Source organism: Chiloscyllium plagiosum, chromosome 28 (assembly GCF_004010195.1).
Source record: "Chiloscyllium plagiosum isolate BGI_BamShark_2017 chromosome 28, ASM401019v2, whole genome shotgun sequence".
NCBI classification, from domain to species: Eukaryota; Metazoa; Chordata; class Chondrichthyes; order Orectolobiformes; family Hemiscylliidae; genus Chiloscyllium; species Chiloscyllium plagiosum.
The window spans coordinates 35,276,971-35,392,311 of record NC_057737.1 but is presented as its reverse complement, the minus strand read 5'-3'; the positions used below and the strand labels follow the sequence as shown (position 1 = coordinate 35,392,311).

The following is a 115,341-nucleotide window of genomic DNA, read 5'->3' as shown; positions in this document are numbered from 1 at the left end:
GATCTCAGGTTAGGAAGGCGGTGCTGAATTTGAATTCAGCACCGCCTTCCTAACCTGCAATCTTCTTCCCGACCTCTCCGCCCCCCCCCCAGTCTGTCCTATCACCCTCACCTTGACCTCTTTCCACCTATCACATTTCCGACGCCCCTCCCCCAAGTCCCTCCTCCCTATCTTTTATCTTAGCCTGCTGGACCAACTTTCCTCATTCCTGAAGAAGGGCTAATGCCCGAAACGTCGATTCTCCTGTTCCCTAGATGCTGCCTGACCTGCTGCGCTTTTCCAGCAACACATTTCCATCTCTGATCTCCAGCATCTGCAGACCTCACTTTCTCGGTAGATTTTATAGTTTTATAGGATTTTTTGTCCAGGTTTAAATTTCAGGTTGCTTTGTTATATCATAGCTAATTGTACTGACAACTGATAACTGAGACATTGATTACATAATGTTTATCATACACAAAATCTGAGAATACAGATCTACTTAGACTATGGTATTTGAAAACAAAGTTGGATTAGTATCAGGCTGTCAGTTACCTGTATAATTATCATAATTAACCTGTTCAGACATGCTATGACACACCTCCAGTGCACATAGGACTTGAACCTGGTCTTCTGGCTGCGGTGTGACACCACATCACATCCCTAATTACTTAGATATGGTAATATCAATGAAAAGATGCACGTTTTGCTTGTTGATTATTGATTGTATCAATTTATTGGGACATAAGACCAATTACACATCCATATATTTTGACACTACTTAGAGGGATAGGTATCTAAATCAAATTAGAACCAGTATTAACTGATTAAAGCTCTTCAGATACATAGAAAATATAAAACTAAAATTTAAAAGATGCCATATTGTTGCAACCCCATACAGGCTAATAATTTATAAATGTGATATGTACTGTATGTCTTTTTAAGAATGTTCCTGTAGCTAACACGTTATGTAAAACTCACCCCACACAAGTGCCAGGTAATGAGAGGTTAGTCATTGCTTCTTGGCATGCAATGATATTAACGATCATTGAATCCCCTACTATTAATATCCTGGGGGTTATGATTGGCCAGAAACTGAACTGGATCAGCTATATAAATACTGTAGCGACAACAGCAGGTCAGAGGAGCGGAATCTTGCAGAGAATAAATCACTGTACTGGCCAGTCATATAAATACTGTTGCTAGAAGGTGTAGCCAGAAGCGTGGAACACTGTGGGGAGTAATTCATCTCTGAACTCCCTGAAGCCTGAATACCATCCACAAAACACAATCCAGGGTGTTCCAATAACAGTTAAGAAACTTGATACCATCCAGAAAGAAAGCAGCCTACTTCGCGGGCTTCCAATTGACCACTTTCAACATTTGCTCCCTTCCCATCCCTAAGGTGTACAGCAATAACCTACTAAGGCTCCTTAGACAGTTCCTACCAAACCTGACCTCTACAGCAGATAGACAGCAGATACATGGTAACACCACAACCTGGAAGTTCCCCTCCAAGTCACACACCATCCTGACTTGAACCATAATGCTGTTACTTCACTGTCTCTGGGTCAAAATTCTGGAACTCCCTCCTACACTCCAAGAAGTACAGAAGTCAAGAAGAACTTAGCACCACCTTCGGCCAAGTAATTAGGGATGGGCAATAAATGCTGGAGTAGTGATGTTCACAGTGATGTTCATTGTGACTAGTAATGTTCATTTTCCCTTGCAAACAAAACCAATGCACTATTTAATAAATGCTATTTTCTTTGTGTAGGCAACTTATACTTAAAAATTCAGTCATGATTTCCTATTACACATATCACACATACTCTCTTTGGAATTACAACCCTTAGAGCAGACAGTCTGCAGTTATTTCCAGTTTCCAGAGGGTTACTGTATGCCTGTTTTGCTGAATAGCAGCTCTGAGTTCCAATCTTCATACCAAGACAAATCTCTCACTATCTATAGATGGCTATAGAATGGACCTCTTCAACTAAAGACCATCTCCCTTGCATATCCAGGTGTGTGAGTTCACAAAGCCTTGGAGTCTTTTCTCTTGGCTGAAAACAGAGAAACTGCTACCTGTCTTTAACAATCATTGATTTGTGGGGAAGCCTGTAACCTGATCTCAGGAATGGTTAATTTTTCATGGCAATACGAAAGATGTTAACCTTGTATCCAGGTAAATGTGCTAAGTAGGTAGCATTGATCTCAATTTTTTTTCATCTTGGAAGGGAAAGAACAGCATTCAACATATCAGTTTACTTCCCATTCCCTGTAGCATCTTTCTGAGACTTGGGAAACTCAGGACTAAACCTTTGCAATGACAAATGCAGAACCTCCACAATGACAATCTAAGGATTATCATCTGAGCCACAGGCAAATTGATACTGAGTAAATAAAGATAAGATGTCAAACGTATGGTGTGGGATGAATGGGTTTCTCTTCATTGAACACTGGCACCCTTACTAGGGTAGAAGGGAGCTGTTGCAAACAGATGGTCTTCACTTGACTTGTGCTGGTATCAATGTTGCGGCAAATTGAATAACTAGGGTTGTAGAGAGAGCTTTAAACTAATAAGAGGGTAATGGGACAGTCATGAGGAAGGAAATGTAAGTTTGAAAATAAAAAGGATAAGGCAGCATTGCAGGGCATATGTATTGCCAGTGATACCTATAGGGGGATAGGATGGGACAGATTATACAAGCATTGTAAAAAGTGGCAAGTAGGGCAAAAGGGTGAAAAAAGGTGAAAAACAAAATTAATGGCTCTTAACTTTAATTAATATTAGTATTAATTGAAATAAGCAGATAACAGCATAAATAAAAGTTAAATGGTATAATCTTATAGTTACTATGGAGGCATAGTTACACAGAGATCAAAGCTGGGAACCGAACATTCAGGAGCATGTGCTCTTTCATAAGGACATACAGGAAGGAAAGGTGGGGTGGGATGGCTTTGTTCATATTAGGAATTAGTACATTAGCAAGAAATTATCTTTGATCAGATGATGTAGAAATTATATGGCTAGCGGTAAGAAATAACAAAGGGAAAAAAAACACCGGTGGGAGTAGTCTATAGACTCATTAATGGTAACCATTCAGTAGGACAGAAAATAAGTCAGACTGCATTTGGAATATTATGAGCAGTTTTAGATCCCAAAAATAAGGATGGATGTGCTGGCATTGGAGAGGGTCCAGAGGAGGTGTACAAGAATTATCCTGTGGATGAAGGGTTTATCATATAAGGAGTGGTTGAGGAGTAGTTCTGTACTTGACAGAATTTAGAAGGATGATGGGGTATCTGATTGAAACTTATGGAATACTGTGTTGCTTGGATAGAGTGGACATGGAGAAGATGTTTCCATTAGTAGGAAAGACTATGACCTGAGGACACAGACTCAGAGTGAAGGGACAATTCTTTGGAACTGAGAAAGTAGGAATTTCCTCAGCCAGAGGGTGGTTAATGTGTGGAAATCATTGCTGCAGAGGACTGTGGAGGCCAAGTTTAAGACAGAGATAGATAGGTTCTTGATTAGTATGGGGGTCAAGGGTTATGGGGAGAAGGCAAGAGAATGAAGTTGAGGAAAATATCAGCCGTGATCAAATGACAGTTAGAGACCAAAGAAACTGCAGATGCAAGAATCCAAAGTAGCCAAACAGGAGGCTGGAAGAACACAACAAGCAAGGCAGCATCAGGAGGTGGAAAAGTCGACGTTTTGGGTATAATCCTTCTTCATTGGCAGAGCAGACTCGATTGCTTGAATGGCCTAATTCTGCTGCATTATCTTGTGGTCAAATAATAATAATTTGAATGCTGATGTTAAACTAGATGAGACACCATGTTCACGGAAAATAGATGTGACTCTATGAATGCCAAAGGATTGATCAGTGTACATTCTACATAGTATGAATATAATACAGTAGATGCCCAAAGAAACTTGGGGGTCAGGTGCATAGATATTTAAAATGCCACAAACAGGTGCAGAATAGTATCAAGAAAGCTAATGGAATGCTGGCTTTGTATCTTGAGGACTGGAGTACAAGAGTACAAAAATAATGCTACAGTTATACAAAACCTTGGCTAGACCTCACTTGGAGTACTGTGAGCAGATCTGGCATCCCACCTTAGGACAAATATCTGGCCTTGGATGGAGTATGATGCAGATTTATAAGAAAAATACCTGGACTTAAGGGGTTAAGCTATGATGAGAGATTGAACAAATTAGGCCTGTTTTCTCTAGAATTTAGAAGGTTAAGAGGTGATATGATCAAAATCTTCAAGATATTAAGAGGAGAACGCAGAGTAAGTAAATATAAATCATTGCCATTGGTTGGTGATTCTAGAACAAGAGGCATTGTCTGACAATTAGTGCCCGAACTCCACAACTTTAGTAAGCTTATATCAAGCGCCTGTTTCACTCCCTCCCTAAACTAGCCTTTTGTACTTAACGCTGAAGTCAGTGCTTTAGCTTGAAGTTTATCTTGACCATTCTGGGGCTGTTCAGAACCTGAAGTATGGACCCAACATCATACCAGTTATCTGTAGCATGATGTTAAACGCAGCCCTGGCCTATAGTTATCACGTGGATGTAAAAGATTCAATATTGCTTTTGGCAGAATAGAAAAAAAAGGTGGACAGGAGTCCCAAAGAATGTCTATATGTTAACTTGCACAAGCAAATACAAATTAATTGCTCAGTGATCTTGGTGCAATTTGATGTATCTTTCTGTGCACGCAACACATTTCCATCTCTGATCTCCAGTATCTGCAGACCTCACTTTCTCCTCTTATATGTTAACTTGCACAAGCAAATACAAATTAATTGCTCAGTGATCTTGGTGCAATTTGATGTATCTTTCTGTGCACGTTTGACAACGATTTCTGCCTCCAACTGCTCTACTCCATTGTTTCATGAAGTCCTAAAGACTGGAATGGAATTGGAAATGAAAGTTGATGGAATGAGTGGGACGGAATTCATTGGCTTCAGTGTTTCCCTGCATGGGAGGTTTGAGCAGAATATAAAAACAGCTGGATTGTACTGAATCCAGTCAGTTTCTTGAAAGGGGTTGTGAGGTGGAAATCGCCTCCAACTTTGACAATAGCGGTCCAGTGGTTTAATGTTAGTGTCCTTGCCTTAGGGCTACAAGTTCTAGTCCCAGAGGTGTGCCATGTATGACAGGTCTGACCAAGCTAAAGAAAACAGTCTGCCCATCTTTTTTTCTGATTTGCAAACGATGAAAACACTTGAAGGGTTGGATTTCTGAACTGGGTCTAGTTGTTAGCAGCTGCGGAAGGATGCTAACTAGCCCCAGTTCAGCAGAATGATGAACAGGCGCTTACCTCCCAGTCTGGCTCATCCAAACACCGCGAGTAGGTAGATGGTGGGGGCCATTCCCAAAGGCAGACAGATCCGAGTGTAGAGATGGGGTTACCAACAAAGAGGAGGGGGGGGGGCAGAGAAAGAGAGAATGGGGTGAGCTACAGAGTCCTGGAGATCGCTGTGAAAATTCTCTGGAAAGAGAGAGAGAGACTTACCCATACTTAGCAGCGCCTTCTGCAAAACCTCATCGGTCAACATTCCCCCCCACTCCCCTCCCCTCCCCTCCCCAAGTGCCGGGTCTCGGCTGTTGGCAGGGTGGGGTGGCCGTTCCTGCTCACCGGGCCTGGCACGGCGGAGATTCAGCTTGGCCCCTCTGTGCGTGTGTCTGAAAGCTTCACCCTTTCTCAGCTGCTTTCCCCATCACAAAGGACAGAGCCGCACACGCCACAATGTAAACCAGGGAGACCAGGGCCAACAGCGAAAAGAAGTCACTCAGTCTCCCGACACCTCTCCACCTGCAAGGCCCCGTGCCAGCTCTGAGTGCCTTGCCAGTGATCATCTCGTAGACCGCACCAGAAAATTCCCGGAACCTGTTCTTCCTTCATGCCCCTGATGGATACCGATTGGAACACTTCACTTCTCTAAAGGCTTTGCCGCCTTGCGGAACACGCCTGGGCAGGGAGTCACGTTTGTCTCCTTGAGAGAAATGGATACAGTGCAAGAGAATGATCAAGTTATTCAGAAGCAATGCAGTTGGGAAATGAGACTTTGCACAACGGTAGCTGGTTTTCCATTAAATATTGAAGAACATGGTGCTAAGGAGTCTAACATTCCAGATATTAGATCTACCTCGACCAGGGTGATACCACAGAATGGAGTACATGATAACATCAGAGACATTCCCTGCAGAAATATGATTTATTCAGGTAGGTATCGCCCAGGAACGTTGTCCTTGGTGTTATACAGCACTGAGATTCCAATGCAATAGTGGTTAAACGTTCTTGTTCGTCAAATGGGCCATTGTCAGAACTCGGAATAAGTCATGGAACAAAGTGGGAGAACACTGGAGAAACTCCATCATTCTGTCTTTCGTTTTAGATTTCCGGCAGTATTTTGCTTTTGTTACAGAATAGCTAAGATGTACTCAACATTTATTCGTTTTGAAGAACACCAATCTGATTAGTTTTACTCAGCAACAAGTTGCTCTGAAGAAGAAGTTTAGCGCTGAAGCAAACAGTGGCAGTTACTCCATCTCACGTTTCTGTTGCTGCTAAAACAAGTGGACTGGGTTTTTCATTCATTACAGAGTATGAAGTTCAAAACTCTTACTGATATGGGAACTCTGACAGTGATATGGGAAGATCGATAAATCAGATTGCCCGGACTATTTCTCTAGGTGAGATATTTAAAAACTATCATTTTGCTGCGAAAATCATTTAAAGAGAGTTTCTGTTTAAAGAGGTCTAGACAAAACTAAAAGTTTGGCAAAAGGTGAAGACAAGGACAAACGCAAATAGTACACTATTATTTAACTGCGAAATCCGGCAAGATTGGTCCACAGGGTTAAATAATATATATTCAAAACGCTTCAGATGACCCAGTGGAACAAAGGAAAACCACAGGTTACCAAACGGGGAGATTACAAGAGATGTGCTAAAGATAGGCCACAGGTATGGAGGCAACTTGCATCCAAAGACTCAACTTCCAGCACCTCCTGTTCTGGAATAACCAAGACATCAATATTTATTTCCCCAAATTCCTAATGTTCTTCTTCACAGTAAATACTGACACAAAATATTTGTTGAGTATCTCATCTCATCTATCACGCATAGATGATCTTTAAGCGGCACCATTCTCTCTCGAATCTCTTTGGATACTCATTAACACTATTTACCAAAGCTATCTCATGTCTCCCTCTTGCCCTCCTGATTTCCCTCATAAGTACTGATGAACTTCGATTATCCGAGTATCGATTATCCGAATTTCGGATTATCTGAAGTAGATTTCAAGGTCCCACAAAAACGTGACAACAAAGAGGTAAGTGTATTTGATTTACCTGGACTAAAGAAGATGTGAAAACTCTGGCAAAAACAAAGAAACACAAGCAGCTCAAGCATCAGCGACTGGATATTTTTAAGGTAATGGTTGTTACACAGCCCTTTACAAAAGTAACTGTTTTACAGTCCTGTATTCCCCTTACTTTACAGGGCCGTTCATTAAAAAAAAGGTCAAGAACATAAATACATACGCAAGGAGGCACTTCTGTCTTTCTATCTTAAGACTGAATTCCTGGAAATTGAAAAATGCTCTTGCAATTGTAGAAGCTGTTCGGGACCTGGTTTAATGCTGGGATTGATATACTGTATTTGTATGATTGTGAGTACTTCTCATTTTAACCTGGATGTAAAATCGATTATCCAAATAATCGACAATCTGAACAAAATAGTGCCCGTCCATCTTGTTCAGATAATGGAGGTTCCTCTGTATGCTCCTACTGTCCTTTTTTTTTAATATTTATTTTGTGGCCAGCACTTATTGCCTGTCCCTAGTTGCTGTTGAGAAGGTGGTGGTGAGCTGCCTTCTTGAACCGCTTCTGATGATGCTGCTCTTTTAACAAGGTTGCGTTGTTCTTGTTTTATTTCAAAAGTGTTTTATGACACAGGATCCGAAAAGTCTGGCTTGATCTACTTGAAGAAGCTTTTAAGTTTAAAAAAAACTTGTATGATGAAAGGGGAGTTGCCAGTTCTTCCAGCTCAACATTTCTGTGGTTTGGTTTGGGTTTTTTTTAAGCAGTCTGGCTATTCAGAGAAAGCAGGAGAAAGTGAGGACTGCAGATGCTGGAGATCAGAGTCGAGAGTGTGGTGTTGTAAAAGCAAAGCAAGTCAGGCAGCATCCGAGGAGCAGAGAGTCAATGTTTTAGGCATAAGCATTCCTGATGAAGGGCCCAAAATGTTGATTCTCCTGCTTCCTCGGATGCTGCCTGACCTGTTGTGATTCTCCATTACCACACTCTCGACTCTGCTCAGAGAAAGAGTCAGTTTGTTTGAGGTTGCTGGTCAAAGAAACAGCTACATGGAAGAAGGTGTCCCATGCTGAATCTCTCTGACATCTCTCTTGTAAGACCCTGTTTTTGATACTTCCTTTTTTGCCAATGGGTATTTATGGGGATTGTTGCAAGTAGTTGGAACAGGATCACCACGCTAGGATACTCTGTTCAGTTTTCAGACAGGCTAAGTTATTCTATGTTCTATTCTCTTTTCTTTGCGTTTCATTCTATAATCTTGCAAATAAATTCTGCTTTGTTTAAAACTAAGTGGTTGGGCCAGCTGTATCACTCCAGGAGTATCCACTCTACACCTGCTTAAAACACCTTTGCTTAAAGCAAAGCTAGGGTCTGGGCTACTTTCTTGAAATGTTTTGAGGGCCTTTGGCCTGGTCCATAACACGATGCAGTCCATCTGCTGTGGTTTAACCCATAATACCATAAGGGACGGAATTCCCCGGATTTTGACCCAGTGACAGTGAAGGAACTGTGAAACATTTCCAAGTCATGCTGGTGGGTGGCTTGGGGGGGAGCTTGTAGGTGCAAGTGTTCCCATATATATGCTGCCGTTCTCCTTCTAGATGGAAGTGGTCATGGGTTTGGAAGATGCTGATAAACTTTGGTGAATTTCTGCAGTGCATCTTGTAGGTAGTTCACACTGCTGCTACTGAGCGTCGGTGGTGGAGGAATTGGATGTTCGTGGATGTGGTGTCAATCAAGCAGGCTGCTTTGTCCTGAATGGTGTGAAGCTTCTTGAGTGTTGTTGGAGCTGCACCCATCCAGACAAGTGGGGAATATTCCATGACACTCCTGACTTGTGTCTTGGGGATGGTGGACAGGGTTTGGGTGAGTTACTCCCTGCAGTATTCCCAGTCTCTGACCTGCTCTGTGTTTATGTGGTGAGTCCAATTGAGTTTCTGTTCAATGATAACCCCCAGAATGTTGATAGTGGGGGAGTTCAGTGGTGGTAACATGGTTGAATGTCAAGGGGCAGTGGTTAAATTGTATCTTATTGGTGAGAGTCATAGACTGGTATTTGTGTGGCTCGATTGTTACTTGCCACTTATCAACCCAAGCATGGATATTGTCCAAATCTTGTTGCATTTGAACATGGACTGTTTCACTGTCTGAGGAGTCACAAATGGTGCTGAACATTGTGCAATCATCAGCGAACATCCCTACTTCTGACCATAATATGGAGATGAGCAGCTGAAGATGGTTCAGCCTGGGATACTACCCTGAGGAACTCCAGCAGAGATCATCTGGAGCTGAGATGATTGACCTCCAACAACCACAACCGTTGTCCTTTGTGTCATGTATGACTCCAACCACCTGAGAGTTTTGCCCTCTATAACCGTCTATTCCAGTTTTGCTAGGTTTCCGCGATGCGACGTTCTGTCAAATGCAGCTTTGATGTCAAGGGCTGCCACCGTGCTGCCCTAATATAAATGACCTTATAGAGGTTTATAAAATCATGAGGGGCATGGATAGGATAAACAGACAAAGTCTATTCCCTGGGGTGGGGCAGTCCAGAACTAGAGGGCATATGTTTAGGGTGAGAGGGGAAAGATATAAAAGAGACCTAAGGTTTTTTCACGGAGGGTGCTACGTGTATGGAATGAGTCGTCAGGGGATGTTGTGGAGGCTAGTACAATTGCAACATTTAAAAGGCATCTGGATTGATATATGAATAGAAAAGGTTTGGAGGGATATGGGCCAAGTGCTAGCAGGTGTGACTAGATTGGGTTGGGATATCTGGTCAACATGGATGAGTTGGCTGAAGGGTCTGTTTCCGTGCAGTACATCTCTATGACTCTATAACTCTATGCTGTATGACTGTATGGCTCTATAGCACAGTGATGCCACACAACATGCTGGAGGTTATTCTCAGTGTGAAGGCGGGACTTCATCTTGACAAGGATTGTGTGATGGTCACTCTTATCACAACGGTCATGAATAGATGCATCTGCAACTGGCAGATTGGTAAGGATGAGGTCAAGTATGTTTTTCCCTCTTGTTGGTTCCCTCAGCACCTGCCGCAGACCAGTCTAGCAGTTATGTCCTTTAGGACCCAACTAGCTCAATCAGTAGTATTGCTGCTGTGCCATTCTTGGTGATGGACAACATCCCACCCAGAGTATAGCTTGTGCCCTTGTCATTCTCAGTGCTTCCTCCAAGTGTTGTTGAACATGGAGGAGTACTGATTCATCAGCTGAGGGAGGACGGTATGTGGTGATCACCAACAGGTTTCCTTGTCCATGTTTAATGTGAAGCCAGGAGACTTCATGGGGTCCAAAGTCAATGTTGAGGACTCTCATGGCAACTCCCTCCTGACTGTATACCACTGTGTTGCGACTGGGTCTGTCTTGCAGATGGGACAGGAAATATACAGGGATGTTGACAATGGCGTCAGGACATTGTCTGCAAGGTGTGATTCTGTATGACTATATCAGGCTGCAGACTGTTGCTTGACTAGTCTGAGAGACCGTTTTGACACTGTTTCCCAGTAAGGAGGACTTTTCAGGGTCAACAGGACTGTTTCTGCCATTGTGTTTTCCAGTGCCTAGTGATGCCAGGTGATCCATCCAGTTTCATTTTCTTTGAGTGTTTGTAGCAACTGAGGATGGCTTGGTGGCTCAATGGTTAGCACTGCTGCCTCACATCAGGGACCCGGGTTCAATTCGAGTCTCGGGCAACTGTCTGTGTGGAGTTTGCACATTCTCCCTATGTCTGCACATGCATCCTACGGTTTCCTCCCACAGTCCAAAGATTGCAGGTTAGGTGAATTGGCTATGCTAAATTGCCCATAGTGTTCAGGGATGTGTAGGTTAGGTGCATTAGTCAGAAAGAAGTATAAGATAGGGGAATGGGGCTGGGTGGATTGCTGTTCGGGGGGTTGGGTGTGGACTTGTTGGGCCGAAGGGCCAATTTCCACACTGTAGGGGTTCTATGAATTGCAATGAGTGTGGAGTCACATATAAGCCAGACCAGGTGAGGATGGCAGATTTCCTTCTCTGAGGCCATTGGTGAACCAGATGGATTTTTCTGACAATTGATAGTGATTTCATTGTCATCAGTACATTCTTCATTCCACAGTTTTTTTATTGGTTTGGCAGGATTCAAACCCAGGCCGCTAGAGCATTAGCGATAATACCACTAGGCCATCGCCTTCCCTTGTACTCGTCGTGGAATTCACTTGCTCCCAACTGTCGATACGTGATATATTCCTTCTCCTTGTTCTTGACCAGAGCTTCAAATTCTCTAGTCATCCAGCTTTTCCTATACCTACGAGCCTTGCCCTTCACACTAACAGGAAGATATTGTCTTTGAATTCTCGGTATCTCATTCTTAAAGGCCTCTCACTTACCAACTGTCACTTGACCTTTGAATAGCCAATCAACTTTTGAAAGTTCCTATCTAATACTGTCAAAATTGGCCTTACTCCAATTTGGAATTTTAACTTTTTGATCAGTTTTATCCTTTTCCATAACTAATTTAAAACTAATTGACTTATAATCATTTGCCCCAGAGTGGTCCCTCAGTGACACCGCAGTGACCTTCCTGCCTTATTTCCCAACAGAAGGTCAAGAATTGCTCCTTCTCTAGTAGGTAGATCCACATATTGAATAAGAAAGTTTTCTTGTACACACTTAAATTCCTCCCTATCCAAGCCTTTCGCACCATAACTGTCCCAGACTATCTTTAGAAAGTTAAAATCCTCTATCATTACAACCCTATTTGACTTTCAGATATTAGAAATCTCCATACATATTTACTTCTCAATTTTCTGCTGACTATTGGGAGGCCAATAGTACAATCCCAACAACGTGATCATCCCTTTGTTATTTTTTAAGTTCCACCCATATATCTTAATTGGACCATCTTCCAAGAATATCCTCCCCAAATAACATTCTCCCTAATAATAAAATGTCACTCCCCCTCCTCTCTTGCCCCCATTCTATAACATATATACCCTGGAACATTAAGCTGCTGGTCCTGTCCATCCCTGAGCCATATTTCGGTAATAGCCATGAATAGGGGCAGCATGGTGGCGGAGTAGTCAGCACTGCTGCCTCTCAGCACTAGGGACTCCGGTTCGATTCCAGCCTTGGGCAACTGTGTGGAGTTTGCACATTCTCCCTGTGTCTGCATGGGTTTCCTCTGGGTGCTCCAGTTTCCTCCCACAGTCCAAAGATGTACAGGCTAGGTGGTTTAACCATTGGAAATGCAGCGTTATGGGGAGAGGGGTGGGATGTCCTTCAAAGGAGAGGCATGGACTTGATGAGCCAAATGGCCTACACCTGCACTTTTGGGATTCTATGATATCGCAGTCCCATGTTCCCAACCATACCCTAAGATCACCTATCTTATCTCTTGATCTGAAGTTTATGTCTTACCTCATTCTCTGCCAAGTTCTTGCCTGCCTTGACTATTTGACTTGCTCTCCTTATCCACAGTAACAGCCCTGGCCTTTTCTCACTATCACTTTGGTCCCTCTCCACCCTCCTACTAGTTTAAAGGCTCCCAAGTAACGTGAGCAAATTTGCCTGCAAGGATATTGTCCCCTTCAATTTCAAGTGGAATCCGTCCCGCTTATACAGGTCATTTCTATCCCTGAAGACATCCCAATGATCGGTAAAACGGAATCATTGCCCCCTGCACTAGTGCCTCAGTCATGCATTCATCAGGTCTATCCTCCTACTCTCACTAGACTTGGCACAAAGAATAATCCAGATATTACTATCCTCAAGGATAGTAATATCCTTTTTAATCTCCTGCCTAATTTCCTATATTCTTTCTTCAGAACCTCATCCCCTTCTCTTCCTGCGTCGTTGGTACCAACATGAACAACTCTCCCCTTTCAGAACATTCTGTACCCTCTCCGACATCATTGACCCTGGCACCAGGGAGGCAAACCACCATCTTAATGCCTCGCTGACAGCCACAGGAACATCTGACTGTGCCTCAGTTTAAGAGAGTCCCTATTACAATTGATCACTTGGAACCTGACATACCCCTCATTACGGTAAAGCCAGTCACACTACAGTGCTATACTGCCCTAAGAGGCCATGCCCTCACAGTATTCAAAACAGAATACCTGTTGAGATGGGGACTGCCACAGCAGACTCCTGCACTACCTGGCTACCTCTCCTACCATTTCTACACTGTATCTGCAATGTCTCCACCTTCTTGAAACTACGCTCAATCACATCTCTTTGCTCTTGTAAACTCTTCTAACTGCCACTCCACGTGATCAATGTGGTGCGATAAGATTCTCAAAACATACTTCCTGCGCACATAGACTCCAGGATCACTCAAAATCTCCCTGCTCACCCACATCCACAGAAAGAACACATGACCATGGTAAAAATAATTTTTGCCCCTTTTAAAAAAAAATCTACAGACCCGGAAATTACTACACACTTTGCTCAAAACGGTGTTAGCACAGTCTTACTGCTCAAGGGTAACAATACCAGTCATTAATGTTAAAATTCAATCAAGAGACAAATCACCACATTTTTAAAAAATGCCCTCACCTTACTCACTGTTATAGATTTACACACACAAAAAGATTTAAAAGTTTTATAAGTCTTAAAATCGAACACTTAGCTGATCAAGCTCAAAAACTAATAGTTTTAGGCAGTGATTTTCTTTTCTAAATCAATGACAACTCGGCGGCGTCTCATTGAAGCTGGATATTAGACCTCCTGCGTCAGCTATGAAATTTCACTGCTTGTTTGTTGTTTTAGTGCAAGTCGATCTCCAGAGCCCCTGTGCAATTTCTCGGTCTGACAGCTGGGAAACTGCACTTGGTTAGCTGCTTCATGTAAAGTTGAGCCTTATGCAACCCCGGCCTTGCCATGTGGTTTCTCTCCTGAAACACCCTCTCCTTCGAGAGTTTTAAGGTATCTTTGTTTTTGATATTTTTTTTCAAAAATGTAAGCTTTCAAAACAAATGCAAATTGTAAAAACAGCAATTACTGCTCCAAGGTAGGAAATTCAGCTGAGCACTGAAAAAGCCTCAAAGCCAAGAGCAGCTCTCACAGCCACAATCCTCACCCATTCACCAGTCAGTTTCTTTTAAAACACAAAGGTGATTAAATCCCCTGGACCTGATCAGATATTTCCCAAAACTTGTGGGAAGCTAAGGAAGTGTTCACTGGGCCTCTTGCTAAGATATCGATAGCCACAGCTAAGCTGCTGGAAGACTGGAGGTTGGCCAATGTGGTGCCATTACTTAAGAAAGGTTGGAAGAAAAAGCCAGGGAACTGTAGACAGTGAGCCTTATCTCAGTGGTGCATAAGTTGTTGGTAGGAATATGAAGGACAGGATTTCTATGCAATTGGAAAAGCTAGGTCTGGTTAGGAATAGTCAACCTGGCTCTGTGCATAGGAAATCATGTCTCACTGACTTGAGTTTTTTTTGGAAAGAGGTGACAAGGAAGATTAATGAAGGTAGAACAGTAGGCATTGCTGAAGTCCGTATGGCCGTGTTCAATAATGTTGTGCAGAGTAGACTGGTTAGTAAGATCATGTGGGATCCAGGGGGAACTAGCCAATTAGATATAAAATTGGTTTGATGGTAGGAGACACAGGGTGGTGGTGGAGTGATTTTTTTAGACTGGAGGCCTGTGACCAGTAGTACGCCACAAGGATCAGTACTGGGTCTAATGCTTTTCATCATTTAAAGAAGTAATGTGAATATGAATATAGGACGTATAGTTAATAGATTTGCACATTACACCAAAATAGTTGGTGTACTGGACAGGGAACAATGTTATCTTAGAGTACAATGGAATCTTGATCAGATGGGCCAACAGATCAAAGAGTGGCAGATGGAGTTTAATTTAGATAAACGAGAGGTATTGCATTTTGGTAAGGCAAATCAGGGTGGGACTTTTACAGCTAATGGTAGGGTCCCAGGGAATGTTGCTGAACAAAGAGGTCTATGGTGCAGGTGCATAGGTATCCTTGAAAATGAAGTGGCAGGTAGACAGGGTGGTGAAGGTGGCATTGGCATACTTGCCTTCATTGGTCAGTGCATTGAGTATAGGAGTTGAGATGTCATATTGCAGCTGTACAGACATCATAGAGGCCACTTTTAGAAAACTGTGTGCAAGTTTGGTTGCCCTTCTACAGGATGAATATTGTTAAACTTGAGAGGGTGCAGAAAAGATTTACAAGGATGATGCTGGGACTGGAGGGTTTGAGCTGTAAGGAGAGGTTTATAGCTTGGAGCTTTTCTCCACCTGGAGTGTCAGAAGCTGAGGGGTGACCTTATAAAGGTTTATAGGGTATAGATAGGGTGAATAACCAAGGTCTTTTTCCTAGGTGGAGACTTGGGTTTAAGGTGAGGGGAAAAGTTTTAAAAAAGACCAGAGGAGTAAAGTTTTCACACAGAAGGTGGTGCATGTGTGGAATGAGCTGCCAGAGGAAGTGGTAGAGGCTGTTACAATTACAGCATTTAAAAGGCATCTGGATGGGTATATGAATAGAAAAGTTTTAGAGGGATATGGGCCAAATGCTGGAAATTGGGACAAGGTCAGATTGGGATGTCTGGTCGGCGCAGCTGAGTTGGAGCAAAGGGTCTGTTTCCATGCTGTATGACTGTACGACTCTTAAATGTTTCAGTAAAGCAGCCTAAACAAAGACACTGTGTGTACTTTGTTAACTTCCAAACTAAGAAGGAAGGAGTTGATTGTATCTGTTCCATTGCTATAGGAACTAAAACACTGTTTTCAAACAATAAGTTACACAGCTTTAATTAAACCCAGATGCTAAAAGTCTTGGTTGAGTTATTTATTATGTTACATGTGCTCATTTAAAGCTGGCTGAATTTTCCCTACTTGGCCCAGCACTCTATCAACCTATTCTCATTGCCATCCTGACTGAGATTAGTTTGTTCATCTGGGCTGACTGGAGAGGGAAGATTTTATAATGATAAGGAGCATTGGGACTGTACTTCATACTTAGCTTGTTTACAAATACCATGGCTCCAGACTGGTTATTAAAACACTTTCTGTTGCACACCCCCACCCTTATTTAGTCACAGCCCCTGTTTGAAGCAGACCAGTTGTTACTGAGACCCTATCCATATTGCCCTAGGCTATGCAGAATAAAACTCTGAATATGATATCACCTCATGTTCCAATGAACTTAGGCTTCTGGCTACTACACAAAGCTCTGCAGGAACTAAAAACTGTCCTCAGAACTGTTCGGAAACCTCTCTCTCACAATGAAACAGTGATGGCAATTCCTAGCTTCATTGCCTTCTGCCTCAGATGCAAAACCGTACATGTGGAAAGTAGCTGATAAAACAGTAACCCGGCAGATGCTGATTCCTAGTTCGCTAACAACATCTACCAAAAATTAAATTAAATTTGCTAGTAATTGATTTCATTGGTTAACCATTCTAAATTCTTGACAGCTCAATTTCTTGTATACGGTATACACACACACATACATATCACCAATTACTAGCTGAATCAATCACAAGAGACCCCATTCACTGATCTTTACTGAATGTCCTGAGGTTCTATTCATTTTCTTAAATCTATTTGGAAGTTTTATTATGAATTTTAAAACTGGTTCATATAAATACTTCAACTTTATGATTGAATGTGGTATTGGCCCAGACATGCTAGTTAGTTCACTCATTTCCTCCCATGTTTAGTTTAAGAGCCAGGAAGCAGTTTCAGGGCCTAGTTTCATTTTGAAACTGAATTGCTTTTGGTATTTGCCATTGTAGACTTGAAGCTCAATATGAAAACTCCATCTGAGTTCTAATCACAATTTGCTGACTTGTTGCTAAGATGTTTCGTGATCCTGTAAACAATACTTTTTAAACATGCTTAATTCTAATTTTTTTTTGTGGCTCAACTTGTTAAATAGTAGAAAGCACATTTCTGAAAAAAAAAACTGCTTTAAATTAAAATCAATAGGAATTATTTATATTATTAGTGTTTCATCCCTTTGACATTTAATACAGTCATTTAATTTGTTTTTTTAAACCCCAGTTTATTTAATTTCGGTAAACTTGACGGTGCCTCTCCCAATTTGATGAATGTATTCCCTACCCAAGCAGCTCACACATGAAAACTATGGTACAATGTCTAACATTAAACATTGCTATTCTTTGCTATTAACCACTACCAAATCTGCTTAACATCCCCCACATTTTCATATATATCATTTATATATACAGCAAACAATAAGGGTCCCAGTACTGATCCTTGTGGTACACCACTGGACATCGGCTTCCAGTCACTCAAAACAGTCTTCTACCACTATCCTTTGTTAGCCAGTTTCTGATCCATCTCACCAAGATTCTATCAATGTTTTAACGTTCTCATGCAGGACCTCGTCAAGAGCTTTGCTAAATTCTATATAAACAACATCAACTGAACTTGATCACAATTTCAAAAAGTTCTAATGTATTTGTTTGGCATGACCTTCCTCGGACAAAGCTATACAGACTATCCCAAATTAATCTATACCTTTGCAAGTGGTTATTCAGAATTTTCTCCAATAGTTTGCCTTACACTGATGGAGACTCACCAGTCTGTAATTTCCTGGTCTATCTTTACCATCATTAAAAAGTGAAACCACATTAGCTGTCCTCCAGTCCTCTAGCAACTCTCCTGTGGCCAGAGAGAGATTAAAAATTTGTTTCAGGGTCCCTGAAATTTCTTGCCACACCTCCCCCAGCAGCCTGAGATAAAATCTCTAGCCCAGATGAATTGTATCTATTTTTAAACCCCACACAGCCTGCAATACCTTCCCCATTTTCTATATCTAACAATGCAAGCTCCTCACAGTCCCTGAAATCCATATCGACATCTCCTTTTCCAGAGTGAAAGCCAAAGAGAAGTATTCATTCATAACACTTCTAATATCCTGCAACTTCACACACAGGTTGCCCCCTTGGTCCCTTCTCCTAATGGGCATTGGCCTCCAATCACTCAAACAACTTTCTGCCACTTTGTCCAGTTCCTAAGCCAGTTTCTGGTCCATCTCTCACAATTTCCCTGAATTCCATATGCTTTGACCTTCTCAGTTATTTCCCCATGTGGGACCTTGTCAAAAGCGTGGCTAAAATTCATATGAATGACACAAACCGAACTTACCTCATCATGCCCCCCCCACATTAATGACCTTTAAAATACAGTCACTGTTTTATTGATGGTAAAGCATCTTTTCTTATCTCATTCCACCCACATTGTGGTTATGTCCACTTTTTGAAAACTGAAAAAAAGATTACTGTTATAAAATTCTAGTCATTGCACAAATAACTGAATTAATGAATATTAATGTACAAATTTTCTAATAATTCAATGGGGAGGTGAGAGGAAGACTACAATCCTATTTTGGAACTATTCCCCTCCATTTTTCACCACCAGAGGATGCTCTTTAATCATATGTGCTAAATATTAATGATGGAACTGAATATATCTGCATTGTTTGTTTATATTGTGGCTTTTTTTTTGCTGGACCTTTCTAAGCAAAGTTTGCAGAATGTGCATTCAGGTCAAGTATAGGACAGCCAAATTTAAAACCCAGGACTAGAATACTTTCCACTTTGGATATCCCATGTCAGTGTTAAGTAACGGCTCGTTATTAGGTTTAATGAAGTTCCTTCTACTCTACCCCATGTGCGCCTCAGCCCAAAGCTAAAAAGACTCTTCAGAGAATATGGCTTTGCTTATTGTTTTCTTCTTTGTCTCATTGAGAGCTAAAGTTCCACACTTGTTTATTATCTGGTTATAAATGAGGGCTGAAGTGATCTTCCAAATAATCATTCTTGGTAATAGATTTAAGATTTGCAAATTCACTCATGCTCACAATTTCCAATAGGAGGCACTGCAGATTGAACAAAATGTCTGGCAGTAAGCACCTAAAAAAAGGACACTAAAAAAAATGGTGTACAAGAGACTGGTAGAGTTACTCATTGAGATGAAGCTGGTTTTATTCAATTTTCCTGTTACAATACTTCACAGATTTGCTGTCATAGTCACCCTCCTGTGTGTGTAAAGTGCACTATGTTCACAGTTTCAAAACAAAACACTAGGAATTAAACACTGGAATGAAATGACTGAATCCACAGAAACAATAAATTAATGATAGAAAATGCAAGTTTTGACGTTGTAAACAACTTAAATCAACCACTAGTCCTTGACAGCTCTGGCTAAACAAGGCACAGATTAGTGGGGTGAGTTTCTTCAGCTTGCACTGCAGGTTTCTCAGTGCCATACCTATTCCTGTACACTTTGACAGCAGAGGCTTTGGTGTCACTCAAGTTTACAATGAATAAACGTTGCACATAATTATTGTATTATTAAGTTGTGCCTTTGAGCACAGCACTGAACAATATTATTGCATGAAGTTTAAAGGCAAAATTGGCACCAAATAGCAGAAAGCATTCCTCTACTGTTAATGAAGTTTGCACCTTGACTACTGAAGGCACCAACATCTGCCAAAAGTCCAGGCTGTCATTCCTCAGACATATGCAGGCAATGAATGCCAACAGGCTACTTAAATCACGGAAGACACTGAAATGGAGTTTAAACTTGTTCCAAGCATAGGCTCCTTGCAGCAAGAAATGCCAAATGGAACTCAGGAGCAGGAGTCCTGTTCAAATTCTTCACCATTTTCAAGCCAGACGCACTGACGCCAATCATGATTTCCAATCAGTGATTCAGTACAAATCAGGGACTGACCTCCTGGTCTGTGTGGCAGACTGTGCCAGACGTTTGTCCACTTTTACAATATTTCAGTAATTTAAATAAGTACAATATTCAAGTATACTAGTTTCTGAAGTAACTGAAGATTGCCCTTAGTTTTTAGCCCCTTTTCACTTACTTTGACCTATAATATCCAGTTTGCATTCAAAATTAATACTACATTCTAACCATGGGAGTTGACTGTAAAACTCTGGAGACTCTAAGTTTGCATTACGGAGTGCTGTTTACCCAACTGCTCACAAAAGGTCAAGTGGGCTTGGACTAAACTGCACAGGATTTGAGATTGTAGTGTTCCCTATTACACTGTGCAATCCAATCGATACTGAATTTACGTACATTTGTAAGCTGTAATGCTTTTGAGTTGCCCCTGCCCCAACATTCCCCATTGAGGACATTCCGGGCTGCAGATTCTCAGATGGAGGCAAACTTTTAGTTCACTCAAGTGTCTGCTAATCCAGGTAGATACTGCTGCCAAATTATTTGACGGTCATAGCCAATCTTGACTCTGTTTTCAACTGATGATCACAAGACTTTCAAAAAGAAACATTCTAAACTGATACATTGGCTTAGTTCCAATGGATTAGGTAATGAGGCATAGATCTAGTAAATGAAACTGGTCCAAAATGGTTCATTATCAATATCCATACTGCATTTATCTTAATGATCGCAACTCTGCCTCCATTAAAATGAAAACATTTAAATCAGAATGTCAGAACAAAAACCTAATGTTCCTTACTGTTAATGTACAAAGTTAACAATTTCAGTTTTTAACCTACATTTGTAAACTAGCGAATATTTTTAGAGCAGTTGAGTTGGATATTACCGTCTATACAGTATATATTGCAACATTTGTCTTCAAACTTAGTGAAGACAGATGCATGGCTACAATAGTGATAAATAGAGTCAGCCACTTGATTACAAGGGCTGTTACTAAGTGCAAAATGTTTAAGGCCAAGCATCAGAGGAACAGTTATAAATGTTTTCCTCACAGGAGCCCCCACATTTGTGAAGCAGCTGATGCTATACTGAAAGGTTCCAGAGCTTTCTCACAGTACACCCATGTCACTGAACTGTGAAATATTTAATGACGTGAATCCTGAGATACTTGAAAATTTCAAATAAGTTATTGATGTAACAGCTCTTCATTAAGTCAGCAGTGCATGGAATATGCAATGCTAATTTTCTAAACACCAGCTGACAGATCACAGGTCAGCGTACGGACAAGAGATGTCAATATTTTCTTGCCTTGTAAAATTAGAGTGGCAACTCTCCAGTTCAATCTACATAGTAAATATGGTTATGGCTTGAGCCCTAATCACTCCTTTTAAATTTATGCAAGCTGCAAATCTTTCTGAAGTCAACAGACAGCACCACTCAGCAGTGATGTGACTAAGCCCAAGGGCATCTGAAAGTCTGTCTTATGTTTAGGAAGTAACCTTATACATGTGATGTGATTCGAATGGTCATATTCAAAATTCCTTGCTCTGTTGGGTTCTGAAGAGGAGCAGAAAGAAAGGACTAATGATTTAACTGCTCATTAGTCTTAACATTACAGAACCTAATATTCAGCAGCTCCTGTCTGATATAAAAGGCAGGTTCCAAACACTTCCTACGGATGGGTGGCCTAAAGTTGACTAACACTTAGGTCCTCAGCTAATGGTATACAAAGTAGATGGAAAAGTCAATGCTGCAATCATTTAGTTAGCTGAAGAATCAAAAACAAATTAGAATTCTGAGTCAGACTCACTCAATCTCACTGAATCTTCAACGTATTGTGGAATGGAAAAGGGCTATTAGTGCTTGGAATGGAAGACTGGCTACCAAATGTCAGCTTAAGTGTCAGGTACAGGATAGTCTTGATGCAAAGTAAAGCTTACAGTCTCTCCCCCTCCACTCCCCAGCAGTAGTCCATTATCAACCATGTCAGGTACAACATAGGCCAGATGCAAAGTTAAGATCCCCACATACATCTCCCACCATGTGTCTCATTCCAATCTCTGCAGAGAACAGTCTTGCTCAGTTGAATTGTTACACCATTTTTCCCAATTCATATACGAGCCAGAGTGGAATCATTATTCGGGTCAGTTTTGAGCAGTCAGAATCAGAGTTTAGTTGCAATAAAGGTTTCTGCAAACAAGATGCTCAACTCCTCAGCCTTGGGTTGGTGAACACCCAAATTCCAAAAGGTGGAAGAACATCTGACATTGCATTACTGAGATCTTGAAATTCAACTTCCAGATTTGTGCCCAAAGTGACTAGTGAGTGCACTTGGCACCAGTAACAGTGAGTATTCTTTGTTCACTAAGTAGACACCAGGATACAAACAGAAGAGAGGCAAAATGAAGAGGGAGGGAGGGAAAAAGCAGAAAAGCAGTTGGCCTGAAAGTTCAAATAAATGCAATCTGCAATAATGCAGATGTAAATGTGATGTAGAGAAGTAAAAAAACAAATATCTGAAGAGTCTAACAAGCACAAATAAGCAAATGACAGAGCAGAAATATTAACAAGGAGGAATTAAAACAAGAGAAATGTTAAGTGCATGCATGTGATGATACTAGGCAACCACTGGTGTTGCAGTGAGGGTTACCACCTGTGAAAATATTTGAAGGATATTCTACATTCTTATGCAGGGCCTTTAGGCCTGAAACCAGACTTAAACTGGAGGTAGAAACTATTTACTTCACCATGGAGTTCATCCTAGTTTACAGGTTATGTGGTCGCAGCCATCAAATTGCCTCATGCCAATCCCATTGCCGTCATGAACCAAATTTGCTGCAGATGGTGGTCCTGTCCCAAGTAGGCTTGGGCAGAAAAGCAAGGCCTGGCCAAGCAGCCAGTGTTTTCAGTTGTGGAAGGGTCCCAAAGAATTTCCCAATGATTATACTAAAGTCCTCTGTGTTTGAGGTTTGTGCATTTGGCTCTGCAGAGATTCAGGTCCACATCCAATTAGAATTCACAGTAACACAATGAGCAAGAAGCAGATGAAAGTTTGCCAAGAAACATAATGGACTGGAAGTTTAGTTGTTACATCCCTGTTTTTGAAGGATTAATACCCAAACCTAGGGACCTGAGGAAAAGCAGTGATTGCATGTTGGATATTAAGAATTGATTTGGATCTATATATTATGTCTATTTGAATCTGACTTCACAATATTTACAAGGGTTATCCTGTTAGGTGGTGTTGAGATGCTTCAAAGAGAAAAGGCAAAATGAGTGGGGGGGGGGGGGGACAACATGGTCACCTCAGGTGATGAGAGATAGGGGAAAGAGAAGGGAGGAGGGTTTCAGAATAAAACCAGAAGATTAAAAAAATTGTTAACTCACCATCAACTCAAAATGCAGATCTTGGAAATCTTACAATTTATCACTAAGATTGTCAAGAATGTTCCAGACTAATAAAAAAAGGACTGGAACTGGAATGTCCAAATCAGGAAACATGCATGGAGCAACATTAATGTGCAACACCAATAAATAATTAAGTGTGTGCTACAGATTGATGAGAATAAAAAAAAAGGATGCTACTACAGACCTCTCCTGAAAATAACTGGAGAGCCACCAAATAAATGCATAGTTCAAATATGGTTCTTGCACAAGCGCTTGCATATCAGATAATGGGGCCTTATATTTCTGTTAAAAAAAGTAAAATGCGTTTTGGTTGAGGCCAAAGATGCTGAACAGTAAACAAATGGAGAGGCTAAAAGAGACTCAATCTGAGCAGGTTCTCAAGAATTAGATACAATGTTTGATTCAAATACAGTAATCCATGTTGGCAGCTCCTGAAATTATAGTGGCGTCATTTTGAAATTTTTTAATCCAATAACCGATTTCTCATTCCATTAAAAGAAATGAGGAATCTTAATTGAGCAGCACTTCAATTCATGCCACACATCTATAAACCCTGATAAAATAAATTAATGTGAGACCCCAGCCCTGAACCTTCCCCTCAGATCAAGGAGCTTGTCAACATGATAGGGTGCAAGTGTTGTCTGAAATTTCAGTGATTTCTCCTGTCACCGAAGTATCCAAATTGGAATGAACTACATAAAATAATTTGTCTTTTCCTACTGGATATATAAACCAGTTTTCACTTTTGTGCTCACTGAGATAAGGGACATTAGTGCTTGGAATGTAAAGTTATCATTTCGGTTCATGCTGTCTACCACACAGATTCAACTCAGATGCAGAATTTGCCAGGTGTAGGCTAAAATTGCTCCATTCTCCCGACCCTAAACAACTGAAAAAGATAAAAAAAAACTTTCTAAAATCATACAACCACTCTGTGCTGCCAGTACTAGTGACATTGCTAAGTTGGAGGCAGTTTTCTACTGAGGGTGCAGCCTATTTGGAGCTGGACAGCACTAATCAAATGCCCTTCATACATTACCAAAGCAAGGTTCTTCTGTATCCAGACTTTGAGCAGGAACCCTACGCTGCCACTAACTGCAGGCATTTAGTTATCTACAAATCACATGTAAGGTGCATGGGCACTGAGTTAACAAGAGCATCATTGTGGACATAACCACTTACACCAATACCCGATAAACTGCCATGTCCTTCCTGTATCCAACTGGAGGCGACCAGCTATTTACATGAGTTGAGTCTTGTCCAGTGAAATGTTAAAGCAGAAGGGTCTACCCGCAGGATTATGAACAGTACAGTGGAGTACTGGTAGGTTTGATTGTGCCCAGAACGCTGATGAAATGGGAGATTACGTGAAGGTGGTTAGCTGAACATCAGCATGCTTGTAGACTATACTGTAATGGTTCAGCTGGACCAGCTCACATGGCTTCCAGAAGCTTCTCTTTGCTTCTTGAATGGTTCTGGAAGAAGGAATGATTGATCTGTTCCAGGTCAGAGGTGAGAGCAAGATGCATCTCCACATGCAGTTTCAGAACTAATAACCACTGTTCCAGCTTCATAAAGGATGGTCTATGGAAAACAAAAAACAGCATTAGGAATGGCATAATGGACAGTACAGTGGGCTCTCTAGATCTTGTAGTAGTAGAGTTGAAATATATGACTTGAGTGAAGCAACAAACACTTAACTCTACCCACTCACTGGAGAGGGGGAGCACCAGCTTGATTGAACACCAAGGTGATTGTCAAACCTCTTTTCACTCCTCCCAACTGCATTTGTTTGAAAAAAAATGTCAAACTTGCCTAGCATCATTATGTATATCCTGGAAGTTGCTGACTTCAAATGCAAGTGGTCACTCCCAAAATTACCTGGTGAATGATCAATCTGAAACCATTTGTAGTGGTTAGAAGGAAAGGATGATCCAGTGAAAGACAGCAAAATGAGAAAATAAAACTATACTTCTGCAAAAATTCATTGCCACAATGCTATGTACTTAATGCAAATATAAAAACTAGCCAAAGATATTAACTTGTTAAAAAAAAAACTTTTTACTCAAACATTGCACCAGTGTGCAGTGTCCTTATTGTAATGTATTTACCAGACAGAAACAGGCTGTTGGCCCAGAATACTCATACCATTGATTAAATTAAAGAAAACTCACCAAAAATATCAGCGCTAATGATGTTAATGTTAAATGCTTAGAGACACCAAGGCAGTCATGCAATCAGAAATAACAACGCTATACACCACATCAACAGCCAATATTATTAAATTAGTGCACTGTGCCTTTTTTTTTTAAACCCCAACTATCAGGTCTGAACCGGTTGCAGATTAATGGGCAGATATGGATCATTAATAAGGTTACAGTTACTCTACGATCAACATGGCAGAGGGTACACTAGATGATTTCTTGTCCAGAAATTCCTATGGGTAGCACTGATGTTCAGAATACTGTTCCATATTATTCATTAGATGCTGCGCATGTCTTTGTACTGATCACAAGACCTTTTAGGAGAAAGTGAGGACTGCAGATGCTGGAGATCAGAGCTGAAAATGTGTTGCTGGAAAAGCGCAGCAGGTCAGGCAGCATCCAAGGAGCAGGAGAATCGACGTTTCGGGCATGAGCCTTCCTGAAGAAGGGCTCATGCCTGAAACGTTGATTCTCCTGCTCCTTGGATGCTGCCTGACCGGCTGCACTTTTCCAGCAACACATTTTCAGCACAAGACCTTTTAGGCAACTTCAGAGTCAAATCAAACTCAAGCAGCTGATCGGCAGTATCACTGAAACCCATCCAAATTCTGAAAGTACTCAGTCAGCTAACACTTTCATCCATTTATTTTAGATTTCCAGCATCTACAGTATTGTCCTCTTGTATTAGCCTTTCCATGTCAAATCTTGCTCTGAAAACTTGTGGCAGACTTACCTCTTTTCTGGATCCAAGTCACAGCACATAACTGCAATTGGGAAAAAGGCAGCTGGACATTCCTCTGGACAGTATCGATCCAAGAAAACAGGGACATTCAATCCAAAATCTGTTGTCCTGGGCAGGTAATCTGGGTCTGCATTTACTCTACCAATCAGCTGGAAGTCAAACAAAACAGTGTATTATAAGGAAAGCTGACATTAGTTTAACGAGGTGACAATGCCCCTGCCTCACCCTCAAGACTGTTCACAATATCAGGTATGGTGCTCACTGCTTCATCACACAAATCTCTCAGTTTACAGATTATGTCTCTAACAGCTCTAAAACTAATGGAGCTCTTTGAGTAACTGAGTTTTGGGCCTAATGTTAACCCTGTGCAAATGAAAGAATTCTAAAGGCTTAAAATCTTGTGCAGTCAAGAGAAAATTGCAGTTCGGGGATGTACAATTTTAGGAATAATTTATGTCTAAATGCAGTCACTAGGACTGTTCACATTTGTGATAGTTTGTGTATATGACGTCCTCTGTACTTTATTTACTTGACTGGTCGGAAGCTGGTAGTACAAATATAGGTGAAACCTTTCTAAAACAAAAGAACTGCAGATGCTGGAAATCAGAAATAAAAACAGAAATTGCTGAAAACACTTAGCAGGTCTGGCAGCACTAGGAGAGAAAGCAGTTGATGTTTTGGGTCCAGTAACCCTCCTTCAGAACAGTGTTCTGAATATAAAATAATCAACAAATACCAGGTGAGACTAAATCAAGCAAATATTGTGGAAGAAAAAAAAAGAAAAATGAGTAGTACTGAGTTCGATCAGATGTCAGAGGTTGCTATAAATGAAGATGGGTCACTGGACTCAAAAATCCATTAACTCTGCTTTCTCTCCAGTGCTGCCAGATCTGATGAGTTTCCTGGCAATTTCTGTTTTTGAACTGCCTTGGTTGAAACAGTTTAAGTATATTGTGCTTATGAGAACTATAGTGGTGGGTTGAGATCAGTCTCTCGTAGGAACACTCAGGAATGGTTTAAGGCGAGAGTTAACCATTAAATTCATGCGCACAAGGGAGGTTTGCCTCAAACTGTGTTAGTATGAACTTGTTATGACAGTACCATCTCAAAGCCTAGTTTCTTTTACATGGCCAAATAAGTGAACAACTTGAAGTTGAAATATCTTATTCCAGAGCATGTAATATGAAATAAGGCCACATCATACCTTTACAACTTCTTACTTGCTGGAGCCTTTTCCTTTTATTCTCAATTGCCTGAGGGAAATCTCCTCCCTCTTGAAGCACAATTATATTTCAATGAGGAAGTTCTTAAAGATCTAGATCCTTCCTCCAAGCTTGTGACATTTAGCAGTCCATGGCTGATATCTCAGCCCTCAATCACCTTGCTATATCCCAACGCAATGTGACACACACAATTAAGTGCAACAATCACAATGAAGGGTGAATGTAACATTCTGAATTTACTGAGCTGCTGGTTCAGTAAACTGCGGAGATGATGGATTCCCGGTCTTTAATTTTTACAAGCAGTTCACTGCAGCAACTTAGAGAAAGTGAGGACTGCAGATGCTGGAGAGTCAGAGTCAAAATGTGTGGTGTTGGAAAGGCACAGGTCAGGCAGCATCGGAGGAGCAGGAGGATTGAAATTTTGTGCATAAACCAGAAATATGGAGGAGAGAATAAAGGGGCTGGGGGGGGACAGGATAGTTGGGAAGGCAGGTGAGTGCAGGTGGGGGGGCTGATGGTGATAGGTCAGATCGAAGGATGGAGCGGATATGTAGAAAGGAAGATGGACAGGTAGGACAGGTCAAAGAGGGCAGTGCCGAGTTAGAGGGTTTGTTTCGGAGATATGGAAACTAGTGAAATCAACATTGAGGCCGTGTGGTTCAACAGTCCCAAGACAGAAGAAAAGGCAGTCATCGGGTGGCTTGGTTTTGGCGGCGGAGGTGGCCTTGGACCTACATGTCCTTGGTGGAGTGGGAGGGGGAGTTGAAGTGGTCAGCCATGGGGCAGTGGGGTTGTTGGGTGCCCCCCTCGCCCAGAGATGTTCCATCTTACCTCACACAGCATAATCCCAAATGAAAAGATGTCAACTTTCTCATCGTAGCTTTTCCCTGGGAATTAAAAAAAAAGTTAAACACCGGGTGAGACTGAATCAAGCAAATATTGTTGGGAGGGGGGAGAAAAACAAAAACAAAAACAAACAGAGAAATGAGCTTTGAGTTTGATCATGTATCAGAGAACAGGAATCAAGAATTGTTCAGGATCAGAGCAACACTGTACAAACTGCAGTATCAGTTTGGACAACAGAATGGAGTACTAAGAGTACTGAACACTGGACAATTTTCAACAAGTACATATGGGTTCTAATATAATATTGTAGAATAAAACGAATTGGACAGCTATTCTGTCTCAACTTATACATCAGCAGATGTTGGGGTTCCTCCCATACTCTGGTCAAAAAGCATTAGAGCAAAGCCCAAACATTGCATTTGTTTCAGGAGATGCTGGAGAAGCTTCTCAGAAATCTGGATTATACATAGTTCCAAAGATTCTTTAATAGAGGATAACACAAAACCCAGCAGATTTACCCTACAATTCACCACTTGGAACACCATATGTGTGATCTGTAACCTCAGATAGAGGACAGATGAGAATTCCTCCTTGAGCTGGCCAGAACATTACCACATCCTTAAAATAACCTCTGCAAGTGCAGCAATAATAGCTGCTGTGAACAGCATGAGCTCACTTTAAAACACGAGTGGGAAGCTTTTATTCAGTTGTAGTTGGATATAGCCAGCCAGTACCTGCTGCACAAACAGACTCAAACTCCAGGTATGATTTCTGTCTTTTTGTTCACGGCAGCAGCTCCACTGTGCTAGCAAGGGTAAAATTAATCAGCTCATCCCTGATCAAGTACAGGCTTATGCTGGCAAGTGTTCACTCGTGCAGGTAACTGGAGTAAGATGACAATAGACTAGCTTACTGAAATTCACTGCTTGACTCACAGATCACAGGGCATGCTAATGAGGCTTCCATGGTGTAATCTTAGCAACCCTTTCAACCCAAGGATAAAAAGATAGGAAATAAAGAATGAGGAAAGAGACAGTTCCCCATTTTTATGCTCACCATTTATCATCTCTGGAGCCATCCAGTAAGGATTTCCCACCACAGTGTAACGTTTCTTTCTGTCTGGCTTTCTCATGGTGGATAGGTTTCCCGGTGACTGATTGTCTGTCTGCTTTTTATCATCGACCATTAGTCTAGACAGTCCAAAATCAGCAACTACTACAGTGTTATTCTGAAACAAGACAGACAGTGTGCAATTTTTTTTCCCATCAGTCTAACAGAGACCATCTGAGGGATGAAACTAATGGGACTGAAAGCGGACAACTCAGAGACTGACAACCTGCATCCAAGGGTTTTACAGGAAGTGGCTCGCGAGATAATGGAGGCATTGAAATATTCCAGAACTGACTGGACTTTGGGATGGTCCAGCAAACTAAAGAAACACTAATGTGATGCTCCTGGTCAAGGGAGACAAAGCAGGAAACTATAAGCGAGTTAGCTTTGCATCTGTCATTAATGTACTAGAATAGATTGAGCATCGATTAACACACAGAATCGGGATTAATCAGTTTTTTTCAGGCTCAAACAATGTAACTAGTGAAGTACCACAGGATCAGTCCAAGGGCCTCAATTATTTACTATTATATAACATACTGGTGGGACGGGGTAATGTATCCAAATCTGCTAATGATACAAAAAAAAAAGGTAAAAGGTCATGTTAGAAAAGAATGAAGCAACTTGCAAGGTGATTATAGAAGGGATGAGTCAACAGCTAAACATATGGTCGATGGAATTTAACGAAGGAAATTGTGATGTCATGCACTTTGGTAGGACGAATCAAAAGGAGGTTTTCTAAATGGGGAGAGATATCGGGAAAGTAGTGTGAAGGGATCAAGGTGCCAAAAACATAGTTAAGATGCAGATGCAGCAAGTAATTAAAGGCAACAAATGGAAGTTTTGCCCTCATTGCTCGTTTTAACCTCTAATGCCCCAAAGTCATACAAACATCCAGGGTGTTGACAAGGCCATGCCTGGATTACTGTGTATAGCTTTGGTCTCTGTATTTAATAAAGAATATACTCGCATTGAAGGCAGTTCAAAAGTGACTAATGAGGCTGATTCAGTGAGAGGAATTATGAAGAGGTTAGACTTTTATTCATTACAGTTTGGAAAATAAGGGGCGATCTTTTGAAATGTATGTGATTCTGAGGGGCTTGAGAGGGTGGATGTTGAGAAGGTGTTGCCACTAATCAAAGGAATCTCAAACTTGGGGACAGTTAGAGGATAAGGGGATTCTTATTTAGAGCTGAAATGCAAAGCTATTTCTTTGCCCAGAGGGAAGGGAATGTCTGGAATTCTTTACCCCTGAGTGTGATGTGAAGGCTGGATCACAAAGTATTTGAACAGAGGTGATATATGAAATAGAGATAAGGCTGAGGAGTTGCATGAAAATGAATGCAGGCTTGGGCCAAGATCTTATTGAATGGTAAAGCAACGCTCAAGGGGCTGAAAGGCTACATCTGCAAGTACTTCCTTTTTGAAAAAAAAAGTGTTCCCCCACCCCGAAGACAGGGACCCCCATTTCAAAAGGGCCTTGCCGCCAGAGTGGGGAGAAATATCATGCCTTTGCTGCATCTCCTGTGTCTGTGCCCCTTAGTCCATGCCTCATCCTTTTAACCCCAAGCAGCTTCTACCGAGTGCCTTTGCAATGTAGGTTAGGGCCTAGAGAATAGACAAGTGCAACACCGAAGGAAGGCATTCGGCTGACGGTCTTCAATGAAAAAAAAACTAGAACAAATTCAATCATTTAGATCTCCACTCCTACCTTCCCCTCCAGTTATTCATCCAATTTCCTTTTAAATACTAATTCAATCTGTAACCAAGAGACAGAGCACATGCCAAATCCAACCATTGTGGAATGGTTTTCCTTATGTCACCTCTCCTGCTTTTGTCAAATCAATTTAAACAAAGTTAAATATGGAGCATCTGATTATTGATCTGTCAGCCAAGGGAAACAGTTTCTGTTTATTTGATCTAATTGTTAAGTTATACACTTCCATCAAATTCCCCGAAGTAGGAGAACAACCCTACTCTGTAATCCCTCAACCTAGTACATCGCCCCTGAACACTTCACAAAGCCTCACACCTTTCTGTGCCTCACAATGGAGGCACAGTCACAGAAGTGTTGAACTACTTTGTATACGTTGAAGAAGAACTTAATGATTTTTGTACTCTGTGCCTCTACTCACAAAAAAAGTCCTTCAGACGCAGATGTTTTAGTTTGATATATTTTATAGCCACAGCTTTGTCAGAAAATTGCACAACTTGGTCATTCGTTTTATGTAAACAGCTCCAGTTCTTTGAACTTGGCTCAACAAAATAACCAAACAGCAACATCCAACTGACTTCAGCCTTGAGCATTACAAACAAGAGCAGCAAGTACAGAAAGGAATATCTGCATTAGAGTGACAAACTGATTGACAGCCGTCTCCTAGTTTCACTTTTAAGTATAAAATCAACCAAACCTTCCAGTAATTTAGCATCCATTAGTTCACTGACTGTAATGGGCCATTTTTATCCACACAAGTGGACTTGTAAAGGAGACTAATTCGTTTGCAGAGTGATCAATATGTTCTCAGTTTAAATTTAAACTAACCACACATGGATATCCAACACTGCTTTCCTGATTATATATTCACAGAACTGCAGCTTTTGGGAATCGGAAACACAGAAATGCTGGAAATACTCCACAGGCCAGGGAGTATCTGTACAGGGAGAAACACAGAGTCCATGCTTTTGGTTTATGGGATCTGACAAAGAGTCATTGACCAGTTTCTCTTTGCACAGATGTTGCCAGATGTCTTAGCAGTTCTTACTTCTTTTAGAGCAACAATAACCCCTTTATTTTCCCCCAGACCACCAAAAACAGATTTTTTGTGAATATCTCATTCTCTCAGCAGAAAAGCCAGCAACAGCTGCCTGATATCTGGTCTGGCACAACATTTGATTCAAATTTAACAAGAGATGTTCAGACATGAAGAAAACAACTTGCAAAAAAAAGTTCAAAGCAATAAACTGAACTTAAAAAGCAAAATAATCAGCATTAAAAAAAGATGACCACTAAAATATGCCAAGCAGCAGAGTTAATTAATAAAGATCTTTTCTACTTTTTCCATATAAGCAGCTGGACTGGAGACAGACCAGGCTTCAAACGTATAGTCACTCAAATCAGGAAGTAGGGAGGGCACTGGAATTGAGGAGAGTTCAGTTTAACTAACATCACCCTCGTTAACTTCTGGTGGCACACACGGAGGGATTCACTTGGCGGTGGAACAGGAAGCAGGCTACCTTCTCTTGCAGTTGGAAAATAGTTGCAAGCCAGAACCATTTCTGAACTTTGCTCAAAAGCACTGGTTACTGGCAAACTATCTGATCAGAATGTAACATTGAGCAACAAGCGGAAGCTAATCTGACTGACCATAATATGTTCTTCTTTGACTTTTTTTGGTCTTGGGGCTGGGAAGCATCTCATTTCTTATTTTCTCAGTGCACTATTATTATTTGCACAAAATGTCAGTGTTATCATAAAAGTACAAAATAAAACCTTCAAGAGCCAAGCTAACTCTTTGTAAATAAATTTGTGAAACATCTGAAATTCAAACCATTATTCTCCTTTTCAGCAGCTTCAAACTAATCAATTGTTTCCAATTTTTCTCCAACAAATTGGGCTAAGACGGGGTCTTAAGTTTTCACATTTGCAGCAGAGGGACAGGCCATCCAGGAGACCGTGGACTGGCACTGGCAGGCACAATCAGTATCCAAGGAGGATGCCATATCCTAGAGTTCAGTCCCATCAAACACAATGGCCTTTCAGTGTAACTTGTGGACATGGCGATTTGCGCAGTGCCATTGAGAAAAGGAGAAGCTGCAAATTGAACTGCGAGCCCTAGGCTTGCCATAAAAAGGTATATGGCATGCTAGCACTACCCTTGGGGTGTGAGGTTGCCAAAAGCGGCATGCTTCTACCACACCCAGCAGCCCCTGAAGAAACAGACACTAGAAATTAGGACCATTTGGCACCTGCCCAAAACTCACCCTGCTCCAGTATAGACTGGGAGACCAGACAGAAATCACCAACACTCCAGACTTTGCTCTAGGGGACCTCCCCCCAAAGAAACTGGCATCACCCAGGTCACGCTATCTGACAAGAATTTGGTATTCCCAGAGACAGCCTCACTCACTTCAACAAAACCAGCCCTGCCATGCCAGCTGGCATCTGCAGTGCCCCTTCAAGCCCCACCCCAACCAGTTCCATTGATACTTACCTCACGCACAAGGCAGTTGTGGGAGTTCAAATCCCGATGGATAATGTTCATGGAATGCAGGTAAGACTGAAATCAGAAAGATAACAGGGAACAAAGTGAAGAGCTTTAAAATTATTACAATTTCTCCTTCAGTTTATTCAATAACAAGGTGGTGGTGGTCTCATAATGACAAAGTTATTGGACAAGCAATCTATAATCCAGAAACCCAGGCTAAGACTCCAGTGATATTAGATTCAAATCTCATTACGTGAAGTGACGACATCAAAATTCAGTAAATACCTGGGACTGAAAAAAAAAATAGCCTATTGACAACTGTGTAACCATTGTCATTTGCAGTAAAAACCCATCTGGTTCTCTAAGGTCCTTCAGGGAAGGAAATCTGCCATCCGTACCTGGTTTGGCATACATGTAACTTCAGCCCCACAGCAATTCAGTTGACTCTCAAGTGCCAAGCAAGCCATTCATTTGTATCAAACTGCTACAAAGTTTAAACAAAGGAATGAAACAGGATGGCCCACTAGATATGACCTAGACACCAGAAATCAATGACAAATACAGCCCTGTCAACACTGAAAACTTGTCCTCTTTCATCTGGGGCTTGGCCCAAAATTGGGAGTGCAGTCCCTTATGCCTTATCACTCAACTCTGACTGACCTGGGGGTCATCAACACTGCTACCTAGCAATGCTTGTGAAGGAATAACCAACTCACCTGAAGCTCAGTTTGGTTTCTGAAAAAGGACCGCTCAGCTCTAGACCACATTACAGCCTTGGTTCAAACAAAGCCAAAAGAACTGAACTCCAGAGCAACAATAAGGTGTCAGCTTTTGACATCATTTTGGCTGTGTGGGGCATTAAGGAGCCCTAGCAAAATTGGAGTCAATGGATTTGGGGAAAACTCTCCAATAGTTGGAGTCATATCTGGAATGTAGGAAGATAGTTGTGGTCGTTGGAGATCAGTCATCTCAGCTCCAGAAAATCTCTGTCCTAGGCCCACCCATCGGCAATTATTTCAATTATAAAAATGTCAGGTGTGGAGATGTCAGTTAATGATTGCAGCTTCAGTAACATTCAAGAAGCCTGACACCATCCAGGACAAAGCAGACCGCTTGGTACCCCATGCATGACTGTCAACATTTGGTCTGTATACCACTGACACAAGTGACAGTAATGTGCACCATTTACAAAATGCATTTCAGTAACTCACCAAGACTCCCTCAACAGCACCTTAACTATCTCAGAAGGGCGAGGATAGCAGATACACATGAGCCGCCCACCTGAAAGCTCATCTCCCAAGCTACACACCAACCTGACCTGGACCCATAATTACTATTCCCTCACTGTTTCTGGGACAAAATCCAATGACACTGTGGGTGTCTCCGCAGCCCAAGACATCCAGGGGTTGGAGCAGGCAGCTCATCGCCACTTTCTGAAAGGCGATTAGGATTCTGCAATAAATACTGGCCCAGTCAGAGACACCTACCTTCTCTTGAAGGGATTAAAGCACTTTAAAACATCGCAGCCCACAGACAGACTTATCGAGGGGATCAGGGATCAGCAGGGTGGACAGCACTGTTGTTATGATGGTCCAACCCCACAGGGAAATTGACAGCACAGACAAGCTATCCACAAAGATGCAACTACCAAAACTCAGCCACCAAGCTTTTGGTCACAGTTCACTGACAGTAACCTTTTGGTGAAAATTGTGAAGAAACAAGGCAAGGGACAAAGAACTCTTCCACTAGGCTAGATGGTTACACAAATATATTCACAATTTTGGAATCATTCTAGAAATCACATAGATAAGTAAAGAATCCATTTGGCTACAAGTTCAACAGCGCCAATCACACCTGTTTGGTCTCAAACTCTGATGGCAATGAATTACTAAACTAGAATCTGTACAGTTTCAAAGCTCATTGTAACAGTATAGTGATATTGAATTGGAGGCTGGGGCCATGTGTTAGATGAAAGCTCTCATGCTACAGTTATCAGATTCCCTTTATTTGGTTACTTAAGAATACTCTTCACTGCTACTGTCTGGAATTCAGAGCCCCCGTATGCTGTTCTGTTCAAATCTCCTATTACAGCCAGAAGCTCACCATCCCCTCAGCAATGTCCCGAGCAAAGCTGACACGATGGTTCCATGGTAATGGACGGTCCTGTTGAAGGGGAAAAAAAAAGAGACCTAGTTAATTTTATATCTTTCAACTTGTCATCAACAGGAAGCAGTTCCCATAAAAGGAACAGCTAATTTGCCCCTTCCAACAACTGCAGTTACCTCACAGTCAGACCATAGCAAAACATGTAAATACAAGGAGCAGCAATGCTAAAGTTAGATGCATGACAGAAAGAAAAATGAAATGTGTTAACTATGGGGTAATAAATTTCTGGAGTAAGCTAGCATTGAAGAACATTGATGCCTCCTATCAAAGGATATGGGGTTGAGGGATATGATGGAAACAGTGGGTAGGGCTGATATGCAGAAAAGTAATAGATGAGGCCAAATCATTTTTTCCTGCTCCTATCATATATACTGCAGTATTAGCAACAATATCTATTGACATGCAATGCATCAATTTTTCAGTTGTAAAACCTGTACCAAACGTATCACAACCTGTACCCAATCCACACAAGCGTTGGTCCCATTGCTAAATGTGCAGGCCCCAGACATACAGGGGGATAAAAAACACATTAAAGTCCTCGGATATGGACATTATGGGGCTTAAAGATGTACAATACTCCTTTTAAAAAGCCCCTCCTTTATGGGCATATTTGAGATTACAATCTTTAAATTAGTCAGGCAACATGTTCAGGAGAAAGTTTAATAATTGTCCTATATTATAGACAGTGTTGCCTCTTCATGATATCATTGCCAATAAATATAAAACTGTCTAGCCGTATGACCTTTCTCAAGTACAGGGCATTCTCTGTGACAAGCATCATTGTAAATCACTTGGCAAATGGTTTAGTGAAGCCTTCACTGGGAAAGGGTCCCTCATAGTACTATGGTTCGAAACTGCAGTAAACCTGAATACGCCCTTAACAAAAACACTATAGTTGTCTGTCATCACTTACTAAGTCTTTGATGATGCTTCTCAGTGTCCCTCCTTTGATGTACTCTGTAATGAAGTTCAGCCTCTTATCTTTATAAAGAACACCAATGAACTTTAGAACATTCGGATGGTCGAGACAGCGCATCACCTTCACCTGATTACAGAAACAAACGGCAAGCTTTAGTGATGACCCACACAAAGAACCATGTGTAACATTAGCACACAATGTATTCTCATTTAATTTCACACACTTGACTCACTCATCTCTTGCCCTATAACACAGTTATACTCAAATCATCTTATAAATTCTCTCAATTAATTCTCAGACCTGAACTTTAAGCAACAAAAAGCGCATTTAATTTGTAAAATGCTGTTATGTTGATATAAAGAGCTCATCCCAATAAAACAATCTGTTTCTGTGCAACTTAGTGGCGCAGTATACGAATAGCCCAGTGGATGCTGACATAGCTGAACGTAACCCATATGTTAGTGTGGTCCAAAAACTAAAGCTGCCAAAAGCCTGGAGGAGAGGAAATTGCAAATACACCTAGAGAAGGTGAATGTCAAGATTAGCCTAGATGTGATCACATGTAAAGACCAGCCCTTGCAAAGCATCTCTTTCCTTACAGCATTGAGGGATGACTAGATTAGACTAGATTTCTACAGTATGGAAACAGGCCCCTCGGCCCAATAAGTCCACACCAACCCGCCGGAGAGTAACCCACCCAGACTCATTCAACCTTGACAAACGCACCTAACACAATGGACAATCTAGCATGGCCAATTCAGTCGACCTACACATCTTTGGATTGTGGGATTTTAAAATGAACAAAGAAAATTATAGCACAGGAGCAGGCCCTTCAGTCCTCCAAGCCTGTGCCGATCCATATCCTCTATCTAAACTTGTCACCTATTTTCTAAGCATCTGTTTCCCTCTACTCCTTGCCCATGTATCTGTCTAGATACATCCTAAAGGACGCTATCATGCCCGCCTCTACCATCTCCACTGGCAACGCGTTCCAGGCATCCACCATCCTCCGTGTAAAGAACTTTCTATGCATATCTCCTGTAAACCTTTCCCCTCTCACCTTGAACTCGTGACCCGTAGTAATTGAGACACCATTCTGGGAAAAGTTTCTTGCTATCCACGAACTCCAACCACAAAAGGTTTACTGGGCCCTAGTTGTACTTACAGCTGTTTTGGGAGACTCCCAAAGTACTACAGACAATCAATCATTTTCTGGCTACTTAAATTTTTAAAATTCCAAAATAAAAAAAGGGATCAAACACAGTGACATTACCAACAACAAATGATGCCTCACTTTGAAAATACTTTTTTGTTCAAATTCATTTTGTTGCTTTAAACATCAGAATAGACACCAGAGCTTGAAGGAATCATATTCCATGATGCAACATGTAGTATAATTTACCAGAGGGGACCCCTGTATTCCAGTATGATAGCAGGTGTTCTATATTCAGTATATTTTTGCATTTTATATATATACACACACACACACACACACACACACACATATAAAAAGTTACATCATCCAGTAGATGTACAACAGTGGTTTATTTAAAATTCACTTATGATTGCAACTGATGGTACTATTGGACAAGTCTTATCCCAGAATGAAATCTGGCTGGCTAAGTTGTATGATTGATTAAGTCAACATGGTGATTAGCCACTGATGCATATTTGACATAGCTACAAATATTTATTAACAAAGCTTATTACACAAAAGAACTTTCCAAATCTACATAGTTAGAATGATCTCACACACAGTTAAACTAAGTTTTCCTATTATTGCTACAGAGGCTCATGCCCAGAGGAACTAAATCCCCCATCTTAACCCTAAAGACAGTTTTCTTAACTGTGGATTGCAGAGACAGCAGAACTAGACCTTATTAATTCTGTCAACCTGAACATTTTTACAACACAGAGCCTAAACTTCCTCAGTTCTGAACCAGGAGGAGAAGTCAGTTCAAAGTTTCAAAAACTACCCTTTTGCTGAGAAAGCTTACTCCCTGAATCCTTCTGGGAGACAAATTAAACTGACTCCTAACTTAACACTGGAATTTTTTTGAACTGAATAACCTTTTTTGAATGGAATAAAAAATTAAAAAGTTGCTCATTCCTAGCTTTTTCTGAACTGTAAACAAAGCTAATGGCCTCACAAGCTTTCTGTACCTGTCATTAACACCACTTTGTACAAACATCTTTCCATTTATACCTCAGCTGTTTGTAGTCACTTTATCTGTTACATTCTGGATAAAGTCAGTTACCAAATGACTTTTTGCCATTTATTTTTAAGATAAATGAAATGAACACCTAAGTGTCACTATTGTGGAATGCAAACTCAAAATAATACATTGATAAAAAGTGTATAATTTATGTAAATTCTAACTTTGATCTCTACTTCATGCATACAAGTACTAAATCCCAATATATCACAACAGACAAAAGTGATACAGAACAAAAAGACAGGAAGTAGTTCTGACTGTACCTCAACCTTTCCCGATCATTATATTAGCATAATTATAATGGTCCCCGTAAGTTTTTCCAATCACTTACTATAAAACACTAACCAGGGAAATATTTCCCAGAACCGCAAACCATTTATGAATAACCTTCACCCATTTTCAATTCCACATCCTTGCCAGAGGGTGATATTACAAATGATCCCAGTTCAGTTGAAAGATACTTAACTGATTATGTAATTAACTCTCAAAAATGGGAATGTACCTGGGTGACGTGAACTCATTCTCACACTGAAAATGAGAGTATCTTAAATATCAATAATTTCTCCAATTAGGTCAACAGTACATTAATGTGTAGATTAGTATTCCTATTCATGCTACTGGATAGGAGCATTAACTATGGATGTGTTACACTAGACCACAGACACACACTGAAATGAAACTCTTATTGACCAACCTCTTTCAGAAAAGTCCTTTGTGTTTCATCGTCAAAGCGGATCAGTTCCTTCATTGCCATGACCTCTCCTGTCTCTCTGTGTGTTACCTGATCAAAAGCAAAAAATAAAAAGTACATGTAAAAAGTGAAATGGAACTGCTACATTGAATCTCGCCAAACCACAATTCCAATTGTAGATTCAGGGCTCAAAGTACGCACATACAGAATGGACAGGAATACTAGAACTGGGATTACAGTTCAAGGCCAAAATCTTGAACTACATTTTGTTTTTAGGTTGCAACTATGGCTAAGTGTTGGGCTAAGGTAAAGGTTATTTTGTGGCAGGCTGGAGCCAAAGCTCCAAAAGTATACATTGTTCAGGGGACTGGGCAACAGGATTAAGGATAGGATTCTTGGCAGTGTGGAGGAACAGAGGGATCTTGGTGTGCAGGTACATAGATCCCTTAAAATGGCCACCCAAGTGGACAGGGTTGTTAAGAAAGCAAATGGCGTTTTGGCTTTCATTAACATGGGGATTGAGTTTAAGAGCCGTGAGATCTTGTTACAGCTCTTTAAAACTTTGGTGAGACCGCACTCGAAATACTGCGTCCAGTTCTGGTTGCCCTATTATAGGAAAGATGTGGATGCTTTGGAGAGGGTTCAGAGGAGGTTTACCAGTATGCTGCCTGGACTGGAGGGCTCATCTTATGAAGAGAGGTTGACTGAGCTCAGACTTTTTTCATTGGAGAAAAGGAGGAGGAGAGGGGACCTAATTGAGGCATACAAGATAACGAGAGGCATAGATAGAGTCAATAGCCAGAGACTATTTCCCAGGGCAGAAATGACTAACCCGAGGGGTCATAGTTTTAAGCTGGTTGGAGGAAAGTATAGAGGGGATGTCAGAGGCGGGTTCTTTACACAGAGTTGTGAGAGAGTGGAATGCGTTGCCAGCAGCAGTTGTGGAAGCTAGGTCATTGGGGACATTTAAGAGACTACTGGACATGCATATGGTCACAGCAATTTGAGGGTGCATACATGAGGATCAGTGGTTGGCACAACATCGTGGCTGAAGGGCCTGTTCTGTGCTATACTATTCTATGTTCTATTATATCCCTTGACTTTAGCTTAAGTTTTCTAGACACTATTCATTGGAATTCACTTGCCAAACAGCTATGTATGTTCAGTGCCTTGGTCTCCAGTCTCTTGTAGTCTAATCCCACAAGTTCACCATCTTCAGTGAACAAATCATTCCTCATCCCAGTCTGAAATGGCCTACCTCACATCCCGAGACCTGTCCCAACCAGCCACTCCTCCCATGACAGGGGGAAAATATCATCCCGGCATCTAGTCTGTCCAACCCTAATCGGAACCCTACTTTCCAATGAGAATCCTTCCAAAAAAAACACGATCACATCCACTGGATTGCCCTTTACGTATTTACCTCGTTATGTCCTCAAAACTACAGCAGTTTTGTCAAATATGATCTCCCTTTCAAAAATCTGTTGATTTTGTCTAATTCCATTCTAATTTTCTGCACCCCATTTTAACATCCTTTAGAACAGACTCAAATTCCCCACTACCGATTTTTGGCTAATTAGTCTACATTCCCTAATTTTCTCACTCCCTTTTTCTAAATAACACTGTTATATTTATACTCACTAACCTGCTGAGACCTAGAGAATTTGGGACAATGACACTGAACACCCTAAAGTGCTTTAAATCAATGAAGCACTTTTGAAGTGAAGTCATTGTTGTGGTGTTGGAAACATGGCATTCAACTGGTGTGCACAAATCCAGGAGAAGCAGAGTAGCAGTAGAAACAAGGGGTAGGTTATTTGGCCCTGTGAGATTGTTCTGTCATCAAATGAGATATGGCAGACCTGCAACCTAACTACAAAACTGCCTCGATCTATATCCTCATGATTAATAACGAAATGTCAATCTCAGATTTAAAACAAGTGATCTATCATCATGCGGATGTCAAACAGGTTTCGAAATATAATTTTGTTTAGCCTTCCACTGCCCACACTCACCCCTCCTGGAGTTATACTCCAGAAATGTTTTGACTGTGATTTTCAAACTTTGACCCCGTTCCAAGACTTCCCAGCCATCTGAAATATTTCACGATCAATCCGGTTTGTTCTCCTTAACATCTTGAAGGCTTCAACAAAGTCACCACTTAAAAACATCCAAATTCCAGGAAATAAAATCCTACTTTAAGTAGCCTCTTGATATAACTAAGTACTTGGAGTCTATGTATCATTCTAGTAAATCTAAACAAACACTCTCCATCGCTACCACTGACCCCTCTCTTCTCTAAACACACTATCAAAGGCTAATCTACCCTTCATAACATGTGCTTCTCAGAGTTGCTCACAGTGCTTCAGGAGTGGTTGAGAAAAAGGAGTCATATTAGCTCTATACCCCCTTGTATTTCAGTCCTCCAGCTATAAAGACTAGCATTCATTACAGGACAGTACAGGCCCTGTGACCCTCGATGATTCTATTAGTCTTGCAAATTACATTCTGAGCCTTTTCAGAAGTTAAAATAAATGGGTGATTTTCAAATTTCTGGAGTAGGGTGCCAAAGGAACCAATGTTAGTGGCACAACAATGTATAATCTGTATTAATTCCTTCAATGAAGGGACTGATTGTAATACAGATAAACATACTTATGATAAAAAGACAGGTAGGAAAGCAGCTTGTGATGAGGAGTGTGCAGTCAGAAAACATGAGGTTTCTGGCTTTGACAGCAAAGCAGAATATCATCAACAATGCCATGAGGACTGCACGGTCCTCATTGCATGAGTCAAGATATTAGCCTGGAGGTGCAGCAAGCAAATGGAATGCTGGCCTTGACTGAAAAGCAGGAAAGAACACAGAAGCGAGGAAGTTTTGCTACGACTGTACAGGGCACTAGTGATACTACATCTAGAGTAGTTGTGCAGTTCTGATCTCCAGAAGGGAAATATTTATGTTGGGGTCAGTTCAGAGAACTTGGTTGATATCTGGACTGAAGGTGTTGTTTTATCGAGGAAAGGCTACACTCATTGGAATTTAGAAGAACGAGAGGAATGACTTTTGGAAGGTACAGAATTCTGAGGGGGTGTTAACAGGGCAGAAGGTAAATGCCGAGAGGATGGTTCCTTTCAGGAGCAATCTTACATAAAACAGCATAGTTGCAATATAAGGCAGCTCCCATTTAAGACACAGCTCCAGAGGAATTTCTTCTCTTGAAGGGTTGTTAATCTTCAGCATTCTCAATGACTGAATAGTGGAAGACTAAACAAAAATGTTCAAGGCTGATGACAACCTTCCAATCAATAAAGGGAGCCAAGGGTTTTGAGAGAGGAAAGACAGCAAATTGTGGTTAAACCATATATGTTCTCTTATTGAATAGCAGAGCAAGTTCATAAAGTCAAATCACCTACTCCAACTTCTGTTTTTTGTATTCTTACATTAAAAGGATATTTCAATGATTTATTGTCAGATTCTGTTTATAGCTTCACATCATTCAGAAAAGGCTCAGTTCTATTTTGAGAAAATAAATTTGCCACAGTCATAAGCATTAACTTAATTTTTTGTAATTCTCAACTTCTCTTTGCTGCTGACAGTTCTGCCACCAAATACATACGTCGTTTCAATTCCTACTGTGAATATCTAAACTCCAAAAGGTCAAGAACACATCACTGATCAAATTCAACAAATTAAAATATCTGCTCATTATCCTTATTCTGCCTCTTGTCAATTTCCCAAACAAGTTAATAATTTTCCTTCAATGCCATGAGCTTCAAACTTGGCTTAGAATATCTGGAGGTGCATTTTTAAAAATGCCTCATGGAAATCCGTATCAATTACATCTTTGGTCATTCCCAATACCTACTGGAGTCACTTTTTAAAAGAAATATCATATTTGCCAAGCACAATTGTGGTTTGTATACCTTAATAGCTTGCCCAAAATAGCCTTTTCCCAGCACTTCGCCATGGATCAGGTCAGAAGGGCGGAAGATACGATGCATTTTGGAGGCAATCCGCAGAGACTCTGAACGGCCCAAATCTTTCTTTTGAGAGGCTGGTGATCCAGTGCTCGGCGACTTGTCAATACTGCAACTTCTCCTGGAAGCAGAAGACCATCAGTCACGCTAATTGATAATGGTCTAATCAATCAAATTCAACAAATCCCATGTCTTATTAGATTAAATGATCAAATATTGAGCAAACTGAAGACTTCAACTAGGAGTAGTAAGTAACAATAATACACAGTTACAAATACATGGTGATCTCGCCATTTCTGCTCTGTATTTTTGCTTCAACCAAGTGGCATTGCAGACCAGATAAAACATTCACTTGGTAAAATATTTCAGGATGAACTTGGGCTTGAATGAGGAACAGAGAAAACAGGATGAACACATTGTACTACGTGGCCTCAAAACAATTTAAAAGAATACAGCAAATAGAGATTACCGAAATTGTAAAGGTTCTGCTGATTGCATTTTAAGATATTATATCGCACCCCAAAAAAAAACAGCAGCTCTGGACTTAGTTTTCAGGAATTAAACTGGGCAGGTGGCAGGGACATTATTTTGGTTGCGGTTCAGCTAGGTTTAGTATGGTTTTAGAAAGGGGCCAAGATAAACCAGGAAATTGGGGGAAAGGCAAATTTTACTGATGCAATTCTTCAAAAGTAGTTTGAAAGCAGCTACATGAAATTAAATCAGTGTCAAGAGCACACGACAAGACAGAAAGAAAGAAAGGGCTCAGAGCGATGTTCCCAGAAAGGGTCGTAATTCTAAATAGAGACCACTTCTTGGATGTTAGAAGACCATAGAGTGTGGGGTCATAGAAACACAGAAGACAGACTAGACTATTCAACTCTTCTAGTCTGCTCCACCATTCAATATGGTCATAGCTGATCGTACAGTCAATATCCAAATCCCATTTTTCCCCCAAATGCCCGGATCCTTTTAGCTCAAGTGATATTTCGCAATCCATCACAGCCACCTTACATCAATGTTTTTTCTCTTAAGATACAGGGCCCTAGTCTCAGAATTAACCACCTCACTCTATCCAAAAGAAGAATTCAATCAAATTCTGGTAACTCTTCCCAAAGGGATCTGTGTAAGATACTTAGTGTAGTATTACTGAGGGAATAACTGCTGGGACCAAATTTAAAAGGAAAGTTTGGCAAACAAAGTGAGGACATGCCAAACTTTAGTAAACAAAAAAGTATTAAAGGGCAGAAGGATCGAGAGGATAACTAAAAGGAAAAATTGGTGCCTACTAGAGATCAAAATGGCAATCTACCCATAGAGGCAAGGAGCACTTTGCAAGTGTCTTAAAAGACAATAGACAGTCATTGAGTATGTTTATTCCATCCAATATTTCAATAGAAAAAGAAATATTGACTTGGAGTTTCCAATGGCCAGATAGTTAATCATTTCTGCAGTGGAGATGGGAGCTGTGCATAGGGACCCTGTGGAATGCAAGAGAACTGCCCGAAATTTGAAGATTCCACTATTTTATTCCCCTACACCAGGAACCCTCCCAAAGTGTTGAGCAACATCTGAGGGAGAATAGAAATGGCAATTTAGAAAGGCACAAATGGAATTCAAAACAGAGGGGCACTAAGAAAATCAAAATGTGACAATAAAATTGGTGAGATCGAGATGTAGCGAGGTACACAGCGGATTTTGAAGTGCAAATCCACAGATCCCCACGGGTGGGCAGACAGGTCCAAGGCAGTTAGGAAAGCATTTAGCATACATTTTATGCTTCCACTAATAAAAGGCAAGAGGATGTTTATTATGCTGTACATATATTAAACAGTCCACAGGCTGAGTACTATGCATAGTTCTATCACTAAATTACAGAAAGGATATGACCATATGCAAGAGGATTGAGAGGATTTAAAGAGACCGCAAGGAATGTAGAGTTTTAGCTGAGAAAAGAATGGACAAGCTGGCTTTTTGCTTTGCAACAGTGGAGGCATTTAATTAAGAGCCTTAAAAATGATGAGGGACTAATAAACAGTGATGTTAATTCCGGGGGAGCATGGTTTAAAAGTAATAATTGGTAGAAAGAATAGAAAAGGAGTCCAGGAGATTGTTTTTGTGACTGACTGAGATAGGAGACTGGAACTCACTGCCTGCAAAGCAAAACGTAGCAGAAGCAGAGGCAGAAACCCTGAGGTCCCATAACTTACAGGACTCCAGACCAAGGACTGGGAATTGGGATTAGTCTGGACAGCTCTTCCTGTGCTGTTGCTTTCTCAGTTTCTATGTAAATTCCCAGCTTCTTTATAGAGATTTCCATTGGATTTTTAATATCCATCCAAACTATCAGAGCTGGAGACTCCTACAAAATTCTCATTCAAAATAAATATTCCCCAATTCTTTCCTAAGGAAGTCTGACTTTTCTCCCAATAAAGTTGATAATATCCAGCACCGTGTTAGGGATGTTTTAAATAGTTTGTAATTTTTTAATTAAAAAAAGGATTTGATTTACACAATAAACTCTACTTAGTAGAGCTGAGAAAACAACAGGACATTCATGTTCTCAGCTGATGTTCATCTCCTTTCAGTTCATTCAATGGTAAAGGATGATTCAAATGCCAAATCAACACAACTCCTCAGAATAAAGCAAACAGCTTCAGTCTGGTCTTGTGCTGATTCCACTCTAAACAACCATGAAGGAAGAAGAATACTCTTTTATGATGGCAAACAAATGAATTTCGTTCCTTCAATCTTCTGGATGTGGAGGTGTCAGGGCTGGGGTGGACCAAGTCAGAAGTCACAAGACACCAAGTTTATTTGAAATCACAAGCTTTCGAAGCGCTGCTCCATTGTCAGGTGAAGTGATCTATTAGACGCTAACCTGGTGTCATGTGACTTCTGAACCAATCTTCTGGAGGTATCCATTTTCTGCTTGATGCTTCCCCACTGCCAAGATTGAGAATCTAATTGAATGAAGGACTGAATCGATCAATGTCAATAGGGAAGAGTGAATTCTTAAATATTTATGCATCTTTCAATGAGTGTGCAGAATGATGGGCCAAATCATCTCCTTCAGTCTTATGTTTTGCTACAGTTTAAAGGTCATCTTATAGGATGGTGCATGTTAAGAAACAGCAGATCAAGGGAATATTCAGTACAAATTATAACTGTCCTTACATGATAGGGCGTTTTTTGACCGCACTACCTTCTCCATTAGGGGCACTTAACTTCCGTGGGCTGTAAATATCAGACATCGGGCTGCTGGTATCTGCTTGGTCCTCCAGTAGAGTGTCATGTGGATCATGTTCAATAGTTAACTGCAGCAAGCGACTGGTTTCTTGAATCAGGAGGTCAATCTGCAAAAGTCAAACATCACACAATCCAAATATATTAAATCTTTCGCAGGATGAGGTATGCTCAAGGAAAAACCATCAGGACCATTTTATAACAGATCACCTTGTTCTCCAGCCATATTTGCCCATAGTACTCCCCTCGCTGTTGTACATACAGTTGTTCACTCCACACATTTGCTGTTGTCTACTACACAGCTTTCCCAACTGTGTAGGACTGGTTTAGCCCATTTTATCCAGTGATTCCTCCCAAACACCCCCTTATTATACGGCCATGATCTTCCATTCTATCCCTCCAGCTTCTTCCTATTCCACTGTACCTCCATATGGTTGGTGTTATGCATTCCTCCTTCCAACAGGAAGAGAACCCCTCTCTCCAACTTCATTACTTCCAGTGGAAGTCTGCCTAAATGGTTAGCATCTCATCTGAATCAATACAGAGCTCATATTGTCCATTCTCTCCAACACACACAGTTGCCAATGGGAAATGCCAACTTTAGGGGCCAAGGTATGATTCTGCCTTTGAACCCCCTCTGCCCCCAGCAAATCTCAGGAGTTCCTGTCTCATTATTTGTAATTTATGCATGAAGTGATACAGTCACATGGCAATACCTTTGTATTTAAACTCAAAAGCAAATTATAATGCATTAAGACCTCAAAATTATTGATCCTCCATTAAAGCCACAAAATAAAAAGGAAAGCTTCTTATTTGGACTCTGCAGTATTTAAAGTGGCAGAAGAAAACAAGCACAAATTAGCAAAAGATTTGTTCCCCCTGCCAAAAATAACTGGCACTCCTCTGCATAAAAAACCCATCAACCGAAACAGGAGTTTCACAGCCTGGTGAGTCACAGCTAATGTGTTTCCACTGCATATCCTCTGAACTAGAACATTTTAACAAGGCACTTACTATCTTTTTTTCCCAATTCATCTCTGATTTAGATTCAACAACTGACAATCTTCATTACATTAACATCCACTACATTTTTTCCAATAAAGCAATTCTTGGATTTATCCACATGACCAAAATAATCCACATTCATTTGCAAGGAATTAGTTACCTCGGTGATGTTTCTGGCTTCCAATTAGCTGAATATTTCTTTGTTTTCAGGTTTAAAGCTCTCCTGTGCTTTGCAATTTCCTCCTTCTTCACATCCCCCTGACATCAGTCAGGCAAAAAACACAGCCAATGGTGAAAGCCCTGCTGGGGGGGGGGGGCTCGCTCAACATTAAAGGCAGAGGTAGGCAGATACATAACCAATAAGGAAGTTGATGATTTAAAGTCAGGAGTAGGCAGGAATGTGGAGTTTAGGCCACACGCAGATCAGTGATGATCTTGTTGAATGGTGGGGCAAGCCTGATGAGGGTCAAAGGGCCTGCTCTACATTCACAATGAAATCCCCAGCCAAAAGATGCTCCATTTCTCCTGGTGGCTCCCTAACTATCAGCACTTGCTTTCCACTGCTTGCTGCACCTCCAATCTCAGGCAGTTTCTCTCCTATGTTTGCTACTGATTGCTTTTTCATTGCTTATGCTGAGTTGCAGAGTCAGATGTACAGCACAGAAACAGACCCTTCGTCCATGCTAACCAGATCTCCTAAACTAATCTAGTCCCATTTGCCAGCACTTGGCCCAAATCCTCCTAAACCCTTCCTATTCATACACCCTCCCAGATGCCTTTTAAATGTTGCAATTGTACCAACTTCTACCATTTCCTCTGGCAGTTCATTCCATGTATGAATCACTCGGTCTGAAGAAGTTGCCCTTTTAGGTCTCAAAATGTTTCCCCTCTCACCCTAAACTTATGCCCTATAGTTCTGGACTCCCCCACCCCAAGGAAAATACTTTGCCTATTTACCCTAACCATGCCTGTCATGATTTTATAAACGTTTATAAAAGGTCACCCCTCAGCCTCGGACTCTCCAGGGAAAACAGCCCAAGCCTATTTAACCTCTCCCTATAGCTCAAATGCTCCAACTGTGGCAACATCCTTGAAAATCTTTTCTGAACCCTTTCAAGTTTCACAACATCTTTCAGTGGGGAGGGAGAACAGAATTTCACACAATATTCCAAAAGTCAACTAACCAACTTCCTGTACAGCTGCATAATGGCCAGGAGTCAGTCAGTAATCGGAGGATAAGCTCTTCACCGATTATGACCATTCTACTTACAGTGGACAGCTGACATCCCCACCACCATGGTTTTTAAAAAATTCAAAAACAAGGGAGGTGGGCCTAACTGGCTAGGCCAGCATTAATTTTGAATTACCTCGAGGGCAGTTCAGACTCAACCACATTGTTGTGGGTTTGGAATCAAATGTAGGCCAGACCAGGTAAGGACAGTTTTCTTCACAATAGTGAACCAGATAGGTTTTTCCAAGAATCAGCAATGGACTCATGGTCATCATCAGACTTTTAATTCCAGATTTTTTAAAAACGGAATTCAAATTCCACCATCTGCCATGGCAGAATTTTAACCCAGGTGCCCAGAATGTTACCTGGGTCTCTGGATTAACAGTGTAGTGATAATACCAGTCAGCCACTGCCTCCTCCTGAAGCTGGTTCTCCCAGTCTCCCAGACACAGTTTTGGCTTTGACCTCTCTCAACTTTAGACAATTACATTTAAGAGACTCAATCATTCAGTCTGATATACACGCAAATTAAAATAATACAGATCAAACTTGCAGTAATTTGATTCCCAGCTTACCTCATCCAGAGGCACGTTCCTGATTGGCGTTCCATTGATTTCCAGGATCCTATCACCAACGTGAATGGAGTTTTTCACGTCTGGACTGATGCAGCCAGCATCAACTCTGCAACAAAAACGATATCGTAGAAATAAGTTCCTTATAGGATGAAACCTGCAACTATAACTAGATTTTTCACAAGCTCCTCAAGAATTGATTATATTGATGGCTCATGAAGTCGACTCAAATTAATCTCAGAATGGGCGGGGCAAATCTTCAAAAACATATTCCAATTGACTAACAATTTTACCAGCCAGCCTTGTGTGCACAAGACACAAGTAGCAGCAAAGTAAATCTATACGGATGAGATAGACAAATGCTGTATAATATGGGGAAAACGCACCATCTAAAGACTGTTACTTCCCCCTGAAGAAAAAAGGAACCAGAGACAAGACATCAGGAGTCTTAAGATGCCTGCATTAATCATAACTTTATTAAGTTAAAAACACCATCTCCAATGTTCTGGCATTCACCACAAAATGTCTAGCAACTAAATATAAACCACATTTTGAAAAAAAAAAGGAATCAATCCAGGTAGACAATTATGTAAGACATTTAGCATGCTGATGGATTCCAATATCAAGTTAACTCAGTGGATCACACACTCCCTCGGTATTCCCAGCCATTAAATATAGTTATTGACCAACATTCCTGCTAAGGTGCACAGCTGCAAAACAAATACGCCTATGTATTCAACTACTGTGTGCTCAGCTGTGAAAGATATTCACGGGAACATGCAAAAAAAAAATTGGCAGCTGGTGCACAATAAAATTAAGGGAACACTGCAGATTTTGTTGCAGCACAGCAGACCATTTGATCTGTCATACTCTGTACTGACTGTTTAAAATGAGCAATTTATCTAGTGCCATTCTGTTGTCTTTTCCCAATAACTGCACATTTTTCCTCTTCATATAACAGTCAAATTCCCTCCTGGATGCCTCAAATATACCTGGCTCCATTATCTCCAAGGTAATGCACTCCAGACCCTAACCAGTGTGAAAGGCTACTCTTCATCTATTTCCTTGCTTCTTTTGCTAATTACCTTAAATCTATGCTCTCTTGTTCCATCAGTGGAAACATATTTAAAACTAGATACTCTCTTCAGACATTAACAACCTCTCCTGACACACACATGATTTAACACCTCCGACAAATCTTTCAGCCATCGTTCCCCCCTCCTGCCCCCTCAAAACAGGGAAAACCATCCTAACATCTCCATTCTGTACACCTGAAGTAATTCTCCAATCTGCTTCCGATAAAATTGGCATTTTCTACTCCCTAATCTTGCATATCCACTCTCCATACAAATTAGCCCCTCCCACCTACTTCATTCATTGTAGAGTCATACACATGTACAGCACGGAAACAGATCCTTCGGCCCAACTCATCCATGCCAACCAGATATCCCAACCTAATCTAGTCCAATCTGCCACCACTTGCCCCATATCCCTCTATACCATTCCTATTCATATACCCAGCCAGATGCTGTAATTATACCAGCTTCCACCACAGCCTCTGGCAGCTCATTGCATACACACACAACCCTCTGCATGAAAAGGTTGCCTCTTAGGTCCCTTTTTAGGGTGAGAGGGGAAAAAGTTTAACTTATGCCCTCTAGTTCAGGACTCCCCCACCCCAAGGTGACTTTGCATATTTATCCTATCCATGCCCCTCATGATTTTATAAGCCTCTATAAAGGTCACCACCTCATTCTCTGACTTTACAGGGAAAACAGCCCCAGCCTGTTCAGCCTCTCCCTATAGCTCAAATCCTCCAACCCTGGCAACATCCTTGTAAATCTTTTCTGAACCCTTTCAAGTTTCACAACATCCTTCCTATAGGAAGGAGACCAGAATTGCATTCAATATTCCAAAAGTGGCCTAACCAATGTCCTGTACAGCTGCAACATGACCTCCCAACTCCTGTACTCAATATTCTGACTATTAAAGGAAAGCATACCAAATGTCTTCTTCACTATCCTATCCACCTGCAACTCTACTTTCAAGGAGCTATGAACCTGCATTCCAAGGTCTCTCTGTTCAGCAACACTCCCAGGGCCTTACCATTTGCTTTTCCAAAATGCAGCAGCTCACATTTATCTACATTAAACGCCGTCTGCCACTCCTCAGCCCTTTGGCCCATCTGATCAAGATCCCGTTGTAATCTGAGGTAACCCTCTTCATTGTCCACTACACTTCCAGTGGCATCTACCATCCTGCTTAGGTAACTATAGTCGATATTTGGTAGAAAGGCTCCCACTGTCCAATGCAGTGTTGTGAAGAGGAACCAGAAGATAGGCAAGGGACTTCAAGGAGTTAAGTTTGCAGGCTTTGTTGAGCCTACTGACCATTACAAATACCTGTTCATTGCCATTGAACTGTAGAACAATTACAGCACATAAAGAGACCAATCAGACAATCTGCCTCCGAATAAACTGGCCGCTCATTCCAATCCCACTTTTCAGCATTTGGTCCATAGGCCTCAGCACTTCACAGGCAGACCCAGGTTCATTTTAAGTGAGGAATGATTTCTGCCTCAACCACCAAACTGGCCAGTGAAGTCTACACTCCCTCCACCCTCGGGGTAGAGAAGATATTTGGTAAAATGGTTGGAGGGGACGCAAGCAATCACTTGAAATCTAAGCTCCCTGAAATCAACTTCTCCATCGGGGAGACAGATCTTCCCTAACTATTTTATCCAAGCCCCTCATTAAGGCCTATCCAATCTTTCCATATCATTACAATTTTACAGCACTGAAAACATCAATGCGAATATCCTCTGTAATCCTCCTTTAATGTGGTAACTAGAACAAAACCCCAGCTATGATTGAACTCAATATCTTATACAGTTCCAACATTACAACCCAGCTGTTATATTCAAGGCCATTGAAGGAAAGCACCCCAAGGCCTTCTTTACAAATGTTGTCCAACTATTATGTCATCTTCAGGGCCCTGTGGTTTTGTGCTCCTTGTTGCATTTCCTCTACCTTTCCCTATTGCTGAACTCCTACAGTGTGGAAGCAGTCCATTCAACCCATTAATCCACACTGGCCCTCTGAAGAGTCCATTCACCCAATGCACCTCTGTAATCATGCATTCCCACAACTAATTCACCTAACTTACACATCCCTGGACATTGGACAATTTAGCACAGACAGTCCATCTAACACGCAAATCTTTGGACTGTGGGATGAAACTGAGAGATATGGGGAGAATGGGCAAACTCCACACAGACAGTCACCCGAGGGTGAAATCGAACCTAGGACCCTGGCGCTGAGTGGTAGCAGTGCTAACCACTGAGCCACTGTGTCACCACTACACGCTCCTGTTTATTCTCATTTCCTGCCTCCACTGATCTACTCACATCAGAACTTTTTATTTACATCAGATTGCCTGTGAAGTTGGAAGATTATTTTCTGATATCAATTTACCACTGTCTTAATAAATAGTCAAGGACTTCACTTCCACTGTTTGAAGAAGAGTTCCAGAGACTCACGATCCAGACATAAAAAAGTTTCATCTCTCATTAATGGACAACCCTTTATTTTTAAAATCAGTGACCCCCAGTTCTAGATTCTACTACAGGAGGAGACATTCTTCCAACATCTGCTGTGACAAAGCCCCTCTGAACCGTGTACATTTCAATCTTACTCTTTAAACTCCAGACAGCCTAGCCTCTCCAACATTTCTTCATAAAAGAACTCCTTCATTCTGGTATTAGTCTGGTAACCCTTCCCTGAAACGTCTCAAATGCATTTCTATCCTTCCCGCCTCAGGCGACTTAAAGTGTGGAGTTTGCACGTTCTCCCCGTGTCTGCGTGGGTTTCCTCCGAATGCTCCGGTTTCCTCCCAAAGTCCAAAGATGTGCAGGTCAGGTGAATTGGCCATGCTAAATTGCCCGTAGTGTTGGTAAGGGGTAAATGTAGGGGTATGGGTGGGTTGCGCTTCGGCGGGTCGGTGTGGACTTGTTGGACCGAAGGGCCTGTTTCCACACCGTAAAGTAATCTAATCTAAACATTTTGCACAGTACTCCAGGCACACAGTCTCAACTGTGTCCAGTCCATCTAAAGCATAACCTCCCTACTTTTATATTCAATTATTCCCCTCACAATAAGCAATAACATTATTTTAGTTTTTCTAATTACTTGCTGTACCTGTAGACTAATCTTGTGATTCGTGTACTTGGGCTCTCAGATTGCTCTGCATTTCAGCACTCTAAAATCTCTCACCATTTAGATAGTGCACTTCTTTGTTTAATTCTGCCTGCAGAAAAATTGACAGTTTCACATTTTAATCACACTATATTCCATTTGAAAGATCTGCGTCCACTCACTTAACCTGTCTTCCTCACAACTTCCTTTCCTATGTATTTTTGTATCTTCCATCCCTTCAGAGTCATTTACATGAATGCTTATTCAGTTTCCTATTAGCCAGCCACTTTTCTATCCATATCAGCATGTTAATTTCTACATCATGCAGCTTTATTTTCCTACAATAACTTTGTTGCAACACCTTATCAAATGCCTTCTGGAAATCCAAGTACGGTACATCCACAGATTCCCCTATCCATAGCACATGCTGCTTCCTCAAAAGAACTCCAAATAAATTGGTTAAACCTGACTTCTCCTTCACAAACAGTGCTGAATCTGCCTGGTTACCGTGAATGTTTTCAAGTGCTCCACAATAATACCTTTAATTATAGCTACCAACATTCTTCCTGTGACAGAGGAGTGAACTGGCCTGTAGTTTCCTGCTTTCTCTCTCTCTCACTCGGTGTCTCTGTCCTTTTTAGGATAAAGGAGTTACATTTCCTATTTACATTCAAACTGGAACCTTCCCCAAATCTAGAAGATTTAAAAAAAAATTACAAATCAATGCCACAAATATCTCAGTAGCCACTTCTTCTAAAAGACGCCTGGTGAAGTCCATCAATATCCTGTGCAGCTCCAACGATTTTCTTCTGATATTTCTTCCCCTCCATTTGATTTACAGCACATTCTGGGCCGTTCCTTGTAACCTCTATAGAAGGGACCAGTGCAAAATACATGTTCAATTCACTGTCCTTTGCTTATTTTACAAGGAGTCCCCCTTGTCCTCACAAACCATCCCACCAGCATCTACATCCAAAGGATCATTAGCCACCGTTTACGCCATCTCCAGTGAGATGCCACCATCAGACATATTCCCCTCTCCTTCTTTATGAGCTGTCTATTTGGACCTCTCACCCCCACCCCACTTTTCCCTGCAACCACAGAAGGTGTAACACCTGTCTATTTACTTCCTCCTTTCTCACTATCCAAGGGCCTCAGACACAGCTTCCAGGTGAAGCAGTGCTCACAAATGTAGTCTCCTCTATATTTGGGAGACAAAGTATAGACTGAGTGACTGCTTTGGAGAACGCTACATTCTGTCCACAAACACGACCCAGAGCTTCCAGCTGCCCGTCACTTCAATACACCGATGGTCCCCTGTACAACATCTATGTCTCAGGCTTGCTGCAGTGTTCCAGCGAAACTCAGCAACACATTTTCTGCTTGGGAACTCTACACCCTTCTGGACTCGATATAGTGTTCAACAATTTTAGAACTTGAGCACCTTCACTCATGTCATCCCCCACCTCCACACACCAGGCCTTGTTATCACATGGACGGCTATCACACCCCCATTGTTGGTAACTAATGGTCCCCCTTAGCAGCTAATCATTTTCCCAGGCTGACCTTTACTCACACTCTTATATTTCCACTGCTCCATTTCTTTGAGCTCTATCTCCACCGAACATTTACTCTAGGCCCTGCCCCCTCCCCATCTTCTGCATAAATACCAACACTTTTCTGAGCTACCATCATTTCGAAGGGTCACCGGACCCGAAGGGTTAACTTTACTTTCTCTCCGCAGATGCTGCCAGATCTGCTCAGCTTTTCCAGTAATTTCTTTTTTTTTGTTTCAGATTTCAGCATTTTTTTCCTCAGGTTTTTCTTTATTTTCCATTACTGTCTACTTTCTTTTCTATATTTGCTCAAGGAACATGGGCATCACTGGCTGGCCTGCATTTTTTTTTGCCTGACCCTAGTTGCCCTGAAGGTGGTGTGGATAAGCTGCCAACACGAGAGGACCAACACTCACTTTGTTAACACTTTTCCTTTTCAAAAATCCACAGAAAGTCTTGCTGTTTTTATATTTCATTACTTTTCTCTCGCTATCTATCTTTGCCCCTCCTAGTTAATCTTTTAGACAATCTTTAGTGATTTTTAGAATGTAAAATCTGACCTGGCTGGAGACAGGATTCAATTAGCAACTAATTTAAAGAAAATTTCAACAATTAACTGTGCAATAGTCTCAAGATGTAGTTAGGTCACTTAGTCATGAGGAAGATTAAACAATGATTTTTAGCAGTGATGTTAGTTTGCATCAAAATGCTTGCCAGCTGGGATTGAGAGCACCGACCTCCAATGATTAATCCCTATGGGAAATCTGCAAACTCAGTAAGCAATTAAAAAACAGATAAACAAGTATCAGGATGCATGAAACAAACATTACAATTTGATTGCTAACCCTCCTAATCCACATCTTTTGCATATTAAACAAACAACAAGAGTGGTGGGGTATATTTCTGTCACCACCTCCAGAAATTCCAAAGACTGCACTTGCCCTTCACTCGTGCCAAACACCATTGAGGATGTGTATGAAATCCCATCATTACAACAATCCCTACAGTAGCCAGACAAAGGACCATAGCCACATTCAGCCTCACCCAGAACCAGCAACACTGCCAAACATTCTCCAATGTCCAGACGTTTGACATTATTCAAAACAAACACTTGAATATGTTCCCAATTTGTTAACAAAAATTAATGGCGTTTTATTTGAGAAAAACTTTATCCAATCTGAACTTTATACAAGCTGTTAATCCTGTCAAATAACTCAGAAGGCTGCTACTTTGAACTCTTGTAGTGCCTCCACTGTCTGCTCTGTATTTGAAACTACTCAGACCTGGTAGGGCTAGTATTCACTTCACAAATGCAAGGTTCCTCAGTGACAAGTGACCATTGGAGTCTCAGTCCTGTTGGATGAAGCCATTAGGAGTGAAATGTTCCAGCTAATATCAGGTTCAAGGCAGGCTCTCTCTAAATCAGTCAATAATAAAGCAATGCCTGGAGCCCATCAACAGATCAGAAACTGCAGGACAACTACATTCAACACCTCTGGCTCAGCAAGGCAGAGATCTGTTAAGGTCTATTGATGGACCACTGTCCAGCCACTCCAACTAGTAGTGGATGCATGGCATTGAGAAAGGATGGCATTAGGCTCAATAGTGACGCCCTACATGAACCAATATCCTCACTAAATCCCTACAGTGTGGAAGCAAGTCATTCGGCCCAGAGTCCACACCAACCCCTTGAACAGCATCCCACGCAGACTCACCCCATCTCCATAATCCTGCATTTCCCATGGCTAACCCACCAAGCCTATACATCCATGGACACGACAGGCAATGTAGCATAGCCAATCCACCCAACCTGCACATCTTTAGGAAGAAAGCAGAGCACTTGGAGGAAACCCATGCAGCAACCCACGTGCATATTCCACACAGACAGTCGCCAGAGGCTGGAATTGAATCCGGGTCCCTGGTGCTGTGAGGCAACAGTGCTAACAACTGAGCCACCGTCATCTGTTCACTGCTTGGGCCAACATCTATTAGCATTCATTGGTCCGGAGTTACACAGTTAAAGTGGGGCAGGGATCATATCCCAATATAAAACCAGCATGGAAACAGGCTGAAGCCGAATGACCTGCTCTACCTCCAATAAAGGAGGGGATATCACTAACTGTAGAATGGCTGTGAACTGTCAAGATGGCCCTCATCCATCACAAGGCACACAGTAAAAAAAAAAAGGCAAGGCATTTGTCAAAGATTAGATTACCTACAGTGTGGAAACAGGCCCTTCGGCCCAACAAGTCCACACCGACCCTCCGAGGTGAAACCCACCCCCCTATATTTACCCCTGACTAATCCACCTAACACTACGGGCAATTTAGCATGGCCAATTCACCTAACCTGCACATCTTTGGACTGTGGGAGGAAACCGGAGCACCCGGAGGAAACCCACGCAGAGACAGGGAGAATGTGCAAACTCCACACAGACAGTTGCCTGAGGTGGGAATTGAACCCGGGTCTCTGGCACTGTGAGGCAGCAGTGCTAACTACTGAGCCACCGTTATATCAGAGTTAAAAAAAGTCACACAGCACCAGGTTATAGTCCAACAGGTTTATTTGGAAGCACTAGCTTTCAGAGTGCTGCTCCTTCATCAAGTAGCTGTGCAGCAGGATCATAAGACATAGAATGTATAGCAAAAGATCACTGTGTCATGCAATTGAAATGATATATTGAACAAACCTAGATTGCTGTTAAAGTCTTTCAGCTTTTAGAATGGGTTGCTGGTTTCAGTTTTTTAACATGTAAACCCCAGAACTTTTAAGTCACTTTCTCGAGATAACTTAAGGTTTTATTAAAAAGGATGACATCTCAGCTCAGGCAATGTATTAAAGGTGTGAGGTTAGAGTGTGTCTGTATGGTAATCTTGAGTCAGACTGGTTCTATTTCCAAAGTGAGAACTTATAAAATGTTATATGGATTGACTGCCTGCAAGTTGTGTGCTTTTTGAACAAAAGTAGAATGTATGTGCAAATATAAAATCATCGAGAGAGAGCGCGAGAGACCTGTTGGACTATAACCCGGTGCTGTGAGATTTTCAACTTTGCCCACCTCAGTCCAACACCGGCTCCTCCACATCATATTGCATCGTGACAATTTTCACTTACTCTTTGACCCGTACGGTGTGCACATACTCTGAAGAGGAACTTCTGGGACTGCAGGGCTGATCGATAGACACAGAGAAGCCTCGCTTTCCCTCAGTGGAGGCTGGGATTGAAACCAATGTCACAGTGTGTGGGATCGGAGGGCAGGGAGAGTCTGGGAGGATTTGTTCAATTACAGGCGTAACTACCGTCTGGTAATAGCAGCAACCACTGCAGGAGAGACAAACAACAAGGTGAATGTAAAACAGCGATCTCGATAGTTACCAAACCAAGAGCAAAAGATTACAAGTCGTGTCTGAGACACAGCTAATATAGCTTCTTGATTGAACGGCCTAATTTGCAGCAGTCTATGTTCAGTACTTGATCTATGCTGAGACACCAATCTAGTCAGGAAGAGGGGGAGGGAAATTAAAAATTAGCATTATTGCTCCACACTGCTAATCAATGATCTCAGCACCCTGGGCAAAGAGTATTAGGGAAGGAGGGGATCAGAACAGTTATGATGTCTTCTGTGTTTGATTAGCAAGAGGGCAGGATGAAGAAAATTGGCACAGCTCCAACTATTTGTTTAAATCAAATCAAAGAACTTGTTAATGATGGCCGAAGGACCACATACTATCCCACAGCTGTTTCTCACACCAATCCACTCAAAATAATCAAACTGTAAGACAGTGAATCTTTAGAACAGGGCTTCCCAAAGTGGAGGTCACAACACCACGTGGGGTTGCAAGCTGAAATTTTCGTGTCTCTAGCCCCAAGACAACAATGGCTTCGGTGAAGCTCCAAGTTTTAACACCCATGCTTCCCCACTAACAGGCCCAGCCCAGCACAGTGTCCTTGCACACTGTTCTTGCTGAGGAGTCCCAACAATTTTCAAACCTTGAAACTCAATCACAGTGAGGGAAATACAAGTTTAGGAAGCACGTATTTTGAAGAATGGTCAATACCACAGAGTAAAGATCTTTAAAAGGTGATGGATCGAAGGCCTGGAATAAATCACATAAACAGAGACATGGCTAACACAATCCAGTATACAGAACAACCTCGGTGATCCGAACGTCAATTATTTGAGTTTCAGATTATCCAAACAAGATCTCAAGGTCCCATAAAAATGTTACCTGTCTCGTTCGGATAATCGACGTTGTTCTGTATATATATAGGAACCACACAATTCCACGTTTTAGCCCATTAGAGAAGTGTTCAATACCTCAGCAATTATTTAATAATTGGACAGCCAAATGCTGGTACTGCACAGGTGGCCATCCTCTAACACTGAAAATCCAGAGGAGACTGTTTTTAATGCTTCTTTGGTGTCAAACAGAATACTGCTCTAACTATTACAGTCAAACGGAACCTTCTTATAATCATAAAATTCAAAAGCATTTACCCCCATTATCATAAAAAAAAGCAAACATAACAGACAGAGTTTCAGGTATAAAGTGTCCGACCACCAAATCCTGTACTTACCAGTAGAGTTTGGAGCGTTCTACCAATGCATACGTGTCTCCATCTCCAATAAATACACCACACTTCAGGCATACAAAGCATTCAGGGTGGTACTTGTGTTCTCCAGCCACCTGGAAGATAAATCAGCAAAGACATGCAGTGCAAACAGATACAGGCAGCAGACATATAGCACTGTCGAGGGTGATGAGCGGCTCATGACACTGATGTTGCTGATGGGGCAGAAGGTACACATCTTCCTGTCACAGCTGCCAATTATAAACAGGTTGCAGACGCTGGGTTCATTCTACCAATCCCAAAGGCCCATGATCTCAACTAGCATTTTATTTTAATTTTCCACTCATCCCCCACTTTGGGCCGAATTCCACACAGTTCTTCACCTTTTCCTCAAACCTAACCTATCCTGGCATCCTCCTTTTTTTAGGAATTGGTTCCTTGATCCTGTGTTCTTGGAATTCAATTTCTTCAACATTTTAAGAGGATTTCACATAATCCTTTGCCCCAAGCTCACTCACTCACTTAGCTGGACCTGGGTGGTTGTAGATACTTTCTGCAGAGTGAAGACACTGGGCACTCCACACCCCAACCCCACATTAAAAAAAACTTATTTCAGTCGGCTTTACAACCTCACAGCAGTACACATTCATGTTCTTGTGAATAGTTCCAAGGTGGCTGCACAAATTCCATTAAATCTGTCAATGCACAAACCTTAAATTCATATGAGATGGCCTTATTTTAGGAAATCTGGAGACTGATTTGTAAGAGGACTGCAAAAAGGATCAGATTGGATAATGTGTAGAGCCTTTCAATTTCAAGAGAACACATACAACCAATTGGTGCTGCTCAGTCTCAGCATGAACACTTACCATGATCAACCCTTTGGTGATACGCTCACAGCAGCCATGGCACAGCTCCCCAAATCGGGTCCAGTAATCCTTCTTACAGTACAGCCGGCCTTCCTTCTCATAATACCAGTGAGAGAGTGAGACGTTACACTCACAGCATCTATACAGGTGGAAAAAAAAACAGGGAATATAATCACAAAGTCATTATAGCAGAGGGGAAGGCCTACTAACCATCCCATCTGTACTGTACACCACCACTCACTTCACATCCCTGCAAATTCCTCCTCACTCAGATTTTTAGAATAGAATTTTTCTTTGAAAATGGGAACAAACTTTAAGCAGAGGAGGGCACTGCTGCAGATGGAATGGGTATAAACAAGACCCAAGTCATTTGCAAAAGGACTGCAGGTTAGCGGGCAGAGCCTCTGCAGTCCTGCCCTCCAGCTCATGAGCTCAATACCAGCCACCTACTCCCAGGCTAAAATCGGATCTGCCGATTACAGACCCACTTTCGGACAAACAAATAAAAAGCACCTCGCACTGAACAGCGACTCGCTTGAATCCACACTGCGTTGCATGGTGGAGGCACTCGCCCACTGCTTAGTCTTTGTCATGTATTGCCCACATCGGATGGGGGGGGGGGGGGGGGTAAGAGCCAAACTGTTGTGAACAGCTCAAAAAAGATCTCAAGCACCAAAGAAAGAACTGACACTAGTACCCATCTCTGCGCATCCCTCCAAAAGCTACAAATCTGGCCAGACAGACATTCTAGCACATACTGTGATCCAAGTCAGAGTGACGAAATCAGGAAAAGTTACTGATGTGAAAGGAATGCATTTGCAAACATTGTTCCATGGGAAAAGGGAGGGTGGACAAGTCCCAGAAGCAGTTAACAGCTAATTATTAAACTGGGAACAGTTGATGACAGACTGACGTGGAAGTTTGAACTGGATACAGGTTTTTTTTTTTAAAATGAAGATTATCCAGAATTTTCAGATTGAAATCAGATGCCAAACTTTTTTTTAAGAAAACAAACTCTTTTCCAAGTTTACCTCCAGTTCCATGACACTGGACACAGTAATCAGAGCCAAGAATTTTTATTGTTAACACAGACGGTGACACCCCCTGCCCCCTTCAATCTAACCTTGCCCCTCCTGTCTGCTAGCACAGACTACAGCTGCAGTTTGTACAAAGATCCCACGCAGGGAGCAGTAGAGGGTCTGGATTAGCACAGGGAGATTCAGGCAATGGAAACAGCAAGGCTCAGGTTTGCACCGTGGCAGCATCTATTCTTCTACCTCTCACACGACAGACAGCCCTAACGTCACGTTAAAGGGAGCAATGTTATTCAGGGCTAAATTCGTACAGGCTTCAGAAGTGGGAGTTCCAGGGAGGGGAAACAAAAGGTGGAACAAAGCTCAGCTCTGACCCCTGACCGCTAGGCCAATTGCCATCTTTGAGGTCAATACAGAAATTACCCTTTCCCTCCTGTCTGCAGTCAGCAGCACTTGCTGGCCAACTATGTAAGCACCCAGAGTTACTGAAAATCATTCTGAAAGGGGAACTGATAGGGAGCAGTCAATCCTTTCTGGCTACATGCACATTAGAGGAGAGCTATTTATTTTTTTAAAGAAATGAATAAAAATTAAGAATAATCCAAGTAATTACACATTTCTCAACCCAATCTGTCAGCATGAACAAATTACAGGAAGAAATTTGATGTACAGTATAAATCACTTGGATTAAACAGGATCAGACTGCCTGGATTTGTTATGGAAAGGTCATGTCTGATTAGTTTCACTAAAGTCTTGTGAGGTACCAGGAGGGTTGATGAGGTTTGTGAATTTGATGTGGCCAACTTTGTTTTTTTGGTTAACATGGTCCAAATATGGCAGGCTGGTCTAAACAGGGAGATCCCCAGGGAATCTAAAGCAGAGTGGCTTACTGGATAAAAACTGGCTTAATGACAGGAATCAAAGGGTAAATGTCAAGAGTTATTTGTGCGACTGGAAAACTGTTTTCGGTGAGATTCTGCACAACTCTTTTTGCCCTGTGCTTTCTGTAATATGGACAATTGCTTCGTAATACAGAACTGGACTGTTACTGGGAGGGAGGAAAAGAAAAGAGAAATGTTTTTGAAGTTTTTCATCCTGCTCTCATTGGGATATACGAATGCCAAGTTTCAAAGGGAACAACAATTCATACTGCCTGAGGAAAAGAAAATCTGATTGGTTGGCAGGTGGATGCTGATTGGCCAAGATATTGCAAAGAGGAATGTACCAGAAAGCAGCTGGCCTTTAAAAGGTTTTATTTAATTGAAAAGGATACAATGTACTGAGATGTTATTTGCAGAAGGCAGGGCCTACATTCCCCTTTGTTTTCTTTCATACTGCATGGACCTCAGAGCCATGATGGCATTGATTTCTAATATGTAGGAGGCACCGCATCAGCTAACTGACCGGTGTGTGTTGGGTCTCCAAGTGAGGGTGTGGCTGCTCCTCTTAAAAGGCCCTACATCAGAATATATGTAGTTACATTGTAAGTTTGACTAATAAGACTGATTGGGTTGTTAGTGCAGCCCTTAGCACACATAGGAGTGTTCAGCAAGTGCTATCCAATCATAAAGTCATATCTAATGCTGATCATCATGTTCTGAATTTTGCAAGCACAAATTTTGAATTTTAAAAATACAAGTACCTCTAAGTTAGAATTGAATGTCAAGGAGCATGGCGAAGCAGCTTAAATCAGGACACACAGTGTGTACCATCTACAAGATGCACTGCTTCAACTCACCAAGATCCTTTGGTCAGCACCTTTCAATCTCAAGCTTGGAGGAACAGAGCAGCAGTTATATGGGAATATCATTACCTGCAGGCTCTCCTCCAAACCACTCTTTCCTAACTTGGGTATACATGGATACGTCTTCACTGTCATTGAGTCAAAGTCCTGGAATTACGATGCTAACAGCACTTCAAATGTACTTGCACCAGACAAAACATAAGATGCTGCCTTTTTGAATGACTGTCATCTTCAAGGCAGTTAAGAATGAGCAACAAACATTCGAGATCCTGTCACACTAACTTTTTTTTAAAAAAAGAAAAATAAGTGACAGGATAACAAGTCAATAGACAGCAACTGATTCCAAATTAAAGACAGAAACAGAAAATAATTGGCTAAAAACCGAAGAACCCCACTCACTGAAGCTGCAGCTTTTGTACAATCTAAACCCAACGGAGTTGATATGCTGAAGAAACATGAATGCTCATATTGAAAAAAAAAGCCTCAACTCAGCTCTGTATATAGTGTATTTTAAAAGACATACAAGTCAAAACCAAACTTTAACTCGTCAAAATTGTTAATATCTAAATCCAAGTGGCATTCAGAAGACCAGACCGGACTATGAGGCCAACTAGACAAAAGCAGATGCTGGAAATTAGAGTCAAGATGAGAGTGGTGCTGGAAAAGCACAGCAGGTCAGGCTGCATCCGAGGGGCAGGAAAATTGACATTTCAGGCAAAAGCCCTTCTTCAGGAATGAGCCCAACTACCTGACTGGACTGTATGGTTCTACACAGATTCTTTTGAGATTTAAGAAAGTTTATTTTGAGAAACAGTGCACAGCAAGTTTGAGAACATACTAGCTATGAAGCAGTTTATGATGCTGCTACACAATCATGCATCACAAAACAGCCTATACACCTGGAGAGGCAGAGCACACAGGCCTCAGGACTGACATGTCGTCTTGGACAAAAACGCAATACAAGCTCTCAGACCAGAAACTGGGCTGGACAAGCCTTCTCAAAGAGAGTAGATAGTGTGGGGCCTCCCTTAAAAAGACTTAAAAAGAGTGCAAGACAGAGATGCTCCAAATAAGCCTCTGTGGACCATTTCATTTGTGAGGTGTTTTTTGTGGTATTAAAGACTAAAGTTGATAAGATCTTCCACCAATCACAGTGTGCAACTCCAGTTTATTTTTAAAAAAAGACTGCATCAAGAGATGTACTAATGCAATGAGTGTGAGTGATAGCATTACACTAAAACACTGCATTATAGTTCAACTGAATATCAAAAAGACCCAAAGCACTGGCTGAACGAGGAAACAGAAACTGAGCCAAAATAAATATGACAGAAGGACACAGGGAGGGAAAACAGGATCATAATGCTGGAAGAGGCAGAAACATTTAGGGAAGCCATGGGTCCTGGGCCCAAGTAGCTAAAGCTGGAGGAGTGTACACACAAGGTGAAACCTGGGGAGTGGCTAGTGCAAGGAAGTTAACTTAAGGCTAGATGAAGCTAGAGACTCAATCATAAGGATGAAGTTTTAAGTCTGATCATATGGTTATATGAGGTGGAATGCAGGTTAACAAAGCACGATCCACTTATGGAGTTATGGACTGCAGAGATTCATACATATTGGGTAGGATGTGCAGGAAAGCATTGGAGGTGACAGAAGGCACGACTTTAGAGTGTAACTGCAGATGGCATAAATGAGGCTGATGTGGTAGAGATGGAATTAGTGATGGTTGAGACAGAGCGTACAGGTTCCAAAGTGGAGTTTGCCAAGGTTACAAACAACCTGAGTATGCCAAAGTCAGCAATAGCATAGGTGCTGTTGGTAACACAAGGTCTAGATTTTCTTTTCTTTTAAAAAAAACAGTAATGAAGATGGTTTCAGTCCAGAACTCACTTCGATATTGTAAGGGAAGATATTTTTCTTCCAACTACTGTAATGTATATTGACACAAAAATATATCAAAAATCACATTTCTAAAAGTTATTGCCTACACCAAGCAAACAAGATCCATACATTGGATCACTGCCCATTGTGGAGATAACTATACACAATGCTTCACTGATACAGAACCATCAAACTTCATAAGATTTCTCAAGGCCCTGAATAAATGAACTAAAAATAAAATCTGATTCATTAACCAAAACAAAATTGAGGTAACTCTAAAGGGATTATGCCCAAAATGTCGATTCTCCTGCTCCTCGGATGCTGCCTGACCTGCTGTGCTTTTCTGGCGCTACACTTTTCAACTCTGATCGCCAGCACCTGCAGTCCTCACATTCTCCTAGTAACTGTCTTTTAACCAATGAGAATTTTCTCCAAGAAAAGATCACTTTTGGCTTGTGACATTCTGAGGGAACTAGGATGAGGAGTCCAACTTCCACTTCTCCATCTTGAAAACCCCCTGAACTTCCCTTCCACCCACTCACACCAACATTTTCACATGACACTAGGATTAGGAGTGTCAGGACTGGGACACTGGCCGATTCTCCTCTCCTACCTGCCAGCAGACACCAAAACAGGGAGACACATGAGAGGCATGGATACGGTGAATAACAAAGTTATTTTGCCCAGGGATTGGGGGGCTGGGGGGAGCTAGAGGACACCGGTTTAAGGCGAGGGGGAAAGATTTAAAACGGACCACATTTTCACACAGTATGACTATGATTGTATGAGTCTTCCACTGAAGCTTGACTCATTTAAAGTCATTTTTATTTTTGATTTAAGCCTTCAGATGAAGTTTCTGGCCCTTTAACAATAGCCTAGCTACCATAAAGTAATAGAGCAAGTATGGGGTATTGAACTGTTGGGCACAGATCAGTCACTGGTGGCAATGAAGAACTTGAGCATCATGCACCATTGAAACATTTCCTCGAGTGCAGTTCTCAGAGAATTCTGGTGCCAATGTATTTGAAATAATTTAATCACTACCTTGGCTGGACAACTGCTGACAATGGCTCAGAGCCTCCAAGTGCAGCCAATGTCTCAGCCCCTGTTACACAATTTCTCTAAAAAGGTAAAGTACAACAACAGTACACATCAAATAGGAAAAGACGAGATGGAAATGGGATACCCTCGGGAGAACAATTGAAGTAACAGAAGTGACCTCTACCAAGAGGTGATGGGTTGGAATTGGGTCCAAGTCTGTGACATTTGCCATTCAGTATATCTTTCATTCATTCACAGGACATGGACATCACTGGCAAAGCCAGCATTTACTGACCATTCCTAATAGCCCTTTAAGCAAATCACCGACCAAACAAGTGAGCTAGAAACCAGCACATTTGACAGGGTGGTTAACAATTACATTGCTGTTGTTCTGGGGTCATAGACAGGCCAGACTGGGTTATGTTGACATTTCCTTCTTCAACAGCATTAGTGAATCAAATGGGATTTTTACGACTATGATAATTTCATGATCATCATTAAGAGACATGTTCTTCAGATTTATGTAATTAAATTTAAATTCCCACAGCTGCTGTGATATGTCAGGAACGGTCACGACTAGCCCAGAAACTGCTGTGCCATATCCCAAGTACACCATCACTAGTTTTCCGATATGAGAGAGTGTAACACTAGGAGCTCAACTACTCACCTAATTCCATAATTTGAGGCTTGGACTCTGTAACATCGTGTCAGCATTTTCTTTCACTGTAGGTCATGCCACTCCAAGTCCCTGTTTTCAACCTTGGAGCGATTTCGAAAACTCTATACTAACAGCTCCACAGCAATAGAAATCCTGAAATAGTCACGGCTTGCGGACTCTACACTCTGCTTTGACACCACATCTCCAAAATTAGCAGTTTCGATCCTCACCAGAATTGATCATGTCTGAAAAAGCAAGCCCACTTCCTCTTGCAACCCACAATGCACAGACAGAGGCTGAGGAACCAATAGTTAAGCTCCATTTCCTTTAACCAAACGGCTCAGAAAAATCAGCTGCATTTCTGTGACTATTTATCTTATGACATCAAGGGGGAACCAATTTGGAGAAGTTAGTAACCTGAACATGAACTTGATGCACAAGAATAATGTAATTTCATATTCAAATTGAAATCTTTTACAACCTCACCTGACCCCTTCCTGCATGGCGCTCACTTGTGCTTCCCCTGTCCTCGACTCTAATGCAGCTTACTCCTATCAAATCCACTCACTGCAGGTGTTGAATTTGGCCATACCTTGGCCACATGTAGCCTTTTAAGGTCTAGCACTTGAAGCTCAGGCAGTTCAGTTCTTTGTGCCCTTGTATCTTCTATTTGCTAAGTAGCCTAAGATGGTTAACCTGCTAAAGAATTGGAAGACCATCTTGGACACTGCTGAGAGCAATAGGGTGAGAGATTTGGGTGGGTGGGGAGCTGTGGAATCATGGGAATCAGGAATTACCATAAAAGTGTTTCTTCTCCCATTTTCTTGGAATTTTTTTTAAAAAGTAGTGACAAGGGAAAATGGCTGCTTAATTGTACAAGGTAATTAGAGAAGGAAGTTGCAATGAAATCTCCTAGAATACATTCTAGAGTTGTCTACCTCAGCCAACCCTGTTTGAATCTGACCGCTAGGATCCTCAGTGCTGCTGTTTCATTAACAAACCCCCAAGTCATAAAACCAAGATTAGGCAGCATCAGAAAGCTGATGGTAAAGTTATAACAACCTCAATCTACACACACAGTTTGGATGAAGACATTGACAGACTGACTTTATTCATTCTCCCCACGAATGATCAATGAGCAGTATCATCTGGCTTCTCCATCTTCCAAGGTCTCCTACTAACTAGTGAAAAATCACATTCTTTTATACATCAAGTTTGTCTACATCTAAGAGAAAAACATTGTTGAATTATTTTATTAACAATTTGCCTAATCTTGATTGTTTACTGTAAATATTTTCCAAGAAAGGCTTCTTGAATTTGTTAGTGACTTTATGAAGAGCTCATCTTCCTTATCAACAGTGAATTGGTCCAAGATTTCTTACCCTAGTCACAAGTGTTAAATTTGAAATCACTCAGTCACAATTCCTTTGCTGAATCATTCCACACTCAACCAAGTCAAGCTTAAGCAATCCAGGAAAGAAAATCAGAAGCCTACTTTAACTCCTGTGTAACTACTAACCCTGACTCACTACTGCCAGATTTGCCCGAAGCAATTGTACTACCAAGCACTATACCCCGTTCAATTCAAAGACAGAACTGATCAAAAGGAAAGTATTATTTTCTTTTTGCCCTATCAATTTGCAAATGGAGTGATGCTAATTGGAAACTCTGCACTGGTGTCAAACAGCATGAGGCAAACACTGAGCCCACAAGATTCCAACTTCAATCACTTCCAGTCATGTACAATGAGGGCACCAGGATGTTTGCGTGCCAACACATAGCAGGTTATGGTGAACAAAACATCCTTTCAATTCAATTCTGAAATGGGAAGCTTTCAAAAATGAGATAACAAGAGCCTAGAGACAGTATATTCCTGTTAGGGTGAAAGGCAAGGCTGGTAGGTGTAGGGAATGCTGGATGACTAGAAAAACTTGAGGTTTTGGTCAAGAATAAGAAGGAAGCATATGTCAGGTATAGACTGCAGGGATCAAATGAATTCTTAGAGTATAAATGCAGGAGGACTATACTTAAGAGGGAAATCAATAGGGCAAAAAGGGCACATGAGATAGCTTTTGCAAATAGGATGAAGGAGAATTCAAAGGCATTCTGCAAATACATTTAGGACAAAAGGGTAACTAGGGAGAGTATAGGGTGCCTAAAAGACCAGCAAGACTGCCTTTGTGTGGAATCACAAGAAATGGGGGAAGATAGAGTATTTTGTCTCTGTGTTTACTGTGGAGAATGATACGGAAAATACAGAATGTGGGGAAATAATTAGCGACATCTTGAAAAAAAATGTCTGTATTAGGAGACGGTGGTGCTGAATGTCTTAAAATACATAAAGATAAAGGGATCCAAGATGGTGGCGATCTAGGAAGGTCAGGTTGCACAGCTCCACATGTTGCAAGCGGGACTAATTCTTAACCCACCCTACCCCGACCACCACGATATCCTGGGACTCTGGAAAGGTCGTGGAGTCCCAGGAATCGGTCAGAGAGCAACTCACCTCGGTTTTTGCTGTCCAGGGATGCCAAAGAAGGAAGGGAGAAGGTAAGGCAGAGGCCGGGACCGCGGCCCAGCCTATAGGCTCCTCGGACTCTCTTTCTCACCAGGTCCAGGTGAAGGAGCTCGCAAAATCTCACATGATGTTGGGCAAGCAGATAGAGAAGCTGGCCCCAATCTCGATCATGCTGCAGAAGCACAAACAGCAGCCAGGATACCTGGGAAAAGCACGGATGAGGTAGAACACAGTTGCAGCGGTGGAAGCCGATACCAGTTCCTCCAAGGATAGGGTCCAAGCCCTGGAGACGCAGATCTGTAATTTGCTTGACCAGGTTGATAACCTCGAGAATAGTGACAGGGATCCCTCCAGCAGACCGACATTTGTATTGTCGGTCTGCTGGAGGGTAAGGAAGGTGAGCAGCTGGTGGAATTTAATGGAGAAGTGGTTGCTGAAATTCCTTAACTTGGAGGCTGGAATGTGAGGCTTGAAGATCAAGAGGGCTTACCAGGTCACAGCTCGGAAGTCAGGTCTGGGTCAATGTCCTCGTCCCCTCTTGGGACGGTTTCATCACTACAGAGATAAAGGAGAGACTCGTGGAAGTTTCCAGAATCCAGGGGAATGATCCAAAGGCCCTAGTTTACGAGGGCTCTAAGATCATTTTCTTCCAGGACTTCTCAGCAGCAGTGATCCAGAAAAGAAAATCCTATGTCAACATCAAGAGAAGACGGAGGGAGCTTGAAATCCAGTACTCTGAGGTATCCAGCTGTGCTTTGGTCAACTTAGATGCATCTGTACGTCTCTGACACATTGGAGAAGGCAAGAGACTTTGTGGACAAATTAACTCAATCTGAACAATTTAGTATGTACAAATAGTAGTGTTGTTTGGCTATGTCTCTATTTTTCCTCTAAAAAAAAGAGGAAGCCCAGTCAGAACTTTCTTTTCCTTTTTTTAAAATTGGTAATAATCTGGTCTAAACCACATTCGGGGCGGTTGGGAGGTGTACTTTCAATTTTTAAGTTATGTTATACTGAAGGATGGGTGGGGTACTTAAGTTTTTTTGTCAAAATTACTTTGTCCACATTGTCATTCCATGGTGTATTTTCTTTCTTTTCTGCTTGTGTTTGCACTGCGGCTCTCGCTAGGAGGAGGGAAAGTGTTTTTGGTGGCTAGATGCCTACTTTATTACAGGAGACACACTTGGATGATAGGGAGCATTTGAAACTACAGCAGAATGGCTTTGATCAAGTTTACTTTTCATCTTTTAATACCAGAGGTAGGGATGTGGCTATATTGGTTAGGAGGAATCTCCCATTTAAGTTACTAGAGTGCGTTAAAGACACACACGGGAGGTTTGTAATCCTCAAAGCCCTGAGAAACAGGGAAGAATATGGTATTATAAATGTCTATTGCCCATCCCCTCAAATTTCTGATAGATGATCAATTTAGAGAACGCAGTTTCGAGTCCTGGCATATCATTACAGGGGTAGATTTTAACTGTCTCAGGGATCCCACAGTAGACAGGTTGCCCAAAAGGCCCCCCAATACCATTTGTACTAACTAAACAATTAGTGGAGTTAGGATCGGTGGACGTATGGAGGGGTCTTCATCCTACAGGCAGGGATTTTACGTTTTTTACCCACCCACGCAGATGTCACACCAGGCAAGGACTGCAAATGCTGTGCTGGAAAAGCACAGCAGGTCAGGAAGCAGGAGAATCGTGGTTTTGGGCATAAGCCCTTCATCAGGAATGAGGCTTATGGGTCGGGGCTGAGAGATAAATGGGGGTGGGGTGGGGGAGGAAAAAAAAGAGAGGTAGTTGGTAAGCAGTAGGTAGATAAAAAGGTGAGGGAGGTGATAGGCCAGAGGGAGGAAGTGATGGACAGGTCCAGAGGGCGCTGCCAAGTTGGAGGCTTGGGACTGGGATAATGTGGGGAGGAAGGGAAATGAGGAAGCTGTTGAAATCCATGTTTATCCTGTGTAGTTGCAGGATCCCAAGGTAGAATAGGAGGCATTCCTCCTCCAGGCTTTGGGTGGGAACAGTTTGGTGGTGGAGGAAGCCCAGGATCTCCATGTCCTTGACGGAGTTGGAGGGGGGAGTTAAAGTGTTCAGCCACGGGGCAGTGAGGTTGGTGGGTGTGGTTGTCCCGCAAGAAGGTGTCCTGTCTCCCCGATGTAGAAGAGACCACACTGGGTGCAATGGATGCAGTAGATGATATTGGTAGAGATGCAGGTGAATTTCTGATGGATATGTAAAGGGGCCTTGGACGGATATGAGGGGAGTGGTGTGGGCGCTGATTTTGCACTTCCTGTGGTGGCAGGGAAAGGTGCCAGGAGTAGGGGATGGGCTGGTTGGGTGGGGGGGGGGGGGGGGGGGGGTGTACCTGACAAGGGAGTGGCGGAGGCAACGTCACACCAGGATTGATATTTTTCTGATCCCTGCGGCAAGCCTGGATTTGGTGGCATCTGCACAACTGGTAACACTACCATCTCCGATCACGCTCCAGTGTACCTGTTGGTTAAGATTAAGGATGTTATTGGGGGCCTGAGGTGCTGGCGAATGGATCCCTCTCTCCTCCAGGATAATAAGTTTGTGGAGTAATCCCCTAGGGAATTGAGTGTTCCTAGACATTAACTCAGGCTCGGTTAGGAGCTCATCCGTCCTTTGGGAAACTGCTGAAGCCTATGCCGGGAGTTAGCTATCTCCTACTCTGCCAGTAGGAAGCAGAATGGCGAGCTGCAACGTCTCCCTGAAACACGGTTGAAGGCAGCCGAGAAGGCCGTCGTTGGCCAAACACCAGAGGATTACAGCGCTCCGGTCTGCGTTGAATTCTGTGCTCACGCAGACAGCAAAGAAGATTATATGAGCATGGTGACAGGCCAGGCAAGTACCTAGCATATCGCACCAGGTAAAGGAGTGCCCCAAAAGCCATTACAGCTATTTGGGAACGATCTGGGAACCTAATATGTGATTCCAAAAGATTAATGTGGCATCCCAGAGATTTTACTCTGAATTATACCAATCTGAGAGTTGTGATGAGGGTGGGCCAAGAAGTATCTGGAGCTCCCAGGCGTGACCCCTGAACAAGAGTCTTTTCTCAATGCCCCTTATCAGAGAAAGAGGTACAGGAGGCTGTGAAGCAGCTTCAGAGTGGAAAGGCACTCAGGCCTGATGACATCTCAGCAAATTCTATAAGGAATTTATAAATAGAGTGTCAGGCCCGATGCTCAACATGTTCAATGATGCATATAACCATGATTGTCTTCCACCATCTAAGAGAAGCCAATATTTCACTTAATCTTAAAAAAGGCAAGGTCCCAGAGGACTATGCTTCTTCCAGGCTCATTTCATTCTAAATGTGGACTTTAAGATCCTCTCCACGACTTGCGTTAAGGTTGGAGACTGTGTTACTTTCTCTTGTTAAAATGGACCAGACGGGTTTCATAAAGGGCCGCAGATCCTCCAATAATGTTAGGAGGCTGCTTAATGTAATTCAAACACGTCAACAACAGTCAATACAGGGATTGGTGATTTTTCTAGATGCAGAGAAAGCATTTGACCGAGTTGAGTGGCCGTACCTTTTTTACACTCTGGAGTTGTTTGGCTTGGGTGAAGTTTTTATAAGGTGGGTAAAGGTTCTCTACAGCGACCCTCTCACTGCGGTCATCACCAACGGGGTACGATCAAGCAATTTTAGTATTTTTAGTGGCAGCCAGCAGGTCTGTCCCCTTTCACCACTGCTTTTTATGTTGGTGATTGAACTATCGGCGGAGGCCATTTGTAGGGATGCTAATAGATCGGCTCCAGAAGAAAGGTCAAACTTACAGAAGATTTCATTGTACGCGGACGATGCCCTCATTTCTTTGTCAAACCCAGCAATTTCGGTGCCTCGCCTGATACAGTGCATGTTTGGCGCCTTTTCAGGGGTACAAGGTTAATCTTGCAAAAGCAGAAACTATGCCTATGGGTGGTCTTATGAAGGTGCTAGGTCTTGAGGGCAAATTTCAATTCCCATTTAAGTGGCATATTCATTATTCCAGTTCTTGATCAGTCGTTAAAGCTAATTTTGTTCAATGATTCTACAAAATCAAACAAGATCTCTGAAGATGGGAGGTGCTTCCGGTCTCATGGTTGGATCGGATAGCACTTAAGATGAATATTCTCCCCCGTTTGTTATACTCTATACAGATGCTTCCCCTGATTTTCAATAAGCAAATGTTCAGGAAACCTTATGGCTGGGACAGCTCTTTTGTTTGGCATAGTGAGCGGCCCCTTATTAAACTACAGTTTATCTAATTGCCCAGATATTTTTCTTTGGGGGGGTGTGAGGTGAGGGGCGGAAATCTCAGACATTAAAAACTAAGCTCACTTTTATCTTAAGTGAGTGATTGAACTTGTGGGGACCCTCTTTCAATATGGTTAGATATCAAAACCTCCCAGGCAAGGTGCCCCCTTACTAGCTTGCTGTTTTTTGGACAAAATGAGGACAGTTAAGGAATATTGCCAGAACCAATAGTTATCAATACTGTTAAAAGGATGGAGGGCAATTCAGCAGAGGGAAGGCAATATTAGCAAAACATTTTTTTATTTTAAAAAAAACACCTATAGTGGGTATGCCGGATTTTCAATTGGGGATGATGGATTCAGGATTCAGACATTGGGCAGCTAGGGATGGGTCTTGCATGAGGGATTTATTGAGGGAGACAGAATGATGTCCTTTGATCAGTTAACACAGAAATACGAACAATCTAACTGGGACCTCTTTTGTTTTCTTCAAGTTAGGGATTTTATTAAAAAAAAACTACACTTTTGACTGATCCCTAAAAATCCGACAGAGAGAGAGAGGCGGATGCTCAGTGCTAAGAGTACACTGTCCGTCAGCACTTGGGAGGGCGGTCCCTCAGACGAGTTCGACTGACTCTGCAGAGAGTGGGAGAGAGCTCTAGGCATTGAGGTCTCCTCAGAGCCATGGGGCGATATTTGGGAAAATGCAAGAAAGATATCAATTTGCAATAGGACCCATGCCTTACAGTTGAAAATTCTCCACAGGGTCCACTTTACTCTGCATCATTTGTCAAAATTTAAACCGGGGGTATCTTCAACATGTCCCAAGTGTAAAGTTGGTACGGGTACACTTATCCATTGTCTCTGGCCCTGTGATAGCCTTCAAAACACACTGGAGTGCTCTGGCAGGTGCAATGGAGGGGATTTGGGGTGAAAGGGTGGAGATGAACCAGATCTCTCCTCTCCTTGGCCTGCCCAGTGTGTTCCATTCTGGGTAGTCCAAGATGAAGGACAGGAAAACTTTCTAGCTGTAAAAGGTTGATCCTTTTGAGGTACTTTAGGTGTTGGAGGGGATTTCCTCAAATTCCAGGAGCAGCAATTACTGTTTTATATGCTGTAGCATTGTTTGGAACTTTGGAGTTAAAAAAGTCAAAACAACAGCACTTTTACAAGGGAAAGAAATAGACAAAGGCAGCACATGATTGACAGAGCGAAAGCGAGCAGTCAACCTGCCAGCTACTGCCTTTGCTGTTTGAATTCATGAATTGCTGGATATCAGAGTGCATCTGGGAAAACTAACAAAGAAGTGAAATTCACAACTGATCATGGAGGAACCTGTCTGGGAGAGGTCACAGCACAGAAACAAGTGAATATTTTAAGTGTGGCCTTACAATAAGTCTGCAGTAGTGAGTACAGTGAGCTCTTTCTTGATTATGTTTTATTGAGATAAATATCTTGATTAAAATTTATGGCTTATATTTTTAAGTTTAATTTAATCTGGAGTAGTGTTTTGTAGAGGAATAAGACAGTGCTATTTTCTGGGTCTGTAGATTTAAAGCAGCAAAAATGGCCCTTAGGAGAGTGATATGCTCTTCTTGTCGAATGTGGGAGCTTAGGGAGAGTTTACGGGTTACTAAGGATTATATCTGCAATAAATACTGTTGGTTGCGAATCTTATCAGATCGAATGGATCAGTTAGAGAGACAGTCAGAGGAATTTACAAGACCAAGGGTGTGTGATGGATGGCAGTTATAGGAAGGGAGAAAAGTTGCAGATACAGTCACATAGATAGGTTAATTCCAGTAAAAGGTAAGACAGGTAGGTAGTACAGGAGTCTTCTGTGGCTATCCCATTTCAAACAAATATGCCGTTTTGGAAAATGTAGAGGGGTGATGGATTCTCAGCGAAATGTAGCACGGACAGTCAAGTTTCTGGTATCAAGGCTGGCGTTAATACAATGAGGGGTATGTTGGGTTCCAAGAGATCAATTGTGTTAGGGGACAACCTAGTCCAAGGCACAGATTGGCCAGCAGCAAAAACTCAGAATGGTGTGTTACCTTCCTGGTGTCAGGATCAAGGATGTCTCAGAGAGGGAGCAGAATGTTCTCAAGGGGGAAGAGGGGCCAACAGAAGGTCATTGTCCACATCGGAACCAATGACATAGGAAGGGAAAAGGTTGAGATTCTGAAGGGAGATTACAGAGAGTTAGGCAGGAATTTAAAAAGGAGGTCATCAAGCATAGTAATACCTGGATTACTCCCAGTGCTACGAGCTAATGAGGGCAGGAATAGGAGGATAAAGCAGATGAATGCATGGCTGAGGAGCTGGTGTATGGGAGAAGGATTCACATTTTTGGATCATTGGAATCTCTTTTCGGATAGAAGTGACCTGTACAAGAAGGACGGATTGCACCCAAATTGGAAGGGACTAATACACTGGCAGGGAGATTTGCTAGAGCTGCTCAGGAGGATTTAAACTAGTAAGGTGGTGGGGGGAGGGGACCTAGGGAAATCGTGAGGGAAGAGATCAATCTGAGACTGATACAGTTGGGAAAAGAAGTCAAACACAGTCAGGGCAGGCAGGGACAAAGCAGACAATAAGGTAGGACTGATAAATTAAACTGCATTTATTTCAATGCAAGAGACCAAACAAGGAAGGCAGATGAACTCAGGGCATGGTTAGGAACATGGGACTGGGTTATCATAACAATTGCAGAAATGTGGCTCAGGGATGTACAGGACTGGCAGCTTAATGTTCCAGGATACAAATGCTACAGGAAGGATAGAAAGGGAGGCAAGAGAGGAGGGGGAGTGGCATTTTTGATAAGGGATAGCATTACAGCTGTGCTGAGGGAGGATATTCCCAGAAATACATCCAGGGAAGTTATTTGGGTGGAACTGAGAAATAAGAAAGGGATGATCATCCTAATGGGATTGTATTATACATCCCCTAATAGTCAGCAGGAAATTGAGAAACAAATTTGTAAGGAGATCTCAATTATCTGTAAGAATAATAGGTGGTTATGATAGGGGATTTTAACTTTCCAAACATAGACTGGGACTGCCATAGTGTTAAGGGTTTAGATGGAGAGGGATTTGTTCAGTGTGTACAAGAAAATGTTTTGATTCAGTATGTGGATGCACCGATGAGAGAAAGTGCAAAACTTGACCTACTCTTGGGAAATAAGGCAGGGCAGGTGATTGAGGTGTCAGTGGGAAAGCACTTTTGCTCCAGCATTGTAATTCTATTAGTTTTAAAAGAGTGATGGAAAAGGATAGACCAGATCTAAAAGTTGAAGTTCTAAGTTGGAGGAAGGCTAATTTGATGGTATTGGGCAAGAACTTTCAAAAGCTGACTAGGGGCAGATATTCGCAGGTAAAGGGATGGCTGGAAAATGGGAAGCCTTCAGAAATGAGATAGAGAGTCTAGAGAAAGTATATTCCTGTTAGGGCGAAAGGAAATGCTGGTATATGTCGGGAATGCTGGGTGACTAAAGAAATTGAGGGTTTGATTAAGAAAACGTAGGAAGCATATGTCAGGTATAGACAGGATAGATCGAGTGAATTCTTAGAGTATAAAGGCAGTAGGAGTATACTTAAGAGGGAGATCAGGAGAACAAAAAGGGGACATGAGATAGCTTTGGCAAATAGGATTAAGGAGAATCCAAAGGGTTTTTACAAACACATTAAGGACAAAAGGGTAACAAGGGAGAGAATAGGGCCCCTCAAAGATCAGCAAGGTGGCCTTTGAGTGGAGCCACATGAGATGGCAGAAGAGTATTTTGCATCAGTATTTACTGTGGAAAAGATGGAAGATATAGAATGTAGGGAATTAGATGGTGGTATCTTGAAAAATGTCCATATTACAGAGGAGGAAGTGCTGGATAAATCCCTAGGACCCGATCAGGTGTAACCTAGAACTCTGTGGGAAGCTAGGGAAGTGATTGCTGGACCTCTTGCTGAGATATTTATATCATTGATAGTCACAGGTGAGTGGACTGAAGGTTGGAGAAGACTGGAAGTTGGCTAACGTGGTACCAGTATTTAAGAAAAAGGTGGTAAGGACAAGACAGGGAACTATAGACCAATAAGCCTGACGTCGATGGTGGGCAAGTTGTTGGAGGGAATCCGGACGGACAGGATGTACATGTATTTGAAAAGGCAAGGACTGATTAGGGATAGTCAACATGGCTTTGTGCGTGGGAAATCGTGTCTCACAAACTTGATTGAGTTTTTCTGAAGAATTAACAAAGAGGATTGATGAGTACAGTGCAGTGGTCATGATCTATATGGACCTCAGTAAGGCGTTCGACAAAGTTATAGGATAGTGAAGGCGGCATTTGGAACGCTTTCCTTTATTGGTCAGAGTATTGAGTACAGGAGTTGGGAAGTCATGTTGCAGCTGTACAGGACATTGATTAAGCCACTGTTGGAATATCGCATGTGATTCTGGTTTCCTTCCTAAAGTAAGGATGTTGTGAAACTTGAAAGGGTTCAGAAAAGATTTACAAGGATGCTGCAGGGTTGAGCTAGAGGGAGAGGCTGTTTTCCCTGGAGCGTCGGAGGCTGAGGGGTGACCGTATAGAGGTTTATAAAAGCATGAGGGGCATGGATAGGATAAATAGACAAGTCGTTTCCCTGGGGTGGGGGAGTCCAGAACTAGGTCATAGGTTTAGGGTGAGAGGGGAAAGATATAAAAGAGACCCGAAGGGCAACGTTTTCACACAGAGGGTGGTACGTATATGGAATGAGCTGCCAGAAAAAGTGGTGGAGGCTGGTACAATTGCAACATTTAAAAGGCATCTGGATAGGTATATGAATAGGAAGGGTTTGCAGGGATATGGGCCAGGTGGTGGCAGGTGGGACTAGATTGGATTGGGATACCTGGTCAGCATGGACGAGTGGGACTGAAGGGTCTGTTTCCATGCTGTACATCTCTAGGACTCTATGCGCATAAGAACAAAACCCCTTAACATCCGCACTCTCTCAGTAAGAAAGAATATCTTGTTAGATTGTGTACCCGAAAATCACCTGGGCCTCTAGGGCTGGCGAAAAAGTGTTATGGAGCATATACCCCTGGACTTTCTCACAAGTATGGTATGCCACAAAACTGAGAATTCCTATAAGACATGGCGGCCCTTTTTGGAATACCTGGACAGAGATTTGTCTGCCACACTAACTAGGGCTTTTACATAGCTGTAACGATTGTGTTTTATGAGTCAAATATCCAGAGAGGGGGAACTGCAAACTATGAATAGGTGAAAATTAATGCTCTCAACATTCGAGAGTTAGTGTTCTGTTTGGCTGAGCGTTTTTTTATTATTTAGTTTGTTGTTAGTTATTATGTATTTAGTTAACTAGTTGTTTTTTTTTCTTAAGATATTGATACATTTGTCCATGTGGGTGGTTTGGGTTTTAAAATTTTTTTGGTTGTTCTTTCTTTGTATTGTTTTAAACTGAATTAAAGATGGTTAAATCCCCATGACCTGATCAGGTGTACCCTAGAACTCTGTGGGAAGCGATTGCTGGGCCTCATCGATAGCCACAGGGGTGGTGCTGGAAGACTGGAGGTCGGCTAACGTTGTGCCACTATTTAAGAAAAATGGTAAGGACAAGCCAGGGAACTATAGACTAGAGTCCAATATTAAAAGGCATAGGTTTAAGGAGAGAGAGGGGAAAGATATAAAAAAAGACCTAAGGGACAACCTTTTCCATACAAAGGGTGGTGCGTGTATGGAATGGGCTGCCAGAGGAAGTGGAGACTGGTACAACTACAACATTTAAAAAGGCATCTGGATGGGTATATGAATAGGAAGGGTTGAGAGGGATATGGGCCAAGTGCTGGCAAATGGGGCTAGATTAGGTTAACATATCTGGTCAGCATGGACAAGCTGGACCATAGAGTCTGTTTTCATGCTGTACATTTCGATGACTATGTATGTTAAATTGCTCTAACAAATTACTGAACAAAAACAGACAGAAGCTGCCTGAACTGCTGTGCTCTTCCAGCACCACTAATCCAGAATCTGGTTTCCAGCATCTGCAGTCATTGTTTTTACCCAGAACAAGAAAATACGCAGGACAGAGGAGAGCCCATACCAGTCCTCATGACAGGGAGGGCCTTGACGGTTGGTACCTATTCAAGTCAAAGTCAGGACCCATTCCTCCAGAGCTAGTCTGTAGCTTCATGTTCCAGCTACTGTGTGACTGTCACTACAGAGTGTACCAAAGCCAGAGCCCCTGATTTCCTACCCACTGGCAAAATCGTGGAAGCAGCCAGTGACATGGCCCATGACAAAATGACCCACATCATCTCATCCCCTCCAACTCACCACCCACAATGATTTAGATTAGATTACTTACAGTGTGGAAACAGGCCCTTTGGCCCAACAAGTCCACAGCGACCCTCTGAACAGCAACCAACCCGGACCCATTCCCCTACATTTACCCCTTCACCTAATACTATGGGCAATTTAGTATGGCCAATTCACTGAACCTGCACATCTTTGGACTGTGGGAGGAAACCAGAGCACCCAGAGGAAACCCGCGCAGACACTGGGAGAACGTGCAAACTCCACACAGACAGTTGCCTGAGGCAAGAATTGAACCCAGGTCTCTGGCGCTGAGAGACTGCAATGCTAAACATTGTGCCACCGTACCACCCTTGGGGAGTTCTGCAAGGACTCACTAGATCACAGGATGGACCGCTACCTAACATCCAGACTGTACTGCTCCCCAAGAAAACCAAACAGCCCCAGCAAGGTCAAGAGGAGGGGAAAAAAAAAGTGCCTCCTGCTTATGCCCTCAGAACTCTGTAGGCCTAAAATCAGACCTTCCCTCAGCCTTCGTTGTTCGAAAGGAAAATAACCCCAGCCTTTAAGCGTCTCCCTTCATAGCAGACTCACTCCAGCCCAGACAACGTCCTGGTGAACCTCCTCTGTATCCCCTCCAATACAATCACATCCTGTCTAGAATGTGGTGAGCAGAAATACTCCAGCTGTGGCTTAACATTATACACAACTTCATCATAATCTTCTTGCTCTTGTATCAATTGCCTTGACTAATAAAGACAAGTATCCCATATGCCTTCTTCATCACTAAAATAAGATAAAACCTAGTAAAACTCCAAATCTGAAGACGGGTCACTGGATTTGAAACATTACCGCTGCTTTTTCTCTATAGATACTGCTGGACCTGCTTTGCAGCAATTTCTGGTTTTGCCTCCTTAACCACCTTATGCACCTCCCCTGCTGGTTTTAAGGATCAATGAGAATGCACACAGAGGCCCCTCTGAATCCCTGTACTTCTTACAGTCCTATCTGTCAACATGGACTCCTTTGCCTGGTGTGTACAAAAGTTAGAAAGCATGATCCTGAGTTTTCTTTAGAGTCCCACTCTGATTGTCCTTCACTATTCTTTGCATCTTTGCCTGTGACAGCTTTCCAATCAAGCCCAACGCAACCTTGAGAAATGGAGCCTCTCTCCACTCAGCCATCTGGGCTCAACAATTTTCAAGCATCAACCCTCCCTCCATTTCATGTTTATTTTTCATTGGTTCAGCTTTTGTTTGCTTCTTTTTTAACTTTTCATTTGGCCAATTGCTATCCAGCTATTTATACCTCATTGGACATCCTTCATTTCTTGACATGTTCCAACACCACTTTCTTCGGCTTTTTTAAAAACCAATTTTTAGATATTAAATTTTCATTTGCTCTCCACCCTATCACAGGCCTTCCCTTTAATTTTTTGTGATCCACCTTCACAGCTCCACCCTCTAGCCACCCCAACACTGCCCAGTCCTTCCAATTGCTCAAAAGAAAGAGAACAAAGAAAATTTACAACCCAGGAACAGGCTCTTTGGCCCTCCAAGCCTGAGCCGATCCAAATCCACTCTCTAAACCGATCGTCCAATTATTAAGGATCTGTACCCCTCTGTTCCCCACCTACTCATACATTTGTCCAGATACACCTGAAAAGAGTCTACTACCTCTGCTGGCAACGCGTTCCTGACACCTACCACCCTCTGTGTAACATACTTTCCATGTATATCCCACTTAAACTTTTCACCTCTAACCTTCAACGCGTGACCTCTCGTTATTGAAGCCCTTACCCTGGGAAAAAGCTTGGCTCTACCTACCCAGTCTATACCCTAAATGATTTTGTCGACCTCGAATCAGGACCCCCTCAAATGTCCTTTTTTCTAATTAAAACAAACCTAACCTACTCAACCTCTCTTCATAGCTAGCACCTTCCATACCAGGCAACATCCTCAAAGCTTCTCTGCACCTTCTCCAAAGCATCCACATCCTTTTGGCAATGTGGCGACCAGAACTGTTCACAATATTCTAAACGCAGCCGAACCAATGTCTTGTACAATTTTAACATGACCTACCAGTTCTTATACTCAATACCCCGTCCGATGAAGGCAAACATACCATATGCCTTCGTGACCACTCTATCCACCTTCAGGGTACAATGGACCTGCACTTCCAGATCTCTCTGCTCATCAACTTTTCCCAAGACTCTTCCTTTTACAGTATAGATCACTCTAGAATTAGACTTCCCAAAATGTATCACCTCACATTTGCCTGGATTGAACTCCATCTGCCACTTCTCCACCCAACTCTCCAGTCTATATTCTCCTGTATTCTTTGATAGTCCCCTATATTTTCTGCTACGCCACCAATCTTCGCGTCATCTGCAAACTTACTGATCAGACCAACAATGCCCTCTTCCAGATCATTTATGTATATCACAAACAAGAGTGGCCACAACACTGACCCCTGTGGAACACCACTGGCCACCTTCCTCCATTTCCAGAAACTCCCTTCAACTACTACTTATCCACCTAGCTAGAACCCCCTGCACACCATGTGACTTCACTTTCTCTATTAGTTTACCATGGGGATCCTTATCAAACATCTTACTAAAGTCCACAAATATGACATCTACAGCCCTTCCTTCATCTATCAACTTGGTCACTTCCTCAAAAGAACTCTAAGTTGCTCAGACACGATTTTCCCCACACAAAACCATGTTGCTTATCACTGATAAGCCTGTTCTTTTCCAAATATAAATAGATTTTATCCCTCAGTACCTTCTCCAGCAATTTTCCCACCCCTGACGTCAGGCTCACTAGTCTATAGTTACCTGGAATATCCCTAATACCTTTCTTGTACAGGGGGACAACATGAACAACCTTCCACTCCTCCAGCACCTCACTTGTGTTTAAGGATGCAACAGGACCCCAGCTATTTCCTCTCTCACCTCCCTCAGCAACCTGGGATAGATCCCATCCTGCCTGGGAATTTGTCCACCTTAATATCCTTTAGCCTACCCAACACATTTTCCCTCCTTATGTCAATATGATCCAGAGTAAACAAATTTCTATCTCTCATTTCGACATTCATCATGTCCCACTGATGCAAAGTAATCATTAAGAATCTCACCCATTTTCTCAGGTTCGACACAGAACCTTCCTTCCTTATCCTTTAGTGGACCAACCCTTTCTCTAGATACCCTCTTGCCTCTTGTAGAAGAATAAAAGGCTTTGGGATTCTCCTGGATTCTGCTCGCTAAAGTTACTTCATGACCCCTTTTAGCCAACTTGATTCCATGTTTAAGATTGGTTCTACTCTCCTATATTCCTCCAACGCCTATTCTATTCTTAGCTGCCTGGACCTTATCTACACTTCCCTTTTCCTCTTGGCTAGTCGCACAATTTCTCCTGTCATCCATGGTTCACGAATCTGTCTTTCCTATCCCTTGTTTTCAAAAGTGACATGCCGTCCCTGCACTATCTTTGAAAGCCTCCCACATACCAAATATGGACCTCCCTTCAAATAGCTGCTCCCAATCCACACTTGCTAGCTCTTGCCAAATTTTGATATAATTGACTTTAGCCCAGGTTTAGTACTCTTCCCCTAGGACCACTCATCTTTATCTACGAGTATTCTAAAACTTACTGAATTGTGGTCACTATTCCTAAAGAAATCCTCCACTGCAACTTCTAACAACTGGCCTGGCTCATTCCCCCAACACCAGGTCCAATATGGCCCTTTCCCTCGTCGGTCTATTGACATACTGCTCTAGAAAACTTTCCTGGATGCTCCTTACAAATTCTGCTCCATCCAGACCTCTGCCACTAAGTGTGTCCCAGTCAATGTTGGGATAATTAAAATCTCCCATCACCACCACCCTGTTGCCTCTAAGTCTTTCCATAATCGGTTTACCTATCTGTTCTTCTACCTCACGCTCACTATTGGGAGACCTGTAATACAGCCCCAACAATGTAACTGCACCCTTCTTATTTCATAATGCCTCACTGCTGAGGCCCTCCATAGTGTCCTCCTGTAGCACAGCTGTGATATCATCCCTGACCAGCAATGCAACTTCTCCAACCCCCCCCACCCTTTACTTCCCTCCCTGTCCTGTCTGAAGCATCTACATCCTGGAACATTCAGTTGCCAATCATACTTTTCCTTTAACCAAGTCTGTGATCGCAATAACGTCACACTCTCAGGCACCAATCCAAGCCCGAAATTCATCTGCCTTACCCACTATACTCCTGGCATTAAAGTATATGCATTTCAGGCCGCCAGTTCGTTTGCACTCATCTGCTCTCGGTCTACTCTTCCCCTTGGTAATGCTAACTTCATGATCCTTACAGTCTCTAGTTTCCACGTCATTGTCTACTAGTCCTCTCTTCTGGTTCCCAGCCTCCTGCCACATTAGTTTAAAACCTCCCCAACAGTAGCATACACTTCCCCCAAGGATGTTATTTCCAGTCTGGTTCAAGTGTAGACCATCCAATTTAAAAACCTGTTCCATTTCTAAAGGAAAATAAGTTGAAGGCCTCAGCATCCTCTTCCTTGTCCTTGGCCTGGGATGTGTGGATGGGCAATGTTTTGACATGGGCTGCTCATTCCTGATGAAGGGCTTTTGCCTGAAATATCGACTCTCCTGCTCCTCAGATGCTACCTGACCTGCTGTGTTTTTCCAGCACCACACTCTCAACTCTAATCTCCAGCATCTGCAGTCCTCACTTTTGGCTGCTTTCAGCACAGCCCACCCCTTTTTCATCTTTTGGTCCATATTATTCATTCTTTTGTTTGCCTGACTTCGTTACTCTTCCTCTGAGCAGAATCTCCACCTTTATACCAGCCTCACCATCATTATAGACCATCTTTTCCTCACTTCTACTAGTTCTGATGAAAGGTCACTGAACCTGAATGTTTGCTTTCTCTCCACAGATGCTGCCAGACCTGCAGAGTTTCCTCTAGCAATTTCTGCTTGTTTCTATTCCATTTCTAAACAGAAAAAAAGTCAAAAAACCTTAAAATTATCTTTTCACAGATGCTGTCGGAACTATTGAATGTTCTCGTTATTTTCCTTACTTTTGTTTTTTCAAACCAGTGACATGGGGAAGATTAGCAACAGTACACATACGGTATTTCATGTAATTATATATGAGGGTACACACATTTGTTGTGCATTGTTTAAAATATTGTTAGAATAATTATCGTACAACTGTCTGGCCATAACATTGCAATTACATTTGTAACACTTAATTCAAACTGCTTCCAGCCCAGTGTCATGATGCTCAAAAATTAATTTTCTAACATCTCAAAATAGAGAGGAAAGCAAAAGTTCTTTTGACATTTTTTCCAACCATTTTTTTCCACACATAGGAAATGTAACAGAATTACCATTAGTGTTCGGAAAATCCATTGACAATGCAGCCACTGTGCACTATGTAATGAATGTAACTTACAAAATAAACAGGAGTTGCATCTTTAAAAAAAAACCTTTTAAAATGTTTGTGTTTAGCAGAATGGGGACTGCACTGGCTAGGCCTGTATTTGCTACCCATGCCTAACTGCCCTTGAGGTAGTGCTGCTGAGCCTCCCTTCCAGTCCATAGTTTGTAATACAAACATTCAGAGAATAAAAAAAAGTCCAAGGTTATTGATGTGTCCAAGGATACAGACAGAGTTTACACAATCACACACTCAGGGAACCTGGATGCTTACCTAAAGCAGGCATTGTGCCAGTCTGTATTGAGAGCCTGGAGATACTGACCATCATAGATAGAGCGCCCACATCCTGCACAGCACGGCAAACATCCTCCTGCAACCCAAAACAGAATATTAACACACACTTCAGTAACTTCACACAACCCAATATAGAGCCCACCTTGGCTACAGCCAGACAGACAGACAGACCTGTGACACACACTGTGCAGTATAACTCAATACAACTAGGCCCAGACCAGCATCAAGCAGAGATAGCACACAAAGCACAATACAAGCGAATACAGCCCAGCAAGGCCTGCGACCTGCAGCCAGACAATACAGTATACAGCCCACTAAAGCATGCAGCCAGAAAGAAATACAAACAGCATGAACTTGGCGGAGTACAATAAAATGCAGCTCTCAACCAGCTCGAACGATAACATGCAATTGAATCGACCTCAGGACAGTGAAGTTCTTAATTAAAACCAGGTAGAAGTGTTGCAGTGTTAATAACTGCAGTGTCTGGTACAACCCACCCTCCTCCTCTCCCATCCGATCGTCCCTCCAGGTACAGCACAGCAGCATCAACCACATCCAGAGCCGATAGCCTGCCTCCCCTGAAGCCGAGTGTGTGGAATGAGCTCCAAGTGAACATCCAGCCACTGCAGCTCTGCTCTGCTCTGCTCTGCTCTCCTCCCTCCCTCAGACACCGAGTGAGACAGACGCAGGTTGGCCAACTGGCAGCTGATCCTGAGACCCGAGATAGGATCGCTACAAACTGCACAGCAATGCAACTCCTGCCGCACAGCCGACTCTCTCTTATACACACACAATACTCAGAGACAGGTCAGAACATTGCAACCCCATGCATCACTGCAGATCCTGCATCCCCCTCCAACGACCAGCTTTCACTTTAGAATTGCATCCCTGTATCTAAAGTGGGCTTCCCTTTTTTTTTATTTCAAGGTATTAAACTTCACAAAGAGCCCTTTTTTTTCTGATCATCGTGACCCTATGACAGTGTATAATGGGCGCAGAAATCATTTTTAATTAGTAATTTCAATGAGGAACTACCAATATTTCTCTCAATCAGTTGAAAAATACATGTCATGTGAATAGTATTTTTGCTCTATGAGTCTGATTGGCTTGTTGAATGAATAAGAAACTTTGATGCAGGCAGTAGACCCTGAACTTGTTCAGTTGCTTCTGTTTTGGAGGAGATATTAACATTGGCATGTCACAAAGCTTCATAGCAGGTCAGTATTGAGAGGTAGGGGTCTTGTATCACAAGACTTCATGCATATCCCCAAAGACTGACAGTGTTTAATTGGTTGCTTGCAGGAACTCCATGTCATCTAGTTATTACAATTTATGAAATAAATTAGCATTCTCAATACAAAATTTCACCCACCCCACATGTGTTTTCTGAGGTATTCAACCATGGTTTGGCAGTTACCCATTATTACCTCATTGTCAGGTTTGGGCTGCTGAAGCATAATCTTCGAGGAGAAAGTGAGGTCTGCAGATGCTGGAGATCAAAGTTGAAACTTTATTGCTGGAACAGCACAGCAGGTCAGGCAGCATCCAGGGAACAGGAGATTCGACGTTTCGGGCACAGGCCCTTCTTCAGGAATGTCATTCCTGAAGAAGGGCCTGTGCCCGAAACGTCGAATCTCCTGTTCCCTGGATGCTGCCTGACCTGCTGTGCTGTTCCAGCAATAAAGTTTCAACTGCTGAAGCATAAGTTGTGTGCAGGAAGGTAGGATTAGAAAGGGCAGCTAGGTGTCTTTGGATCAGCATAGACAAGAGGGGCCAAATGGTCCCCTTTTGTGTTGTGTTATTTCTGTCCTTACATGTTCTTAACCTTTTTGATAATCTGCATTTTTGGTAAGCTTTATTTTGTAATAAATCAGTTATTCTTTGTAAACCAAAGAAACCTGGCTCAATTGTTTCTGATACTAAACCAAATGCAGTCGACATGGCTTTCATAATGGGCTCTACCACTGTCATGCTCAGCGGAGGAGTGTAATTACTGAGGACCCTCCAATCTCAGTTAGAACAAATATTTGGGGACTAGTTCTAGCGTTGAATCTGTTGTGTAAAAGAAAAATACATAATTGGAGCTGGGATCAATAAATCATGAAAGTACTGGCATAGATTTCCTATCATCTCCCACAGTCTAAAAATGTGCAAGTTATGGTGAACTGGCCATGCTAAATTGTCCCATAGTATTCAGGGATGTGCCGGTGTGGTGCATTAATCGGGGTAAGTATAGGATAGGGGAATGGGTCTGGGTGGGTTGCTCTTCGGGGGGTCAGTGAGGATTTGTTGGGCTGAACGGCCTGTTTCCACACTGTAGGGATTCTATGATTCGATATATAGTGATGTATAACTGTAATGTACTGTTTTGAAACGTAAGTGTTTTTATAGCAGATTGGGATAAACGTTAATAGTTTAAAGACAATTTCCACTGACTGTGAAAAGTATTTCCTGACAGTTGAATTTAGATCAAATGCCAAGAGACAACAAATGGCCAACAATCTGCTATTGAATTGGGAAAATCTGAGGGACGTGTAGAACTAGAAGTAGACAAGGTAGCAGGAGCAAAGAATCAGTAAGAATGAAAAGGGCTAGAGCTAGAATTTCAAAGGGTCACATTAGGAAACACGTGAGAGGGAAAGGGACTGAGAAAGGACATTTCAAAATCCTAAAAAGAGGAAGGAGGCAGAAGGGAGTGAGGAAAAGGCATTTCAATTAAAGAAAAACTTTGAATGATGAAGGGAAGATTCCTGATTTTTTTTTATAAGCAGAGCAACATGTGGGTTCCTCGGCCCATCTATTCCAACTGCGTTATTTTTTAATCACGATTTTAAAAACAAAGTTTGCATTTATCATGGTACCTTGACTTCTTTTAACAACTTTAGCAGAAAGTATCTTCTCTTGGCCCAGGATCAGCAATGAGTTGGCTTCCTAGAGACTGGCAGGGTGATCTCCCGGTGTGGCAGTCTTCTCCAGGAAAGGCGATGATGGATCTTGTCCCAGTGTGAAGGTTTACTTCAGCAGTTTCCGGGTCTTCCAACAGCCCAGCCTGGTCGTCCTGTCTCACCGTGCCTTGGTGATTTCGGCTCAGTTTTCTAGTGTACCAAAGTGCCATTAATCGAACTGTGCTGAATGTTTACTTAAGTTTACTCATTATTTATGATTTATCATTATTTTAGGTGCTATGGTAAGACAAATAACACTTTTTACAGTATTTTTTGTAAAAATTCACGTGACAATAAATTGCTATTGTCTTCTATGAACTCAGCAAAGATACTAATCTGGAGCTGTTTTGAAATTGTCCCTGCAATCCCAAAATTGGAAGAAAGGGATGTTGAGGGTTTTTTTAAATTACACCACGTAATTAGCAGAAAGGTGGACTCTGCTCATGCAGAGCAGACAGACTGACAAAGCTCAAAGCTCAAAGCTATGTCTTCACCAGTTTATGGGAGAGCTAAAAAGGCAACTCTCGCTGCTTATGAACTGACCCTGAGGCTTACATGTAGAAAACATGAAACCCCTTGAAGCAGCCAGATCAGGTGTACAAACTGCTTGAAAGGGTAAAACAGCCTAATTCACATTTGGATGCTGCTGCTTAAAGTTGACAGCATAGATAAGGAAGTAAAGAAAATAATTCTTGAAGTTATTCAAGACTATTATTGATTTTGAAGATATTACTCTTTGTACAGTTACAAAGTGACTTGGTAAACATTTGTCGCTGTAGGAATTAGAGTCATGGAGTCATAAAGCATGGAAACAGGCCCTTCGGCCCAATTCATTTATGCTGACCAGCTTTCCTCAACTAAACTATTTCATGTGCAAATGCATGAAGATATTTTCTCTCAGAATCCCCTCCAACAAGTTACCCACCACTGATGTAAGGATCACCAGCCTGTAATTCCCTGGCTTTTTCTTACACCCTTTCTTGCATAAGGGCACAACCTTCAGTCTTCTGGAACCTCACCTATGGCTGTTGAAGATGCAAATATCTTTGCTAGCGGGCTTGCAATTTCTTCCCTAGCTTCCTACAGTGTGCTGGGATACACCTGGTCAGGTTCTGGGGATTTATCTACTTTTATGTATTTTAGACATCCAGCACCACCTCTTCTGTAACATGAACTGTTTTCAAGATAACACTTTATTTCCCAGAGTTCCCTAGCTTCCATATTTTTCTCCACAGTAAATACAGGTGTGAAATATTAGGTTAGGATCTCACTCATCTCCTGTGTGCACACATAGATGGCCTTGTTGATCATTAAGCGGTACTAGTTACTCTTTTGCCCTAAATATACTTGTAGAGTCTCTTTGGATTCTCCTTAATCTTATCTGCCAAAACTATCTAATGTCCCCATTTTCCCTCCTGATTTTCCTCTTAAGTGTAGTGCTACACTGCCCATACTCCTCAAGGAATTCACTTGATCCCAGCTGTCTACACTTGACATATGCCTGTGTTTTCTTGACCAGAGCCACAACATCTCTTATCATCCAGTGTTCCCTACTCCTGTCAGCCTTCCCCTTCACTCCAACAGGAACATGCTGGCCTAGAATTCTCGTTATCTCACTTTTGAAAGTCTCCCACTTGGCAGACATCCCTCAACCTACTTTTGAAAGGTTTCTGTCAAATACCATCAAAATTGGCCTTGTTCTAATCACTTGCCTCTCAGTCAACATCTCAGTCACTTGCCTCTGTCTTATTTCCCAAGAGGAGGTTGAGTTTTCCCCTTCTCTACAGGGGCTTATTTATTGAGAATTTTTTCTTGAACACACTTAACAAATTTCTGCTCATCAAAGCCCTTAACAATATGACAGTCCCAGTCTATGTTCAGAAGGTAAAAATCTCCTACCATTACAATCCTATTATTCTTATAATTAGCTGCGATCTCCCTACATATTTGGTCCTCAATTTCTCACTATTGAGGGTCTTGTAGTACAATCCCATCAAGGTGATCACCCTAAGTTTATTTCTCATCTCCCCCCATATAGCTTCACTGGACAATTCCCCAGGAATATCCTCTCTAAATACTGCTGTGATGTTTTCTCTAATCAAAATGATTATGTACTTGACTCCCTTTCTATCTTTCCCGTAGCATCTGTACCCCAGAACATTGAGCTGCCAGTCCTGTCCCTCCCTTAGCCATGTTTCTGTAATAGCTATGATATCCTAGTCTCATGTTCCCATCCAAGCCCTGAGCTCATCTGCCTTATCTGTCAGGCCTCCTGCTTTGAAATCAATGCAGAGTCAAGAGTGTGGTGCTGGAAAAGCACAGCAGGTCAGGCAGCATCCAAAGATCAGGAGAATCAATGTTTCGGGCATAAGCCCTTCATCAGGAATGAGCCTTATGGGTCGGGGCTGAAAGATAAATGGGAAGTAGGGCGGGAAGGTGAGGGAGAAGGTGATAGGGCCCAAGGGGGGGAGTGATGGACAGGTCAGGAGGGTGGTGCCGAGTTGGAGGCTTGGGACTGGGATAATGTGGGGGAGGAGAAATGAGGAAGCTGTTGAAATCCATTTTTATCCCGTGTGGTTGCAGGATCCCTCTTCTACAGGTCACTTCTGCCCCAGAAAATATCCCAATGATCTAAAAGTCTGAATCCCTGTCCCCAACACCAGTTCCTCAGCCATACATTCATCTACCCTATCCTATTTCTACCCTCACTAGCATGTGGCACTGGGAGTAATCCAGAGATTGCTACCTTGAGCTCCTGCTTTTTAACTGCCTGCCTAACTCCCCATATTCACACTGCAGGACATCATCCCTTTTTCTATCTTTGTCGTTGGTATCAATGTGTACAACTGGCTACTTGTGCTCCCCTTTGAGAAATTGCTGCAACAGCTCTGAGACATCCTTGACCATGGTACAAGGGAGGAAATGCATCATCCTGGAATCTTGCTCGCAGCTCCAGCAATGGCTGTGTGTGTCCCTGATTACAGAGTCCCCTATCATAATTGCTCGGTTGGTCTTTGCAATACTCTGTTTTACAGCAGAGCCAGTCAAGGTGCCATAGACCTGACTCCTGCTGCTATTTTCCCCTGAGAGGCTAGGCCCCAACAGTATCCAATGGTATACTTGTTTGAGAGGGGGATAGCCACAGGTGACTCCTGCACTAGCTGCCTACCTTTCCTGTCAGTCACCCATCTACCTGACTATACCTGCGGTGTGACCGCCTCCCTGAAGCTACTATCCATCACACTCTCTGCCTTCTGTACACTCAGTTTGTCCAACTTCTGCTCCAACCAATCCATGTGGTCTGAGAGGAGCTGTAGCTGTACACACTTCCTGCAGACGGAGCCAACAGTGACACTGGACCACATCTGACAGGAGAAGCATACCCCTCCACTGTCTGCCATGTCTGCCCCTTTAACAACTCGCTTACTTAGGGGAAAAAGAAGGTCTTGCCCTTAGCTTGTCGTTGCTCACCCTCCTCAACAAAGCCCAGTCTTCACCTTGACCTCTCTTAGGTCTAATCAGCGGCACCTCAACTACAAACCAACACCTTGCAAAAATGGCTAGAACAAGACACAGAAATACCTCCCTCCCTGACTTGCTTAAACTCCCACTTTTAGTTCAGTCCTAGCATTTGCACACAATCTCACAATTGTTCTTAGTTCACATATTGAAAGGGTGAATTTTGTATTTGGCCAGTGTAGGTTGATACTATAGCAGTGACTGGGTTGCGGCAGTTTATTGATCGTGCTGATCTTGCCAAACTCCTCAGAATTACTGTGGCTAAACATGAGAAGCTTATTGTTGTTAATGAGCAATTAAAGGAAAAACTGATCAATGTGGAGAATTAACTTTCTCACATGAAAGACAAATTTGAAAAATTGATCAAAGGAAAAAAATGTGAACTGGTGGGAACACTTGACCATTACTCACAGGCAGTAAAACAACTGAATAGGGACTTCAAGTGTCTGTGATGAAATTGTGGAAGCAAATTCAATTGATAGATTCTCAGTTAAACTTAATAAGCTTCAAGTATCAGAAGTCTCTATGAAGTATTGTAAGAAATGTTTTGAACCAGAACAGTTGGTTGAGTGTAGAATTAAAAACCGTGACTAATGAACTACTGAAGCTTCAATGTGAAAGGTTCAATAAAAAAAACACCAATACGTGATCTGGAAGACAAGAAAGGTGAGATGTGCAGTGTGGAAAGCAAGATTTAGATTTTAAGAGCTGCTAAAGAGGGCTAAACCTCCCTGATGTCTTGATTCATACACACAATTAAATGACAAAGTCTGTTTGGACAAACTGATTAAGGAAGATAATTTTGAAACTTGTTGTCACTCAGAAATACATGCTTTCCATCATAAACCAAATAACCCATTGAGAGAAAGTTTCTCTCAACAAAGGAGACAAGTACTGAAAAACCTGAAGAGGATTGAAAGGACAGAGTTCATGAGTTTGTGGATGGTTAGCTTTGTTGGTATTATTACCACCATGTACCACCAGGGTCACAGTTTCAATCTCTGTGTTGGCCAATGTCGTTGGTTTTCATGACAACTCTTCATTCTTAAATGTTCTTGTGACACAGTGGTAATGTCCTAACTTCTGAGCTAGGAGAAAACCAAAAGAACTGCAGATGTTATATATCAGAAACAAAAACAGAAATTGCTGGAAAAACTCAGCAGGTCTGGCAGCATCTGTGGAAAGAAATCAGAGTTAACGTTTCAGGTCGAGTGACCCTTCCTCAGACTCTCCTGACAGATGCTGCCAGACCTGCAGAGTTTTTCCAACAATTTCTGTTTTTGTTTTGGAGCTAGGAGGCTTGGGTTCAAGTCTCACCTACTGCAAACGTGTGTCCTACCATCTCTGAACACGTTGATTTGACAATACCTATAGTTCATGAGTTATGTGGTAGACTAAAATGTTTGGAGCATAAAGTGAAGTTCTAGAATGAAAGAACTTTGTCATTGTTTGGAAAGAGTAAGATAAGTTTGGATAATTTTTATTGCTCTGCTAGTGATGAAGCTTCAATAGGTCATTAGCCATGGTTTTAGTCTGCACTCAACTCACTATTCTGGTTCATGAGAACAGGGGTCAGAAGAAGGTGAAAGTTCTTAGTGATCAGAAATCAAAGCCAGCAGGATTACAAAAATACTCCCACTTCAACATAAAAAATAGCATCTCAATAACATTCTTGAAAGAACCAGAGAGGATTTTGATTGGAAGAGATGAATTATTAGCACATAAAGAAGCAATTCGACCTTGCAGTTGAGAAGTTACTGCATTTGAATTTGGAAAAAGAACTGAAAGAAACAGTTGCATCAGAGCTGGCAAAAGGAGTGATATTGGGCTGTGGACTTAACTGGAATATTCGGTGAAGAGTTAAATGGAGGAGAGTGTAAGAGAAAATGCTAATGGTGACGTACGTTATTGCAATGAAGTTTAAACCCTGTAATCCTATTTGTCACTTTTGTTGGAATTGAAGTTTTAAAGTTTTGTCAATATGATACATGCAAGTATCTATAGTCAGTAATAAGTTGTTTGTTAGAGGTTTATGACAAAAACTTGTATTTTCAAAGCAAATATAAAGAAAGCTTCAGTGTGGTGTAGCTTCCCTTCTTCCGAACAGAGGCTGAGGTGCCATGCATTCCTTTTTTGCTGTATTAGTTTGATCCAGGAACCGGCATTTGATGAATATTGTGACATTCAGAAGCCAATAATCTGAATGGATTGTTACATTCGAATTCCATTGCTAATTGTTACATTTAACTGTTCTAAAGTATTAGTTACATTTAACACTGCCTAGGAATGTGATCAAAATCTGGTTGTTAGGTTTCCAATATTTAACTCAGCACAGTCATTAAAGAGCATTTCTGGAATTATGGTTAGCTGGTGAAGAAAACAGATGAAGACAGAAGCAAGCTCCAAGCAGAAAAGAGCTGTTCTTAAAAACTAGTGTTAGCAGCTAAGTGTTGGAGCTGTGTGCCACCAACAGTACAATGTAATAGAGGGCAAGGGTTGAAAGCCCTTGTTTTGTGCAACTAAGCCAGATCAGAGCTCAGAATCAAACCCTTAGGCAGTACGGGTTTGGTGAAATTTGCTGTGTGTGAATAGATAGTAAACATGCTTGCTAATAATTGATGGAGTGCAGTTTCAAAGCATTTAGAGGAGTATTGTGCCAGGAAAAAATGGTGAACCACCAGACTGAGCCTCATTGAAGCAGTACATGATGGAGGGATCTTTGAGGAGATTTCAAGGCCAGCTTGTCAATTGTGAAGAACTGGAATCTCATGTGAAATTTTAAAGAGATTTAATGACCCAAACCTCACCAATTGAGGGAGCAGAGTCTGAGGGTGGGTTCCTGAGAAATCCGTGGGATCTTAATTGCATTTGTTATATGATATGTTTCACCATAGTTTGCCTCTTACCCGTATTGCCTCATGTTATAATTGGTATGTTAGAAAATAAATCATATTTTGCTTTGCACAGCCTAAACCTTTTTTTGTTTATAATCTTTGCATATTTGTTTATGTTTTATTTTGTAATAACCAAATACTCTTTGACAAAAAAAAAGATTGTTTTTAGTACGAAGTCAGGTACAGTCTGAGACCAGTGTAATTGGCCATTTCATCATTCTAGCGAAATGTAAAATTTATGATGAGCAGTGGAGGAGTGTGACTAGAAAAATGTCGGTGCACTTCCAACCTCAGTCAGAACATCCTCTTCAGTAACTCCTCCAAACCTATGACTATTATCAGCCAGAATAACATGGGTAAAGATGTATGGTAACTACACCACCTGAAACGTCCTCTGCAAGCCATTTGGACTCAGAAAAATAAAGACAAAGAATCATTCCAGCGCAGAAGGTTGTACGACCCATTGTGTTCCTGCTGCTGATAAACAACTTAAACACTGCCACTCCCCATCCCCTCCACATCCCTGAACGTTTCTCCTTTTCAGGTATTTTTTAAAAGATTTTAACAATGTAGACAAACTTACAGCAAAGCAGAAGGCCACTCTGCGATTGCCTCTGAAAATGAGCCACCCAGTCTCATCACGTTTTCCAACACTCGGTCTGTAACTAATAGAGTACTAATTGACAACTTTCAGATGATCCTATATAAATTAGTTAAGGGTTTTAAATGAGTTAAGGGCTTTTGTCTCTACATATTTTTCACACCCCTACCACCTTTTGGGTGAAACAGGTTTTCCTCACATCCCCCTTAATCCTTCTCCTAATCACTTTAAATCAGGCCCTCTTCAACCAAGCACTTTAAACTATCTCCTCCAGTCACTGACATCTCTGTTAAATGAATTGGGCCCTTCCATCCACTCTATCCAGGCTCTAACAACCTGTAGATCGCATCAAATCTCCCTCAGCCTTCTCTTTTTGAAGGAGATTAACCCCAGTTTATCCAACTGTTCTTCATAACGGGCTGCAACGTGATGGGAAATTTAATCTATGTACAGTCTAGAAAAGTCAGGTGGGCAGAAGTAGCCAGCATGTGGAGCTCAAACAATATTTTTGGAATTATTTATTAGAATAGCATGTTCCAGAGCCACCGCAAGAGAAGGCTATACAACACTTAGTGCAACAAAATAGGATTAATTAATAACCACATAGTGATTTTTGAAAAGTTTACTTGTGGGATGTGGACATTGTTTGGCTGGTTAGTGTTTACTGTCAATTCCTAGTTGCTCTTGATAAGGTGGTGGTGAGCTACCTTCTTGAATCACTGTAATCACCTGCTGTGGGTTGACCCACAATGTCCTTAGAGAGGGAATTCTAGGATGTCGACCCGGCAACAGTGAAGAATCAGTGGTATATTTCCAAGTCAGGATGGTGACTGACCTGGAGAATAATTTGAAGGTAATGGTGTTCCCATGTATTTGCTGCCTATTACCTTCTATATGGAAATGGTCGTTGGTTTGGAAGGTGCTGTCTGAGGACCTTTGGTGAATTTCTGCAGTGCATCTTGTAGATCGCACGCACCGCTGCGATTGAACATCAATGGTGGAGGGAGTGGATGCTTGTAGCTGAAGTGCCAAATAAATGAGCTGCTTTGTCTCAGTTGGGTGTCAGCCTTCATGAGTGTTGTTGGAGCTACACCCATCCAGGCAAGTTGGGAATATTTTATCACATTCCTGACTTATGCCTTGTAGATGGTGGACAGGCTTTCCAGAGTCAGAAGGTGAATTACCTGCTGCAGAATTCCTAGCTTCTGACCTGTTTTTGCAGCAATTGTTTTTACATGGCAAGTACAGTTGAGGTTTCACTGAGCAATTTATTGCTGAGCAGGTGCTACTTGATGGTGCGATTGATGCACCTTCCACCACATAGAGTCATAGAGATGTACAGCATGGAAACAGACCCTTTGGTCCAATCCGTCCATGCCGACCAGATATCCCAATCCAATCTAGTCCCACCTGCTAGCACCCAATCCATATCCCTCCAAACCCTTCCTATTCATATACCCATCCAAATATCTTTTAAATGTTGCAATTGTACCAGTCTCCACCACTTCCTCTGGCAGTTCATTCCATACACGTACCACCCTCTGTGTGAAAAACTTTACTAATGATCAACAATAGACTGATGGCTGGGTTGGATTGATCCTGATTTTTACGTACAGGACATTCCTGGGCAATGTTCAACATTGTCAGGTAGATGCAAGAGTTGTAACTCTATTGAAAGAGTTTGCATAGGGGAGTGGCAAGTTCTGGAGTACAGGTCTTCAGTATTATTACTGCAATGTTGTCAGGGCCTATAGCCTTTGCAGTAACCAGTGAATGAACAAAATGTGATAAAATTTTACATTCAGTTTGAGAGAGAGAAGAGTGGATCTAAGAGTATTTTTAATGTATTAAGTAAGATTATTCATGATAGGGTGAAAGCAATGCTGATCTTTTTATTTATTATTCTTTCAGTCTTGTATCAAATACATAATTATCTGTATCTAGGTTTCTTGTACCTGAGATGGCACCATTAGCGGCAACATGGCAAACTTTTCACTGCACTCGAGTGCACGTGACAATAAAGCTTATTCAATTCAGTTCAATTCAATAAAGGAAGAATGTAAATGTGCGGGAAACAATTCAAAGGTGTTTTACCAGACTTACACCTAGAATGAGTTTGTCTCATGAGGAAAGATTAGTCAGGCTATTTGCTTAGTATTTGAAGAAGTAAGGGGAAATTTGATTGGAATATATAAGAACCTTCGGGATCTTGACAGTGTAGATATGGAGAGGAATATAGAAGTTGGGGTAATGTTTAAAAATAAAGGGCTGCCATCAAATGTTAAGATAGGTCATTTTTTTCCCTCAGTGTATCTTTGGGACTCTCTTTTGTGGCAGCGAAACAGAGTCTTTAAATATTTTTAATGTGTTAATGGATAAATTCTTGCTAAGAAGGGGAAAGGTTATCAGGAATAGATGGGAATGTGGATTTGTGATTACAATCAGATCATCTTTTTGAATTTGTTAAATGTTAAAGTAGGCTTGAGAGGCTAAATGGACTACTCCTGCTCATTCTGGATTAGTGGTGCTGGAAGAGCACAGCAGTTCAGGCAGTATCCGAGGAGCAGTAAAATCGACGTTTCAGGCAAAAGCCCTTTATCAGGAATAATTGTTTGTATGTTCCCTAACAAACATATTGAATTTCTATTGATACTTTACAAGATTGAATTGTGTGGTAAGACAACATGAAGCACCTTATCAAACACTTCCAAAAAAGTCCCAGAAGATAATGTCTACTGGATTTCCCTCACCTAGTAGTTTTCTCAAAAATAAGTTGTTAAATTTGGTCCTCTTTACTTAACTTGTTTTTAAACTATGTCATTTCCACCATCTGTTGACCACATTATGAACTCACCTGCAGCCATCAGTTCCTGGAGTGGGACTTGAAACTTGAGCTTCTGCCTCAGAGACAAGCATGCTACCCACTGCACCACAACATCTCCTGTTCATTAACTACTTAAGATAAAATTTAGATTAAGAATATAATTCAACGTTATTGGGAACCTTATCTGGGAAATTACCACTAACTTAATTCTGAAAACCTTATTTGTGAACAGCATGCTCTTTAATTGGATTCTAACCATTATGACTGGTCAACTGGAATAATGGATTTATGTTTTAAATGCATTTTTAATGTACTATTCGGTTACTTATGTCATTGCTGTTTATGGGACCTCATCGTATGCAAATTACCTATTGTATTCCATATGTGACCGCATTTTAAAATACTTAATTGTAAAACAGTTTTGAATTTCTTGTGGTCATGAAAGGAATGACAAATTCTAGTTCTTTCCTTATTACTTTTAAACTTTTTGATTTCAGTGCCAAATCATTTTATGGGAAGGCCTAACTGTCAGTATTATTAAGGGTTCTGGAAAACAGAGTGCTTGCTTGTTTTTACAGTCACCCACTGTGTAGTTGTGTGTCACTACAAACTTAATAGATTGCCCTGTCTTGGTTGACTGTACAGTGCAAATTGGGCCAAAACTGTGCCAAAGTCTTCATGATGATATTTTCCATTCACTTAGACATCAAGTTGTATTCAATGTTCAATGATTTGCTTACCGAAAATATATATTTAAACAATTCTGTTTATTTTCAAAGCTGTTACTGAATTGTTGTCCATCCAGTATTTTCTCATTCACACAGTTTATAAAGATACAGCGAATGGGCATTACACCAAACCTGAAGCAATACACCAATGTTGGGGCTCAAGATCTGCTACAGTACTTATTATCGCAGACTGATGTAAAGTATTACATACTATAGCATATCACTTATCAAAAGAGGTGCATGATGGAAATAATGAGTTATGTTAAGAATAGAAATTCTGATCAGCATCTATGAAGGATACTTAAGGTGCTCATATCAAATCTACTTTGATCCAGGCATTGAATTTGTTAAAAATCTAACGGTTAAACCTGTTTCAAGAATAGTGCTGATCATAATTTCTACTTTACAGACAAGACAGTCAAAGAAAAACAAATTAGCGCTAGAGAAAGTGGACACAGAAAGCAGAAAGAAAAGGAGTGGCTGTGGTGGGCTTCTGCATTTTCACAATTCAGTTGGCCCCTTCAGTTACAATCTAATAATCATGTGCAATAATGTCTATATATCCTCTTATTGTATTATTAATTTTAGAAGATGATGCCTGAGACTGCACTGTTGTGCTGTAAGAATTTATAACAGCATGCAATATGGACAGGGGTTCATTTCTTGACAGCAGGATTTTAAACTGCTTTACAATATTACTAAATTGGGGATGAGCTAGGATTAATTGGAAAGTTATTCATTTTAGGAGCAAAATATCTGTTGGATAAATTTGAACCCAACTAATTCATTTGACAGAATTCCAAGAGGATATTTCAATCAAATAAAAATCATAACCAATTAATGCTGTGGAGGTAATCAGATTGTTAAAATGTGCCGAGTTCATTTATTTACCCTGCTCCTGGAGGTAGTAACATCCTAGCCACACCACTGCCAATGATGAAGGATTAATGTTATCATAGCTTGGGAGTAGGTTTTCCTTATACCGAACCTGACGGTCTGAGCCATTCAGGGTTAATGGGTACAGGAAAATAATGTAGGAAGAAATATAAAGTAGGATAACTGGCCCAATATTCCTGAATTTATTGTGTGTAAGAAATTAATTAGCTTCAAGTGTAGGAGGGGAAAAATCTGTCCCAATGTCATTCAGCTTGTATAAACTTCAAAGCCTACCAAACCAAAGTAGCCAGATCTTTCCAGGAATCTTATGGCCAGGAAGCTAATTTGACTTCCAAGTCCAAAGTCTTGTTAGCCATGTGGACAAACATATAGAAAAACAATATGCAAAAGTTGCATTGGTCACTTCAGGCCCCACTCATTAGGGTTGAGCCATCATTTGTATGAATACAGCTGCCATTCTCAAAAATAGATTTTCATCAGCACCAAAATTATGGCAGGGGTTGGAGCTACGGCCCAGCTGTACAATCCAGGTATCACTCACAGTACAGTTTGTAAAGCAAAGCACAAGCCACTAAAAATTAATAACACAATTTTATAACTTAAAAATACTGGAGTTAGAGTCACAAAACAAACAAATCAAGTCAAGGATGGTGTTTACTATGAATGAGATTAACAGCAAAGGACTCAGTTGTAAGCTGGTCCCTAAATGCTTGAAGCACACAGTGTATAGCACAGCTTCTTTGATAACAAAGTCCATTAGATACTGATAATGTATGCAGCCAAATTTTTTCATAGATGAAATGAAGAAAGGTGGGGGATGGTGGTGAGGGGCATTCCATTCCACACCATCCTTTACATTCCGAATCATGCAGTAGCACCAGAATTCTTGAGGTCACTTCTTTTCCAATTATTTATTTATTTTCTCCTTCGGCCACAATATTTTCCCATTGCACAAGGGGATCCTTCAAAAACACAGAAAAGCTGTTTCGTTAGATTGAATTATTTTCATCCCAACCACAGGCTGTTCAGAAGTAGACCAAACTAAAGTAATTAGTTAAATTCAGATCTATAATGCCAAAATATGAGAAGAGACGTGAATTTTGTAGATAATAGATCTGCTGTACTGCTATAAGTAGTTTCAAACGGAAATAGAGTTGTTCTCTTAGACATTTAATAACACCATATTTATTTTATGCATGCAAACAGATCCCAAATTGTTCAAACATATCAGGTGACCTATGTCATTTCAATGATGTGCCAACAGGAAAGATCTTCCATAGCATATGTCACTCAGTAAGTGCACTTGACAACAAGTGGTAGCCCTTCACAGAGATCAATCACTCCAGGATAAAGCAGCTCCATCTGAAGAGAGCTACTGGCCAATGACAGCCAATAGATATATTGAATGACAGTATCACCAGGGAGATGGCAATTGTTGCCTTACTTAGGGGCCAGACATTCAAGTAAGACCTCGTTTTTCACCAAATATCCTGCTATCCCGACTGTTTCCTAAAAATAGTTCAAACATCCCACTTTTCACCTTTACCCTTTTATTGAATGTAAACTGGGTCGGGGAAATAATCTGTAGAAAATTTAATCCTTCTTCCTGTCAACACCCACTATATCACATTGCATTCCATGCTACTGATCTGTATTCTTTCACCCACTGCACCCTTGGTGTATTCAAAGGAATGGTCACTACGTTTTGGTAGTAGTGACTCCACTGCTGATTCTAGTACAAGAATTTGGCATAAGGCTGGCAACTCTGGCTGGACACATTTCAAGAGATGTCATCAAATGATCTCCCAATTTCAGCTGCAAATCACTCATTTATCGCTCAACATATTAGTCATCAGTGTCCCATCTTCTCATGGCTTTTTAACTGTCATCATTTTGACTTTTGAAAATCTGGTTAACCTACCCTATAGACACTTGAAGATTTGAATCATGACTTGAACCAGGCATATCAGCATGATAATGGTGAGATTATTTACAGGCTGGGCATTTGGGAAGTGAATGTTTGGGTGATTAGAAGCAAGGACAGTGGTATGTTCTCAGTGGAATCCCCTTCCTGATACCATGACCCTCATTCAGATACTGAGTGTCTTTGCATGAAGCAGCCTTCAGGAGCTGAGAAGCTACCCAGAATGGATTTGGGTGGTATGCTCATTGCATGTGAGCCCCATATCTGCTGCAAGTTGAATTCCAGCCTTGAGCAACAACGTGTCCTAGCACAAACTTATTTAGGGTGAAGGCAGAGGGATGCTGTGTACCCTCCCACACAACTAAATCTCTCCACTACTAAACTAACCACCAGGGAGGTCATTAAATGCTGCCATTGAAATTTATTAGTGAATAGCTGCAGTTTAAATCATGTATGCTGTAGTCAATACTTTCAGGCACTTAACAGTCAAATTGTGGGTGCCTTTGGCTGTCTTCTCAGGTAATTTATAACATTTTAAAATCTAATTTATGAACACTGCTTCCACATCTATGAGCTGGTGTCAGCAATGTTCATAACCTATGATTGTCTTTCCCATTCCGCTGTGGACTCTGATTCCAATCTCTGTCACCTCTAAGCTAGACATTCTTCAGTTATTGTAATCAACTTCTTTGGACATGCTATGACACACCTCCATGGCACAGGAGACTTTAACCTGGACTTCCAGCTCAGAGTAAAGACACAACTACTGTGCCACAAGATCCCTTCTGGATAATCTTTATGTTTTATAGGAGTACTCAATCACTGCCTGCAGCTAACCAGTAATAAGTAAATGAGACCAATGGACTAATTTCCTGTGATTCAGTTATTGGCCTCATTAGGTGCCTGCACTGTATTATGATCATGATTTGAGTTATGCGAGATCCAGTAGGCTCATATTCAGTTTCTAGTCTGCACTCTTCCCTTAAATGCAATGGTTCAAATAAGGAAACTTATAAATTACTGAAGTCAACTGAAACATTTTGAAATAACATGCTCTGGGCTTTCTTTCTTTAAGATATTTTACATCTATGATAGAGTGACACTGTGGAGTATCAGTTCTGATTTGATACAATTAGTGATGTCTTTGCAAATTGTGAGCAAATTTCCATTCACTTTGAGATGTGCCCTTTGTCCCCAAACTGCTAATAAACCTTATCTACATATCATTAAATACAAAATCTGCATGGAACTACAATAGGCTACTATTAAAACACTTGTAATTTTTTAGCTTAAGGTTGAACCTTGGTAAAATTTGATTAATGTATTTAGCAGGTGGAAAATAGGTTTGGCCTGGAAAACACCCTGGAATCAGTGGCATTGCATCATCTTAGACAAATACAATATTACATTACAGAATAAAAGAAATTGGAAGAACTGTGGATGCTGTAAATCAGAAACAAAAACAGAAACTGCTGGAAAAACTCAGCAGATCTGGATGCATCTGTGCAGAGAAAGCAGAATTAACGTTTTGGGACCAATGAAGCTTTTTCAGAACTTCAGGACTTCAGTTCAGTTGGGAGACAAAGACTATCCTCTTCAAAACTCAGGTAATGACACAGATTTTCAGGAACGGTGGTTGAGTGCAGCATTTTACATTACTTTTTTATTCAGTGGGGAAACCCATTCAGCAGGAAGAAATGGAAGGTGGATAGGAGATGTAATAGGATGACATTGAGGGCGATGAGAATAAAAGACGTCCACCATTCCTGTCAATTGCATTATTTCTTTGCTAGTAGCTCAAGCAAATGGAGTTGTGTTCTAAATGCACCATTCCTCTGCATCATCAATTCCTCAGAAGATCAATCTCATTTCTACCACTATTTTTTGGCGTGTGGTTCGCCTAAAGGCAAGGACTTTCAGACAAAACATATTACATTATCAAATACTTAGAAAGTATCAAACATTTCAAAAATGAATCTAAGTACTTCTCTAGTCATTAAACATTGTTCATTGTGGACCAACATCTAGCACATGTTTTAAGTGTTCTTCTAAGTGTCTTAACAGTGTTCTTCGAAGATACTTCTCAAGTTGTTTCAGCTAAGGATGAAGGAGGCTCCAGAGATTTCAATGAAGAAATTGGAGATGCCTGTAGTTGACTGGGTTTTAGTCCAATTCATTCATCAGCCTCATTGCTCACCGTCTTAATTCCTGGTTCACTGATATCTTCATTTAAAACTTTGCATATTTGCTTTCAAATAACTCCACAGCTTCCTCGCTCCCTATCTCCAAATCTTCCCCACCCCTATAAACCTCAAAGGCATCCATATTCTGATCTTGAGCATCTTGATTTTAATTGCTCAACCATTGGTTGCTGTGCCTTCAGCTGCTAATGTCATGCTCTGGAATTCCCTCTTACCATTCTCCTTGTTTTAAGAAACTCTTCAAAATATACTGCTTTGATGACTTACCTCAATATTTTTTATACAGCTTGTTGTCAAACTTTGCTTTGTAGAACTGTGAAGTGCCTGACTACATTATAGATGTTATATAAATACAAACTATTGTTTAAAAGTTCATAGTATTTAGACAAAGAATGAAATGTACACAATTACAATGCTTCATTTGGATCTCAAGTCATAAATACTTTATAAAATATTCACATTACCAGCTAATTAATACATTAGGTTCTGTTCAACTGCTTAACTTTTAGCTAAATAATGTGTACATTCAATGCAAATGAATCCAGTATTAATTGCTCATACCTCTCCCATAAGGATACCCAAACTGGCTCAGTGCCCCATACTGTTTAGGAGGTTTACCTGCAATACAAAATCTGGCCCATTAAACATTATTTTACTAAGACAGCTTATATATCCTCATTCATAATGGGCTGGGATTGACTACTCACATGATAAAATGGTGGAAACAGATACAAAATTTAAAAAAAACTTTTGTCATACTCAACACAGTGAGAATAAAAGCCATTATCCTTTATAATTGCACTTATTTTTTAACCAGATAACTCAGTTGTGCAGGGAAACATTGTAAATATGTTTTTAGGCCTCCTTTCCCAAAAGCACTCCGAGTTGAAGCAGAAAGCTTGACTACTTTTAAGTTAGAGGTAGATAGGTTTTGTTAAGCAAAGGGTTGAAAGGTTATCAGAATTAGATGGGAATGTGGATTTGAGATGACAATCAAAGCAGCCTTATGATATACAAAGCAGGCTTGAGTGGCTGGATGGCCTACTCCTGCTTCTGATTTGTTTGTGTATATGTTTATAGATACAAGTTATCTGGATTTTCAATACATTTTTGAGAACGTGATGCATTTCTTAAAAGTTAATATTCATGGAATGCATGGAAGATTGACCACCTGAGTTATAATTGTATTGACTATGGAAAGCAAAACACATTGGCATAAAGAAAAGACTAATTAAGATTGTTGTCATAGATTTATGAAATTGGAGAGAAATATTATTTTGGTTATCTGCTCCCCACACTATTTGTAAGTGATATTGAAGATATTATTCTGATTATACAAGTGTAAAGGCGATTAATTGGCCACTAACTTTGATAGGTCCTTAAAATCAGTGCAGATATAGCAATATACAATTAATCTGTTACTGCTGCTTCGAACATAGCCATTCTGTCAATCTTGTGCTGCCTATTCAGTTCAAACTTTTCAGCATCTAAGCAATGCTAACTGTATTGTTAATGGACTGGACATACTAACAGAATGTTAATGTCATGAAAATGAAGCTGTACTGCTTAATGCAGGCCTAGAACTCTATTAAGATTATTATAGCTGGAGCTGGTGCTGGTAGTTAGGTAGAAAGTGAACCGGACTTAGGAAAACTAAATAATGGCACAACATGTTTGATAGCAGCTCCTAACCTTTCTACACTCTACTCTGGATATCCTGATGGAGGGAGGAGGCTGCAAGGAGGGTTTTGTATTAATATGTCTCAAGTCACATATTCAGAAGAGACACAGGCATAGTGATCAAACCCAAGAGTCAAAGCTTCAAGACCTGGATACATATTACAAAAACCTCAGTAATGTCACGTAGTCAAGGTTAGCAAATGCATCTTCAAAGATCATTTCCTAACAATAACACAACTAGCCTCACATGCTGTACAATTCTCTACATGTCCACCACTTAACTACCAACAATTTCTATCCGTTAGAACTATGTTATATGTTGACTAAGCTTTAACATTTTAACACTGCTGAAAGCCTCACTCACATTTCACAGTTTACGTATGCTGTCAGCTATTCAACCATGATAGCCACATCAGTAAAACAGATTGCATGATATTCTCTAACACATTTCTTTCTCCTAAAAGGGAAAAGGATGCTCAACTAGAGGCAGCAAAAGTTAATGGGAGACCTACAAGTATATTCTAATCTCCTTGGAGGAGATTGTCTTGGATATTATTGATACAACCATTGCTGGAATCATGGCCAGTAACTGGTAACCATCAAAGATAAGAGCAACTTAATTCCTTATTCTCTGATTTACATCCCCATCCTCCCTTCTTTGATATATTCCTTTGTTTTTGAATCAACTTGTTCTGGCATGTTATTGCATGTTTATGGGGCGGATGGAACTTGAATCAAAAACTTCTCACCCAGAGACAAAATGCTGGATTAATTTCCTTTACCTGAAAATCTATTCAGGTTAAATCCAGAAGAAACTGAAAATAAAAGCAGGAGGAGGCTATTCAATCCTTTGAACCTGCTCCGCCATTCAATATAATCATGGCCGATCATCCAAATTAGTACTCTGTTACCAATTTCTCCCCATACCCTTTGACCTCTTTATCCCCAAGGACAATATCTAACTCCTTCTTAAAACATTCAATGTTTTGGCCTCTTTCTGTGGAAGGGAATTCTTCCTTCTCATTTTTTTCCCAGATACTACATGCTCAACAACTTCCACTTCCTGCAGTTCTACTCCCCTCAGCAGTTTGGTTGTGCAACTGACAAAACATCTTGAAGACCCTTAATAGGACATATTGAAGGATGCTCCTAGATTTGTTGAGGCATTTAAATTGCATCTTAATAAAATCATTATAGCTCTACAATTGGCCTTGTGGTCATCAAGTTCCTATTGTGTCTGTTGTCTGCATCAATAGTGGTACAAATTTGAATAACACATACAGTGCTGGAAAATCTCAACCGGTTTGGCAGCACTTGTGGAGACCATGAGGCAGAATTAACATTTTGAGTCTAGTACACTATTATTTTGGTGATAGACCCCCCTCAGGAGGTAACAGATAGATCCTTGAAGAATAACGTATCTCCAATGAACCATCTGCTTCTGAATGAATTATGACAACTATCACGATATCTTGATCAGATGTGCTTCACTGAGAATGTTTTAGTACAGCAGGCTGCAAATTGCAGATCTGTTACAGAAACCTGAACAGCCTGAGGAAATTTCACCACATCTCATCATCTGTATGTATATCCTGTGAAAAGAGTACAATCTCCATTGAGCATAAACTCTGTGTCCTTTCCCTTTGATAATGCGGAGCAGTGTGTGGCTGAGCAGAAGGCAGATACAAAGCTTCCACAGATGCCAATATAATAAAGACCAGATAATCTATTTCTAGTGGCATCAATATTGGCCTAGACACTGGGTATAATGTCTCTGCTCATCTTTGAAATAGTCCCATAAATCTTTTACTTTGACAGAAGCAGCAAATGCACCTCATTTTAATGTCTCATCTGAAAGAAGACACCTCCGACAGTGTGACTTTCCTTTAGGATTGCACTGAAATGAAAACCTTTATGCTTTTTGCTCAAGTTTGAAATTCTGTGAAAATCAGAAGCCCTGTGATTCAAAGCTGAGTGCGTTGATAATTAAATCTGAAGGAAAAACCAAGATTACCTTGTCCTCACCAAAATTTGTCTACTTGATGCATCTAGCTATGGCTGTATTGGTAGGAATGACCATAGTACAGAGCTTTTAGAAACAAAATCCTTCATACTTAGAATTCTAATATTGTGTGGTAACATCACTATGCTTGATGAGATAAACTGAGTAATAATCGAGCTCAATAATCTGCATCATCAGAACTGCAGAATTGCATTCTATCATAATTTGTCAACTTATGGCCTGTGCTATAATTTGCCCTGTAGTACAGTTCTCCCATATTCAGTTATGTTAGTGATTTAACTAATTAGTGCCATATAGAAAGTGAAGGCTCCATGAATAACATTGTCACCAATGACAGGAGAGACCAGTGTTTAACTGGCAAAGAACAAGGCTGAAGCATTTGGAACTATATTTAGTCAGAAATGTGAAGTGAATTTTCCATCTTGGCATTCTTCAGAGGACCCAAATACCATCTATAAGAGTGTTCAGTCAAATTTGTTTCATTTACATGACATCAAAAACTGGTTTAGCCCACTCGATACAGCAAAGGCCTTCAATAACATCCCAGTTGCATCCTGAAGACCTGTGTTCCAAAATTAGTTCTTTGAGGAACTGACAAAGTTGACTGACGAAGGAAGGGCTGTGGATGTTATATACATGGACTTCAGTAAGGCATTTGATAAGATTCCCCATGGTAGACTGTTGGAGAAAGTGAAGTTGCATGGTGACCAGGGTGTATTGCTAGGTGGACAAAGAACTGGCTGGGCAACAGGAGACAGAGAATAGTAGTGGAAGGAAGTTTCTCAAAATGGACAACTGTGACCAGTGGTGTTCCACAGGGATCCGTGCTGGGACCACTGTTGTTGTGATATACATAAATGATCTGGAGGAAGGTATAGGTGGTCTGATTAACAAGTTTGCAGAATACACTCAGGTTGGTAGAGTAGCAGACAGTGAAGGGGACTGTCAGAGAATACAGCAGAATATAGATAGATTGGAAAGTTGGGCGGAGAAATGTCAGATAGCGTTCAATCCAGGCAAATGCGAGGTGATGCATTTTGGAAGATCCAATTCAAGAGCAAACTATACAGTAAATGGAAACGTCCTAAGGAAATTGATATACAGAGATATCCGGGTGTTCAGGTCCATTGTACCTTGAAGATGGCAACGCAGGTCAATAGAATGGTCAAGAAGGCATACGGCATGCTTTCCTTCATCAGATGGGGTATTGAGTACAAGTGTTAGCAGGTCATGTTACAGTTGTATAAGACTTTGATTCAGCCACATTTGGAATAATGCGTACAGTTCTGGTCGCCACATTACCAAAAGGATATGGATGCTTTGGAGAGGGTGCAGAGGAGGTTCACTTAGATGTTGTCTGGTATAGAGGGTGCTAGCTATGAAGAGAGGTTGAGTAGATTAGGATTATTTTCATTAGAAATATGGAGGATGAGAGGGGACCTGATTGAGGTCTACAAAATCATGAGAGGTATAGTCAGGGTGGATAGTGTGAAGCTTTTTTCCCAGACTCAGTTACTAGAGGTCACGAGTTCAAATTGAGAGGGGAAAAGTTTAAGAAAGATATGCGTGGAAAGTTCTTTGTGCAGAGGGTGGTAGGTGCCTAGAACGCATTGCCAGCGGAGGTGGTAGAAGCTGGCACGATAGTGTTATTTAAGATGTATCTAGACAGTTACATAAATGGGCAGGGAACAGAGGGATACAGATCCTTAGAAAATAGGTGACAGGTTTAGACAGAGGATCTGGATCGGTGCAGGCTTGGAGGCCCGAAGGGCCTGTTGCTGTGCTATAATTTTCTTTGTTCTTTGTTCTCTCTTCTATTGTTCCTCTGGCCAAGCTATTCCAGTTCAGTTACAATCCTGCATCTACCTAACAAAGGGAAACTCACCCATGTTTTCCCAGTCCACAAAAGTTGGATAAATTTCAAATTGCTGTTGTCATCCCATTAGTTTACTCTCAAACTTCTGCAAAACAATCTAAGATGTCATCGACAATGTTATCAAATAGCACTTTTTACCAATAACCTGCTCATGTTCTAAACATGGACAAAAGATCTGAATGTCATGGGTGAATTAGCTCCTGAAATAAATACAGCATTTGACTGAGTGCAGCATTTAAAAAGTGGACTAAAATCACAGTCAGTAAGAGCCACAGAGCAAAACTCTCCACATGCGGCAGCCTACCTATCACAAAGAAAGATGTATCTGTTTTTTGGAGGCTAATTATCATAGCCCTAGGATGTCACTGCAGGAATTTTTCAGGGTAGTGTCCTATGCTCAACCACCTTTAGCTGTTTATCAATGACCTTCCCACCATTATAAGATCAAAAGTAGGAATGTTTGTTGATGATTGCATAATTCTCTGTACCATTTTCAACTCTTCAGATATGAAGCAGTACATACCCACATGCAGCACAGTCTGTATAGCATTCAAGCTTGTGTTGATAAAAGGAAAATAGTAGTTGTACCATATACATTGTCAGACACTGGCCAACTCTAACAAGACATGATCTAACCACCTCCACTTCACATTCAATAGCTTCATCATCATGGAATACTCAACCATTACCATTACTGGGACTACAAAAGCAGGTCAGAGATTAGGGATTCTGCAAAGAGTAATTCACTTAGGTGGATGGCCATGCTAAATTGTCCTATAGTGTCCAGAGATGTGCGGGCTATGTGGATTAGCCACGGAAAATGCAAATTTACAGGGGTAGGGTGAGGGGTTGGGTCCCTGGATGGGATGCTCTTTGGAGGTTTGGCTTAGACTCAATGGGCTAAATGGCTTGCTTTCTCACTGTCGGGATTCTATGATTCTTCTCAATTATTCCATGATTTACTGGCCCCTAAAAGGGTTACCACTATTTAAAAAGAATTAATAAAAAGTGTGATGGAATACAACCCACTTGCTTCAGGAACCAACTGAAACAACATTTAACAATCTCAACTATCTAGGACAAAGCACCTTTTTTCACGGACACCTGATACATCAGCTTGAACATTTGTTACGTCCACCACAGGCACACAGTTGTTGCAGTATGTACTATATACAAGATACATTGGACCAACTCGTAATGGCTTCTTCAAAAGTATCTTTCAAACCTGTGGCCTCTAAGGCCCAGAGCAAAAGGCACACTAGGTGCATTAGAACATTTACAAGACACACCACTTTGACTTAGAAATTATCAGCATTGTTCATTCACATTGAATCAAAATCCTGAAGAATCCCTTTTGACCCAGTACTGTGTGTCCCCCTAAACCAAATGGACTACAGCAGTTCAAGAAGGTAGTTATTCACCGCCTTCTCAAGAGAAATTAGATATGAACCGTAAATGCCCATTTTCCAAGATTGCACCAATAAATCAAATGCTCCCTGACCACTCTAGGCACAGGCAGCTCCCTGAGAGTCCTTAGTCAACTCCTGCTCCCACATCAATGCTTGTTCTTCTCTGTGTGATCTCTGTTGATTCAGTTGCTTCTGAATGCAGATATATTGAAAAGTATTAAAAAGTTAGTAGATGTAGTGGACAGTGGAGTACAGTTAGTTCAGTTGTTCAGATGGTTATCACATAGATCAGAATCATGAAAATGGCATCAGGTTCGACCCTCGTTCTGGATGAGGTAGATTTGGGATATGTCTCCTCATATGCAGAAAAGAGAAGATGAAGGATAGCACAGAATGGAAATAGAAGGATGAAAACATATAACTAATAAAACTTTAAATAGAACAACAGTGAGGCCATAAGTGGAAGACCATGTGGTTGTATGTGGTATTTCGACATCCATCTTCAAAAGGATACTTAGATATTGATGTGAATACAAGGTGATGCTGAGAATTAGATATAAATCATGAGCGATTAAAATTTTGAGAGTCCGAGATAATATAGATATAAGAGGGGTTTAACCTGTGGAATCAAATACAAATGTAAAGTAGGAGATTTAGAAACATGCTCTCAGCAGTGTCAATAATGATAATGTGAGTTCCCTTTTTAAAGAAAGAGATGGGTCTAGATGCAGCTGAATATTAAAGAGATAAAAATGAAGGCCTGAAATAATGAAGGCAGATGTGTCCCTTTATGTGACTTTAAAAATGATGAAGAGACTGAGGTGTTGATGGAGACGGCTCTTTATATTTAGTGATTTAGTTAATGTGATATTTTGAGAGCCAACTTAGTCCAACTTTGAAATTCCAGAGCACCATACTGAATATTTGGTACCTGCGGTCTGTAGACCTCCTAGCTGTCCAGTTCCAGCTCCGTATCCAATTCCAACTCCTGAAAAGTAATTTATTCGGCAACATTAAAAATGAAAACAGCCTCTCTTTTGCAATTTCTTTTCCCATGCACCTCTGTATGGTGCTAACATTAGTCAAAGATAGACTTATGCTACCTCCATCAAATGGTAATTTTTTTTTGAAGTGTGACAAGATAACCTCATATTTTCCATCAATACAATGTTTCCTCTTGCGTATTGCAAGTCCTTTGCTAGCTCTGTTGTATTCCTCCCTTCTGTGATATCTCCATTTCCTACTTTAAGGTGCTTTTGCATTTACACATGTCAGTGAGCATTATGAGAGATTAGTGTGTGCGAGCACCCTCTCCTTTCTCACTGCTAAATCTGAATCTGTTACCACTGAAGTGTTTGCATCGGTCAATAATTTTGATGTTTAGGAATTCAGCCAGGTTTAATAATGTAAGAATGGAAAGCTGGCTTGCAGGTGTTATTGTCTTACAATCAGAATTAAACAAGTGCTAATGTAAAAACACTTTCAATTTTCAAGTAGATATTCTACTTTAACTATGATGCAGAATTTCCTCACGTCTGCTTCCACTTTAACAAGAGAAATTCAACTGCGTGACTGTAGTGGCCTACACAAAAAAACAAATCCAGTCATCTTGTGAAAAGTTTTGGTTAAATGAGTCATTTGCCTCAACAATTTAGTTGGAAGTTCATTATTGTTACCAATGACTAACTATAAAATAATTTTAACCTAATTTTCCAAAATGCTAAACCTTCTAGAGATCTCTATCTCAGAAATACATTCTCACTTGCACAACCAACATTGGTTCATCTTTGACTCCTTGTACTAGTTTATTCATTCTTTACTGAATCTTTGCACCTGCCAGACAAAACACTGCCCTGTTAGTGTTGTCTTTATCAAAGAACAGACTACTGATCAACCATATTATTAAGTATACCACTTTGAATATCTTTATCACTTTTCTTGTGCTGTTGGTTTGTCCCTGTTTTGCACATTTTTCAATGTCATTGTGTGGTCAATTCTAACAGCATGATTCAATGCCCAATATCAAAATGGTCATTGTTTTTAAATAAAACCATGTAAATTGCTACAGTGTTGTATCAGCCAAAGTAGTCTTGAGTATCACATCAATTCCTGTTTAAGATTATCTTACCTATTTGTGTAATCCAATAAATTTAAAACAGTTGTATATAATATAGTGACTATTAATTTACCACATGCTGACTATCCAAATTCTTGAGAAAGATCTACACCAGCCCTGTGTTGGTTACGTTAAAGGATGAGCGTGGGTTAGTACATTATTGTAACTCAATCCAAATTGATCAGTAGACTACATTAAAATGTGCAAAGATAATAATCATGATCGGTGCACTGGGCAACTTTTGGTATGTTTATGCTTGTGTAACAAACAGAACAGTAGTTCTAAAACTACTTAAAGACTACTTCATTGGTGTATCCCCACCTGTTGAGTTAGAATATACAATATGCTTTTCATTCAGATGATTAAGGAAGTTGAAATCTTATTCTGGCTTCAATATCAAAACTTTCTTACAGAATAAGATTCATCTCCAGATTAAATATAAATTAGCATTAACATTATTTTTGAAATTCACACAATTGAGGATCCTCTTCATGTATGAGGGATACAATGACTAGATAATGTATCAGAGCTTCTTACCAGGTTGATAATAGGGTAGGTATCCACCATAGCCTCCTTGCCCTGAAAAAGAACCAGAGCATGAAAAGTCTAATACCATTAATAAGCCTCTGAATAAAAGCTTTGTAAGTAAATTTATCATTTAGTAGTAAGTATCATGCTGATTAATAACTATTTTAATTCAAATAGAAATCAATTACGTAGCATTTTTAAATGCATAAGGTATACATCTAGTGTACTCAATCTCTTCTCATGTGATGAAGCCCTCATTGTAGAAACCAGTATAGTGAACCTTAGTTGCACTCCCTCTCAGGCAAATAGATAAGGTGGCCAAAACAACACACGGTATTTAAAATTTTACCAATGTCCTGTAAATTCGCAGTATGACTACTCATACTGCAATCTGCTTTGTACTGATGACTAACAAACTATTGCTTACATTATTGTTTGCTGTACCTGCACATTGTGTTTTTGAGATACATGCACAAAGGTAGCAAGGTGCTTCTAAATGCAAACATTCCCCAGTCTCTCCTCATTTCAAAACTATTCTGCCTTTTCATTTTCCTACCAAAATGGATATCCTCAAAAAGTTTGCTATATTGTACTGCATCCAGCATTTTCTAACCCACCTATCCATTGAACCGAACAGGACAAACAGTACAGAATCCACCAATATCATTTATTGTATCCGTTGCTCCCGATGCGGTCTCCTCTACATTGGGGAGACTGGACGCCTCCTAGCAGAGCGCTTTAGGGAATATCTCTGGGACACCCGCACCAATCAACCACACCGCCCTGTGGCCCAACATTTCAACTCCTCCTCCCACTCTGCCGAGGACATGGAGGTCCTGGACCTCCTTCACCACCGCTCCCTCACCACCTGACGCCTGGAGGAAGAAGGCCTCATCTTCCGCCTCGGAAAACTTCAACCCCAGGGCATCAATGTGGACTTCAACAGTTTCCTCATTTCCCCTTCCACCACCTCACCCCAGTTCCAAACTTCCAGCTCAGCACTGTCCCCAT

At 41.3% G+C, this 115,341-nt stretch overlaps 2 protein-coding genes across 9 annotated transcripts in view; both read right to left on the bottom strand.

Moving 5' to 3' along the window:
* Positions 1–19,282: 19,282 nt before the first annotated feature.
* Positions 19,283–87,053, bottom strand: limk1a (LIM domain kinase 1a). Of its 2 annotated transcripts, XM_043718681.1 has the most exons (16): positions 86,663–87,053; positions 86,145–86,241; positions 60,974–61,112; positions 60,111–60,220; positions 58,647–58,853; positions 49,787–49,892; positions 46,907–47,085; positions 43,679–43,853; positions 39,758–39,844; positions 36,842–36,973; positions 35,866–35,925; positions 33,769–33,834; positions 29,504–29,675; positions 28,433–28,488; positions 26,370–26,527; positions 19,283–25,016 (listed from the first exon to the last, which is right to left on the bottom strand). In XM_043718681.1, exons 1-16 carry the CDS (start codon positions 86,718–86,720, stop codon positions 24,866–24,868), a joined length of 1,953 nt encoding a protein of 650 aa, XP_043574616.1. In that variant the 5' UTR covers positions 86,721–87,053; the 3' UTR covers positions 19,283–24,865. The 2 variants fall into 2 exon arrangements, with proteins under 2 accessions (XP_043574616.1, XP_043574617.1); XM_043718682.1 differs by lacking the exons at positions 86,145–86,241; positions 86,663–87,053 and adding an exon at positions 67,338–67,466.
* Positions 87,054–99,693: 12,640 nt separating this feature from the next.
* The window catches only part of LOC122564109 (elastin-like), a 286,762-nt gene continuing 271,114 nt past the window's right edge, over positions 99,694–115,341 (bottom strand). For all 7 annotated transcript variants that reach the window (XM_043718676.1, XM_043718680.1, XM_043718675.1 and 4 more), the window contains 4 exons: positions 114,340–114,381; positions 112,618–112,674; positions 105,260–105,316; positions 99,694–101,535 (listed from right to left, as the gene is read on the bottom strand). In XM_043718676.1, the coding sequence (XP_043574611.1) occupies positions 101,489–101,535; positions 105,260–105,316; positions 112,618–112,674; positions 114,340–114,381 (203 nt within the window). In that variant the 3' untranslated portion in view covers positions 99,694–101,488. The remainder of the gene's footprint in view (positions 101,536–105,259; positions 105,317–112,617; positions 112,675–114,339; positions 114,382–115,341) is intronic.

What these genes read in the sequence shown, in the direction of transcription:
- limk1a (XM_043718681.1), bottom strand. Translation starts at nt 86,720, where the DNA reads ATGTGGTTGATGCTGCTGTGCTGTACCTGGAGGGACGATCGGATGGGA. An exon ending in GAACGCTCCAAACTCTACTG is followed by an intron (nt 58,854 to 60,110) that starts GTAAGTACAGGA and finishes TCTCTCCTGCAG; the next exon opens with TGGTTGCTGCTATTACCAGA. An exon ending in GACTTGGATCCAGAAAAGAG is followed by an intron (nt 25,017 to 26,369) that starts GTAAGTCTGCCA and finishes TGTTTTCCATAG; the next exon opens with ACCATCCTTTATGAAGCTGG.